Raw genomic sequence first — 144,179 nt, forward strand, 5'->3', positions numbered from 1 at the left:
ACACAAGTTCCGAGCCCCTCTGTGCCTCGTTTGCACGTCTAGACGATGGGGATAGTCACAGCAATGTTCTCCTAGGTTTCAGGTGGATGTGAATTAACCATACTCAGGAGAGTACCTGGGACAGTCAGCGCTCCATAGTATCCTTGACATCACTGCTTCTGGGGATTTTCAAAACATCAGCAAGAACTATGGTTTGTGTGTTTGGGTTTTTTAAAAAAAGTCATTTCAGACTGCTTTAAACTGGTTTAGTACATTTCGGTACTAAACCCACTGTAACACACAAGAACAAGAAAGACATAAAATAGCTTAGCTCCTAGGAGATATCTTAATAAAGGACATGGAAGGCTTTTATATCCCAAGCTCTGGGTTATTAAGGGAAAATGTAACAGCATAATAACTAATATTTGCAGAGGGCATTACCAGTTACAAAGAACTTTCACATACCTAATCCAGCTTAATCCTCTCAATGCCTGCAAGAGGAAGGATTTATTATCTGCCTTTGACAGGTGATGAGACAGAGCCTCGGAGAGTCTGAGTGATTTGCCCAAGACCACACAGCTTGAAAGTGATGGAACTGCCTCAGTCCATGGGTGGCTGCCGCAGGGCTCCCCAACTTGCTGCAGGTCCAGTTTCATTGTAGGGTGGGTGCCTACCCGCCTGCCTGCTTTCAAAGAAGAGATAGAGAGGCCCCTGGTCTGGCATTCCTCCACTAGAGAAGCAGAGTCATTTATTAATAGAAGACTTTGGGGCAGACAGAGGCATCAGACACCACACCACCATTTCCTAGCTGAGAAGCCTAGATAATTCCCTTATCCCCTCTGTGCCTGTGTCTTCATCAGAATATAGGGTCAGTAATCCCCACAGCACAAGCATGAGGTTTGTATAACATGGCACATGCAAAGGGACTGCTCTCATCCCAGAGTGCTTGGTCCACAGCGATGCTCAACTGCCTTCCCCTGCTTGGTTGCGAAACCAACCCTGCCTGACATCTGCTCGTTAGCACTCTGCCTAGCGGCTCTCCCTGGTTGAGCGTGGAGATTGCATTTTACAGAATGGAAGAGGAGAGGAAATGGGACTTGCTTTTACAGCAGGGAATTCTTGGAGGACTGTCAAAGGAAAGCAAGTGGCTGGTCTGACATTCACCTCTGTGCAGGAGGCTGCGTCGGAGCCTGGACACTCCCATTATTGGAGGCTGCGGCCCGCAGTTATCTCGTGTCTACACCTTGTAACCCCAGGTGCTCCTTCATCCATCACTGGCCATTGTCTGGTACCCATTCCTTCTTCCTCCACCACCTCCCGCCAAAGGGGCCTCCTTGTTAATAAGCCAGTTTGTTCAGATCCTGAAAACTATCTGATTCTGGTCCCTTTTATCCCAAACACCATCCATCCATCAACTGCCTGCTCCACATGCTTGGTTAGGAAAATGGGAATGGGCGGGGGGAGAGAGACAAATAATAGATAAAACTTCTTAGCTGCTATCTCTAAAGAAATAGAATGGATAAATAGATCCGTCAGACATGTATCATGCCATTGGACAGCAAAGTCCATTTGTGAAAAACAGGATGGGAGGATTTATCTCACATTTTAAGCTGTTAATATAGGAGGGAAACATATTTTCCTTTCTCTCTCCCAGAGGAGGGGGGAGTCCCTAAGCTACGAATGCATAATTTTTAATTCAGCTTGATGGTTTTCCCTTCACTAAGGTGGAAAAGGTGAGAGTCTCTCTTAAATGTATGGTGTGGGCTTCCCTCTGAAGTGCCAGGAAGGATGTAGGACCTGAGAGCACTATGAAAACGTCTTCCACGGGGTTGTCTCTCACCAGTTCGTACATGCTATGTGCAGAGGCTGTGTCAGAGCCTCTGCCTCTAGTACGGAGGGAGCAGAGGGAGAACAGCATCCCAGTTTTTACTGGGAAGCTCCTAGGTGTTCAAGAGCTATGCTAGATACTGGGGCTTCAAAAGTAAATCTCAGTCCCCATCTGCCCTGCAAGCTGTCACTGTGTAACTTGGCTACAGTGATGGGGTATGGAAAGTTCTGGAATCCAGAGCTATGTGAGGGAGTAGGATCTGATGAAGTGTAGGGGAGCAGAAGAGGTCAGGGTTGGCTTTCTGGGTAAACGGACAGCTAATTCTTAGCCAGCAGAGTGCTGGTTAAGGGTTGGGAGAAGGTGGGAGCCAGTAGACAGCAGTGCTTCTCAGGCAGTATGTACAAAAACCTGGAGGGGACACAAAGCCTATACAGGGGATTAAATTGGAAATATTAGGTTGGCCAAAAAGTTTGTTCAGCATCTTCCATAAGCTCTTATGGAGAAAACTAAACAAACTTTTTGGCCAATTCAGTAGTTCATTCAGACAACAAATATTTATTTATTCCTCTCCTAAGGAGAAACACTATTCTAGATACTGGGGATCCAGCCATGAAAAAGCTTTCGTATTAATGAGGGGAGGCACACCGGGAAAAATATTTATAATCTCAGGTAGTGATGAGTTCCGTAAGAGAAAAAATAAGAGGGTAACTTGTTTAGAGGGGAATTATTTGAGCAGAGAGGGGAGTGAATCAAGAGTGAGTCTTGGATGAACTCCTTTAGAGGATGAGCATTTCAGGTGCAGGAGAAGGCAGGTGCAAAGGTCCTGAGGTCTGAGAGAGCCAGACATGTATGAGGAACAGCAACAAGGCTCCCATGACTGGAACAGCAGGGCTGTGGAAAGAGTGAGTGGAAGGAAATGACATCAGAGAGTGGTGAGGGCTCAGCATTCAGGGCTTTGTTGTCCTGTTAGGGACAACAGATTTTTTAGTCTATTGGCTCACAAAGTCTGCAAAGGGAGAAAAGATGGCGTGACCCATGGTGTCAGACCAGAGAAAACCTTGTGAATCTAGCTTTAGATTTTTACGCTTCAATATGATGTCTATGGAGTGTTGAAGCTCCAGGACCTCTCAAGGAGGGCAGGGTCATGACTGGAAAGTGGCCTTCTGTGGAAATCTCCCTAGGACCACAAGCTGCAGCCCTCAGGAAGGCCCCATGACCAAACCAAAATGTCAAACTCAGCTCTTCCCAGCCTGAGGAGGACCAGTGACCACCCCAGGAGCTGAGCAGTAGCTATTTTCCACCCCCTCATGAAATTGGCCACTTCTCAGCTCTGCACACACTATTTCCTCCGAGATGTCCAACCCCTTCTTTACCTTTCTTTACCTTTCTTTGCTTTACCTTTCATGTGTTAGTCGATCAATCGTGTCTGACTCTTTGCGACCCCATGGACTGTAGCCCACCAAGCTTCTCTGTCCGTGGAATTCTCCAGGCAAGAATACTGGAGTGGGTTGCCATTCCCATCTCCAGGGCATCTTCCTGACTCAGGGATCAAACCTGGGTCTCCTTCATTGCAAGCAGATTCTTTACTGACTGAATCAACTCCCACACACTTCTTAGCTTCTGCTGGCCATCATCTCCTGTCCTATTCAGGCTGTCTTACTGCTCCCCAGGTTGGGCTTTCTGCTGATTTGGGACCTGAGGCCCCGTTCACAGTCCTCCTCCATCAGACCAGATGTTCTTCCAGTGCTGGGACTGTTTCAGATTCATTTCTGTTCCCCAGCACCCAGCCTAGGGCCTGGTACAGGGGTCCCTAGAGTGCTCGCCCATATCCCAAGCAAGGGGGTAGCCTCCCCGATTTTCTTCACAGAGGATAAGCCTCTTTCTGTCAAGCTGAATCACTTGCCCTTCCTCAAACAGTGCCCAGCGGCTTCCTCTACTGTCTCTCATTTCTGCACCATGGTTTTTGAAGCCTCCCCTTTCTCTCTGTCCATTTTCTTCACCCTAAAGGCATCTAGTTCAGAAGAGATTCATTGAGTGCTGAACTCTTTAGATCTTCCTCTATCTCAAAGCAGAAAAAAAGAAAAAAGCCTCTCCTTATTGCTTTTCATTCTGTCATTAATTTACTTTTCAAAAGACACCTTGTCAAGCTGAAGATTATATCTTTAAACCGTGTTTTTACATCCACTACCTATAAAACTGTAGATTATAGATCTTCTGAAAAGACCTGAGGGAGAATACATTTGACGGGTTTTATGCCTTTTGCGTGATGAGAGCCAGACACTCTTGGAGAGGGAGAGATGCTGATCTGGTGAAGGGTGGCTGCTGCTGCTGCTGCTGCTGAAACTGCTGCTGCTGGTGCTGTATTTTCATTTCTAAAGATGCTGGGGATTCAGCATCCTTGGAGGAGCAGGGCAGACACTGGCCTTGCTTCTGTGGTTCAGACGACAGGAAGATGGCATTGCTCAGCTGGTCGTTTTGGCTCACAGGTGAGCCAGGCAATTGTTTAATCCCAGTGTTCTCGTCTTGTGTCTAAAGGACTACACTTCCTAATGAGTTCCCTGGCCTCTGTTTCTCCCCTATCCCCTGCAACCCTCGCACCACATCCCTCCACTGGCAGGGAGCCCAGAGCAAAGATTGGGGAGCGCATGCTTGATGGACTGCGTTCACACCCTCGTCAGCCTGTCGGCTCTGTGACCCGCCAGGTGCAGCCTCATTGAGACGCAGTTTCATTAGCTGTCAAGTGGGACTCGTAAAACACACCTAAGAGGTATTCTTTAAGACCAGATAGAGTACACAGGTAAACCTCACTGCGGGGCCCTTTTGTCATGCGTTTCACAAGCGTGTAATGACTCCTCCACTCTCAGGAACGCTCAGCCTTGACTGCATTGGAATTGCCTGGGAAGCTTTCATTGATTTATTTATTTTTAATTGAAGTGATACTACTTAATTGAAGTATAGTTGATTTACAACATTGTGTTACTTTCAAGTGTATAGCAAAGAGATTCAGATATATATATATATATACACACATATGTATGTTATGTATATATACATATATATAGATAGATAGATATTTCTTGTTGTTGTTTAGCCGCAGAGTTGTGTCTGGCTCTCTCCTGACCCCATGGACTATAGCCCGCTAGGTTCTTCTGTCTGTTGGGATTGCCCAGGCTAGAATACTGGTTGCCATTTCCTTCTCTGGGGAATCTTCCTGTCCTAGGGATCACAGCCATGTCTCTTATGTCTCCTGCTTTGGCAAGTTCTTTACCACTAGCGCCACCTGGGAAGCCCCCAATAAATAACAAATGGAAATTACTTATGATAAATTTAAAAAGTAGGAAGTAAGTTAATGACAGGATGAGAAGCAATATGAGAGTCTTTTTTTTTCCTTTCAGATCAATCTAGAGTACAGATACAGCAAAAGAGACACTGATGTATAGAACAGTCTTATGGACTCTGTTGGAGAGGGAGAGGGTGGGAAGATTTGGGAGAATGGCATTGAAACATGTATAATATCATATATGAAATGAGTTGCCAGTCCAGGTTTGATGCATGATACTGGATGCTTGGGGCTGGTGCACTGGGATGACCCAGAGGGATGGTATGGGGAGGGAGGAAGGAGGAGGGTTCAGGATGGGGAACACATGTATACCTGTGGCGGATTCATTTCGATATTTGGCAAAACTAATACAATATTGTAAAGTTTAAAAATAAAATAAAAATTTTTTTAAAAAAGAAATAAACTTCTAAACTATAAGCTTTAGTTCATAATAGTAACAGTAAGAGTGACACTAATAATTTCACATATGACTGGCATTGTGCCAAGTGTTGTATATAACTTAATTTATTCCCTGCTCCCCATTCCAACACATACACACCCACACACACCCCTAATACACTTTCTCGGGTTCAAACTTTCTCACATGCTGTATTTCTATCTTAAAGTTCTTCTCCCTTTCTACCTAGTTCAAAAATCCCTCAAGGTCTAGGTCAAGCCCCATTCCGTATATTTAATATACACAAGGAAAGGCAAATCTCTCTTTCACTTGTCTCCTTTGGTACTTATTTTATGTGCCATATATTTTGGCATTAATTCAGCAGTTAACTTCCTGTGACCCTAACTTCTGATTTTTTTTATATATATGAATGGTTGAGGGGGCTCCCCAAGTGGTGCTAATGGTACTAGAACCTGCCTGCCAATGTAGGAGACATAAGAGACACGAGTTCAATCCCTGGGTTGGGAAGATCCCCTGGAGGAGGGCTTGGCAACCCACTCTAGTAGTCTTGCCTGGAGAATCCCACGGGCTGAGGAGCCTGCCAGTCTACAGTCCATAGGGTCACAAAGCAGTGGACGTGACTGAAGTGACTTAGCATGCATGATTGAGAATTCTGGAAGGATTGGGAGATATATACATATATTATATATATATATGTGTGTGTGTGTGTGTGTGTGTGTGTGTCAGTCAATACACAGTTTTTGTACCAACTGGGAGGGCAGGTTTTACCCTTAAGGTGCTCACAATCTTTGGGTCAACAGAAAACTCAATGCAACACCCTTGTTCACTCCTTGAGGGCTGATTGGAATACCGTGGGGACAATGAGGCAGGCTGATATGACTGGCTTTTCCACAGGTGGCCAAAGTCACAGCACAGGGAGAATCACTCAGTCACATCTAACTCTGCGACCCCATGGACTATGCAGTCCATGGAATTCTCCAGGCCAGAATACTGGAGTGGGGAACCATTCCCTTCTCTAGGGGATCTTCCCAACCCAGGGATTGAACCCAGGTCCCCTGCATTGCAGGCAGATTCTTTACCAGCTGAATCCAAAGGGAAGCCTGAGGTGTCTAGCAGATGCATGGATTTCACACTTTCCTCTGGGAGTGGAGGAGAGACCACATTTCTGAAGTGACTCTTCGTTCAGTCCCTCCCTTCACCCACAGATGCTCGTTAATCCCCTCAGATTCAAGGCACAGCCCTGACCTCTGGGGACGCAGTGCTGAATGAGACAAAGCTGATCCCTGCCTTCCAGATTACCATCCATAGGGAGAGAGGTCAAAAATAGTCGCAGGAAATGTGGGATCCAATATATAATTACTAATTGTGAAAAAGGCAATGAAAGAAAAGACTAGTGTGCTATGAGAAAATAAGTGGGAGAAAGGTGATATTTGTGGTAAGAACTCAAGCAAACACGAGAGATTAATTGAAGGAATATAAGAATATGTTGAGTCCCAGTGAAGGAAAATTGAAGGAACTTGAGTCAGTCTTTAATTTTTCTGTTTGTTTCAGTTATCTTGCTAACTAATAATGGTTCTCCAAATGAACAAATGTTATCAAAGAACTGAGATCATTTATTCTCATGGTATTTTGTTTTATTGGTAATTGATGGTTTCAAAAGTATCTGCCTGCCTTGTCCCTCCACCATCCTAAAAGTTCCTCTAAGACATGGATGGAGATAGTTCCTTTTCTTTTCTTTTCTTTTTAGATGATCCAAAGTTCCATGAGTGGCTAACCCTCTAATTATCTCTCAACACCCAGTTTTGACTGAGTTATGTGGGTGATAGAACTGTTGGTTGTTGATGGTGCAGTCTGGTCCAGGACAAAGAAAAAGTCCATGCTGATGGGTATCTTCTGTCAGCTGAGTGAGGTCTGTATCCATTGGTCAGCACAAGCAGTGACATCCCCTGTCCCCGCTCCAGGCTGTGCCCGGAGGCACTCAGCATGCCTGGGTCTGCACCCCGTGGCCTGGACACGAGGCACCTCCATTCTGGGGTGCGGGATTGTTACACTCTCTCCTCCTCTCCTGGGTGCCCGATCTGCAAGCAGACCAGGAGCTCCAGCAGCTCCAACGACCATCCGCCTTGGCTCCTGCATGGATGATTTCCCGGGAAACAAGGTTAGCATACCAGCAGCAGCTTGGATAGTGAAGAGTGAAGCCCATCCCACCGCCCTAGAGTGGTCTATAAGCTCCCCTTGGGGAAATGCCTGGGTGTAGCCAACCAAGACCTCTGTGCTTGCTGCCTCACACTTAATTTGAAACTCTGAGTGGAGTGAGAAGAGGCCACTGGGAGCCTCATGAAATTGGAACCTGTGGTTCCTTGGAAGATGGATAGCAGAGAGAGGCATGGAGGCGTGTGCCTCTGGAAGAATGACTCCAAGCCAGTGAAGTGTGTGCAGAGAGGGAGCTCATCCCAGCTAGAGCTTCACAGACAAAGGCCAGCCAGACATCCCTAGGGAAAGGATTACTGGGCTTTTAAATGAGGGTTCAAAAACCAACCCCCTAGGTCTCTGATGGAGCCTCAGTGGTTGATAGATTCTCTGCACAGAGTATCAGAACCCGTGTGCTGAACATGCACTGTCTCTGGAAACCCAGCTTACACAATCCCTCCAGCCTGGGACTGATGCCTTCTGCTGTTTGTATGCCTCTGGACCAGCCCATCTCCTCACTTAGCCTGAGTTTTCACCTCTGTAAAGGAAAAGGATGGATTCATCCAATGGGGTTTTTCCATCATAACTTTTTTCATTACTGTTGTTGTTGTTTTTTCCTTAAATGAAATCTTGGATGGGACCCGACATGGAAGTCAGATGAAAGTGAGGCTGTCCTATTTGAAGCTGGGGTGTCTATTAGGTTTCCCTGCTCCCCTGGGGCAGCCCCTAGGAGACCCTAGCCTTCATCAGATCCCAGTGTGAATATCATTGGGTTAGATTATCTTCAAGTCCCTTCCAGCTCTGTAATTATACTCCCTGGTGGGGCAGCCACAGCAGGGTTCTCTATTCCTCTCACCTCTGTGGCTTGGTCCCTACAGGCAAAGATTTGCTGGGAAAATCCCTCAGGCCCTCCATTAGTGGGTCTCCATGGCGGCTGATTCCCCAGCCTTAGATTTCCTTGCTAGATTGATCTCTGTCTGGCTGAAAGTTCAGTCTGATAGTTTCATGGCCACCCAAGGTCCATACCCTGCTTAGAACAAGGTTAATGGAACCCCCATGAGCTGAATGCAACTGACTGAATGTAATCTTACAGGGAAAACAGGGCTGTGAGGAGGACCCAGCACTCTGTGCCCTGCCACCCCTTAGATCAATGTTATCATGCCCCATTCTCCTGTGCCCACCATGGATCCTGTGACAGCGTGGTCACCACCAAGCCCAGCACTGGGTCACTGGCGAGGCATCTCTGGGTAGTCCACACCCCCTGTTCCCTGTGCACTATGCTGTGTGGACAGGAATCCAAACACGTCCCTGGCTCTAGGGGCCTTTGACATGCTCTGATTCTAATCATCCAGATAGAGCCGATATCTGTTCTTTTAAACCAGGTCACCTTATAACCAGCACTTGGACCATATCCTCCCTGTCCACTCCCCAGAGTGATAGTCAGTGCACTCATCTCAGACTCTCTGCCCTCATTCCCCACATGTCCTGATTCTTAGGACAGTAGTCCCCAGCCTTTTTGGCACAGGGACCAGTTTCACAGAAGATAGTCATCCCATAGACCGGGGGGCAGGGGAGATGGTTTCAGGATGATCTGAGCACATTGCATTTATTGTACACTTTTATTTCTAATCTAATGCCACCTACAGGTGCACAGCCAGAAGGTTGGGGACCCCTGTCTTAGAATGTAAATTAGTAGAATGTAACAGTTAAGAGTCTGGGTCCTAACATTAGATAACCTGGGTCCAAACTCTGGCTCTGACTCTCCCCAAATAGATGACCCAGCAAATTATTTCACCTTCCTTCTGCCCCCCTGTCCTCATCTGTGAACTGGGGTGATAAAGCATCACTGACTCAATGGATATGAATTTAGCAAACTCCAGGAGATAGTGAAGGACAGGGAAGCCTGGCGTGCTGCTGTCCCTGGAGTCACAGAGATTCAGACAGAATTTAGCGACTGAACAGCAACAACATCACATTCTTGGGGGGATAAAGGAGTTCATGCACATGAAGTGTTGCAATAGTGCCTGGTGCAGAACTTGTAATTCTTTCTGTTCACTGACCTTTGGTTCCTCTGGAAAGTTGCCTGGCCAAAGAGGCAAATGGGGGCTGAAACGCAGTCCAAACTCTGCTTGAAAAGTTAAGAAATCCCTGGGCCTTGGAGCTGGGCAGTATCAACCCTGCATGATTTTCTGTGTATCTCCCAACTTACACACCTAACAGGCAGTTTCTTTTTTTCCAGTTCCCATGAGGAAACTGTACCAGGCTTGGCCCATGTAATTGTTCTGCTTGGGTTTTGTTCTCTGCATCTTCCTTCATAAGGACTCTGGAATTGACTCACATCTTGGCTTACCCCTCTTGGAATTCTTCCTACAGGATATCAGGCAGCTTGTTGGGACCCCATTTATATTCCCTTTAGCCCACAAAGGAGGGACTTAGATGCAGCTCCAACTCGAGACAGATCTTCTACTATAGAGTTCTCTCTTCTTTTTTCTTACTTGAACTGAGCTTGCCACACAAATTGGCTAGTTTAATTCTCAACACAACCTGTGATGCAGGTACCAACACCATCCCCACTTTACAGGGGACGCCTACCCAACATGAAGATTAGCACCACTGGGATGTGAAGGCCTATTTGACGCCACGGCTGTGTTATCTTGCCTCCCATTTAGAACAACCCTCCCATCGATAAACTTGTTACCCATCCATCAGCTCACTCTAAAACCAGGCTCCTATCCCATCTACCCTGTGCCTCAATAGTTTGTTTTATAGATAACCTTAGATAGACCCTTCCAGAATTATTTTTCTTTACGTTTTCATCATTGCAGTTGTCAAATGAGACTGATTTATACACTGATTTGGTAGCCCATATTTTTGCCATCATTCTGTGTACAAGTATACATGGAAAAATTGGAAGCTTATGGATTCAAACATGCATAGAGATTCTTGAAGCTCAAATGGAAACATAGATGAGAAAGATGGGTCCCAGAAAGAAGAAATGATTATCAGCATATCAGTAAGTTAGTGAAACAGCTGAGATTCACACGCAGGTCTCTAGAGTTCATCTTTAAGGAACTTGGAACCTCATTTGAGAAACTTCTTTTCTGATGCAGTTGCTTTGTGTTGCAGCTTAATAGGTTTAACTTTGAAACCTTAAGCATTACGTTACTTGCCCCAAGCTTGTGTTTAGTCACGACAACTTATCCCTTGTAGTGGATTGAATAATGTCCCTCAAAAGATAGGTTGATGTTTAACCCCATTACTTGCAAATGTTACCGTATTTGGATATAGGGTCTTGGAAGATAAAATCAAGTTAATATGATGTCATGTTGGATTAGGGGAGGTCCTAGTCCAATGACTAGTGTTTCTATAAGAAAACAGAGATGTAGCATGGAGACCACCATGTGAAGACAGAGGCAGAGACTGGAATGGTGTAGCTACAAGCCAAGAATGCTTAGTGTTGCTGACAAGCGCCTGAGGCTAGGAGAAAGAACAGATTCCCCCGTGGAGCCTCCAGAAGAAAGCAGCCTGGCCAGTACATCCAGAATGGGATTTCTAATTTCTAGAAGTCTGAGACAATAAATTTCCATTGCTATAAGCCACCCAGTTTTTAATACTTTGTTGTGGCAGCTTTCGGAAGTGAATACATCCTTCCAGAAATGAGCCCTGTTGTCCATATGTGCCTCGGTCTAAAACTGTTCTCATCTGAGAGAGGGTCCTGATGGCAGGAAGACAGCATAAGAACAGGTAAATGCAGGGGTCAGTCATAGAGCTCAGAATGTGGGTTCCCTGAGCAGTGGGCAAGAGGACACAGAGCAGAGAGGCTGGGAACCCCAAGAACCCTCTGAGCTGGGGTAGGCTAGAAGCTGAGTGAGGATGCGCGGGCCTTACCCTCTGACTGCATTTGCTCACAGGCGAGGCCCTGGCGACCCACGGGGCACTGACACTTGCAGCTGGTACCCTCAAGGATGGGCTCCCCATTGTTGAAGCAGGGCCCACAGCGGCAGGCGTTGAATTCCATCAGGTACTTGTCCAGGGCCCGCCGCAGGTTCTGGCGCTTGGTCTCCAGGGACCCCAGGTTCGTGTGCTGCAGTATCTTGTGGATCGGCCTCATCTGTGGGCACAGAAAGAACAGAGGGCTGCACCCTGGGCTCTGTACAGCTTCCCGGAGCCCAAGAACTGGTCATCAAGCCTCGGGAAGGCCTGCTGCATGCCAGGTACAGAGCCAGATTATCCTGCTACATTAGATCCAAGCAGTCACTCTGTAAAGCGGGTATTAGGTTTCCCAGGCCACGGATGAAGAAGCAGAGTCTAAGAGTGTTTGAGTGACCATCTCAGGACCACACACAATGGACCACGCTGAACATGGAGCTACATAACTTTGAAACCTGTGGTCCCCACATCCCAGAGGAAGACAAGAACCCAAAAGCTATCTGTGCCAACTCATCCGCCCCCTCCAGCATTCTTAGGAGGCAGGAAGAGTATAAAGTACTTTCATGCCTATGTGTATGTTTTACTGTCAGCCTTCAATGCAGGGATTAATAAAGTTCTTGACAGGCAGTTGTGTTGCCACTGCTGAGCACAACCCCTAATGGTGTGAGTGTGGGGTTTGCCTGTGTGTATGCTGGGGTGGTTTTATATTTGCAGCAGCCCATTCTAGGCAGGAATGTAGTCCAGGGTTTCTCAGCCTCAGCACTATTGCATCTCCAGCTGAATAATTCTTTATTGGCAGGGACGGGCTGGCCTGTGCATTGTATGATCATTAGCAGCACTGCTGGCATTTACCCACCAGATGCCAATAGCATCTTCTAGCCATGAAAACCAAAACTGTTTTCTGATGTTGCTAGATATCCCCTAGTGGGGAAAGGGTGGTCAACCCCTGCTTGGAAAGTCATAGATAGAACAGAGAGCATTGAATCTGGGGCTAGAAAATCTGGCTTCAAATCCCAGCTCTGCTTCTAGCTGTGTGATCGCCGTCCCATTACACATGGAGCCTTCCTTCCTCATCTGTAATGTGAGAACAATAGTCCTGCACTCCTGGTTTATCAAGAGGATTAAAGTTGAAAGACAGGGAAGGGCTGTCACACAGTCACAGCTAAATGAATGCTGCTCGCTTCTCAGCTGTGTGGCCCAGAGCTGCCCCTCCTAAGCCTGAGCCCCATTGTCTATAAAATGGGAATAATAACCTACTTAATATTCACATGAGGATCTAAGGAAATAATGAATGTGAGATACCATTGCAAAGAGGAAGAACAGTATAAAATAAAGCACCATTTTTGTTAGTTAGATGTGATGATAGTAAAAAAAAAAAAACATTTTCTAAACTGCATGTATATATGGTCATCTTCAATATGCTTATAACACTATTTTTTAAACACATAAACATAAAATAAAAACTCTTTCCCAGGTCTCTCATTTTACAGGAGAGGAACCTGAGGAGCTGAGAGAGGAAGGATTTGCCAAGGTCACAGAGCCATTCTGAGATGGGACTGAACCCCACTGGAGCAAACTTACTTCTCAAGAATCAGAGGTCAGTAAGGGCACTTGCCGTGCTTTGAGTGGGTTCCTGGAAATGTGTACAGAAAGAGCCATGGCAAACAAACCTTGTCCTGTGACCAGGGGCCGTGGCTGAGATCACCAGGCTGTTCATGTTGGTATTGGCTGGGCCTCCAGCCAAGGGGAGAACACCATTACTGGAAGTGCAGGGAATTTGGCCCCACTGTTAGGAAATTGGTGCAGAATGGACTGCCCTGGATAAATATGACTCTTAGTTCCAGAGAAAGCCAGGACCATTGGGCAGCTTCCCTTGACCTTCCGGGGGAGCCCAGAACTCAGACCCTCATCTCTCCTTTCTATTCCCTGAATCCTCAAGAAGAGGGTGTGGAAGGGCTGGTGGGACTTAAAGAGGGAAGATTGGGGAAATGATTCTTAAAACGTTAGAGCTTGAAAGCTATTGGCAGTGGTCTCGTTCCCATTTTACAAATGAAAAAAAAAAAATCAGAGAAGGAAAGTAGTATGATATAACACACTATAAAATAACAGATAACATATAAGAATGTATACCATAACAGCATCATCACATGGCATGATTCCTGTGTTCACTCACTCTAAGCACCTGCCATAAACAGACACTGCTAAGCTCTGGGAATATGCAAGTGAAAAAGATTCTTTCCACTCTGAGCATCAGGTTCCAAATAACTCTCTAACTGGCCTCCCCTCCATGTCTGTAGTCTGATTGCCTATCTGTCTGTCTCTGAGCATTTTCGTTTTAAAGCACAGCTTTAGTTGCATCAATCCCCTGCTCTATGACCTGCCAACAGCCTCATGCATCAAATCCAATCTTCCAGGGGTCATCATGGGTTGTGAAGAGATCCTGAGCATTAGAATCAGTCAGTCTTGGCTCCAGTTGGGCTGTGCCATTTTCTAGTTCTGAGATGTGGCCAGCTTCCTTAACCTCCACAAACCTGCCTCCTCATCTGACTTCACTAAGTACTGACGTCTCTCTCCCTAACCTTGAGATGTAACATTTTACTATCCCCATGTTACACAGCAGAACCCTGAGCCTCAGAAGATGAAGTAACTCATCCAAGGTCACACACACACATCAAAAAGGTGGCTGATCCATGAGCCAAACCACATCTTTTTCACTCCAAACCCAAGCTCTCTCTCCCGAAAGACAGTATCGAGTCATCTCCAAATCATGCACATCAGTCTTCCCCTTGGAAGTTTTGCTCAAAGCAAACAAAGAGCTTACCTCTTGCCTGTGAAAGTTGATATATTACTCCTGATATCAATTTTACAGTTTTGCCCAAATCACTAATAGCTTGATGATAGCAATTTTCAGACCCTATGTGAATTACAGGTGTGTGAAAATGGTCCCTTACTCATTGGAGAAGAAATGAAATCATGGTTAATCCATCTGACTTCTTTCTTCATAGAAAAGAGGGTATTGTCATAGATTTTTAGGTTTAACTGTTTGTATATATTTTAAAGAGAAGGAATGTGTCCACACCTGGAATTTTTAATTATATATAGAAAATCAGCAAAGGTCAGGAAAAATGGGCAAGAAAACAATAAAATTTTACTTAAAAGCTCAAAATGCAACTCTCATTTTCTAATGGCCTACATCTTCTTCACCCTAAACTCAAGCTCTCTCTCCCAAAAGACAGTATTAGGTTTTCTTGCATATGAATTAAATAGTGTGATGATACTGGTGGAACAATTCACTTGATTTCCAGTTTGAATACAACTTTACTTCCTTTGTGGGGTTAGGGATTTAAGGCAAGCTTTTTCAGTCTTGGCGCTGTTAGCACCAGCAGCCGGTTTCCTTGCTGTGGGGGCTGCCCTGTGCGCTTGGGGGTGTTGAGCAGCCTCCCTGGCTTCTGGCCCCTAGATGCCAATAGCATCTTCTCAGTCGTTACAATCAAAAATGTCTTCAGATATTGCCCAATGTCTCCTGGGGGAGAAAAATTGACCCTAGTGGCTGAGAACCATGGCTTTAAGGAAGGTGCTAGAATAGAGGGAAGAGAGAAGTGGACATGAAGTCCAAAGGTCTTGGATCCAGGTACTTCCACTTATGGGCTCTGTGACCCTAAATGAGTCCTTTGATGACTTGGAACCTCAGTTTCCTAACCTTTTCAATGGGGAGAATCCTGTCTGTGCCAGAGGTCATCGTGGTGACATCATTTACAGCAGGGGCAGCAGACTATAGCTTGAAATCACACTAAGCCCACAGCTTGTTTTTGTATGGTCTTTGAGCTAAGAATGACTTTAACATTTTTACAAGATTGGAGAAAAAGAAGAACTTGTATGAAGGAGACTGTATATAGCCTAGAAACCTAAAGTATTTACTATCTGCTCTTTACAGAAAAAATTTTGCCAACCTCCAACTTAACAGATGTGATTTTTAAAGTCTTTTATGTATAAATGAGAATAGTGCTTTTTTTATAAGGTGGCCTACTGCTGAAGAAATTCTAGGACTACTAGTATAACACTAGACCCTAACCAGATAGTAAGCTTGTGACCCCAGTCTCCTGTGGCCTGCATATAAAGTCACACATCCCTGTAACCAGGCTTGGGTAAGGCCACCAGTTCAGCGTGCCGTTACATTTAATCTTGTTTTTTGATGGACTCATAATAAGAAATATAAAATGATCTGGTCTGCTTCACTTTCATTCCTTGTGGACCTAGAGTTTCTTCAACTGCGAAAAGACTTACCTCAAAATCAATAACAGCAGGATTATACTTTAATGACCTCCCCCAGGAACGGTACGTAACAAGGCTGTTGTCCTGTGTCAAGCCGCCTCCCCAGCCAGAGCTGCCCCCGCGCACCCGAGAAATGAAGTCTTCCACTCCCATGGCCTTCTCATTTTCAGCTACCATCGAGAGAATAATCACATTAGCACATTTCCTTAGATGCCAGAGGGCCACTTGGCAAGCTCCACTAAATGAGATTTGGAAGAGTTTAAGTGCTGTCCTTAGAGTTGTCTCCCAGTCTTCTACCTTGCTCAGTTAACTAGCAGGACAAGGCAGAAAAGAAGCACCAACACCTGGAAATCGACTCATCCTTTGGATTAGAGCAAAGCCCTGGGAAGACAGCTCAACCCAACATGGAGGAGGGAGAAGATGGAAAAATGGATAATATGGATTTATTCATGTATTCATTTACAGGCCAAATGTTTGCTTGGTGCTTACTATATGCCAAATAGCTTCAGCCAAATACTACAGGTGCTAGAACTGATTTCTCAGTAGGGGTTCAGAGAAAGACGTGGTCAGATCTACAGTAGGAGTGGGGAGGTGGTCAGGTAGAAAGTCAGTTACCTAGAAGAATGGATAAATCTTGGCAGGTAAATGGAGGGAGGAGGGAAAGGTGACCGAGTGAAGTATTTGACTTAAGACCCTGAGACATGAGTAGCCCAGTGCAATGGAAGTAACTTGAACCTCATCTACTCATCCGTCTATTATAAACATCTATTTCAGCATCCTTGCATCTTGTATGTCTTCCACCTGGAAAAAATGACTCAGTACATGTTGAATGAATGAATGAATACATGAGCATGTATAGTGACCTGTGCAGGAGATGTTATAAAGTATTCTTGCACAATTTTTCTCTAATATTCTTTGAACTTGGACTTGGTAACCACATTTTTATCTCTCAGCAAACTTGTGTCCTCCCTCTGAGCTGTACCTGATGGGACTTAACTTTCCAGATTCTGTCTGCACATGCCTTTCCTCCCAGCTCTTACTCAGATCTTTGTCTGGTGCTTGAAATCTAGGATGTTGTACAAATACGAAGTCAGGCATTTCTAAGGTGATCTCAGCCCATATTGGGATTCAAAATAGGGTCACTACAGGTCATTGGTTTGGGGTATACAACAGATACACAGTGCAACCATCAACTGAAATGGAATCAATTGGGAAGGAGAATATATATGCCTCGATTATGTGTCCAAGGGGGAATCTGGCTTCTTTGGGGGGAAGCCCACTATTAATACTTGCTTAGTTTGCCATCTCCAGATTTTTTACAGGGTGCTAATGATGAACTTCCTTTAATTTGTATCGCCTGTGAATACTCATACTCAATGCCCAAAGAGACTCCAAAGCATTTCTGGATTTCAGCGCTGGTAACACCTGCAACAGGAAGCAGAGAAACACAGAATGCTGAGACACAAAAGACAATGAATATGTACAACCAGCTCATAATAGTAGTTCATGGCTCACCAGCTCACAGTAGTACAAACTAGCTTCTATTTTAGAGTCTATGAGATCTGGGTTGAAATCCCTGTTCTTTACCTCAGTTTCAGTGTTTTCTTCTCTACGGTCCCAGTGCAAATATTCCTGAAATAAGAAGGACTATGGATCGCACGTGCTAGTTGGTCAAAAGCGCTTGCTCCTTTCCCTTTGCGCATTCTCCACGGGGCCTCCGTGAGCAGGTGATTCTGTCTGATCCATCTGCTTTACCCCTGTGCCTAGTGCAGTGCCTGGCCCAGGAGTGGCACCAATCTTGCACATGTTGCCCCTTCCTCTCTCCTTTTTCACTGTCATTTCGAAGTCCACACGAGCTCCAATTTAAACACCATTTCTTCCGTGAAGCACTTTTGAATCAGAACACATCCCTCTTTCTTCAAAGATACCCATGTCCTTTGTTCGGGCCTGAATGATCATTTGTGTCCCGATTCTTTTTGCCCAGGTGCTCTTTGCCCCTCAGAGAGGCTAGGTGTTGTCAGAAGATGGATAGATCTCCATGGGGAGGCTGCCTGACCTCTGACCCCAGGAGAACCGTGAGGCCCACATTAGCTGCCTCTGTCTATATCTGAGGAGCTGCTGAGGAATCTGCATTTTGCAAATGAAGAACATAATTCTCAAAGGGAATTTGCCCCAAATCCAACAGCCTGTAGGTGAACAGATTGGGGTTTCCAACCCTTGGTCAACTGGCAAGATAAGGCTAGAAAAGCAGACGGGAGCAAGATATTGACCATTGCTACAAAGTTCAACTTCCTCTGTAGCTAAAGTCTTCTGAAGGCTGTGAACCGGAGTTTGTATTTTCAGCACATCATTGCTTTTCACTGCAACTATAAATAATTATAACTAGTCAGTGTATTATCCTGGCAACCACAAAGGAAAGATCATTTAGGTTGTAATTCAGTTAAACTAAAGATTAGATTCAATATTTTCAAGGGAGTTTTGGGCAGCAAGTTTACTTGCTGGCATTCCCATGAAACTAAACTCTATGAGGTCAAGCACTGACATCTTATTTACCACTCTGTCAGTCTGCCATGGAGGAGGATCTCCATAAATACTCTTAGGATAAATGATTGATGAATGAAAATGAATGCCAAGAATTGTTTGGTAACAGCTTCTGATGGAAAGAATCTTAGAAGCCAGGAATCATGAATTCAAATCCCAGTCACTTAGATGAATGGACAAAGAAATTATACAGAATACTTATATACATATTATATAATTAATAATGATCAAATAGTTATATATAATTATAACATATATAATCATTAGAAGTATAACATATATAATCATTATGATTATATAAATTATGTTATATACTTACATATAATGTATGAACATAATTATATGTATTTGTATATATAATATAATTATAATATATATTATATGTAATTATTATATATTAAAAACTGTATACATATGTATATACTCTATATAGCCCATATATATGTGTATATATATGTATGACATATATATATATATATATATATACACACACACACCCTATAGATATATCCCATATAAAGAGATCCTACCTTAAAATGTAAAGAAATCTGGGACAATGTGGATGAAACTACAGGACATTATACTAAATGAAATAAGTCTTACACAAAAAGAAAAAAAACTTTACAATCGTACTTATACGTGAGCTCTACAAAAGTCACATATATTGAAGCAGAGAGTAGAGTGGTGGTTTCCCGGGACAAGGAGGTGGTTGGCAAAAGGGGAGATTCTGCACAAGGTTGCAGTTGTGTTGGAGAAATAAACCTAGAGAGCTAATATACAGCTTGGTGACTCTAGTTAATAATACTATATTGAAAACTGGAAATTTGCAAAGGGAGTAGATTGCGAGTACTCTTATCATCTTATCACACACACACACACACACCTGACTATGTGAGGAGAATATGTGTTAATTAGCTTGACTGTAAGAATCATTTCATATTTTATATATATATAATCATTATACTGTATACTTTAAATATATACACATTTTATTTATTTTTTTTAAAGTGAAACAAAACACATCCCAGTCCCTGACACCCTGTATGAACTTAGAAAAGGTCCCCAATCTCACGGGGTCTCAGTTTCCCATGTATGGAGAGAAGGAGTTAGACTTGCTCATCCCCAGGCCTCTCTTGACCGAGGCCCTCTGAGCCTCTTTGTGCAGTGGTTTCTGAATAACTCTGAGCTGAGAGTTTCTGGGAGAAGGGATCCTTTAAGCACTAGCACTCAGCACCAAGCAATCGGCTTCTTCTGCCATTTCCGTTCAAGTACTTTTAATTTTTAATGCACTACTAATTGAGGAAGATTTAGCATATTTAATTGTTTTGATTAAAAACTGCTTCAACAGTGATAAACAAAAGTGGATGAAAGGAACTCATGGGCAGAAGCCAGAGTGATTACTTAGGTGAGTGGTGGAGTGCTGCTGAGTGAAGTGACAGGATGGGCTGATTAGTGGGGGCTGGGGGATGCCTGTGCAGTGATTATGCTCACAAAGGGTCTGCCGACAGCTTGCCAGGCGCTGCTGGGAGAAGCGAATTCTACAGTAAGGCTTGATTGCAAAGAATTGCCTCCTGAGGACCCTGAAGGAAGGTACCAGCCAGCAAGGGGAGGTCCATGACTTTAGAACCACACAGCATGAGGACTAAAAGTATCCTTAGTCACCTACCTGACAGGTCTCATGTTTAGCTGTGACATGCTTGGTTCATAAAGATTAATCGTCTTGCCTAAGACCACATAGTTAAAAAGAACAGTGGAGCTGAGATTCAAACACGTCTGTCGTGCTTAGAAGAATTAGTGGTACTTTCACTAATTCCAGTTATTTCATCAGAATAAAGTCTGCTGAAAATTTTAGTAAGCATCTACTACTACCATCCCAGGCATACTGTATGTTGGACAAGGTAGACACTCTGAGGATAAAACTGATATAAATATGATGCCAATCTGAACAAGTAAGGTCCTGGCCTTGAGAAGCTAGCAGATGTGGGCCATATAGTCAGTGAAGATTCACTTGGATCTGAGAGTTGCTCATTTCGCTACACCAGGGCTAGAAGAGGAGTCTCTTGCCAGAAGTCATGGGGACTGCAAGTCAGAGCTGTCTAGAGAGCACCCATGGAAAACCAAGACCAGTAAGCTGGGAAAGGGGCTGGGGGAGGTCAAATGTGATGCCAAAATCCAGGACTTGAGGCTGATATCGAAGCTAAGACACAAAGCCAGAGTGACAGATGCAAAGAGCAGAGGAGGGGGTGAGGGGAAGAGCAAAAATGTGTCCAGCACGATTGAGTAACACTTGCCCAGATGGGCACATGGCATGGGTGGACAGACTGCAGGACCAGGCGGTGCTCTGCCAGGGCTCCACCCCATCTCAGCAGCCTGACTCTGCAGATGTCAGTTCTGGACCAGATCAAACTGGCATTTGCTTTGGGCTTTTGAACTCAGTGAATTGGAGTTGATGTTTGCTGAACCTGGGTACATAGCGAGATCTTCTGGAGTGCTTATTAAAAACAGGTTCCAGGTCTCCACTTCTCTTGATTCTGATTCTGTATTTCAGAGTAATCAGCAAATGATATTTTAAACGAGTATCTCGTATGAAACCTATGCAGTGCATCTGGGATCAGATATTAAGTACCCGCGTCCTACAGAGAACCTCCGGTAACCTGTCACAGCAAGCTGGCCTCCACCCTGTCCTAGTTAATCCCTTAAATAAGGACCTAGCAGCCAGGCTCATTGTATCTACCCAGGCAGAAGGAACTAGAAAATGCACCAGGATCCAAAAAGCCCTCAAAAGGCTGATGAACAGACAGACAGACCAAGCACGAGAAATGAGATTCAGACTGGAAAGTTACAAGATCCTGTCCTGGAGATAAAATACCAAGTACATGAGCACAGTAAGGGATAGAGTCAGCTTAGCAGGAGAACCAGAGAAAAGGCCTAAGCATGTTAGATCACTTCCAGCTCAGTAGGGCAGTGATGCCAAGTGAAAATTATAATCAATAGAGGAAAGGCAGGGATAACCTCACTCCTGCACAGGGTAGAGAAACCCAGAACCTGGAGCCAAGTTCTGGGAGCCACACTTTTCAAAGGAAATAAGAAAATGAGACATTCACTGGACACCACGCAGCCTTTGAAAAAAAGGAAATCCTGCTGTATGCAACACCATGGCTGAACCCTGAGGACGTTATGCTAAGAAGCCGGTCACAGAAAGAGCAGAACTGCATGATTCTACTTAGTGTGAAGTATGTATAGTGGTCAAACTCACAGAAGCAGAGCACAGAATTGTGTTTACCAGGGGCAGAGGGAGAGGATGCTGCTGCTAAGTCACTTCAGTCATGTCTGACTCTGTGCAGCCCCATAGATGGCAGCCCACCAGGCTCCGCCATCCCTGGGATTCTCCAGGCAAGAACACTGGAGTGGGTTGCCATTTCCTTCTCCAACGCATGAAAGTGAAAAGTGAAAGTGAAGTCGCTCAGTCGTGTCTGACTCTTTGCGACCCCATGGACTGCAGCCCACCAAGCTCCTCTGTCCATGAGATTTTCCAGGCAAGAGTACTGGAGTGGGTGGCCATTGCCTTCTCCAGAGGGAGAGGGTGATGAGGCATAAACTCTCAGTTACCCTAGATGAATAAGTTCTGGAGTTCCTGTTGTACCACTCTGTCCTTAGAGTGAAGAATTCTGTATTGTATGCTAAAACATTTGTTACAAGAGTAAATCACGTGTCAAGTGTTCTTACCACAATAAGATAAAAAAAGAAGCTGGGGAATGATTGGGTAAGAAGAAGTGTAAGGTTGAAGAAATCCAAAGCCTGGTCATTTTGGGAATGTTTAAGGTGATGTGAACTTCCAGATGTTCAAGCTGGTTTTAGAAAAGGCAGAGGAACCAAAGATAAAATTGCCAACATCCGTTCGATCATTAAAAAAGCAAGAGAGTTCCAGAAAAACATCTACTTCTGCTTTATTGACTATGCCAAAGCCTTTGACTGCATGGATTGCAATAAACTGTGGAAAATCCTGAAAGAGATGGGGCTACCAGACCACCTAACCTGCCTCTTGAGAAATCTGTATGCAGGTCAGGAAGCAACAGTTAGAACTGGACATGGAACAACAGACTGGTTCCAAATAGGGAAATGAATACATCAAGGCTGCATATTATCATCATGCTTATTTAACTTCTATGCAGAGTACATCATGAGAAACACTGGGCTGGATGAAGAACAAGCTGGAATCAAGATTACTGGGAGAAATATCAACAACTTCAGATATGCAGATGACACCACCCATAGGGCAGAAAGTGAAGAAGAACTAAAGAGCCTCTGGTGAAAGTGAAAGAGGAGAGTGGAAAAAGTTGACTTAAAGCTCAACATTCAGAAAACAAAGATCATGGTATCTGGTCCCATCAAATCATGGCAAATAGATGGAGAAACAGTGGAAACAGTGGCAGACTTTGTTTTTTGGGGCTCCAAAATCTCTGCAGATGGTGACTGCAGTCATGAAATAAAAAGGCGCTTACTCCTTGGAAGGAAAGTTATGACCAACCTAAACAGCATATTAAGAAGCAGAGACATTACTTTGTCAACAAATGTCCATCTAGTCAAGGCTATTGTCTTTCCAGTCATTATGTATGGATGTGAGAGTTGGACTATAAAGAAAGCCGAGCGCCTAAGAATGGATGCTTTTGAACTGTGGTGTTGGAGAAGATTCTTGAGAGTCCCTTGGTCTGCAAGAAGATCCAACCAGTCCATCCTAAAGGAAATCAGTCCTGGGTGTTCATTGGAAGGACTGATGTTGAAGCTGAAACTCCAATACTTTGGCTACCTGATGGGAAGAACTGACTCCTTGGGAAAGACCCTGATGCTGGGAAACATTGAGGGTGAGAGGAGAAGGGGACAACAGAGGATGAGATGGTTGGATAGCACCACTGACTCAATGGACATGAGTTTGGGTAAACTCTGGGAGTTGGTGATGGACAGGGAAGCCTGGTGTGCTGCAGTCCATGAGGTTGCAAATAGTTGGACACAACTGAGCGACTGAACTGAACTGAACTGACGGTGATGTGGGATGTTTATTGGAATGAGGAAGGAGAGATTTCTCTCTCAGAGAACTAGACTCAACTTCCCAGAGGGTTGTCTTAAAGAAAAGGAATTAATAGCTTGGTGGTGGGGCTACAAGGGCAAGAACTAGGACCAAAAGGGCAGATGCTACAGAGAGAGAGTTTGAGACTCAACGTAAGGTAAATCGCTGTAGCGCTCAGAGGCCAAGGAGATCATTGCTTTGTGAGGCAGTGAGCTCCCCACATCTGGAAGGTGCCAGGCAGAAGCTGGCTATATGCTTGTCAGTAGAAGGGTTTGAAGTATTGACAAGTGGTCTTTTAAGAGCTCCTGTAAAGTCAAGATTCTGAAACTTTAAGAACATACCAGAATACTTGAGGAACATTTGGGATAACTTCGTTATGTCCTTAGTAATTTCTTATTGTGTGCCAGGCGTCTGGAAATAAAGAAGGTTAAGGGGAGTGTTTGCTCTCTGTATGCTAACAGCCAGGTGTGGAGACATGGACGGGTAAGCTGACAGTTCTTGTACTGTGTGGTGAGGACTTTGAAAGAAGGCAACAAATGCATGGGTAGAAAAGGAAGGGTACCAGAGGCAAGTGTGAAAGGATGAGTGGGGATTAACCAGATTGTGAGGAGGACGTTGAGAGCAGAGGGTGGGCACGAGGAGGCCTGGGGACCCTGGCAGCAAGATTCTGCTCAGAGAGGCCAACATGGTCTAAACTCAAGAGTGGAAGAAAGGGAGATGCAGATCAGTCCAGGAAGTGCTGGGAGACCCCTGGGGTCCTCCACACTCTCATCTGGTCCCTAGAGGAGCTGTTGTGCCCGCCAGGGAGGCCAGGAGCCAGGAAACGCGTCTCCGGCCACCGTGTCTGCTCCTTGTTTTCCACCTAGTCTGGACTGTGTGCAGGTGTGAGAGCTCTCCTCACACCTCGCATCTCCGTGTGGAGATGCTGCACCCACACGGCTCCGAGGCAGAACCAGGCAGCCTGACTTCTGAGGTGCCAGAAGCAACAAGTCTCTGTCATTCCTCAGATGAAAAGCATCGGGTGGAAAACAGCAGGTGCGATGCATTATTTATCTCTATGCAACAAACAAATGCCACTCAGGTGGCTGTGATTTATGTGTTATGTTGCTTTGCTACATTGGTTGCTCCCAAAGACAGCCTCAGAAAGGAAAGGAAGAATCGTGTAGTCTATTTCATGCCGTAACATTGGAAAAGATGATTGTTTACTGTGTGGCTGGATGGGCCGGGAAGTGTTGGCTAACTTCCTTGCCCCTTCTGTGCTTCTGCATATCCATTAAAATGCATGCTTCTTCCCAACTACCTGAGAACAAGAGTGCCCGTAACTCTGTGCCCTGGCATGTGCTGTTCCCTGTAAAAGTCCCCTCACTTCCTTCACTGAGTTCCTCCCACTCAGCTCAAGGAAGCTTTCCCTTACCCTCAAAGGCCCTGTATCTGTGTCCCCACGGTATCCCTATGTGTCCGTCATGGTATCCCCATGCCTCCCTATAGCATAGTATTTAGCACCCTATGGCAATTGTCAATTTCTTGATCTGTTTTTCCAATTATTCTGCAAACTTACAATGTCATCTCTGGGGTTTTCAAGACTTGGCATGTGACAGGCCCCAGAAGTGCCCAGGGATGCACTAATTCCAACCTATCTAGACAATACCTCTAAAATCTTTGAGAGTCACTGGTCTTCTTTTGGTTGATGATACAGATTGCATCTTTGTAATATCTCCTGTTTGATTGAGTTGGTATTTTATAAAGCTCTTTCATCAGCATTATCTTATCAGAGCCTCTAAACAATCTTACGGGACCAGGAAGCTTTGTTCTTTTTACAGGCAAACTAGGGTTGGAAAAGGCAGTAACTGTGCGGGTTAAGTGTGTGAACTGAGGAGGCGGAGTTCTGCCCATCCCTGGGAGTGTGGCTTTGGGTGAATGACTGAGACTCTCTGTGCCTCATGTTGCCCATTTGAAAATGGAGATGAAAATGGATTCTATACATGAGTCTCTAAAAGCAGTGTCTGGTACAATTAAGTGTTCAACAAATTTTGTTAGTTTTTGCTGTGGTTGTTAGGTAACTTGCCTTAAGATCTATGACTAATAAGCCCAAGAATCAGGGTTTGATGCATTCAGGGCCCACTCCATCTCATCAAGGCAGTCTTACTCTGCAGGAAACATTCATCATGGGGCATGAGCAGCAGTGGCCTCACCAAGACTTTCATTCCATGACCCCCTCATTCCACAAAGCAGCTCAGAAAAGGAATCTGTGCTTCCAATGGTTAATCTGGGGGCTGTGATCTTTTATACTCCTCTGCCTGATGAGAGGCTACCCTCAGAAACTCTGGCCCACTAGATGAGTGTGGTCATGACGAGAGGCTGGAGGATAGCTGATGGCCAGGCACTGAAGTGGAGACTGATTGAGCCGGAATCTCTATGCACACTGACTATCTGGACCTCTCTATATCACAGTTATCTATAGCATGGAGATTAGAACACTCTCTGTCTCACAGGGTGGCCCTAAGGGTTAAATGAGTTAATCCGTGCCACGTACAGTTCTTCAGATAGTTCCTGGCTTGAAAGTAGCCAAAATGGTCAAGAATTACTATTATTACTGCTGCCAGAAATGCCACACCATACACAGGCTGTGCTGTTGGTTCCTGATTCTGAACTGGAAAAATCAGAGACTAAGGGAGGCTGAAGAGTTTATGAACACCTGTTTTCTTAATCAACTTCTCTGTGGTGTTATCTGTACTATAAACTGAGATGGAATGAATGAAGAAGATGGAACATCCACATTATGTGCTGGGCAAAAATTTTCCAGGCATTATTTAATATGCACAGATTATTCCATAGCAGGTACACTTTTTCCCATTTTATAGATGAGCAACTCAAGGCTTAGATGGTTTCAGCCACTTGCCCAAAATGATACAATAAATAAATAGTAGATCAGGGATTGAACCAAGATCTGTGTCCGGAGCCCATTTTCTCCTTGCCACATCACTTGGGGGAGAGCGAGCTAAGGGTGGCTCTGGGTGTAATTTTGACATCATCATCACCTTCCTTTTGGGCTGAGGCTGTTTTCAGTGATAGAGGTAGAGAGTCAAAATCAGGATAAATTCAGGAGGATGGTGCTAAGGGTCTCAATTCCATGTGTGTGTAAATGACTTAAGGGGGGGTGGGGACAGAGCCAAGACACCGAGAGTCTGTCAGTCAATCAATACCATCCATCACTGTGAAGCCTGGTTGTCATGGTAACTGAGGATAAAGCCCGGAGCTTGTTAGAATCTAGTACCTCTCTGTTCAGGATGATTGGTTGGTTAGCAAACACAGTGAAAGACCTTTTGGGCCAACCCAGACTACTTAGCCATAAGGACAAGACCCTTCACAGTCAGGTTCCTGCCCAGCTCACCATCCTCACTGTTCAATCCCACTCAGTCTCTGTAGGGATTCACCTCTGACTCTTCAGAGTATAAAAGAAGCTCTAGAGGGTGCCCAGCATCTATGGGTTTAGATTCTGAACCAGCCCTGCTAGAAAGACACTGAGTCTCTAATGTGAATCAGCCTCAGCCTCTGGGCAAAATTCCAGGGACACATCAATTCACAAAATGCACTATAGAGGCAGGTGGTTGTAATAGTGTGATATACATAGAGCTATGTCCTGGATGCATTGAAGTACCTAAGACAGGCTTCCAACCCACAGCCGGGGAGATGGAAAGACTGCCTGGAAAATCCTGTGTGAGCAGAGACCAAGGGTGATTAAGCATTAGCCAGGTAATGAAGACTGAGGGAGGGGAGGGGAACAGAGTCCCAGGTGGAAGGAACAGCACCAAGCAGTAAGTGTGATTAAGTCAAGGGACCAGCAAGTAGCTCAGTACAACATAGACCCACAGGGGGAGCTGTGAGCTGGAGAGCTGAGTGCATGCTCCCTTGTCCAGGGCAGGGACCCTCCTGTCTCAATGTTCACCTTTGCATGGCCTCAGCAGCTTGCTGTTCTGTAACTTGTCATCCTCTCTGTGGCTTCCTGGAAGCCAGCACTGACTACATTTCCTGGTTACTGATACATCATCACTCCTCCTGCAATAACCTAAACACTGGATTGTTCTCATGTATGCACTGGCCTCAGAGGCAAGCCCTCCACAGAGAGTCTGGCCTTGGGGTGAATCACTTGTCTCCTGTTGCTCAGTCTTACTCCTTGCTGCTTCAGCCACTCCCATGCAACTTTCTCCTCTTAGAAAGACCCAGCTATATGTTCCACCAGGCACACTCCTACTCCAACTAACTTCAGAAGATCAGGTTTGAGTGTCTCTGGAGTCTAGAAGATGGGAGCGGAAGAAAGGGTGGGTTACTCCCTCCTTTGTACTTCTACTGAATTTTTTTCTATTCAAGCACTTATCACAGTGTATTATTCTTAGCCCCCAACTGACTAAATATTTCTCCAGGATGGAGATCTGTGTGTTTTACCCCATATCTCTGGAAATCATGGCTTCTCTCTGAATATTTACTAGATGAGTACATAGATTGCTGAATGGATGGAGATTGGATTATGAGAAGAGTTTTCCTCAGAGATTGTTTCCTGCCTCTTAAGAAGGGAAAAATGCTCTGCTCAGAACCTTCCCGAAAGGGAATTCTAAGCAAAAAATAGCAATAATATATAAATGTGATGGACTATATGAAAAATTTGAGAAACTTAGATTACACATCCATCTTCCCCAATTATTCCTCCTATACAGCTTAACCATCTGTGCTGCCTTTGTCCCATTCTAGTAAAGGAACAGAAAATAATAGCTCAGAGGTTCTCAGTCCCTGCTCAGACCCTTTAGGAATCCACCCCTGACTCTCCAGAGTGCAAGGAAAGCTCTGGAGGATGTCCAGGATTGGTGGGATTGGATACTGAATTATCCCAGCCAGGAAGACATTGAAGCTCTACCATGGATCAGTCTCTAACTCTGAAAGACATCACTGATTGACCACAGTTCTTTCTGGCTGAGCCCTTATTTGTTGTCACAGTCCTCGACTCAACAGTCCCAGCAGCATTTGCTGTTAAAACTACCTGCCATTGGTAGCTTAGATACATTTTATGGCCTACAGGTCTTTAAGGTTCACTTCTTTGCGTGCCATGGGTGCCAGTGCACCATGCTTGTTCCTAGCTCTGTGAATGTACCTAAGCTTCAGAACAGACCATCAGTAGCTGGTCAGTTTAACCCTTTACAATTCTCTGTTATAATTCCCAGTCAAGGTTCAAACTGACCTAATACTGCCCTTAGGAGTGAATATCGAGTAGAATACAACTTTGTGGGCATGCATGCTAAGTCACTTCAGTTGTGTTCAACTCTTCTGTGACACCATGGACTGGAACCCACCAGGATCCTCTGCCCATGGGATTCTCTGGGCAAAAATACTGGAGTAGGTTTCCATGCCGTCCTCCAGGGGATCTCCCCAACTCAAGGATAGAACCCATGTTTCTCACATCTCCTGCATTGGCAGGCTGGTTCTTTACCACTAGTGCCACCTGGGAAGCCGATAATACTCCCTTCAGTTGAGTTGCTCAGTCGTGTCTGACTCTTTGTGACCCCATGAGTCGCAGCATGCCAGGCCTCGCTGTCCATCACCAATTCCCGGAGTTTACCCAACTCATGTCCATCGAGTTGGTGATGCCATCCAGCCATCTCATCCTCTGTCGTCCCCTTCTCCTCCTGTCCCCAATCCTTTCCAGCATCAGGGTCTTTTCCAATGAGTCAACTCTTCGCATGAGGTGGCCAAAGTACTGGAGTTTCAGCTTCAGCATCAGTCCTTCCAGTGAACACCCAGGACTGATCTCTTTTAGGATGGACTGGTTGCATCTTCTTGCAGTCCAATGGACTCTCAAGAGTCTTCTCCAACACCACAATTCAAAAGCATCAATTCTTCAGTGCTCAGCTTTCTTCACAGTCCAACTCTCATGTTCATACATGACCACTGGAAAAACCATAGCCTTGACTAGACGGACCTTTGTTGGCAAAGTAATGTCTCTGCTTTTTAATATGCTGTTTAGTTTGGTCATAACTTTCCTTCCAAGGAGTAAGCGTCTTTTAATTTCATGACTGCAGTCACCATCTGCAGTGATTTTGGAGCCCCCAAAAATAAAGTCTGCCACTGTTTCCACTGTTTCCCCATCTATTTGCCATGAAGTGATGGGACTAGATGCCATGATCTTCGTTTTCTGAATGTTGAGCTTTAAGCCAACTTTTTCACTCTCCACTTTCATTTTCATCAAGAGGCTTTTTAGTTCCTCTTCATTTTATGCCATAAGGGTGGTGTCATCTGCGTATCTGAGGTTATTGATATTTCTCCCAGCAATCTTGATTCCAGCTTGTTCTTCATCCAGCCCAGCGTTTTTCATGATGTCCTCTGCATATAAGTTAAATAAGCAGGGTGACAATATACAGCCTTGACGAACTCCTTTTCCTATTTGGAACCAGTCTGTTGTTCCATGTCCAGTTCTAACTGTTGCTTCTTGACCTGCATATAGGTTTCTCAAGAGGCGGGTCTGGTGGTCTGGTATTCCCATCTCTTTCAGAATTTTCCACAGTTTATTGTGATCCACACAGTCAAAGGCTTTGGCATAGTCAATAAAGTAGAAATAGAGGTTTTTCTGGAACTCTCTTGCTTTTTCCATGATCCAGCGGATGTTGGCAATTTGATCTCTGGTTCCTCTGCCTTTTCTAAAACCAGGTTGGACATCTGGAAGTTCACGGTTCATGTATTGCTAAAGCCTGGCTTGGAGAATTTTGAGCATTACTTTACTAACATGTGAGATGAGTTCAATTGTATGGTAGTTTGAGCATTCTTTGGCATTGCCTTCCTTTGGGATTGGAATGAAAACTGACCTTTTCCAGTCCTGTGGCCACTGCTGAGTTTTCCACATTTGCTGGCATATTGAGTGCAGCACTTTCACTGCATCATCTTTTAGGATTTGAAATAGCTCAACTGGAATTCCATCAACTCCACTAGCTTTGTTCATAGTGATGCTTTCTAAGGCCCTTGGGTATTTTTAAAGCCTCACTTAACCACTTTCAAAGTTATCACAAGTGGTTTAATAGTTTTTAAAAAAAAGAAGATAAGCAAAGTAAATATCCAGAGATATCACAGAAGCACTGAACCAAGAATTAGAAATCCTCATTTCATAGTTCACTTTGCTTCTAACCGGTGGTGTCAGCTTGGATGTGTCATTTATCTTTCAGTACCTTGTTTTCATCATTTGTAAAATGGCTACAGCCATAAAATACAGCTCAAAGCATTGCCAGGAAGCTTAAATGGGATGAAATGCATGTAAGCACTCAGTATGCTGCCTGCCATAGAGTTAGAATTCAGTGATTGCTTGTTTTTTTCATTTTTATTTGGATAAGCAGTTTCATTCCAGGAGACTTTACACACCTGTCTCAGCAGTTAATACTAACATCTGCCTCTAGATTTCCCCTTTGACTACCTTCCTGTGATGGTTAATTGCATGCATCAATTTGACTGGGCCAGGGTGTCCAGATATTTGGTCAAATGTTATTCTGGGTGTTTCTGTGAGCTATTTTTGGATGAGATCAACATTTAAATCAGTAGCTTGAGTAAAGCAGATTTCTCTCCCTGAAGTGGGTGGGCCTCATTCAATTTGAAATCCTGAACAGACAAAAAGACTGACCCTTCCCTGAGTGAGAGAGGATTCTTCCTGCCTAACATTCCTTGACATAAATCACAGCAAGATCCTCTATGACCCATCTCCTAAAGTAATGGAAATAAAAGCAAAAATAAACAAATGGGACCTAATTAAACTCAAAAGCTTTTTCACAGCGAAGAAAACTATAAACTAGGTGAAAAGACAACCCTCAGAATGGAAGAAAATAATGGTAGATGAAACAACTGACAAAGGATTAATCTCCAAAATACACAAGCAGCTCATGAAACTCAATACCAGAGAAAGAAACAACCCAGTCAAAAGTGGGCAGAAGACCTAAATAGGCATTTTTCCAAAGAAGACATAGAGATGGCTAATAAACACATGCAAAGATGCTTAACATCCCTCATTATTAAATAAATGCAGATCAAAACTGTAATGAGGTATTACCTCACAAGGATCAGAATGGGCATCATCAAAAAATCTACAAACAATAAATCCTGAAGTGGGTGTGGGGAAAAGGGAAACTTCTTGTACTGTTGTTGGAAATGTAAATGGATACAGCTACTATGGAAAACAGTATGGATTCCTTTAAAAAAAAAACTAGGAATAAAACTACCTTATGACCCAACAATCCCACTACTGGGCATATACCCTGAGGAAACCATAACTGAAACAGACACATGTACCCCAGTGTTCATCACAGCACTATTTACAATAGCTAGGAAATGGAAGCAACCTAGATGTCCATTGACAGATGAATGGATAAAGAAGTTGTGGTACATATATACAATGAAATATTATTCATCTATAAAAAGGAACACATTTGAGTCCATTCTAATGAGGTAGGTGAACCTAGAGCCTATTATACAGAGTAAAGTAAGTCAGAAAACAGACATTGTATATTAATGCATACATATGGGATCTAGAAAGAGGGTATTGGTGAACCTATTTGTAGGGCAATAAAGGAGACACAAACATAAGGAACAGACTTGTGGATACAGCCAGGGAAGGGGAAGATGGGACAAATTGAGAGAGCAGGATTGAATCATATGTATTACCATATTTAAAACAGATTGCCGGTGGGAATTTGCTCTGCGATGCAAGAAGCTCAAATCTCGTGCTCTGTGACAACCTAGAGGAGTGGGATGGGGTGGAGGCTGGGAGGGATGTTCAAGAGGGAAATATGTATACCTATGGCTGACTCATGTTGATGTATGGCAGAAACCAACACATTATTGTAAAGTAATTATCCTCCAATTAAAATTAAATAAACTTTTTAAAAAAGGGAGGATTCTTCCTGCCTAATTGCCTTGAACTGGAAAATTGGCTTTTTTCTTGCCTTTGGACTCAAACTAAGACATCAGCTCTTTCTGGGTCTCAAGCCTCCAACCTTCAAATTGGGACTACACCATCAGCTCCCCTGATTCTTAAGCCTTTGAACTCAAACTGGAACTAAATCATCAACTCGTCTAAGTCCATAGCTTGCCAAATATGGATCTTGGGACTTGTCAGGCTCAATCATTGTGTGAGCCAATATTTTATAAGAACTCTCTTTACTTATATAAGTAAAATATGTATTGGAGAACCTTAACTAATATACTTCCTAGTGCCTTTGTTATGGCTAGTGATGATTTTTCCTTTATTTAAAGTGATTAGATGCGTGGCTACAGTCAGCGGAGCACACTGGGTTAAGACAGTATGAAAGTGAAAGTGAAGTCGCTCAGTTGTTCTACTCTTTGCGACCTATGAACGGTAGCCTACCAGGCTCCGCGGTCCATGGGATTTTCCAGGCAAGAATACTGGAGTGGGCTGCCATTTCCTTCTCCCCCCAAAAGTAAGCAATACAGTTGACACCATGATCCAGCCCATTCACATCCAGCTAAAATAAATTGCAGTTCTTAACCATACTTTCTGTGATGCTCGCTGAGGCTTTCCTTCCTACTATATTCTGTTTCATTTTATTAAATGCTAGTCATGGCTCACTAAATTTCTCTTACAATCTGCTAGTGAGCTGTAGCCTGTAGTTTGAAAAACCCTATGTAAAACACCTCTGAGGCATTATAGAATGTTTCTTAGTATCACAGGTTCTCACGCTGAACTTGGACTCCACCCATAATAACAAGGCAAGCTTGACCTTGCACAAGATATTTAACATTGCTGAGCTTCAGTTCTTCATTTGTAAATTAGTGTTCTAGTATGCTCTTCCCAGGTCTTTCCTGAGGGTAAGATGAGATAGTGCATTTAAATGCCTAATTCAGTGTCTGCCGTGTGATGAAATGCTCAGTAACTTTTAGCCATTTTACCACTGCTACTAGAGTCTAAGCCCTTGAATATAGTATCAGAATGAATCACAGAGTGTGAAGAAATGGGGAGGGGGTGATGGGAGGTAAATACATGGACAAGATATAAACTCTACATCAGAAGACCTGAATTCAATACTAATTGAATCATGTTGAGCCAATTACTTGGGCTCTTTAGACCTAAGCTTTCTCTATAGAACTGGGGATAAAAATATTAATAAATTCCTTATAAGCAATTATGAAGATCACCTTCAATACCAGATGTGGATGACTGTATTTTACCAACCTTAGGAGTTAATATATTTATTAGAATCAAATATTTTAAATATATTTTGTTAGAACCAAATATTTCAGTTATTTCTAAGTACAGTGAAAACAAAAATAAATTGTTAATTCACTATAGGTGGTAACCAATCTGGTTGTCCCTATAATAAATCATCCCTGACTATAATCACATGATTATAACAGAGAAACCCTGTTACCTGCTATATGAGATAATAGGATCCATGTTGGTGTCTAGACAGTGCTAACCATATTTTGTGTGCTTAATATGTTTGTTGAATGAAAAGCTATTGAATAAATAAAGAGAAGGAAAGAGGACAAAGGAAAAGAATGTAAAACTATAATTGACATCAACTTTAGTGAGATTTTTGTCATGTCCCTATGGCTTTTTCTACCCAGTGTGGCTCAGATGGTAAAGCGTCTGTCTGCAATGCAGGAGACCCGGGTTCAGTCCCTGGGTTGGGAAGATCCCCTGGAGAAGGAAATGGCAGCCCACTCCAATATTCTTGCCTGGAAAATCCCATGGACCGCAGAGCCTGATAGGTTACCGTCCATGGGGTCGCAAAGAGTCGGACACGACTGAACGACTTCACTTGCACTTTCATTCCCTATGGCTTTTTCTACCCAGTGTGTTAGGTAGTAGTAGACCAGTTGGCCCAAGGACCCTAGTTGGAGAATGATGATCAGTGATGGGCTGAATGTACTGCATTTTCACTGAAAGGGTCATTTCCAGGGTCACTGTTATCTGGCATCCATCAAAGGGAGACATGATGGAACACAGGCACTGATTGGGCTTGTTAAGACTTTGAAAGATAGTGAAAAGAATTCAAAGTGACCTTGATCAATGGGAGGAGCAGTCCCTCCAAAATGGGATGAAGCTCTAGGGACAGAAATGAATGACCTTGATTTTTAAAAATGGCCAGGTAAGGGAAGGAGGCATGAATGCTAAGACTCCAAGTCTTACAGCAAAAGTGTTGGCCACTGCAGGCTGGGCATAATGATGTTTCTTCCATTTGAACAATGTTTCAAAGCTGACCAATTGCAGAGACCTATGAGATAGGTTGCCTTATTGTTCCCACATTACAGATGAAAGGATAGTTAAGATTGTAGAATTAACAACTGGAAAGCTGGGAGTAATGAATGTGGTAATATTAACACCAACATTGTTGTTGTTCAGTCGCTCAGTCATGCCTCACTCTTTGCAACCCCATGGACTGCAGCATGCCAGGCTTCCCTGACCTTCACTATCTCCCTGAGTTTGCCCAAACTCATGTCCATTGAGTCAATGATGCCATCCAACTATCTCATCCTCTGTCATCCCCTTCTCCTCCTGCCCTCCATCTTTCCCAGCATCAGGGTCTTTTCCTATGAGTTGGCACTTTGCAGCAAGTGGCCAAAGTATTGGAGCTTCAGTATCAGTCCTTCCAATGAAAATTCATGGTTGATTTCCTTTAGGTTCAACTGGTTTGATCTCCTTGCTGTCGTTAAGAGACTCTCAAGAGTCTTCTCCAGTACCACAGTTTGCAAGCATCGATTCTTCGGTGTTCAGCCCTTTTTTTTGTCTAGCTTTCACATCCATACATGACTACTGGAAAAACCACAGCTTTGACTAGATGGAGCTTTGTTGGCAAAGTGATGTCTCTGCTTTATAATATGCTATCTAGGTTTGTCATAGCCTTTCTACCAAGAAGCAAGAGTTTTTTAATTTCATGGCTGTAGTCACCATCTTCAGTGATTTTGTAGTGCAAGAAAATAAAGTCTGTCACTGTTTTCATTGTTTCCCATTCTATTTGCCATGAAGTGATGGGACTGGATGCCATGATCAAAGTTTTTTGAATGTTGAGTTTTAAGCCAGCTTTTTCACTCTCCTCTTTCACCTTCATCCAGAGGCTCTGTAATTCCTCTTCATTTTCTGCCATTAAGGTGGTGTCATCTGCACATCTAAGGTCATTGGTATTTCTCCCCACAATCTTGATTCCAGTTTGTGCTTCATCCAGCCCAGCGTTTCTCATGATGTACTCTGCATAAGTTAAATAAGCAAGGGGACAATATACAGCCTTGACATACTCTTTTCCCAATTTGGAACCAGTCTGTTGTTCCATTTCTGGTTCTAACTGTTGCTTCTTGACCTGCATACAGATTTCTCAGGAGGCAGGTAAGGTGATCTGGTATTCCCATCTCTTTAAGAATTTCCCACAGTTTGTTGTGATACACACAGCCAAAGGCTTTAGCATAGTCAGTGAAGCAGAATTAGATGTTTTTTTCTGGAATTCTCTTGCCTTTCCTATGATCCAACAGATATTGGCAATTTTATCTCTGGTTCTTCTGCCTTTTCTAAATCCAACTTGTACATATGGAAGTTCTCAGTTCATGTACTGTTGATACCTAGCTTGAAGGATTTTGAGCATTATCTTGCTAGTATGTGACATGAACACAATTGCGTGGTAGTCTGAACATTCTTTGGCATTGCCTTTCTTTGGGATTGGAATGAAAACTGATCTTTTCCAGTCTTGTGGGCAATGCTGAGTTTTCTAAATTTGCTGGCATATTGACTGCAGCACTTTCTAGCATCTTTCAGGATTTGAAATAACTGGCTGGAATTCCATTACCTCCACTAGCTTTGTTAGTAGTATTGCTTCGTAAGACCCACTTGATTTCACACTCCAGGATGTCTGGCTCTAGATGAGTGATCATACCATTGTGGTTATCCAGGTCATTAAGACCTTTTTTGTAGAGTTCTTCTGTGTATTCTTGCCACCTCTTCTTAATATCTTCTGCTTCTTTTAAGTTCATGACATTTCTGTCTTTTATTGTGTCCATCTTTGCATGAAATATTCCCTTGATATCTCCAATTTTTTTGAAGAGATCTCTGGTCTGTCCCATTCTATTGTTTTCCTCTATTTCTTTGCATTGTTCACTTAAGAAGGCTTTCTTATCTCTCCTTTCTATTCTTTGGAACTCTGCATTCAGGTAGATGTATCTTTCCCTTTCTCCTTTGCCTTTCACTTCTCTTCTTTACTCAGCTATTTGTAAGGCCTCCTCAGACAACCATTTTGCCTTATTGGATTTCTTTTTCTTGGGGATGGTTTTGGTCACTGCCTCCTATACAATGTTATGAATCTCCGTCCATGGTTCTGCAGGTACTTTTGTCTATCAGATCTAATCCCTTAAATCTATTTCTCACGTCCACTGTATAATCATAAGTGATTTGTTTTAGGTCATTCCTGAATTGCCTAGTGGTTTTCCCTACTTTTTTCAATTTTAGTCTGAATTTTGCAATAAGGAGCTCATGATCTGAGCCACAGTCAACTCCTGGTCTTGTTTTTGCTGACTGTAAAGAGCTTCTACATCTTCAGCTGCAAAGAATATAATCAGTCTGATCTTGGTATTGACCAACTGGTGATGTCCATGTGTAGAGTCTTCTCTTATGTTGCTGGAAGAGGATGTTTGCTATGATCAGTGCATTCTCTTGGCAAACTCTGTCAGCCTTTGCCCTGCTTCCTTTTGTACTCCAAGACCAAACTTGCCTGTTTTTCCAGATATCTCTTGACTTCCTACTTTTGCATTTCAGTCCCCTATGATGAAAAGGACTTCTTTTTTTTTTTTTTTTTGGTGTTAGTTCTATAATGTCTTTTAATCTTCATAGAACCATTTAACTTCATCTTCTTCAGCTTTAGTGGTTGGGGCCTAGACTTAAATCACTGTGATGTTGAATGGATTGCCTTGAAAACAAACCAAGTTCATTCTATCATTTTTTGAGATTGCACCCAAGCACTGCATTTCAAACTCTTGACCACGAGGGCTACTCCTTTTCTTCTAAGGGATTCTTGCCCATGGTAGTAGAATATAACGGTCATCTGAATTAAATTCACCCATTTCCATCACAGTGTTACTACACCAACATAGTGCAGCAATAAGTACCATTAAAAAACTCTTACTATATGTCAGGCCCTGGGCCACCTGATCACATCTCTCTCTCTCTTAGTCGCTAAGTTGTGTTCAACTCTTGCGACCCCATGGACTGTAGCCTGCCAGGCTCCTCTGTCCATGGGATTCTCCAGGCAAGAATACTGGAGTGGGTTGCCATCTCCTTCTCCAGGGGATCTTCCTGACTCAGGAATCGAAGCCAGGTCTCCTGCATTGCAGGCATATTCTTTACCGGCTGAGCTATGAGGGAAGCCCTGATCACATAGACTGTTTCATTTCATATTCATAACAGTCCTATGAAGTGTCTTCTGTCATTGTCTCATTTAGGGGAAGAGGAACCAGGCAGGAAGAGGGAGGCATTTGCCTGAGGGCATTTGCCCGAGGGTCACCTGGTCAGTCAGTGGTAGAGATGAGATGTGAACACAAGGAATCTAGATTAGAACCTTTTTCAGCAATTGATGCTTAATGAGTGCTCATTATCATTAGCATTACCTAAATATTTTCTGTGGATAACTTTTCTTATCCTCACAATTAATATGAGGTAAATGCCATTAATACCTCCAGCTTAAGGGATGAAGAAATTAAGACGTAAAATGATTAAATAATCTGCCAATAATCACACAGTAACGTGACAGAACTTATATTTTCAAACACTAAGCTATACTAACATCCTGCATTCAAGGGAAAACAAATCTCTTTAAACACTTACCATCCAAAATGTACTGATACTTGGAATTATTCTCAAACAAGGCTTTATTATCATTCCTATTTGGGTCTTGAAAAAAACTGAGGTTCAGAGAAATTAAGTTCCCTGATAGGGGTCACGCAATACTAAATGGTAGAAGCAAGAGCTCCACCCAGATGTGTCTGACTCCCAAGTTTAGATTCCTTACTACCATCTGCCAGCATATTTCTTCATCCCACAGACCTTGATCAAATGATTCTGCTACTTACTCACCCCACCTAAAACTGTAATCTATAATAATAACCACTGCTTACACAGTATTTTCTTTATCATGATGCTTTTTAGAAATATCTTCATTAATTCTTGTAATGGTTTTTAAAAGTAGTTTATTATACTTACATTAGTTATGGGAAAACTGAAACTCAGAGATACAAAGTATTAGCTTTTAAATGGCAGAACCAAAAGCAAAGCTATCTTTGTAAAAAGAACCCTTTTCACTACCACATTGCCTGATGGCTTTCATGGGGCCATAAAATACTATTGGCTTCCTTCTCAAGTGGAGGAGCATCAATAGAAGTCATTCTGTGTAAGATCTTTGCAGACCTCAATATTTCAAACTACAGAATCAAGAGACTTCTCCGGTGGCTCAACAGTGAAGAATCCACCTGTAATACAGGGGACTCAGAGACATAGGTTCAATCCCTGGGTCAGGAACATTCCCTGGAGGAGGAAATGGCAACTCACTCCAGTAATCTTGCCCGAAAAATCCCATAAACAGAGGAGCTTAGTGGACTATTGTCCATGGTGCCACAGAAGAGTTGGACACAACTGAGTATCTAAACAACAGCAATAGAATCATGAACCTTTAGAGCTCTGAGGGCTATTAGTTTACTTTCTATTCCATGCATAGTTTCCCTCACATCATCCCAGATGAGGTATCTTATCTGACTTACTTAGATTCCTTAACTTACAAGAAAATCTGTTTCATGGGGCATTTGAGAGACAAAGGTCACAGAAGCTAAGCTAAATGTGTCTAGGAAGCCCAAATGCCTCAAGAGGTAAAGAATCCTCCTGCAATGCAGGAGATATAGGAGACAAGGGTTTGATTCCTGGGCTGGGAAGATACCTTGGAGAAGGAAATGGCAACCCACTCCAGTATTCTTGCCTGAAAAATTCCATGGACAGAGGAGCATGGCAGCTACAGTCCATAGGGTCACAAAGAGTCAGACACAGCTGAGCATGCATGTGCAGGACCTACCTACATTGGCCATAAAGGGAAAGTCTAGTTCATTGTCAGTAGGAAAGACACATAGATAATTTCAATTAGTATGGTGTATGAATTTATGTGTACATACATATATATTCTGGATTATTTTCCTGGCTCGAGAATCCCTGCCATATTTCCAAATGCCTAGAGGTACCTCTCTGAGGAAGCTGGCCCTCCCAGGCACACTCATCATGTTCTTCTTTCCCTAATGTGTGTGTGTGTGTGTGTGTGTGTGTGTGTGTGTGGTTGAAATATAATATAGAAGGAGTATTTACACTTCACAATTCACACCCAGGTCATCTGCAAATTACCCAAACTCTATTTCAAAATATGTCTTGAATCAATCATATTCTTTCATCTCCATTATGATTCCTTACCTGGATATCAACAGGAGTCTTCTAACTGTGCTCCCTGAGTCTGCTCTCACCCCCTCTAATCTGTGCTCTTCAGACAGTGGAATGACCTCCTGACACAGAGATTAGACCATGGCACAGCTGGGTAACAATTTAGTGATTTCCTTTTCACTACAGACAAAGTCTATACGTCTTACTACAACCAGCAAGACCATCTGCAGCTACTTCCAACCTCAGCTCCCTCCATCCCCCACCTTATCTGCAGGCTTCGGCCACACATTCTTATTTCAGTTCTCAAACACTCCAGGCTGTCCATTCTGCCCAGGGCACCTTCCCTCTTGTCTTGGGAGTCTCCTGAGTATCTTTTTGGACCTTATCCTATTTACTCAAGAGACTTTCCCAGATAATCCTAAACTGATTTTCTTCTCCCTCTCCTTCCACAGTTAGTCTCTATTTCTACAACCTGTTCATTTTCTACATAGCTCATATCACAATTTGCAATTGGCTCAGCTGGTAAAGAATCCACCTGCAATGAGGAAGACCTGGTTTTGATCCCCGGGTTGGGAAGATCCCCTGGAGAAGGGAAAGGCTACCCACTGGAGTATTCTGGCCTGGAGAATTCCATGGACTATAGTCCATGGGGTCTCAAAAAGTTGGACACAACTGAGTGACTTTCATTTCACTTCACTTCATGTATCTATTCATTAGCTCACTCAACAGAAGCTATTAAGGCCAAACACCGTTCTAGGAAATGAATATATAATAGCAAACAAAATATATGAGGTCCCTGCTCTCATGGAACATGCATACTAGGAAGAAGAGGTTGACAATAAACAAATAAGCATATGAACATGGTAATTACTGAATATGTGATAGCCTGAGAATTAAAATAGGGTGCTATACCAAAGAGGGACTTGCTACATGGTCATAAAAGGCCTTTCGGAAAGGGGGGCATTTAAGTTGAGATTTGAATGGTTAGAATATAGCTATGCAAACATCAGAGGGAAGGATAGCCCAGACAGAGAGAACTGCTAGTACCAAGGCTGTAGGCTAAAATGAGCTTGCTATGTTAGAGTGTTCGCAGAACAACAGTGACAACAACAAAAATGGAAAGAAATGAAAGAAAGAGTAAAGGAAAGAGGAGAAAAGTAAAGAAAGACAACACAAAAGCCATCATATTCTAGCAGTGGCCAGATAAGAGATCACAGTCGTTCGGACCAGTTAGACAGTAATAGAGATGTGGTCAGATGCCATGTATGCTTTAGAAACAAAAAATGACAGATCTCACTGATGAGGGGCAGAAAGTAAAGGAGGAACCAAGAAGGACATCTGGATTTTAAGGTGTTTATTTAGTTTCTTCCACTAGATTGTAAGCTTTGCAAGAACAGGAACCATATCTATTTTGTTTACCTGGCACATAATACAAACATAATTGATGAATGCATATCTGTATGAACAAAACCATGAAAGAATGGACAGAGGGATGTCAGGGCAGGTTTCACAGAGGTGGGGATACCCGAACAAGTTTCCGAAGAATAAGTTGAAATCTGTCAGGTTGGCAAGACGGGGAAGCATTTTGGAGGCTGACAGACAGCACCCACAAAAGGAGACAGGAAACATACATGAACAGAACAGTGTCACTGAAGTACTTGACCCCCAAGGTAAATCATCAGCTCGGTAATAGGGCCAGACTCCAGAGAGGCCAGATGGTGAGTGCGCTATTCTCTTTGTCATATTTTTATATAAAGACAAGTAAGAGGAGCTCCAAAAAGGGATGAAGGAGAAAAAAAAAATCTAGATCCAGAAATTCCAGCCCAAAGCCAATACTGATCCCTGTAGAATGTAGAAAGCTGTCAGCAGCAGCCCTTGAGGAAAGTCTAGGGTCCCATTGAAGTCTAACATCACCTCTGCAACATCCAAGAAGTCCCTTGATTTTTGATGCACGGTTTCATGCTGTCTTTAGGGGAGACGTATTTTATCTAAAGGACACATTAGAAGAAAACAGCCTTGCGCATCCTCTGGGATGAACCCATAGAGGATCTGAGGCAAACCCAAGGACAGATGAGTCCCCAAAGCAAACCAGCCCATGTGTTCATTTAAATCATTCCGTTCCAAGCTCAGCTGTTTGAGGGAGGGGATGTATACCACACGGTGTGTTTCTTAGAAACAAGCACTTACTAGAACATAAATATTATTAAAGTCATATAGATCAAAGACACCCAGAGAGAAAAAAGACATTGGAAAAGAGGAGAACGAGAGAAGGAGTGAGAGAGAGGATGAGAAAGAGACAAAGACAAAATTAGACAGACATCAAACATGGAGTGAGAGTATGTGTGACTGTTTGTCAAAGGGAAAGAAGGTAGATGATTTTGTTCTTTGTAGGTTAATATGTAAATGACATTCTGATTTATTAGCGGGCTCCAGCAGATGAGGTGATGATTAGCACATTTCCATATTTATGGAAAAGCAACACTAACTTTCCGGATTTATAGAAATCAGCTCTTCACAACAGCAAATTGTGCTATTATCGACATATGGCTTTCTATAAACAGAGCTGAGGTAATTATCCCTGGGACAATTCGTTGGTGGGCTCCTTTTGAATATTAACCACATTGGAAGCCCATTTCTGCCTCACAGATTTTAAAGCGGAGGGGGCTTGAGATACCCCCAGGCAATTAATTAGTAATCTAGTACCAGAGACCAAATGAAAGGCTGTACCAGGAACACATGGTGAAAAGACACAGGTCCAGGGGTCTGACGCCAGCTTCCTGCAGCCCTGGGCCAAATATAGGGAAGTAATTAACTTCCCTAAGGAGCCTCAGCATTTCTGGGGCTAAAACTAGAATAACACCCACCTCCAAATGTTGTCAAGAATATTAAATAAGAATATATACAACAGCCCTGGAACTTAGTAAGTACTCAATAAATGTTAGCTCTTTGTCCTTCCTCATGGTTTTGAGTGACTCTTAAAAAGATCCACTTGAATTAAGTTTTTCAAATTCTTTTTTTATACTGATCTATCCTGAGCTATTTCATTTGTCATGACTCTGTACATACATATGTCTTTAACCAAAAGAAGTTTCTTGAAGCAATAACTTATCCTCACTGCCTACAAACCATTATGATATTTTCTCTTCTGTGTTGTTCAAAATGTTTGTGATCCATACATTGATTTCAGGATCTACTATTGGGTTTCAACCTGCAGTTTGTTAAGTATTATGCTGCAGGAAGGTAGGGACTGTATTTAGATTTGCTTGCCTCTGTATCCCTAGTACAAACACGTAGAAGATACTGAATAGATATTTGAATTATAAAAGGATGGATACAGAGATAGATGGACAAACTTATGAATGGCCCTAGTTAGGAATCTAAATTAACACCCTCTTCAAACTCAATGTCTTGTTTTGCTCACTCACTGTGTACTAAACCCTGTGTTGGGCACTAAAGAGGTGGAAAAGTGTCAGACAGGATGCTTGCTTTCAAGGATCTTGCTGTCTAGATGAAAAGAGAAATAATTAACGTTTGGAAAATTGCTTTAAAGACTAAACTGTGGAATTTATATGAATGTGTTGAAGGAAGGAAGTGACCAGCCTGAACTGGTGCAGTCAGAGAAACTTCTTGAAACTTGGAGGTTGAACTTGGGCTTGAAAAATGGATACACCTCTCACCCTTCTACTCATTCAGTGGTTCTCAAACTATACTAAGTATCAGAATAACCTGGAGGGTGATTGTCGAAACACACACTGCTGGACCCACACCCAGAGTTTCCCATTTAGCAGGTTTGGGATGAGAACCTGAGAATTTGCATTGTAACACATTCCCAGGTGATGCTGATACTGTTGGTGGGAGTCCACACATTTTAGAACCACTATTCTAGCAGTTTGGAGTGAGACCATGGAGATTGTTGCTGCCTTGCTAAGGATTTTAGATTTTAGTATTAGCCTTGTAGGATCTCAGACAAGGAGATGACATCCTAAGATCTGTGAGGCAGAATGATCCTTCTGGTAGCAGTATTGAGAATGGATTGGAAGCGGTGAGTCTTCCTTTGAAGACCATTTAGGAGTTGTTGCAGTAATAAGTGAAAGATGTAAACCCAGCCTCCCATTGAAGGAGGGGATGTAGAAGAAAGGATGGAGGAGAGCTGCTCAGCAGAGAGAACTGAAGGGTCTTAGAGATCTACAGGGATGGAGGGGAAGGAGGGTCTGGGATGACTCTAGGTTTCTGCCATCACTGACTGCTTGGATGGCCGTTCTACCCACCAAGAATCTACATTTTAAATGTTTTAACATTTAAACAGCAAAACCCCAGAGACCCTTTATTATTAAAGAGATAACTATGGTGCTATATTGCCTGGAAAATCCCATGGATGGATGAGCCTGGAGGGCTGCAGTACATGGGGCCGCTGAGGGTCGGACAGGACTGAGCGACTTCACTTTCACTTTTCTCTTTCATGCATTGGAGAAGGAAATGGCAACCCACTCCAGTGTTCTTGCCTGGAGAATCTCAGGGATGGGGGAGCCTGGTGGCCTGCCATCTGTGGGGTCACACAGAGTCGGACGCGACTGAAGTGACTTAGCAGCAAGGTGCCATAGAAAATGCATGATTTTGGACAGCCAGACAAGTCTGCATTCAAACTCTATTTGTGGTGCTTCCTAGCAAGCCACTTCACCCTGTTGAACCTCAAGTTCCTGTAAATAATAATACTAATGCTACCGTAGAGAGTTGTCATGGAGACTAAATGAGATCACGTGTGGCCGAGAGTCAGTGACCAGAAAACTGCTCACCATGTCTGTTGTACGCACTGAACACTATGTGCATCGCGCGCCCATTCTACTTACCAGCTGTTTCCATTTTTTCTTTGTTAAGCACCAGGATATACTCATAGACACCACCCATCGATCCAGACGTTATGTAATGGGTGCCGTAGTCATTGATGAACTTGGCGTACATGCCATAGTGGTATCGCTCTGGAAGCTCCATTAGTGACTGCAGCATACCTTCATCCAGCATGATGTTTTCCCTCCTCATCTTAAAATGAGCAGTCTGCACCTTTGTGAAAATTCTCATAAAGCTGTATTTCTGCCAACAACAACGACCACCATTAAATGAGGGAAAAGAACGAAGAGAGTATATATTTTACCACATGAGATCACATAAAAGGTCAGCATTTAGTACCTGTGGATATATATATTATATATATACACCTACATATAACTGTGGGAATTATATGTAAATGTATAGATATACTTGCATATATATGTATATAAATATATATAAGGGAGGATTACTACGTTTTGCAAGCATATATTGGACACCAGTGTGTGCCTGGCTTGTTCTGTACCTTCATCTCTTTCCTACTATGCGGCCTGGGTCAAGTTCTCATCAGCCCTCACTGGGTTCATTATCACAGTGTGCATCACCATGTTCCTTCCCTCCATCCTGCCCTCAGCCCACTCTTACCTCCACATCTTTCTCTAATTAAAGCATTGCATTATGCAACTTCTAACATAAGTATTAGGCATCCATTAAAAATTATGCTTAGGAATATTTCGATGACATTGTGAAATGCCAATATCATTTAATTTATTGAACAAATACCTATCAGTGCCTGTCATCACATGCTTTCTGCTAGGTGCAGGGAACATGATCTTGAATGAGCTAGTCCCTGCCCTCATAGAGCTTATATTTTAGTGGTAATCTTATACCATTCAGTAATCAAGAAATGCAGGATCCTGATATAATAATGAAAAAAAAGAAGAAGAAGAAAAAAAGACAGGACCAGGGTGAGGTTGGATTGGTTTAAGAGGAAGTGGGTTATGCATGAGCTTTCCTTGCAGAGAATGTAAACCTTGTTCCAAAGTGATAGTGAAAGTTGAAGGAAACGACCTGGTTTTTGAAAAGTCCACATTAACCTGAGAGTTGTATCTCAGAACAACACTTCCCTTCAGATCAATAGCTTATTTGTGGCAAAGCTCCAAAATGTAATTTATGTTTGTTAACAAAGTTAACTTTTATAACTGTATTTTCATCATGTAAAATCATGTTTTGAGTCCTCTGTAAATCCCAAGTTCTGGTATCAATGTTTTGAGGCTTTGGGGTAAATTTCTGATCAATTCAATGAATATTGCTCTGGCTCCCAATTGCCTCTCCATTCTTATCACTCCCTGTTTTCCCTTCCCACCTGGGCTTCAGACAGTGGAAGTCCTTTCAGTCCACATCTGTGTGAGGCAGTTTCTCACCTCCAGGCCTTTGCACATGCTCTTTCCCAGGCTGAGAACAGCCTTCTGTTAGCTTCTGCCTCACTTCATCTAGACAACTGGTACTAGTCTTTAGATATCAGTTAAGGCAGACTCCCTGACTTCCTCAAGGAAGCACTGCCTGATAATAGACAGGATAATAGGCAATTAGTAGTAAATGGTTGATGAAGAAGTGTTGATGAAAAAAGATTCATTGAGCAGGCCAGCCATCCAATCTATGGAAAAGCCTGGAAAAGCCAGGCTTGCTGTGGAATTCTTCCAAGTCTAGTTTATAGGGCTTGGCTGTTTCTCTTTAAGACATTACCATTCTAAGTATTTCCCTGTATGCTCCAGGTAACCATGAAAAAGGATGGGGAAATGATAAGAGTACTAGTCTTATCATGCAATGTTATTCCCTTTGTGATGATTCTGTATGTGAAAGTGTAATAAGAAAACAAACATGATTACCACTGATCAGACATTTCCAATTATACAAGCAAATGAAGGTTCAATTACTACTGTACTTTTTAATGCAGTTAAGGTAGTACATGTTTGGCATAGATTATGGGATACTGTGCAACGTGGGCATTATGTTTTAATACCTTCTCATTATACTTGCTTAACTTTTTTAAGAAGGCAGCATCTTGTGACATGGATACACCTGCAGTCACCGTGACTGGGACGCCTGTAAAGCCCACACCAGTGGTCAATCCAATTGACACAGACTTGTCATTTTTTACTTTAGTAAGAAGATCATATGCATCATTATATATCTCTGAAGAGATTTTAGTATCTGCCTGGGCCTGAAAGGAAACACATAGTTAGCTTTGTACACATAAAGTTATATTCCAATTCATAGGTAATATTTAAATCTTTTCTCTGTAAAATAACCAATGTTTCAGATTATCATAAATACTCCTTTAAAAAGGCTATTCCAAATTGATACTAAAATGCAGAAACTTCAGCAGTGCTTAGTAATTAGTGGTACTACTAAAATATTTATTTAAACATACACACATGATTCTGATAAAATGTTATAATGTTCTATGCATTTATTTATTTCCAGAGGGTTTATTCTTCCTATGTAGAAGATAGGAAGATAGATACCCTTCCTTCCTGCTTGACTCTGTAGTGGGGAAATATTGAAAGCCATATCTAGGCATGGACAAGAGGCAAAGGCAGGCAGGTGGTAACAGTTCTACGTAGAGGTATGCTTAGGGACCATCCAAAAGTGTTTGGTTATTTCATTCCAGGATTGCATTTCTCAGCCAGCTTGACCTGAGGTCTGGTCATGTGCTTTGCTTGAGCCAAGGAAGTGAGGGTTAGGAGCCCATGGGTGGTTCGCTCTGTAATCACAAGAGCACGTGTTAAGATGGAAGCTCCATTAATTGGGTCCTGAGTGTCCGAGATGATGAGAGTTTCCTTTCCACCTTAGGATGAATGAATAGCAGAAGAGGGGCATTACTGTTTTAAAGCACTGAGATTGAAGAATCTTTTGTTGCCATAGCATAGCTTAGTCTATCTTGCCTGACACATAGGCCCTAGATCATCCTCCGGTTAGGAAAACGGCATTACCTATGTCTTTCAGCTTGGCTTACTTAGACCAGATGGCAGAGGTGGAAGTGGGCTAGGGGGAGCCAGTTTCTTTTTTTTTTAATTTAACTATAGTTGATTTACAGCATTGTGTTAGTTTCAGGTATGTAGCTTCAGATTCATTTCCATTATAGTTTATTACAGGACATTGAAGATAGTTCTCTGTGCTATACAGTAAATCCTCATTGTTTATTTTATATGTAGTAGTTTGCATCTGTTACTCCCATACTCCTGATTTATCTCTCCCCTTCCCCTTTCCCCTTTAGTTGCCCTAAGTTTGTTTTATATGTATGTGAGTCTATTATTATTTTGTGCTTAAATTGATTTGTATTAATCTCTTAGATTCCACATATAAGTGGTCGTATAATGTTTATCTTTGCCTGGCTTATTTAGTGTGATAATGTCTAGGTCCAACCATGTTGTTGCAAATGGTATTGTCATTCTTTTTTTTTATGACTGAGCAATATTCTATTGTATTTATGTACCACATCTTCTTCATCCATTCCTTTGTTGATGGACATTTGTTTCCACATCTTAGCTATTGTGGACAGTGGGAACCAACTTCTTAAAACAGAATCCATAAGCCTAGCCTTATCCTCTGTCAATATTTTTCTTTTGAGAAACTTTGGGGGGGTGAGGGATGTGACTAGATAGTTGTTCAGGGTCCTGGCTTCCTATCATCTCTCTCTATAGATAGAATGTAGATAGAATATATATGATACAGAGAGAATTTGCATCATCTGCAGTCCATGGGGTCACGAGGAGTCGGACATGACTGAGCGACTTCACTTTCACTTTTCACTTTCATGCATTGGAGAAGGAAATGGCAACCCACTCCAGTGTTCTTGCCTGGAGAATCCCAGGGATGGGGGAGCCTGGTGGGCTGCCATCTATGGGGTCGCACAGAGTCGGACACGACTGAAGCAACTTAGCAGCAGCAGCAGCAGCAGCCTCCCTTCTAAATGCTGTATAGCCAGGCTTAGTTCACATAGATCTGGATTTAAATCTTGTCTATGCTACCTATTGGGCCTGACATTTATCCCTCTCTACGTCTCTGGGATTTTTAATATCTAAAATGGGCCAATGGTAATATCCGTTCCATTGTCTTGTAATGAGGATTCAGTGGGAGAATTTGTGTGAAAGTAGGAGGGGACACTTGGTAAGCCTCCAGTGAGGTGTGCTGTGTAGATGGCTCACCCACAGGGTAAGGGGTAGAGAAATGAATGGTTAGGAGCAGACCCTGGAGCTGACTGTGAGCTCCATGGTGATCAGGAGACTGCAGAATTTTTTTTTTTTAATTTTTTTATTTTACAATATTGTATTGGTTTTGCCATACATCAACATGCATCTACCACAGTTGTACACGTGTTCCCCATCCTGAACCCCTTTCCCACCTCCCTCCCCATACCATCCCTCTGGGTCATCCCAGTGCACCAGCCCCAAGCTTCCTGTATCCTGCATCGAACCTGGACTGGCGATTCATTTCTTATATGATATTATACATGTTTTAATGCCATTCTCCCAAATCATCCCCCGCCCCTCCCACAGAGTCCAAAAGACTGTTCTATACATCTGTGTCTCTTTTGCTGTCTCGCATACAGGGTTGTCGTTACCATCTTTCTAAATTCCATATATATGCATTAGTATACTGTATTGGTGTTTTTCTTTCTGGCTTACTTTACTCTGTATAACAGGCTCCAGAATTTTAAAGATATGAAGAATCTTAGGGAACCTTAGCAGTTTTCAAGCACTTTTCGATAGCAGAACCTTTTCTTCCAACAAAATTATGTACAGAAAGCCAAGAGATGAAGGTCATCAGTGAGGACCTGCCCTTGGGGAAGCAGGGGCCAGGTCTCAGGACCCCCGGCCACTTCCTGTCTTGCCCTCACTTTACATCTTAGGAACCTGAGCCTGGGGAGGAACAGTATGCTGCTCAAGGTCTGATATACATCTGTTCTAATAGTGTCAAAACCTGGAAATAGGACTTCTGACTAGCAGCCCAGAAAATAGGGCCCCAGTCTATCTCATTGCTTTAGGACCAGAACCGAGATCTAGCAGAGGTGGTCCCATTTACAGTACAGTCCCATTTACAGAGGCTCCCTGGCCCTGACCTTGACTCTTCAGCCCTGAGCAGGTGCATTGGGAGCTTCAGCCACCAGCAAGCCCTATACGAAGTAAAATCTTCCAAAGCAAGTCATCCTATCTTCACCAATAGACTTCCCCTCCATGCCTCTCTGCCACAGTGGCCTGTGAGCACCCCGTTCAGACTTACTTCAAAGTGATATTTCAGGAAATTGTAGGGTTTCCGGAAGTACTTATCATCATCTCCATAGTAGAGACGCTCACAGGCAGGGTCATACTGAAGCTCCCTCCATTCCCCATTGTATACAGTCTCACACTGGCCCCCGTAGTACCTGGCATCATACACATACTGAGTTTCTTCCTGGGTCAGGATATTATACCTAAATTGAAAAGGAAAGCAGCTTCTAAGAGAGAGCACTGGAAAAGCAAAGAATAACACAAAATATCCTCTGCATGTTGATGTAACTGGTAGGCTGAGCAGTGTTTCTGCAACTGAGTTATGTGAGGCACTAGATTTCCTTGAAGTACCTTATGGGCCATTCTGGGTAAAGGTGGGAAACCGAGTGGGCTGGGCATGAGCCCCACCTTCCCTTAAACCAGACCAGCCAGACAACATTGTTCAGCATCTAGGACAGTGCTCCCACATAGGAGGCCCTCCTAAATATTTGTTGAGTAAACTGAAGAAGAATATGCATGATTATCAAAATTCTGAGCCCAGGAACTAGACAGTCCAGACCTGTTTCCTGTCTCTGTCACATCTAGCTGTGTGGAGCTTCCTTTCTCCATCCAAGCTGCCCATCTAGCTTGGGCAGATCATTTAATCTCTCTGTGTTTCAGTTTAGTCATTTGTAAAAAAAAAAAAAACAGCTAATACTACTGCCCTTGCAGTTAAGCATGAGTTAAAACAAGTAAAGGAATCATAATAGTACTCATATGAAATATTAAAAAAATGTTGCTGTTGCTGGTTTTTGTTAATATTATTTCAGAAGAAGTTCTGCTGCTAAAAACTAACTTTGAAATATTGGTATAGTTCATAGTGGTAAGCTGATGATCTAATCTTCAGAAAGGGTGTAGTCTTCTAGGCAGCATGGAGAAACACAGTGTGAAGTCAGGGAGTTGAGTCGCTAAGTCATGTCTGACTCTTTGCGAGCCTATGGACTGTATTGCCCACCAGGCTCCTCTGTCCATGGGATTCTCCAGGCAAGAATGCTGGAGTAGGTTGCCATTTCCTTCTCCAGAAGTCAGGGAGACACCTGGTTAATTTCTGGCTCTGTCATTTACTAGCTGTGTGACTTTGTAGAAAGTTTCTACAAACTTCCTGAAGATCATTTTCCTCATTTGAAGAACAGAATAGTAAAAGTGTCATTTAGTGAAGTCTAAATGAAGGCATTAGGGTAAAACACAAGTACACTTGATAGTGATTCTTCTTTTCCCCTGGCCCAATACCTTTCCAGAAATATTTTCTGATACTTCCCTCTCAGGCTGTTTCACATCTATCTGCGTAAGTCCTCTGTTTTAGGTCATGGATGGTTTAACCATATTTAGGTAAAAATAATGTGAAACAGGTGAAAGACAACTTTAATTTCTTAAAAAGAGAAAGTTAACTGAACAAAAGCATGAAACTTGACTAAAAGTTCAAAGACCTTACAATCTAAGCCTCTTATGTTGTAGACAATAAAATGATTGCTTTTCTTTTCATCTCAAACTTCTGTTTAGCCTTTAAGACCCAACTCGAACATTGCCTCCTCTGTATCACCTTTGATTATCCTGGACAGATAATTGTCCCTCCTCTGTGTTCCCATGGCATTTGGTGATTGCCTCTGGCATAGCATACGTCATGTTTGTTTATTTCCTTTGTGAAAAAGCACAAAGGCAAATTAGCAGGGGAAGAATTATGAATAAAACCTGCTTCAAAAGAATAAATGGATAATTATAGAGCACTTGGCGTATAGTAGAAATTCAATGTAAGTGAACTTCCTTCTCTTCCTTTCTCCATCTCTTTCTTCCTATTAGTGGAAGTGATGTAATAATAGCTGTGATGAATTGAATACACATTTTACCAGACATTTAGCATACATTAGCTTTCAACCTCATAACAATTTTGCAAATGTGAAGATTGAAGCTCAGAAAAATTAAGTAACTTGCCTATAGTCAGAACTGAGATTTTTTCCTAGATTTTTTTGGACACTACAATCTGGGTTCTTACTCTTTAACCTGCAATTTTTGTCTTTCCACCTATGGGACATGTTGCTGCCTATAGCTGATAAATACAGGCTCTCTAATGGACCAAAGAAAAACTCAAAAGAACCATAAGCTCTAAGATTGTACTGCAATCTCTAACCATAAGTAAAACCTATGTATATTTGGAAAATCTGATTCAGAAGCCCTAGTGGAAATAAAGAGAGAGAAATTCCACTTTTTGGAAACTTCTTCTGCAGAAATATTCACACGTGTACAAAATTATATATATGAAAATGTTCATTGTAGCACTGTTTATGAAAGGGAAAAGGGGGAAATAATCTAATTATCTTTCAGTTCCATAGGAGGTAATTTAATTATTATACAGTTACACTGTAGAAGAATTGGAAAATTGTTTTGTTTTTTTTTTTAATTTTTTTACAAAAGTCCATATAGTAAATAATTTAGGCCTTGCAGGTTGTGTAGATTTCTGCTGCAACTACTCAACTCTTCACTGTAGGGCAAAAGCTGTGTTTCAATAAAACTTTATTTAAAAACAGACTGCAGGCTGAATTTTGCACCTAGGCCATGGTTTGCTGATCCTTGTTATGGAACATTACATTGTTGCTAAGAAAAAGACAATAGAGGATATATGGTAGGAAAGCTTCAAAATATTAAGTGAAAACAAGTTGTGGGCAGTATGTATAGTCTAATCATATTTATGTAAAATATACTTATGGCTATAATGCACAATACATTTAATTGAATTATTTCCATACAGCGTGTTGGCAGTGCATCTTTACATGATTGGGAAGTCCCAACTTAACAAGGATCAGCTCCAGGGAAGGAAGAGAGAGAGGGTAAGTGGGTGGGACGAGGTTAAGGACAGTGAAGGAAAAAGTTCAGTTTCTACCTCAAAGATTTATTACTTTTGTAACAATAAAAATAAAAATTAAAAACTGGGAAATGCCTAAATAAGAAAAAAGTAAAATATCAGGAAAGGCCTCTGAGATCTTACAGAGGAATGGAAAAACCACCATAACGTCAGCTGTTGGGAGTGGAGGTGGCCCCTTTCTGCTGTTTTCAGCGTTCAGTGTGAGCAAAGTACTCAACCCAGCAAGTATTAATATATTTGAAATTCTCCTGATTGAATCACATGAGATCAGGGTCATGGTCTGAGACCTTTTTGTCAATAAGGAGGTAATCATTTTCGAAGTCAACACTTCAGTATTTCATGCTCATACTCTTTGCATCCCATAGTCACTTTCAAAATCAAGATGTTGGTGGTAGAGCCTGAAATATGCCCTCCCAATATTCAGGTATTGAAGTCCTGACTCCCCAAACCTCAGAATTTTACAGTATTTTGGTGGTAGGATCCTTAAAATGGCAATTGAGGTAGAATGAGCTTATTAGGGAAGGCCCTAGTCCAATATGACTGGTGTCCTTACAAGAAGAGGAAGTTAGGGCCCAGCCATGGGCAGAGGGAAGACACTGTGAGGACCCAGGAGAAGATGGCCATTCAGCAGCCAAGGAGGGAGGCCTCAGGAAAAGCAATCCTACCTTCATCCCAGGTTTCTAGCCTCCTGAGAAGAAATTTTCTATTGCTTAAGCCACCTGGCTAGTGGCACTTTGTTACGGCAGTCCCAGAAAATTAATATTATTGGTCTAATAGAAACAAATACTTGATCATCTTTTCATGTGTGTGTGGCCACATGCCCTTACAGGATTCTGCCCTGTCTGGTAGGTGGGCTGTGATCTGAAGGTAATTAAAGCACAGTGAACGAGCGCTGCGTGTCACAGAACCCACACGTGACTGGGAGAGCGCTGCCGCGTGGCCCAGCTGCTGTGTGGTGATTACTATCTCTCTCTGTTTCCTCATCTGTAAAGATCCAGCTGCTCCTATTGATTTGTTTCACTGCAATCAATACTCAGTGACAGACTGTTCTAGGAAAAGCTCTGATAGAAAGGCTGAGGAGATGATAAACATGAATCAGAGAAGCCTATGCCCTCAAAGAGTTTATGTTCAGGTTAGGGGACAAGGCCCAAAGCAAAGACTAGCAATACCAGGGGTCACTACAAGCTCAGCCCTGTGCTGGGTGCTGGAGAAGCAGAGATGATGAGGGATCCTTCAGCCTGGGAAACAGATGTCTCTGCCCTGTTGGCTAAGTGCTGGCAGAGAAGGACACACAGGGATGCTAGGAGCGGTGGGAGGGGACTAAGTCAGCCTAAACAGCATTGAGAGGAGGAGAGGGGGTGTCAAAAAGACCAGCTAGAGGAGATGATGCCTGGGTGTCTTAACTGGGCTATCATAGCAAAATACACCCAATACAATACCCAAGTCTGGGTGACTCAAAGAATTTTGACAAATTTATGTTCTCTCAGTTCTGGAAGCTGGAAGTCTAGGAGAAAGGTACCACCAGGGTTGGTTTCTGATAAGGCCTCTCTTCCTGGGTTGCAGATAGCCACCTTCTCACCATGTCCACACATGGTGCCTTCTCTGTGCATGTGGTGAGAGAGAGCTCTCCTATGTCTCTTCTTCCTCATAGAAGTATACCAGTCCTGTTGGATTAGGGCCCACCCTTATGACCTCATTTGACCTTAATTACCTCCGTAAAGGCCCTATCTCTAAATATAATCACATAGGTGTTAGGGTTTCCACATATGAGTTTTAGGGGGATGCAATTCAGTGCATAACACTAGGTAAAAAGGTAACCAGATAGGAATATAGGCAAGGATAGTCCAGAAAGAAGGAACTAACTTTATGAAACCTCAGAAGAAAAGTGAGTGTTGTGTGTGTGAGTTTGAGCCTAAACATAAGGTATACGATGAAGTAAAGTTAGAATCAAGGCTGATTGGATCTCAACAGATTAAAAAAAAAAAAAAATGTGTCCTGAGAGGTGTAAGTCAGCAGCCGCAAAGTGGAGATTCAAGCTCCACTGTGTCTCACCTTGAGGTCCATTTTCTTGCAGTGTGTCACTATGGTGGCCTTGGTTGTATCAGCAACTGCAGTGCAAAGCAGAGTATGAATAAGGCTACTGAAAAGTGCACTTAGTCAGAGAAGAGTTATTTGGGGGAATATTGGAAGCCTTTGTAGAAGATGTAGTGATAAATGGGCCTTGGAAATGGAATTGGCGCAAGAGGAATGAGCAGTAGAGTGGGAAAGGGTGAAATAAGGATATGCAGATAGAGACATAGAGGGGAAAACAGGAGCTATGTCATGTAAACAGGACTGAGCAAGTCACCTGTTATGGACTGAATTTTGTGCCCCCCCCCCCAATTCATATGCTAAAACTCTAAGGCCCCATGTGGTGGTATATAGAGGGAGACCTTTGGGAGGTGCTTTGGTCATCAGGGTAGACATCAGGGTACAGAGGAAACCCACAGGGCACCCTGATCCCTTCCACCATGGGAGGACACAGCAAGAAGACTGCTAACTGAAAGAACACCCTCACCTGACCAGGCTGGCACCCTGGTCTCAGACTTCCAGCTGCAGACTTCCAGCCGCGGAAGTCTGAGAAATAAATGTCTGTTATCTTGTTAGAGCAGCCTGAATGAACTAAGACACTAGAGGGACAGTGGCCTCTCAGGATGCACTCTAGAGGAATTCCTCCCAAAGATCCTCTTGTTTCCCTGAAATCAATACTCATGATTGATGAGAGATCATGCCCGGGACTCACAGAGCCAGCAGGCAGTGACTCACCCCGAGGCCGCCTTCTCTGATCCTGGAATTGGGTCATACTGGCTGCAGTCATTTTCCAAGATCCTGACGTCTTCACAGTCATCCTCGTCAGAGCCGTCCAGGCAGTCCTTGTCTCCATTACACACCAGGTGGCGTTTCAGGCAGCGACCTGAGCAAGCAGAGGCAGTGGATGCTTCTAGAGCCTCTAGGACTCCTCCCCTCCCTCATGACCTGGATCAGTTCAGTTCAGTCACTCACTCATGTCCGACTCTTTGCGACCTGCAGCACGCCAGGCCTCCCTGTCCATCACCAGCTCCCTAAGCGTCCTCAAACTCAAGTCCATTGGGTCAGTGATGCCATCCAACCATCTCATCCTCTGTCATCCCCTTCTCCTCCCGCCTGCAATCTTTCCCAGCATCAGGGTCTTTTCAAAGTCAGCTCTTCGCATCAGGTGGCCAAAGTATTGGAGTTTCAGCTTCAACATCCATCCTTCCAATGAATATTCAGGACTGATTTCCTTTAGGATTGACTGGTTGGATCTCCTTGCAGTCCAAGGGACTCTCAAGAGTCTTCAACCCCACAGTTCAAAAGCATCAATTCCTTGGCACTCAGCTTTCTTTATAGTCCAACGCTCACATCCATACATGACCACTGGCTCTGTTCCATCTCTGAAACAGCCCTTCAGTCCTCAGTGCTGTCAAATCCCCCTTTAATCCTCACTGCCTCCACCCTCCTCCCAGCCTCGCTGTCTCCCACCTGCAGGCCCTCAGCTCAGACCCTGCCCCAGGCTCCTCCTCTCTACTCAGTCTCCACATCATAGTCCCAGGGATCTAAAATGCTCTGCACCCTCCAGAGTCTCCCCATTCCTCTGTCTCCAAATGCCACCATCTGGTCCCCAGTTAAAAACCTGGCCCATCCCCTGCCTCTCTTCCCAAAGCACTTATTTTGGGCTGATTGCAAGTCCCTAAACCTTTGTGCTTTTGCACATTTTGTCTCTTAGCAAACTTGTTCATTTTCTAAGTCTCAGTTCAAGTACCATGTTGAATCCTGACCTGACTCTCCAAAGCAGATTTAGGCAACCCTGCCAGAGAATCTGTACATTGGGCCCTATACATACACTCATTACACAGGCTATCACAGGATATTGTCATTGATGGCTTATTGGTCTGTCTCCCAAAGAGTCTAGGAGTACTGAGGATCAAGCACATGAATTTTTTTTCTCTCTGCATCACCAGCAGGTAGCACATTACCTGGTCATCATATGCACTCAATTAATATTTATTCAATGAATGGATGGATGTGTGAATTGTACCTTTTTAAAATCAACATATGTTCCCAAAAACTTGCATCAAGATTACTTGGATTGCTGGCCTGGCTTCAAATTCAGGTTCCTAGGTCCCATCCAAAACTTCCAGAATGATAACTTCCAGGGCTCTGGAATTCTGCATTCTAACAAGGTCCTGGAGAACTGTTTTGTACATTAAGTTTGACAGGCACAGCTGTTATCCTGCTGAGATGCTACTCACCTGTCTCCTTACACTGGAAATCCTGTCCACACTGTGCTTGACTCAGACAAGCTGTGGGACTGTGACAGCTGGCTTGGTCCCAGACATTCCCACTGCAGATGGTTCCCCCAAACTTGTCTGGCTGCAAGAGGCTCCGGTATCTGTACTAAATCAGATTTGGAAACAGACACATTCATTGTCTTATCAATCAACCGAGATTGGTGCAGGCAGGTCTCAGCTCAACATAAGGAATGAGTGTCTTAATGATTGAGAACTCCCTGCAAAGCTGTATTTTGAGGGGATGAGTAATCATAAATGGTGATGTTCAACCAGAGGTTGTCATCAGCTGGAATATTGAATTAGGGCCTCCAAACATCAAATGAGAAGTTTGGACTAGGTATTTCTAGGGTATTCCTCCTTGTCAGGAAGGACCTCCATCTTCCCCTTCTGAAAGTACCAGTTAGTACCTATTCATCTTTCAAGACTCATGGTTTACCTTCTTGGGAAAAAAACCTCTATAACTCAGTAATATATTCTCAGTTCCCCTGAATCCTCTCTCCTAGCACTTGTCATACAAGGTTGTTATTGTCTACTTCTTGCTTTACCTATCTCCTTATTTTAGGAACAATTTTCATATGAGGTTAGGGCTGCCAAAGGGAGGACCATGTCTTATTTGGCTTCATATACTTGGCATTTGATCTATGATGCATTGCATGGGAGGCACTTTTAGAAGATGTTTATTGCTTCTCCTTTGTAAAATTTTTTCTGGTCATGGCATCTCCTCTTTCCTTGTGACATAACTCATATGATTCAGGTAGGGGTGATGTCACCCCCTTAGTCACAGGGTTGTGTGGATATGAATGAGGCGGGGAAACCAGGGCCCCATATCTGCCAAGTCACAATGATTGGTTCATGACTCAGCCTTATGGCAATCATAGTCCTCTCTGGGAATTTTCTTTCAGAACTTTTGGAAAAGACAGTTCCTTTTTAGCCGAAGTTGTCGGGTATCAAGTGCTCATGTTGCCTACGAGGTAGAAAGAGCCCATGTGAAAGGTCGAGGGACAAAGAGAGCTCTGAAGACACCATCTGAGCCTCTGTGTCCAGCTTTGACTGCAGATGAATAAATACTTACTGAAGGAAGGACAGAAAGAATAAAATGCATACCAATCTTGGGCTCGATGTTTTCATGTTACTGTTTTCTATAGGGTGTACAGTATGAGGTACTAGTGTATAAGGAGGAAGCTGAACAGTGAGATATTCTAAGAAACTGAAGTTCCATCCCTGTCTTTGAGAAGCTCAGAGTCTAGTTGACGAGATAAAAAAATATAACAACACAGAACATGGGGGTATATGAGTGTCAGTCAGCACCATATTTTCTGCTGCCTCTTATACTGGTTCAGCCCACAGGCCCTGCCTTCAAGACTGTAAGTAAATAGGAAGGCAATGACTTGAAAAGCAAGAGGATCGAGTTCCTGACTCACTGTCTACAGTATCAGTGCCTGGTACTTTCTGCCTCAGTTTCCAAGTCTGTAAAATGAGGTGGTTGACCTAGTTGACTTCACTAATCATAACTACTAATGATTCCTCCACCTGTGTCCTATAGTTGGAAGAGCAGAGGCATGAAATTAGCCCAAAATTAGACCCACTTGGGTTCAAACCCCAGATTCACTTACCAACTGCCCATGAGCAAGTCACTTATCTTTTCTGAGCATCTGTTGTCTAATATGTAAAGTGGTTGTGATGATACCTTAGCTCAAAAGGGTTTTGTGAGAGCTAAGCGAGAGGTCTGAGAGCATGTAGCCTTGTGCCTGGCATATCATTGGTGCTTAATAAGCAGAAATGGGTTCTACATCATTACCATTATCAATGCAGCCTTTTCCAGATGCTTTCAGGGATGAGTACAAAGCAATGTGACTTCCCCTCTCTTTCATCTTGCTCACGTCTGCCTACATGACTGCTCCTTAGCAAAGAGGCAGATGTAGCAAAAAGAAGTGAGGCTCCAACCAGTCCATCTGCCTTTCATGCCTGTCACTTAATAACAGCGATGGCAGATCTGTAAACTTGATGGGAAGAGATTATAATTAATGGTCAATGTGGGAATATGAAGATATTTTCAGTGTCTACCCACATTCTTGTTCCACAACGCAGTAAATACAAGAGAGCTTGTCATACCAATATAGAGCCAGTTCTCTTCTCTTTCTTGCCCTTCAAAAACATTCATCAGTTATGAGACCTGCAGTTACCAATGTGTTGATGATGATGATGGTGGCTACCAGTTATTGAGTGCTTACTATTGGCTAAACACTTTACATTCTTTTAAAAAAATTATTACTTATTTATTTAGCTGTGCCTGGTCTCAGTTGCAGCATATGGGCTCTTTAGTTGGGGCATGCAAGCTCTCAGTTTGTGGCATGTGGGATCCAGTTTCCTCTGTGCATGCTTGAGGGCTAAGTCACTTCAGTCATGACTGACTCTTTGCAGCCCTGTGGACTGTAGCCCACCAGGCTCCTCTGTCCATAGGATTCTCCAGGCAAGAATACTGGAGTGGGTTGTCATGCCTCCTCAAGGGGATCTTCTCCACCCAGGGATTGAGCCTATGTCTCTTATGTCTCCTGCATTGGCAGGCAGGTTCTAGCACGACCTGGGAAGCCCCCTTGTTCCCTGACCAGGAATCAAACCTGGGTCCTGTGCACTGGGAGTGTGGAATCTGAGCCACTGGACCACCACGGAAGTCCCTCTACGTTGTTTATCTCACTTAATTCTCACAAGTCTAGGAGCTTACATGCTATTAATGATCCCATCTTAAACTGGGTTAGAATTCCAGTTCTGCAACTCACAGTGTATGGGTCACTGGATAAACTCCTTAATTCCTCTGACCCTCGGTGTTCTCATCTATAACATGAGAGAGATCTGAGAGTGTTCTGAAGATTAGTGATCACACAGGCAAAGACATCGGCTCTCTGTTCCATTCTGGTGTGTGCCCAGTAATAAGAGCTGTCAACTTGGTCATCATCCTTGTAGCTGTTGGACTACTCTGGAACAATTATGACTGAGAAGGTATTGGATTAGGTAACCATAATATCACTCACTACTCTCCATATAGCTCCAGGAGAGCCATACAGTTCAGATTCATGGGCATTTTGGAATCAAACCGGCCAGATTTTAAATTGAGGCTCTGCTGCATTCTTAATGGGCAACCTAAGCAAAGGGGAGAACGGTATCTATCTGTCTATCACCCACTACTGGCTGCCAAAGTCAAATAAGAAGATGATTTACTTAAAGCATTAGCACAGTCCTTGGTCTACAGAAATTATTCAATAAATGGCCACTATTATTGTCATCAACATCGTTCCTGTGGTTTCTATACTTGGAATGATGGTGCAGGAATCACGTTCATTCCCACCCACTCCCTAGTTTCTAGGTTGTTATCAAATAATGACGACATTGTATTGCAGACAGGTTGATAAGGATACTCCCCCAGGGACTGCTCAGTGCCATTGCCCATGGTTGGTATCATTAGGACATAATTTTCTTTTCTACCTAGTAGACAATGTTTCTTTTCAGAAACACACATCTTTGGGAGATTTTGAGAGGAAGAAACATATTAATAAAAAGAAACTCAGATGGCCTTTCAATTAAATAGTAAACAGAATCATTTTAAGAATTACCTTAAAGACACGACTTTTTGAATCCCTAAGAAAGTAATCAATGCTGATGTAAACTGTAAGTCATTCACCTGTGCTATCTGCTATCTAAACTGTAACACAAGAGACAAATGTAGCTTTAGGATGTTATTTCAATGTATAATAGGTTGAATAATGGCCACGCAAAGAAATCAAGTCCTAATCCTTGAAAGTAGTAAATGTTACTTTATTTGGGGAAAGGATCTTTGCAGACATCATTAATTTGGAGAAATTACTCTGGATTATCCAGGCGGACTCTGAATGCCATCACAGTGTCCTTGTAAGAGGAAGGCAGAGGGGGATTTCACTTTTACATATAAGGGAAACACACAGAGGGGAGGGAGTGATGCAGACAGAGGAGCAGAGATTGGAGTGAGCAGCCCCCAGAAACTGGAAGAAGCAAAGAACAGCGTTTCCTCTGGAGCTTCCAGAGAGCGCCTGACTCGACTGACACCTCGACTGCAGACTTCTGGCCTCCAGAGCTGTGCGAGAATACGTTTCTGCTGTTCTAAGCCACCCAGTTTGTGGCATTTATCACAGCAGATTCAGAAAATTAATCCAGAATGTCAAAGCAGAATGAGAATTGGGGGCCAGATATTTTTAAACCGGAATGCCTAAAACTCTTTGGCATATCCCAGAGGTGGGAGAGGCAAGATCATAAATTTTAGCCTTCAGAGTCAAATAAACTAGGTCCAAATGGTGTTTCCACCACTGTCATCAGATCTTCCCAGAGCACTCTCCTGTCTCACTGAGGAGGGGGCTGGAGGCAGGAGAACCATCCGCAGACTCTGTAACAGGTCAAATGAGAAAAGTGCAGGGCTTGATTCAAGGCAGAGGGAGTAGGGGTAGAGAGGAGGGCACAGGAAGGAAGTAAAACCGCTCACATTTATTGAACACTTGCTATGTGCCCTGGTGACTCAGCCAGTAAAGAATCCTGCAATGTGGGAGACCAGGGTTCGATCCCTGGGTTGGGAAGATCCCCTGGAGAAGAGAACAGCTACCCACTCCAGTATTCTGGCTTGGAGAATTCCATGGACTGTATAGTCCTTGGGGTCACAAAGAGTCAGACACAACTGAGCGATTTTCACTTTCACTGTGTGCCAGATGCCATGAAAAGCATGTTTGTATGCATTATTCCTTTGATGCTCTCAAAATCCCTATGATGTACATATTGTTCCTACTTTCACTTATAGATTAGAATCAGAGGCACAGAGAAGGTAAAAAATATGTCCAAAGTAACACAGCAATTAAGGTGCAAACCAGAATCTAAGCTGTTCAATCAAAGCTGAAACACAGGCTTGACAGCAAGAGGCTAGTAGACAAGGCTCAGCAGTGGTGTACCACGTGAGGGGCTGCACCCGCCCTGTATCCAGTGAAGGTGTGTGTTATCTCCAGAGATTTTAAAATACTAAGAAAGCAGAATAGAGTTAGTCTTTTTACTATCATGATAGGCCAGTCATTCTGAACAAAGACAGAGCTGTAATACTTCTCCCTGCCAGAGTAGAGTGCGCCCAACATCCCCCTTATGCTACTGAGTTTAGCAATCATTTTGGACCAATTAAAACCACTTATGTGGGCAAGATAGATATGCATCTGTTCATTGGGCATGTCAGCCTTTTTCAGTGCACGGAAGTGAAATCCTCAGAAACACCCTGTGTGGCATGCTTTGGTTTATCTCAGTTTTCCATAGGTCATGGACAGCTTGGCATTTTGTTCCCAAGTCATTGGTCCCTCTAGATGACTCTCATGAGAGGGCAGTAGGTTGGCCAGGACCCAGAGGGGCCAGTGGGGATCAGTGTGCCCATGTCTGGAAGGCTACTTTTTTCCATCTAAGCCATAACATACATGTCTGTGTAGCCTCATCCAAATGCCTTACAAACAAAATCAGAAGAAGCAGAAATATGTTCCACCGTCATGTGGGTATGGCTTCTGAATACCTATTTCTAGACCCATTTTCTCCCCAGACTTCTAGATGTATAGTGCCAACTGCGTATCCCCACTTGAATGCATACTACACAATTCAAATGCTAAATGCTCCAAAATTGGTTATTAACGTCTCACCTTTTTGTCCTGGCATGGAAAGCAGTCTGTCCACTCTGCCCAGTTGTCCAGCTGGCAGGAGACAGCTGTAGGGGTGAAACTCTGAACAGCTCGACTGACTCTCCTAAAGAGACAGAAGACCTCGATTCAGTTTTTAATTTTTGATCATGATCATTTTAATTTCTGTAATTATAAATGTGAAAAGGTGTTTTAATATGATGGCATCTTAATACTATGTAAACAGATGCTGAATTTTTCCCCAGCTTTATTGAGGCATAATTGATAAAAAAAAAAATTGTGTGGTATATTTATGATGACTGGTGTGATAGTTTGATACACATATACATTGTGACACGATTATCACAGTCAAGGGAAACATATGCCTCACCTCCCATAATTACCTTTTTTCCTTTTTTGGTGTGCTAAGACATTTCAGACTTACGCTCTTAGCAAATTCCAAGTGTACACTATGCTATTACTAACTCGAGTCACCATGCTGCACGCTAGAAACCCCGAACTTTTCATCCTGGGTATTGAGAGAGTCGATAAGAAGGCTGATAAGAAGTCCGGGGTCCCTGAGGAGGAGAAAGTGGTCTGGGGCTCTCGAAGTGGAGATAGGGGTCTGGAATTCTTAAGGAGAAGGAAGGGACAAAAATCTTTTCTTTTTTCCTCTTTACATTCCTTAGTCTTAGTCACATAGTTTTTTTCTGATGATTACACAACAAACAACTCAGTTTAAACTCTGTACTAAGGATTATATAACAACAGTGTATTCTGCTTGAGGACAGTTTCTCCTTCCTGAAAACCTCCTGGCTAATCCTGTTATCTTAAAATGTAAATTATGGGAGTGGGTCTAGTAAGATCTTTACAACCTTGAGACTTTCTTTTGATTTATTGTAATAACTAATTTAAAATGTATATAACTCCCTTGCTTAGACTAGCGAGGGGGGCACTCTCTGCCCCCCTTCTGATGTCTATGTCAGAAGCTTTTGCTGTCCCTTTTTCACTTTAATAAAACTCTGCTACACAAACGCTCTTGAGTGATCAAGCCTGGTCCCTTATCCCAAAGCTAAATCTTCTTTGGAGATCATCAATCCGCCATCACTTACCATAAGCTATCACTATGACAGAAAGTTTATATCCTGTGACCAACCTCTGCCCATGTTTTTCTCACCCCAAGCCCCTCTATTCTATCTCGGGTTCTATGAGTTAGACTTTTCTTTAGATTCCCACATATGCCTGAGATCATGCAGCATTGCCTTCTTTCTGCCTGGCTTATTTCACTTAGCATAATGTACTTCATGTTCATTTATGTTGTCACAAATGGCAGAATTTTCCCCTTTTTTATGGCTGAACAGATGCTTAATTTTTTTAAATTTGTACAGGTTGCCCATTGATTTGGGCATCTGGGTACTTGTAGCCACAGAACATGAAACAATATCACAATATATATTCCCTTAACCTTCAAATTATCTGAAAGTAGGAATGGGGATACAGCAAAGAAATGAGAGGAACATTCATAAAGGCACAGTTTTTACTTGGAACCCTGGGCTGCAGGGGTATTTCCAATACTTGATTAATTCTATCATTCTTCTTAAAAATTGCATGTGCTGGTTTTAAAACAAAAGATATATGGCCTATTGCTCTTTTTATCCCAATATTTTATTGTGGCAAAATATACATAACATAAAACTTATACTTTACCATAATCATTTCTAAGTGTATAGTTCAGTAGGATTGAGTACATTCATATTGTTGTACAACCATCACCAGCTTCCATCCCCAGAACTCTTTTCATTTCCATGCATCAATTTTGAGATGTAAAATTTAAGCAAATAAAAAAAATAACTGTGCATGTTTGCCCTTCAGTCAATCACAGTTTTAAGAAATAAAGAATAAAAATATATTGTGCCTCTACCATATGCAAGGATGATGCTGTAGTGCTTCAAAACTCAGTCTGATTATGCCATGAGCTGGTCCTCATAATGAATGATGCCCCCCTAGGCTGCAACCCCAGACAGGAAGCCCTAGGATCCTCAGGAAAGTGGTGTTCACATTTATCATTGGTTCTCAAACTTTGGTCCTAGGAACCCTTTATACACTGACATACTATGAGGACCCTGAAGAGCTTTTATTTAAGGGGACTAGACCTATTGATAATCACAGAATTAAAAATCAAAACTGAGAAATTTTGAAGTGTTTTTTTCCCATTTAAAATCACTGTGAAATTGCTACATGTTACCATGTATATTTATTTAAAAATCCATTTCCAAGAAAAATAATCATTGAAAAGTGTTATGCTTTATGTTTTTGCAAATCTCTTTGATGCCTGGTTTATAGGAAGCAGCTAGACTCTCACCTCTGCTTCTTCAATGAATATGTTGCTTTATGTTGCTTTAATTGAAATCTATGAAGAAACTCCAACATCATACAATTATGTAGTTGAAAAAGTTGAGGAGAGTTTTAATAGTCTTCTCAGATAATTGTGGGTGTTCTTTGATGTTACACCAACACTTTAAAAGCAGTAATTTCTTAAATGTTAGTTGTAGTTGTAATCTGAAAGCCTATTGGTGAATTTTTTAATTCTCTGTTACATTAAAACTCATTGGTCTGTGTATGCTTTAAATGGATCCAGTACCCATGCATGGGCTTCCCTGGTGGCTCAGTGGTAAAGAATTCACCTGCCAGTGCAGGAAATATGTGCTCAGTCCCTGGGTGGGGAAGATCCCCTGGAGAAGGAAATGGCAACCCACTCCAGTATTCTTGCCTGGGAAATCCCATGGACAGGGGAGCCTGGGGGGCTACAGTCCATGGAGTCTCAAAAGAGTCGGACATGACTTAGCAAGTAAACAACAACAACATCCATACATAATTTTTATAACAGCAAACACTGGAAATTGAGAAAATAATGGCTCCCAGAGTGCATGTATCCTAAAAATATTCACATATTTCAATATAAGATATTTTAAAGTCAAATTTATTAATATTAACAGTGATCTCAAGCTCATAGTAGTGAGTATGTTTTCCAAAATTTTAATTTTCATTTGAAAGCCCAAATTTTGTCATTGGTAACAAATAATGCTATCTGTTTTCCTGGAAGTAATAGGACCTCTGCTCATTTTTGAGACGATGTCTCCCAATTATCTTAGCCTGAAAAACGGTAGTTTGTCTAACAGTCATTTTGTCAAGTAAGAACAGTGTTCCAGGAAAAAGATATCAACCTTGACTTAACTCAAACCGTTGCTTTTTCTCAAGACAGTCATCATACTCAGGTTCAGTAGAAGTTCTATATGCATTATTTTCATTTGGCCACAAATAATATTTAAATAACAAGTTTTCAAAGATTGTGTTTTAATAAAATTAACAATTTTAACTGTTTTAAGGAATTTTCTAAGTGAAACAACTCCTTTGCTATAAGTTTGACATCACTGCCTTGATACGTGTCAAGGCCACAGTTGCTTTATTCAACATTAATTTTATACCATCAGGGCAAACATAAACACAGTGAAAAGAGAAAATAATATCTTAGGATTATTGTGAAATTGTTTTGAATTCCCAGATACTGCCCTCATAAGATCTTGGGGACTGCCTACAGTCTGCAGACCACACTTTGAGAAACTCTCATTTATAAAATGATGTTAGTATAGAACACCAGCTCTATCATCCCTTCAGAGAAACTTTAGTGTTCAGCTTATCATCTTCCTCTATACTCCAGTTCCTCTCATCACCCTGGGAGACCTCAGCATCGCTATAAATGAACCACTCAATGCTCTCTGCTCTCAGTTGTTCCATTTCTTCCTCTTGAGTGACTCTTTTCTCTGTTCCATTATCTTCCATGATTTCATCCTGGATGTTTGCTCTCTGAAACAGCTTCCCTTCCAAATGACTAATTCATGGGTCACCTATGAAGTTATTTGGGGCTCCACAGCCTCTTTTCCTTCTATCTCTATATACTCAAGGATTCCCGTGAACTTTTCTTGGACCTTGTTGGGGCCTCCATTGACTCCTAAGCTTTCTCTCTAGCAATAAGACCTCCCCTGTTTTCATTTTCCTTCACAATCAGTTTTTATTTCATGACCCATCATTTTAAAATTGTGATTATGGCCCAAATTCCTGGACCCCACTGTTCTGTTGATCACACCTATCAGTGAAACCCAGTCTTGAAATCCAAGTATCTTTCTCCTGGTTAATTAATTCCTAGGTGTCTTCAGCCTCATCATAAACATCAGTTCCTTAGGAAAACATTCTTCAGCACTCTGATGAGATATCTCTCTTCACATGATTTGGTCAATCTCTGCACATTTTTGTCTCAAAACTTAGCACACTTATAATATTTGTATAGTTTCTGCCATCTCCACCAGATCATAAGCTGTATGAATGTGGGTACTTGTACTGTTCACGTGTTTGCTACTGAACTCCCAGCACTTATCATGGTGCCAGACCCAGGGAAGGTGCTCAGTAAATATTTAGGAAAGTAAAGAAAAGAAGAAAGGGAGAAAGAGAGAAGGAGAGGGAAGGAGAGGAGAAGGAAGGGATGGAGGGAAGGAGGGAGAATTAGAGGGCATGGAAAGAATGAAACCAGTTTATGGAAAATAGAAGGACATTGTTTAGAAATTCATTTGAACTTAATTTCCAGTTAGAATCTAATTAAATAATCCTGGTGTCTAGACATTCAGATGGCTCAAGGTTTGGTCCATATGTTATTTTTCTAATAGATTATCCTAATATTAAAAGTTTGAAGCATAGAAACACAGAGAAAAGCAAGGGTTCTAATCACCAAAAGATGGGAGAGAAGTTACAAGGGCAGAGGTTTGGGAGCAGAAAATGACAACAGCGTTAGTTCTGCGTCTCACTGTAGAACTGTCAAGATAATGTCATTGTAAGCCCACAGAGACTGCATTATGATGTCAAAATGGAAGGAAACAGTATTAATGGATGGAAGCAAAAGTTTAGACAGAGCAGTGCTGTGTTGCTGTAGTTTTAAAAGCTTTGTGACATGATGTCTAGACAGAGGCACACACAGTCATGCTATCACTGAAGCAAGGCTACAGAAGGGACACAAGGATCATTCATTAAGTCGTTACAGGGCTCCAACCTTTCAGCCAATATCAATATGACTGGCGTTTTCTCTTATCATGCCAATGAATTTTTTAATGTAGTTTATTTTTTATAGATTTTGAAAGTCATGCATTCTCCTTAAGAGAACATAGAAAAGATTATTAAAAAAAAAAATTGTCCCAACTTTCCACCACCATTAATTCTGTTTCCTTCCCTTCTTTATTTCCATAAAAGAGTTGAGGTCATACTATTACATTTTTATATGTTTATCTTTCCATTTAATATTATCAGAGAAATATAAATTTTTATGATGACTGCACATTGTTCCATTCCACTAACATTAAACAATTAGAGTATTGAGCACCCAGTTTTTCTGTATTCTAAGTTATTTACTGAAGATACGTCCTGTAGAATAAGATGGCTAAATTGAAGGATACAAATGGTTTTAAAGTTTATGACACATATGGCCAAATGGCTTTCCAAAAGAACTGTATCAATTTTTCAATTACTTAAGGAACATTTTTTTTTCTGTTTATTTATTTATTTTACTTTACAATATTGTATTGGTTTTGTCATACATTGACTTGAATCTGCCACGGGTGTACATGTGTTCCCCCTCCTGAACCCCCCTCCCTCCTCCCTCCCCATCCCATCCCTCTGGGTCATCCCAGTGCACCAGCCCCTAGCACCCTGTATCATGCATCGAACCTGGACTGGCAATTCATTTCACATATGATAATTTACATGTTTCAATGCCATTCTCCCATATCAACCCACTCTCGCCCTCTCCGGCAGAGTCCAAAAGACTGTTCTATACATCTGTGTCTCTTTTGCTGTCTTACATACAGGGTTATCATTACCATCTTTCTAAATTCCATATATATGCATTAGTATACTGTATTGGTGTTTTTCTTTCTGGCTTACTTCACTAATAAATCTGTGGCCTAGTAAATCTTGGCAAATAGTTTGAAAGCATCTCCAAGCTACTGAAAATTTACTCAAACAGTAAGATTCTGGAGTCTTTGATTCTAGTCTTTAGTTGGCATCTACCTTGCTGTGCCACTCTGAGCAGAACACAGAGAGGCTTTTAAGTTTTTCATCTGTAGAATCAACACAATGAAACATAGTGGTCTGTGCAGGGTTCCTTCCACTCTGCACAGTGTGCTCTGTGGAGTACTGCTTCCTGAATTATGCACTAGAGGTGAAAAAGGAAAAGAAGCAAAGTTACCTGGTCAAATAGATTTGGATAAATTGCATACAACATACTGCTCTTGGAGATTTAAATGTCCAGTAATACTTTAAAGGCACTGAGAAGTTCTGCATTTTAATTTACTTAATCCAGCAGTTACCCAATTTTTGACCATAGGTCATTTTTTTTTTTTTCATGTAATAAGACCATACAGCACAGTTGAAGAAACACTGATGTAACAGAAAGGGGTTTAGAGTATACCAAAGATGTATATAATCCAGATTCTGCTATTTAAAGCTGAAAATCAGAGATGGTAAAAACTTGTGAGACTGTTTTGAATATGGGAATAAGATTACATATGCAAAGCCCTAAGCATCAGCCTGACATACATGCTAGTTTCTTCTCTATAACCTTCTCAATCCCAGACATGCTCATCAAACCTCTTCATCTTCATCAAAAACAGATTGAATGCCCACTCTGTGGAGTGCCAGAGACTAGTGATATGCTTCCCACCTGCCTTTTTAGAGGGTGACATATTGGGCAAAAGGCCTAAAACCTGGAATTGAATGTGGCCATCTTAGCAATGTAGATCACAGAATAATTAATTAGCTACCCATCCCAGGTGAGAGGATCAGAAAGCCCAACCCCAATTACTTCCAGTGGGTCATCCTAATAAATTGGCTATGCTTATATTCAAGGCTGATTGTCACTAATTATACAACCTTGAGCCACTCCCATTCAGTTCCATGGAAATTTACCTCATGAAACAAGTATTGGAAATTTTACTTTCAAAGTGCTGAGTCTCCAGTGACCTCCATGTTGCTAAATTCAGTGGAAAGCTTTCTGGCTTGGTCTTAATTGCCCTCTGTTAACCAGAATTTCCTTGAAATATTTCTTCTCTTGGACTTCTTCAGCACCAGACTTTCTTGCTCCCTTCTTATCTCTGTGGCCAGTTCTCTTTGATGTCCCTGAAAACTAGAATCCTTCAGGGTACAGTCTTGCCTTTTAGCTTTTCTCATTTTTGAGAAAGTAGGATCCATTTCCTGGGCTTCTCATACCATCTGTGGTAATGCCTCTAGATTGAGATCTTCAAGCTTGGAAATCTTGTCTTATTTATCCAATTGTCCCATTTTATATCTCCACAAGTGTCTCTCAGGCATGGTGAACTTAATGGCTCCATGTTTAAACCCTTAATTTTCTTCTTTTAACCTGTTCCTCTCTCAGTTTTATCCATGTCAGTAATTGGAACCACCCTAACACACGCTTGCTCAAGCCAGGTACCTAGCAGTGGTCTTTAATTCCTTTCATCCCCTCACACCCATATCCAGTCCTTTGGAAATGTCTGTCAGTTTTGCTTTCAAGATGTATCTCCAATATCTTTCCCTCTGCCTATCTAGACTGCCTCGTCCTAATTTTAGACACCATTATCTCTCACCCAGATCATTGCTTGGCCTCCCATGGTCTGAGATGGTCCACTCAGTCTCCTCCAATCTTTGCTCTGCACAGACACATTTTAAAATGAGAAATCAGATAATACCCTCCCTGTAGAAGACATTCCATGTTATTTTTTGTTTTTCACTACACATAGACTAAAATCCAGATTCCTCATGAAGGTGCCATCCTGTGATTTGGCCCCTGACCACCTTTCTGACATCTTCTCAGGACACAACCCCCTGATCTCATGCTGTCCCAGTCCTGCAGGTCCTTGAACCTGACAAGCCATTTCCCCTGGGGTTCCTAGTGTGTACTGACTTCTCCACTCTCCCTGCTCTTCACATGGTTTCTCCCTCCTCACTATCCTTCATCTCTCAGCTTAAATTTTAACCACCTCCACAGAGAACCCCCCACTTGCCTATTTTTAGATTGCTCTAGAGAAGGTAACAGGCAGGAAAGCCAGGGGTCTGCAAATGGAGGAAATAGGCTGCAAGTGTTAGACATTTTTTTATCTCTCTCTCTTAAGTGGCAGAAGGAAACAAGCTACAAGTTTTTTTCCCCCTTCTCTATACAAATTTGAAAAGGTGTCTTTTAAAATTCTATGTTGCCATAACACATACCTGATTCCACCTGAACTTAACTTTTCTCAAACATTGAGCTATCCAGTGCATTTTTCTTATGGAAATGTTTTTCTTAAGCTATGTTAATGAACTATGTATTTACCTTAGACTCTGTCTTTAAGTTGGTTCCACCTAAGACTCAGAACCCACTTGACAAACCAGTATGTTTTACTCATACAGTTGTTCTCTTAATCTATGTTAATGAAACCATACATTTGCTTGGAAATCTGCCTTTCTTCAAGATTCATGTCAATCATTTTATGGCCTGGGATGACTCACCTTGTGCCAATATTATCTCAAAATGCATGTTGCAGGTGAGGGATCTGGTGCCACTCTGAGTTTTGAGACATCTCCTTTCTCTAATTAACAGCTTGCTGATAGGTATATAACATACTGCTAAAGGCTAGCAGGGCGGCACTCTTTCTGCCCCCTTCTGATGTCTATGTCAGAAGGTTTCTCTATCTCTTTTATACTTTAATAAAACTTTATTACACAAAAGCTCTGAGCAATCAAGCTTTGTCACTGGCCCTGGATTGAATTCCTCTCCTCTGGAGGTCAAGAATCCCAGCGTCTTTCATGGCTCAGCAACAACCTTTCGCTCTGATATCCTCTATTAAAGGACCCTTTTTGTTTCCTTCATAGTATTTACCACAATTTTTACTGAAATGTTCAGTTTACATGTTTATTGACTGATTCCATCACTACACTGTAAATTCCATGAGAGGAAGGACATTATCTGTTTTGTTTGCTATGTACCATACCTCTTTTTTTTGTTTATTTGTCTAGTCACTAAGTTGTGTTGGACTTTTGCGACCCCAAGGATTATAGCCAATGAGGCTCCTCTGTCCATGGGATTTTTCAGGCAAGAATACTGGAGAGGGTTGCCATCTTCTTCTCCAGGGGATCTTCCCAATCCAGGGATAAAACCCAGTTCTCCCTCATTGTGGGCAGATTCTTTACCACTGAGCCACCTGGGAAGCCCATAAGCATATCTGGAATATATGTTAAATGAATGAATGGAAAGAAATGAACGAATGAATGAGCAGTATCTACTGTGTTCCAGGTACACATAGAATTCCACACAGAACTTCTAGTTCTGACCCTTTTCCAGGTTCTCCTACAATATGCATAATACTCTTTCTTCCACATGGAATAATCACACCCCATCCATCTGCCCAGACTGTCCCAGTTCTGTTAGGTCTCGTTTCCTCCAGATGGTTTTCTGCATCCCACCGTGCATATTAAGTCTCATCAGTCATGTCTGACTCTTTGCAACCTTGTGGACTGTAGCCCGCCAGGCTCCTCTGTCCATGGGGATTCTCCAGGCAAGAATACCGAAGTGAGTTTTTGTGCCCTCTTCCAAGGGATCTTCCCAACCCAGGGATTGAACCTGGGTCTCCTGTCGCTCCTGCAGTTCAGCTGGATTCTTTACTGCTGAGCCACCAGAAAATCCCACCTACCCTCTGCTAACATAATCCCACATATGTAGAACCTCCCACACTTTATGTCCACCCCTAAACTGCAAATTCTGCAAGGTAGGGGATCATGACTCTATTGATCACTGTGGTCCCCTAGTGCTGAGCACAGTACCTGGCATACAGTGGGAATTCAATAAAAACTTTCATATGAATATATCATCTCATTCAATCTTATATAATTTAAATTTTATCAGACTCCTGTGGAATATTATATCTATTTTATAGATAAGTAAAACAGATTCAGAGGAAGATGAGATAATGTGCTTTAAAGTTATAATATATTGATAGTAAGTGGTGAAGCAAGAATTCACACCAAGACTTTTTTTGACTCCTTTGAATGAAAATGAATGAATGAATAAATGAACAAATGAATTTTAAAAAAGTATCTACTGTGTTCCAGGTACACATAGAATTCCATACCGAACTATACATATTTAGAAAACATTCCAATATATACTAGAATAAATTCCATATTGGAAAACATGTCAACATATATTCCAATATGTATTGGAAGATTTTTAGAAGACATTTCAATTTATACTGTGAAGGATTGCTGACAAAAGGGAAATAAAGTAATAAAAGTAGTTTACTAAAAGCTTACCATGTGCCAGCTTCTATGATCAGCGCTTTATGTGAACTCTTTTAACTCTTGACAAGCACTCATGAAATATGTATTATCTCTGTAGATGAGAAAGTTAGCCTTGAAGGGTTTAAGCAACTTACCCAAGTTCCATAGCCACTAAGAGGTGCAGCCAGGATTTAAAACCAGGTTGATCGCACATCAAAGCCCACACCCAATGCTGCTTGAAGTACAGCTAGAGATTAGTTACCCCGAAAGAAAAAAAGTGTCCATAGTAATGAGACTCATTTTGAGTCACATCGACTACTGCAGTTGTTTATATTAGCTGAAATTTCATGTAGCCTGAATACATATTGATTTCCAGTCATCTGGACAACTACAGAAAATATTCACATGGCCCTGGCCCAGGATACTTTGGTGAATACTCTGATGCCCATGAAATAAAATAAAAAAGAGGAGAGTGATTTAAATTTCATTAGGCTCCACTGCCTATTTCATCTGTTTAGAGAAACAAACAGACCCATGTAATTATTCTGTATGTTTGAGATCTTCACTTGTATTTCTTTAACCCCCCGCCCCAAGGGACTTATGTTCAGTCTTCATTGGTGGAAGAAATGTTGGATTGGAAGTGGTATAAAAGCCTTTGGGTATCTTAATTCCAAATTAAATATTTTTTTTTACTTTTTAAAAAATTTGTTGGAGTATATTTGGTTTATAATATTGTGTTAGTTTCTGGTATATAGCAAATTAAGTCAGTTATACACATACATACATCCACTCTTTTTAGATTCTTTTCTCAATAGGTCATTACAGAGTATTGAGTATTCCCTGTGCCATACTACAGATCCATATTAGTTATCTAGTGTATATATAGTACTGTGTATATGTCAATCCCAATCTTTCAATTTATCCTCTCCCACTTATCCCCTCTGATAACTGTTAAGTTTGTTTTCTTACATCTGTGACTCTATTTCTGTTTTGTAAATAAGTTCATTTGTGCTATTTGTTTTAAATTTGGGTATTGTTGCTTTACCATATTGTATCAGTTTCTGTTATACAACAAAGTGAATCAGCTATATGTATATATATTCCCTCCTTCTTGGATCCATCACCCACCCACACCGCATCTCACCCATCTAGGTAAGTGGTATAATATGATGTTTATATTTCTCTGTCTGATTTATTTTACTCAGTATAACAATCTCTAGGTTCGTCCGTGTTGCTGCAAATGCCATTATTTCATCCTTTTTATGTCTGAGTAATGTTCCATTGTCAGAGACAGCAATGGCACCCCACTCCAGTACTCTTGCCTGGAAAATCCCACGGGCAGAAGAGCCTGGTAGGCTGCAGTCCATGGGGTCGCTAAAAGTCAGACGCGACTGAGCGACTTCACTTTCACTTCTCACTTTCATGCATTGGAGAAGGAAATGGTAACCCACTGCAGTGTTCTTGCCTGGCCATTGTATATATGTACCACATCTTCTTTAGCCATTCCTCTGTCGATGGACATTTAGATTGCTTCCATGTCCTAGGTGTTGTAAACAGTGCTTATCAAAGTGGGTGCTCAGTTTTGAAAAGATTTTTTTTCTGATGGGTGAGGGTAGCAATAATGGTGTAATAATATCGATCTAGGAATTAGAAGGCCTGACTGTGCCACTAGGAAGCTGTGTGACTTACATATGAAATTGCTTTGTTTCCTCTCTGGCCCTCAACTGCTGGGGATAATAGTTACAAAAATCTCAGAGGAAAATAATAAGGATTCAATTTGTCAATAATCATAAAATGCCCAGAGAAAACAGTCTGGTTGTTATTTAATATTCCACTTCTCTTCCTGGGACTCAGTTTCGTTTTCTGTAACATGAGTGGATTCAATCTGATGTCAAAGTCCTTCCTAATTCTAAAGACCCATGAAATAAAAGTGATGGAAGTTGCAAAGAATGATTTTAAGAGAGTTATTTTAAGTATATTAAAGGAAATCATAAACATTATGAGAAGTAAAAGATGTCAAAAAAGTACCAAATGAAACTTTTAAAGCTGAAAAATTATAATAACCAAAATGAAAGATTCATTGGATGGGCCTAAAAAAAAAAAGATTAAATATTGCAGAAGAAAAGATCAGTAAACTTGAAGATGTGATAGTATTTCCAAAATGAAACAAAGAAAAAATACTGCCAAAAACAATTTTTAAAAAAAGAAGAGAGCCTCAGGGCCCTGTAAGATGATATGAAGTAATAGACTATATCTACAGTCAGAAGGAGAGGAGAGGGTATGGGGCAGAAAACATATTTGAATTAATAAAGGCAAATTTCCCCCCAAATTTGATGTGAACTGTAAATCCACAGAATCACACCAAGGCACATCATAATCAAACTGCTGGAAATCAATGATAAAATATTTGAGTCCGTTTTTAAAAAAAGTTTGACACACAAAGAATAACAAAGTAGACTTTTCCTCAAAGACTATACAAGCCAAAGATAATGGAATGATATCTTCAAAGTAATGTGGAAGGGAAAGACGGAACTTTTCATGTAGAATTTCATATTCGTCAAAGATATCCTTCAAAAAAGGCAAGACAAAGAGCTCTTCTGACTAATAAAAATGGATCATTCTCTCACCAAAATTCATTCTGACCATAAGAAAGGTCAAAAGAAGTTATTCAGGAAAAATAATAATGGCATTAGAAGTGATATGATATTATTTGAAGGTAGGCTGTGATAAGTTAATGATAAATGTTGCAAAGCTTAGAGTAACAGCCAAAATAAATAAATAAAATAGAATTACTAATAAGTGATTTAGAATTAGAAAAAAAAAATAAATCCAAAAGAAGACAAAAAAGGAGAAAAACAGAAACAAAGAACAGATGGGACAAGTAGAAAACAAATAGAAAATTGGTAAACCCAAACCCATGAGTATCAGTAATTACATCTTATATAAGTGGTATAAATACTATGATTAAAAGACAGAGATTGTTAGACTCGATAATAAAGTAAGACCCACCTATGTGTTATCTGCATGAGTCATACTGCAAAATATAAAGAGTCAGACAAGTTAAAATATTGGGGGGAAAAAATCACCATGCACAACCCAGGGATATGAAGGCCTTTTGTAATGATAAAGGGGCAAATCATGTATAAACCTGTATATAGATAGATAATAAGAGAGCTTCAAAATACATGAAGCAAACACTGATAGAACTAAAAGGAGAAACAGACAAATGCAAAATATAGTTGAGGATTGCAGCATCTTTCCCTCAGTAATTGTTAGACAAGAAGGTGAAACTTGAGCAGCTTTAACAACCAACTTAATGACTTAAAACTGTACCAACAACAGATGAGAACACACTTTGAAGTACCCGTGAAATATTCACTAGGAGCATATTCTTTGTCGTAAAACAAATCTCAGTAAACTAAAAGGATGGAAAAAATCTTTTAACTTTTTAAAGCAACACACATGCTGAAATGTATCTTTTGTATAAAACACATAAAAGAGAGTCATGATTTTTGAGCTGAATATTATAATGTCTTTTCATCAGCATTATCTTAAAATATTTTTTCTCAAGCAATTCCATTTTTCTAAGAATTTATAGTAATGGTGTAATAACACACAGGCAGTATAGTTTATAATAATGGTAAATATGAGCTTATAAAAGTAAATGTATGCCATTAAAAATGTAAATATATACCATCTATTTTCAATGTTAGTGTTTATATAAGATTTTATTTGAGAAAAATAGTTATTTATTTTGCCATTGTTAAATTTTCTTAAAGTTTGAAATCACAGACTAATCCAAAAGATGCATACTAATTGGCACATTACAAATTTATTCTCATTTTTATCAACCATTGGAGAGAAGAAAATACCCCCAAAAATGACAATAACAGTCACAGAGCACCCCTGGTAACAGCTGTCATTGAATGCTTATTAAGTACTAAGGGTCATTTTAAGTACTTTTATGCACTTAATTGTTCCTGTTACTTGCCTCCCACTTTACAGCCCAGAAAACTTAAATAACTTGCCTAAGATCACACAGATACTACATGCTGGTGCCAGAATTTGAACCCAGTCAAGTTATTTCACCATGTAATTTTGCGTTTGCAAAGCCAGGGTCAGACACTCTGGCATTAGACACAAGACCTTGTGATTTCCTACTTCAGCACTTTGCAACATATTTAATTGGTTCTCTTTTGCCTTGACTTCAAATTTGCCTCTTCACTGGTCTGTCTTATTTGATAAGTTCATCAAACATCAAGACTCTTTGTTCATTTTCAAAAAGGATTACAATGATAAGCTTTTATAATTAAGGGTATCTCAGCAGAGATTTCCTTTACCACAGTCCTCCGGCCTTTTATCTTCTAATTATTAGAGATGAATTTTCTGATTTTTCAAAATGGTATTTGCTTGAAATACAAGTTGCAAATTAACTGCTTGTAAAGATGCCTTTCCCCCTTCTGAACTGTTGTTAGTTAAAGGAAATCTCTCGCTTAGCATTTAAAAGCAATAATGATTCAAAATTGAATCATCCAACAAGAATTTTAATAAAATAGCTCTACTTGAAATTTTCAATGTTTAGGAGACAGGGGCTCCTTTAAAACTATCCCACAGGCAAAATAAGAGGCTATTTAAGCACTACAAAATACTTGATGTTAAGATTAAAAAAAAAAAAACACATTGAGCCAGTTTGGGATATTCAAGAAAAAGGAAAGCATAAAATGCAGTGTTCATAGATAAATATCTCATCCATTCATTACTCCATAGCAAAAGGTTGACTTTCTGGAATGAAATGACTCAGTATCTTTATAGTCTCTTGTGTTTCCCAAGATAATTTTATATACTTTATCTAATTTTATCCTCCCCCAAACACTATGAGATGTGTATTCTTATAATTCACAAATGGACAAGCAGAGGTTAAATTGTCCAATATCATTCAAGAGAATTATCATTTATTAAGTTGAATATATTTTATATCCAGGATCTTATTTCATGTTCATTAAGCTAGTGGTAGAACCGACCTGACAATGCAGGAGACATAAGAGATTCAGGTTCGATCCCTGGGTTGGGAAGACCCCCCTGGAGAAGGAAATGGCAACCCACACCAGTATTCTTGCCTGGAGAATTCCATGGACAGTAGAGTTTGGTGGGCTACAGTCCATGGGGTCGCAAAGACTCGGACACGACTGAAGCAACTTAGCACAGAACAACTGTGCTAAGCAACTCTTACAGAAGAGGTATTATCATTTTCATTTGACCAGTCGAGAAACAAGTGAAAAGAGATTAGGCGATTTAGTCCAGATGACCCAGCTCCTAAGTCTTGGATTTGCACACAGGCCTATCTGACACCAAGTGAATGCTCTTTTTATTGACCTGGAGTCCTTCACTGAATTAGTAATAACGTTCCATCCTATAACAGCCTGTTGCAAAAATGACAGCAGCTCATTTCCCGGCTAAGTAACCCTTTAAACTGCAAATTTTGCAGAAGCTTTTGGCCAACTCACCAGTTCACCTTCTCCTGTATGGTTACCCCAGGCTGATAAGTCATCAAAAATAAGAGGAAAAAAGCAGCAGCAAACATCTCATCCAGGAGCTACCAACCTGTATTACCTAGAGAGTAATAAAACTACTCAGGGAGTTGGAATAAAAGACATCTACAGTCTGGGATCTATCTAATGTTTGAAACTAAAAAAAAACAAAACTCACTTGATTCTCATTCAAATATGGTTAATTACTTACTAGGGTATTGATTAGCCAACTTCCCTAAAATCCTACACACCAAAGGCTACTGCCCCTCAGATCTTTGGAAAAACAATATACATATGGTTGAGGAAAGGAGGATATTTATAATTACCAATATCAGCTGAGCAGAGGGATCTTATTTTCAGAATGAGGCAAAAACCAAACCAAGATATAGCTCCAGAATTCATGATCTTTTCAAGTAGCTCCTGGAATTTCTGAGGTCAGATCAATTTGTTTTGTAAGACTGAAATAAGGCTAATACTGGCATTTCAACTCAGCCATAAACAGCCAGCAAAATACAGGAAATGCTACTAGTTACATGGGGAAGTTCTCCAATGTATTGCCAAATATCTGGGGCCTGAGAAATGTGGATAATTGAATGGGCTTTCCACCTCTCATCCAGACATTGGTTATCATTACCATCTTGTTTTTATTTTTTACCTTTTTTTTTTAATATTGGAGTATAGCCAGTTAACAATGTTGTGATAGTTTCAGGTAGACAGCAAAGGGATTCAGCCATATATATACATGTATCCATTCTTCCCCAAACTCCCCTCCCATACAGGCTGCCACATAACATTGAGCAGAGTTCCCCTTGCTATACAGTAGGTCCTTGTTGGTTATCCATTTTACATATATATTCATCCCAAACTCTCTAATTCTCCATTCTCCCTATTGCTCCCCCTTGGCAACCATAAATTTATTCTCTAAGTCTGTGAGTCTGTTTCTGTTTTGTAAATAAGTTCATTTGAATCATTTCTTTTTTAGAGTCTACATATAAGAGTCATACAATATTTCTAGCATATTTGTGTCTTCAGGGAACCAGATGCCTTAAATGGACATCTCCAGAAGCATCCTCTAGAATTGTAACAACAACCACACACTGGACTGATGATACCATGTCTACATACCTTCTCTTACTCGTCCAGACATAGTCATAAATCAATTACATAGAGATGGTTAGATACAAAGATAATAATTGAACGTGTGTCAGGCATTTCATTTGTCTTATTTTACTTAATCCTCACACTAAGTTTATGAGATGGAAATGATTCATTTCATTTTGCAGTTGAAGAAATGAAGATCCAGAGAAGTTAAGCTGTTCAGGAATAGACAACTGTCTTGATATCCTCAGCAATCATTAGATTCTATCATTAGCAGGATTGGCCAGTACTCTCATTATTCATCTCAAAATTATTTTTAAAAAATGTACTGAATAGCTTGCATGCCTAAGAAATCTGTACCTGGTTTAATTGTGGAGATTTAAACAAGGTCCTCAGTTGTTATTATTTCTAGTTCTTCAGAGATTAAGGTGCAGTTTGACAGAGGTGAATACCAATTATTCCAGGCCCTAGAAACCACGCCCCCTCCCCCACCTGCCCAGTCTCTGATTTCTGTGTCTCTCTTCCTCCCTGTCTTTGTTTTGACTCCTGGGTCCTCTTGGCTGTAATTTTACAATCCTTCTGACCTATTTGGAAAACTCTGTTTTTTTACTTTTTCCTCAAGTAATCTAGCCATGACTAATACCTCATAATGCTTTTACTGACATGTGGATGTGATGGGAGGTGTTATATCTGGACACCCTAGGGGCAGCTCTGGGAGGCACACCTGGAACCCACTTCTTTCCACCACCTCCCTCAGTGCCTCTGTCTTCCCTCCAGGTCCATCCAAAGTCCAGAGTCTGAACCAGGTCATCAGCCCCCTGGGGCGTGTGGCTCAGATTTTCCTTTCACACTTCTGCAGCAATTCTCATGGGGAGCAGACCTCTCCCTACAACAGGGGTCTCAGTGGCAATGACTTTGCCTCTTGGGGAATATTTGGAAATTTCCAGGGACTTTCATGGTTGTCACAACTTTGGAGGTTATGTGGCTGGCATCCCGTGGGTGCTAAGCATCCTACAGTGCAGAGGGCAGGCCCCCCAACAAAGAATTCTCTAGCCCCAGCTGTCATAGTGCCAAGGTTGGGAAACACCACCAAAAGAATGGTCTGCCCTTCCCTGACCCCTGGAATCCTGGTGGATTAAGTTTCTTCTACTTTTTGTATGCAAGTAATATTGTCTTTTTTGTTAGATCAGTTCCTTCTTGGCATTCCCCTGTGCAAGTCCCCTCAACCAGGACTTCAGTGGCACTCAGGATTCCTCCTTAACTTCAGGTAACCTCTCTACATTCCACACCTCCAACTTGCTTCCTTAAATCCTATAATATTTTCCCTCCAAGCTTCTCTCCTTCACTTTCCCTTTGATCCATTTCAGGGCCTCGGCTCTCTCCTAAACTTGTCTAATAGACTCCTAGGGTGCCTCTGTTTCACCTCACTCCAACCCTCCCTATGCATTACAGCTGGATTCACCTTCAGGAAAGCTGGATCTGAAAACATCCCTCTCCTGCTCAAAGACCTTCTGTGGATCCTCCATTTTCCCCTGAGGTTAGAAGTCCAAATTCCTCCATAAAAGCCCAATCCATCTTTGCAACCTTATCAGCCACAGCCCTCTAATTATCCTGCACATTACGGTCTAGGTTCCCCTCACCTTTCTCACATTCTCACTGCCGTGATCTTGCTCATGCTGCATCTGGATGACTTTTATCCATTATCTGCTACTCTTCAGCCAAGTGTTTTCTCAAATAGCAGGTCCATCATAGAGCCTTGGCTGATGGCCCTATCTGGAAGGTGTCTCCTTGTTATCTTTGAACCTTGCAAATATATCACCAGCACTTTTCATTTTTGCCATATGTTATGTTCTTCCAACAGAGTGCTGTATATCTTGAGAATGAAGGTTTCTTGAGGGTAAATTCTGTCTGATTCTCCTTTTTTGTCACCCTTATCATTGACCACTGAATCTTTCCTGAGAAATATTGAGTGATTGAGTGATTGACCAAAGGACTAAAAATACTTTATAATTTCATGGTAGTTTCAGGTATATTTTCTCATTTAGTCCTCAATATAATGTTGCAGATAAATGTCATTATTTTGAAGAGAATCCTGAGAGTCAATGATACAGTGATTAAGGTAGAAAACAGCACTAAGAGATACAGAGTACCACTTTTTGTGTTTTCTATAAATCTCCTTTAATGTATTTAATCTTTACGTGATCTTGCAAGACCAGTAATAACAGTGTTGTTTTGCAAATGAGGATATTGATTTCAGAGTAGTTAAGTACTTTGCCTGCAGTTGCACAACTGGTGAGTCTCAGAGTCATGGGTTTATTTGTCCAGCTTTAAAAACTCAGATAGTTTTTGGTCTGGTCACACAAAGACTAAAGCAATGTATCAGGGCTAACACCTGGGTCTTCTAGTTCCAAGTCCAGTTCTCTGTTTATTATGCCTTAGCTCAGAGAATGAATACCATTTTCAAAGGCAAAAAAGCAAAATAAAGTGAATGGAGAGAGGCTCACAGGATAGTATCAAGAGAGAAGCTAAATCAGATGGAACCATTCCTTGCCTCTGTGACTACGTGTATGACTGTGTGTGTGTGTGTGTGTGTGTGTGTGTGTATGTGTTGGAATGGGAGCAGGGCACTCATCTGTTTTCAGCCAAAATCTTCTAAGGTGAATGGGAAATGCCAAAAATGTGTTAACTTTGCATATGTGGATTTCACCGTAATTGTAGCATTCTGTTATCAGAGATAGATATTTATAAAGTATCATGCAGAGTAGACAGCAAGATGGCAGTTCATTTTGAAAACACATAACTTGTCTCAGGGAAATGCTTTCCACTATCTAAATCAGTTTGTGAGTTATGGCCTCAGAATGGAGCATGTCCTGTGTCAGCCCAGACTCTCACTGCAGGGTGACAGCCAGGCCTGTGCTCTTTGAAAAGCTGCAGAAGCCCTACGCCCATTCCCCTGTGCTGGGCCTGCAGGGTGCTCAATGCAGACACATCAGAGTTCTGCAAAATGGATGCAAATAGAGGCAATTTGCTAGAATGGAAAGAGTGCAGCTGTAGGTCAGAAGACATTAACCTGTAATAGTTTCCTAACCTCAGTTTCTTTGTCTGTAAGATGGGCAAAATAATAACTTCAGGATAGGATTGAAGAATTGTAGAGGAAATTAGAAAATATATCCTCAACTGGGAATTCTGAACATTAGTAACTTGTTTATTAAAACAATCCTTCCCCTTCTTTTTGCTCCTTCTTCCCAATACCAGTTTATCTCCTTCATAGTGTGGAAGCTTTCATTTAAGAACCAAGGAAGGGGGGAAGTGAAAGAAAGGTGAGGCCTGGCAAAGAGAATGATGAAGGAGGATGAAATAAATGTGGGAGGTTCATGTCTCCAGGTATCTTGGGTTGTTGCAGGAAAATGGAGCATGAGAGAGTGGTCAGGTCTCAGGTCTTGGGTGAGTCCCTGGGACAGGCTGCCAATGAGGGTTTTTAACTTCTCGCAGGAAATAATTCAAGAACGGGTCATGGGAAGCTGAAAGCAGGTTTACTGAGATACTCGTTCCATAGGCAGAATGAGGTCTGTCTCAGAAGGTGAGAGCAACCCAAGGGCTTAGAGTCATCTTGGAAAGTGAAGTGGCCTGAAATATTGGGAAGTTAATGTTTATGGTCTGGGTAATTTTATAGCTTAATGAATGGGAGGATTTTTCAAACTATTTTCAGGAAGGGACAGGGATTTCCAAAAGTTGGGCCACCATCCACTTTTTGACCTTTTAAGGCAAAGGAGAAGCCCCAAGAAGAGGATAGGAGGAGCACAATCGTGTTTAAAATCAAATATCATACCTGCCAGAGATGCTCAGAGGGCACAAACAAAACCTCGTGCACACCAGGACCAAGGGAGAGGAGCAGTGACCTCACAAGAGACTGGGCCAGACCTGCCTGTGAGTGTTTGAGTGTCTCCAGTGGGGGCACAGGTCAGCAGTGGCCCGCCTTGGGGACAGGGGCTCTGGCTGCAGCAGACCTTGGAGGCACAGTGTGTGGCATAAGTCCTCTTAGAGCAGGTCACCATTAGTCCCACCATAGAACTGCTGAGCAGACGACCCACAAACTAGAGAACAGTTATACCAAAGAAGTTCTCATACTGTTGCAAAAGTGCTAGGGCCCACAACAGACTTCCCAACCTGGGGATCTGGCAAAGGCACTGAAAACCCCTAGGGAATCTGACTTTGAAGGCCAGAGGGATTTGATTACAGAAGTTCCACTGCACTGAGGAAAGAGACTCTTGGAGGGCACAAACAAAACCTTTTGCACACCAGGACCCCAGAGAAAGGAGCAGTGACCCCACAAGACTGAGCCAGACTTGCCTGTGTGCCGGGGTCCAGCCCCAGCTGATCCAGGGTATTCGAAGGAGAGACGGCATAGGCGAGGGTCAGGAAACAACTGCTTAATTACACGTTAATTAAGGATACAAAGAGTAATAGAATGAGGATAGCTCAGTAGGAAAATTCAGTGGAGAAAAGAGGCTGAGTAGCTTGGTTTACGCGGGAGACCAATAAAACTTCAAGACAAGAAGTTTGCACCACTTACGTAGGCCGCAGGTGTCCTTCCGTTCTCCCGAAGGAGAGGAGACACTGAGGCCTCCCCGGTCGGATCTTAGAAGCCCAGGCATAATTAGCAAGCATGGTGGGTTCTGCGCTCCAGATGGAGACTCAGCTAGAATTTGGGAGAGAGAGTGACATGGGGAGACCAAGTTTCAGTGAACAAGGCCCGCACTTTATTTTCCAAAGAAGTTTTTATACCTTAAGTTATGCATAGAGGGTAATGGGGGAAGGGGTGGAGTCATGCAAGGACAGCAGTTCCTGGTTCTAATCTAAGCCAGGCTTTCAAACTTATCATATGCAAAAGTTCAGGTGATTGACATCATCTTCTGGCCCGGAGGCCTGTTAACATTTTAAGAAACTTATTTTTCTCTAAAGGTGATTATTCCAAAGTCAGGCACCAGCCTCCAAAAATGCATTGGACAAAGCTGCATTTTACATTTCTATACACCCATTATATCAATCAATACACTGCCAAGGACACAGTAGGTAAGGAGTATGGAGACTTAGCAGCAAACATTGGCCCAACAAGTGAAAAACCCTTCACCAATACAATTTCTAATCAATCTTTTAACTACTCAAAGGAATCTGTGTTTAGGCAGTTTAGAACATCTCCTGCCTCTCACAGTTGGGAGGCTCTGAACAATCACATGTGGCCGGAAAAACCTATTCAGGCAGGCTAGAGGATTTCCAAAGGAGTTTGTAGGTTGAAACACTGTCACACCCAGGAATTATTAACTGGAGCTGTAAGCTAACTCTTTTTTTCAGAGAGAGGTAGTGGGGGACAGCCCCCATAAAGTCAGAGGTGTAGGTGAAAGCAAAAAGCAGAAAGTAGGCAGACTCTGGTTTGGGAGGTAGATGCTCGAGAATTTCCAGGGGGGACTCCTGAGGCTCGATCCCGCCTTTGCGTATGCCGAGCCTCCTTCCTCATGACCTTTGTCATGGGCGGAGTTCCTCACGCTGGCTCCCGGCAGTGATAGAATTCCAGTTGAGCTATTCCAGATCCTGAAAGATGATGCTGTGGAAAGTGCTGCACTCAATATGCAATATGCACTCAATATGTAATATGCACTCAATATGCAATATGCCGGCTCCCGGCACCTGTGAGTGTCCGAGTCTCCCTCAGAGGCATGGTCAACAGTGGCCTGCTGCAGAGTCAGGGCAATGACTGCAGCAGTCCTGGCAGCCTCCGCGTGCTGGCATAAGTCCTTTTTGGCCTCAAACCAAACTTCAGGGAGGGAGCACAGCCCCACTCATCAGCAGAAAATTGGATTAAAGATTTACTAAACATGGCCTTGCCCACCAGAACAAGACCCAGTTTTCCCCACAGCCTGTCCTTCCCATTAGGAAGCTTCCACAAGGCTCTTGTCCTTATCCATCAGAAGGCAGACAGAATGAAAACCATAATCACAGAAAACTAACCAAACTGATCACATGGACCACAGCCTTGTCTAATTCAGTGAAACTATGAACCATGTCATGTAGGGCCTCCTAAGATGGACGGGTCATGGTGGAGAGTTCTGACAAAACATGGTTCACTAGAGTAGGGAATGGCAAATCACTTCAGCCTTCTTGCCTTGAAAATCCCATGAACAGTATGAAAAGGCAGAAATATACGACATGGAAAGATGAACTCCCCAGGTTGCTAGTTGCCCAGTATGCTACTGGAGAAGAGTGGAGAAATAGCTCCAGAAGGAACGAAGAGGCTGAGCCAAAGTGGAAACAACACCCAGTTGTGGATGCAACTGGTGATGGAAGTAACGTCTGATACTGTGAAGAACAATATTGTATAGGAACCTGGAATGTTAGGGCCATGAATCAAGGTAAATTGGAAGTGGTCAAACAGGAGATGGCAAGAGTGAATATCTACATTTTAGGAATCAGTGAACTAAAATGGACCAGAATGGGTGAATTTAATTCAGATGACCATTATATCTACTACTGTGGGCAAGAATCCCTTAGAAGAAATGGAGTAGCCCACATAGTCAACAGAAGGGTACGAAATGCAGTAATTGGGTCCAATCTCAAAAACAACAGTATGATCTTGGTTTGTTTCCAAGATAAACCATTCAATATCACAATAATCCAAGTCTAAGTCCCAGCCCTAATGCTGAAGAAGCTGAAGTTGAACAGTTCTATGAAGACCTACAAGACCTTACAGAACTAACACCAAAAAAAGATGTCCTCTTCATCATAGGGGATGGGAATGCAAAAGTAGGAAGTCAAGAGATACCTGGAATAACAGGCAACTTTGGCCTTGGAGTACAAAATGAAGCAGGACAAAGTCTAACAGAGTTTTGCCAAGAGAGCAAACTAGTCATAGCAAACATCCTCTTCCAACAACACAAGAGACAACTTTACATATGGACATCACCAGATGGTCAGTATGGAAATCAGACTGATTATATTCTTTGCAGTTGAAGGTGGAGAAGCTCTATACAGTTAACAAAAAAAAGACCAGGAGCTGACTGTGACTGATCATGAGCTCCGTATTGCAAAATTCAGACTTACATTGAAGAAAGTAGTGAAAACTACTAGACCATTCAGGTATAACCTAAATAAAATACCTTATGATTCTATAGTGGAAGTGACAAATAGATTCAAGAGATTAGATCTGATAGACAGAATGCCTGAAAAACTATGGACAGAGGTTTGTAACATTGTACAAGAGTTGGTGATCAAAACCATCCCCAAGAAAAAAGAAATGCAAAACAACAAAATGGTTGTCTGAAGAGGCCTTAAAAATAGCTGAGAAAAGAAGATAAGTAAAATGCAAAGGAGAAAAGGAAAGATATACCCATCTTAATGCAGAGTTCCAAAGAATAGCAAGGAGAGATAAGAAAGCCTTCCTAAGTGAATAGTGCAAAGAAATAGAGGAAAACAATAGAATGGGAATGACTAGAGATCTCTTCAAGAATTAGAGGTACCAAGGGAACATTTTATGCAAAGATGGGCACAATAAAGGACAGAAACACTATGGACCTAACAGAAGCAGAAGATATTAAGAAGAGGTGGCAAGAATACACAGAAGAACTACACAGAAAAAGATCTTAATGACCCAGATGACCATGATGGTGTGATTGCTCACCTGGAGCCAGATATCTTGGAGTGTGAAGTCAAGTGGGCCTTAGGAAGCATCACTACAAACAAAGCTATTGGAGGTGATGGAATTCCAGCTGAAAGTGAAAGTAAAAGTCACTCAGTCTTGTCTGACTCTTTGCAAACCCATGGCCTATACAGTCCATGGAATTCTCTAGGCCAATGGCACCCCCCTCCAGTACTCTTGCCTGGAAAATCCCATTGACAGAGGAGCCTGGTAGGCTCCAGTCCATGGGGTTGCTAAGAGTCGGGCACGACTGAGTGACTTCACTTTCACTTTTCACTTTCATGCATCGGAGAAGGAAATGGCAACCCACTCCAGTGTTCTTGCCTGGAGAATCCCAGGGATGGAGGAGCCTGATGGGCTGCCGTCTATGAGGTCGCACAGAGTCGGACACAACTGAAGCGACTTAGCAGCAGCAGAGTACTGAAGTGTGTAGCCTTTCCTTTCTCCAGGGGATCCTCACAACCCAGGGATCAAACCCAGGTCTCCCACATGGCAGGCAGATTCTTAACCAGCTGAGCCACGAGGAAAGCCCAAGAATACTGGAGTGGGTAGCCTATTCCTTCTCCAGAGGATCTTCCCAACCCAGAAATCGAACCAGGGTCTCCGGCATTGCAGGCAGATTCTTTACCAGCTGAGCTATCAGGGAAGCCCTCCAGCTGAGCTATTTCAAATCCCGAAAGATGATGCTGTGAAAGTGCTGCACTCAGTATTCCAGCAAATTTGGAAAACTCAGCAGTGGCCACAGGACTGGAAAAGGTCAGCTTTTATTCCAATCCCAAAGAAGGGCAATGCCAAAGAATGTTCAAACTACTGCACAATTGCACTCATTTCATATGCTAGCAAAATAATCTCAAAATCCTCCAAGGTAATCTGCAACAGTATGTGAACTGAGAACTTTCAGATGTTCAAGCTGGATTTAGAAAAGGCAGAGGAACCAGAGATCAAATTGCCAACATCTGTTGGAATATAGAAAAATCAAGAAAATTCCCGAAAGACTCCTACTTCTGCTTCATTGACTATGCTAAAGCATTTGACTGTGTGGATCACAACAAACTGGAAAATTCTTCAAGAGATGGGAATACCAGGCCACCTTATCTGCGTCCTGAGAAGCCTGTATGCAGGTCAAGAAGCAACAGTTAGAACCTGACATGGAACAATGAACTGTTCCAAATTGGACAAGGAGTACATCAAGGCTGTATATTGTCACACTACTTATTTAACTTATATGCAGAGTACATCACGAGACATGCTGGGCTGGATGAAACACAAGCTGGAATCAAGATTGCTGGGAGAAATATCAATGACCTCAGATATGCAGATGACAACACTCTTATGGCAGAAAGCAAAGAGGAACTAAAGAGCCTCTTGATGAAAGTGAAAGAGGAGAGTGAAAAAGCTGGCTTAAAACTCAACTTTAAAAAAAATGAAGATCATGGCATCTGGTCCCATCACTTCATGGCAAATAGATGGGGAAACAATGGAAGCAGTGAAAGACTTTATTTTCTTGGGCTCCAAAATCACTGCAGATGGTGACTGCAGCCATGAAATTAAAAGATGCTTGCTCCTTGGAAGAAAAGCAGTGACAAACCTAGGCATCATAATAAAAAAGCAGAGACATTACTTTGCCGACAAAGGTCCGTCTAGCCAAAGCTGTGGTTTTTCCAGTTGTCATGTATGGATATGAGAGTTGGACCATAAAGAAAGCTGAGTACTGAAGAATTGATGCTTTTGAGCTGTGGTGTTGGAGAAGACTCTTGAGAGTCCCTTGGATGCAAGGAGATAAAACCAGTCAATCCTAATGGAAATCAATCCTGAATATTCATTGGGAGGACTGATGCTGAAGCTTCAGTACTTTGGCCACCTGATGCAAAGGACTGACTCATTGGAAAAGACCCTGATGCTGGGAGGGATTGGGGGCAGGAGGAGAAGGGGACGACAGAGGACGAGATGTTTGGATGGCATCACTGACACAGTGGACATGAGTTTGAGCAAACTCCGGGAGATGGTGAAGGACAGGGAAGCCTGGTGCACTGCAGTCATGGGGTGACAAAGAGTCAGACATGACCGAGTGACTGAACAACAACAAATGGACAGTCTCCAAACTGTCATGGCACTGTTGGCTGTGTCATCTAGAATATACTAATCGACAACAAGCATATAATGAGGCTCCAGGTCCACTGGAAGTCAAATCTTCCACCATCTTTGACGTAGTTGATTCTAACTAGTTTTTGTCCACTGTCTCTGTCATTCTCTACCAGTCATGTGCTGCCCCTTTCCCTCCTGTCTCAGGCTGATTTTGAGCCTTCTGGAGGGAGATTGCTACCAGCAGAAGCTGATAGAATGATTTCAGCTGTGGGGCCTGGGTGACCAAGTGGCAGAGGGCCTGTTACCCTATCACTGTCCGGTTTCCAGGACCATTCCAGAAGGGTTGAAAACTTGGGGAACAATTCAAAGTAGCAACTTCAGGTGGGATAAGGCCAATCCCACGATAATTAGAAGCTAATGAAGCTTCTCCAAGCAGCTTACTGGTTGGCAGTCCACACAGATGCCAAAACAATTTTTTATTAGTTTGTCTGACATCTCTCTCCTGGGTGTCTATGGGGGTGTGGGTGTGGGGGTGTGTGTTCATGTGTGTGTTAGGGCTGGGTGATGACCTTCTACTCCATGCAGAAACCACCAAAATATTCCAAGACCTGGCACAAACTCTGCAAGTACTTTGCAGTCCACGTCCACTGCATTGCCTTTCCCCCATTCCTTTCTCAATCCTTTGCAAGACTGTGTGTCTCTGATATCTGTTTTTCCTTCTGATTACTTCATCAGCCTGGGGTTTCAGCCAACAGATTTCAGTAGAGGGTGTTCGGCTGGAAATGAAGTGGGGCTGGTTTGAGTAATTGGTCTCAGAGGCTTTACAGTGGGTGGGCTAATGCACGCCTACTGCTCCCATGCTCTCACTTCCTGATGAAGCTTTGCCTTTGCATTTAAGGGTTAGGATGGGAGGGAGTCAGTGCCTGGCTCATTGGCATAGGAATTAAAGACCTTTTCCTCAAAGAAGGCACAGAGTATTTAAGCAGCTGTGACCAAATCAGGGTGGTCCTTTGGGAAGTTCCTCTTGGACTTTGGCTGCAATAAAAACCAGAGTACATTTTGCACCTGAGCTAGTTCTCTAGGCAGCATCAGTTAATTGTCTCCTGTGTGATACCTTCACTCACAGCACGCTGTGCAGATCCTTCTCCCCTCCTCCCACCATACCCTGGCCTCATCCCCTTCTCTGAAAGACAGTGGATTTATGATTCTGCGACTCTAGGAAGACAAGGCCATGCTGACCCACAGTCTCCATGAACCAGATTTGTGAGAGTTCAGGAATAGAGCTAGCCTTTCTACAGCCAGACTGATTTCCTGTGCCCCATGAGTAGACAGTAGACAATAAGGGGCCACAGAGTGTGCACAAGTATGAAGAACAATAATAAAGCCCAGCAGAAGTCAGTCTGGCTTTTGGATGCTTAACCATATATAGGCAATTCTAAACCATGTCTGAGGTGAAATTTCCTTCCCCACAGCCTTCCATCCTCTGTTCCCTGCCAGCATCACCCTGAGAGGGCTGGTTCCTTTCCATACCCCCCAGGATACTGGGGTCTTCTTGAGGGCAGAGGCCAAGTTTCAATCACCTTTGTGTCCCCAGCTCTGGCACAGAGTAGGTGCTCCATAGTATGCAGCCCAGTAGGAAGACTGCGGTTTTCAAGTCCAACATACCTAGATTGAAGTCCCAGCACCATCATGAACCAACTGTGCAGATTTGGACAAGATATTTTGCCCCTATGCCTTAACTGCCCCTCCTGTGTAATGGGTTTGATAACATCATGCTATGAGTGACGGCATCACAGAAAAGGAGACAACTTATCAATATATGTGTAAGTTCATCTGTGGTACACATATATGCACATAGCACCTCATAAATCCCTGGAGAAGGGATGGCAACCCAGTCCAGCATTCTTGCCTGGAAAATCCCATGAACAGAGGAGCCTGATGGGCTACAGTCCATGGGGTTGCAAGAGTCAGACACAACTTAGCGAGTAAACCATCACCACCACCACCTCATAAATATTTGTTGGATTGACCTAAATTAACATGTATTTCCAGGCAAAATCAAGATGGATCCTGTTTTTCTTTGCAATCCTCTTGCTTCTTGCCTTCTCTGTCATGACCCTCTGTTCTAGAAACACCCCCCTGTGACACTGAGGCGGGGCCTGCCCTCACCTGAGCAGCAGGTGTTCACATGTCATCTGAGGACTCAGCAATGCAGTGAGGGTCACCAAGAAACTGATAGAGTGGACCTATGTGGGTGTCATTTTTCTCTATGTTAGGCATCTCTATTATCAAGCCATAGGCATTTACTGCTTAAATGAGGCTTCTTAAAGACAGTAGAACCTTTAAAACTCCAGCCGACAGTGACCCAGGGGATTGATCAGTAAGACCATAAGCTCTGGGAGGACTGCCCAGCCATGTTTTGTTCCTTGTTGTATCACCAAGTAGTTGCAGATTATAACCAATCAGCTCATTACCTTCATTCTGTCAGAGGTTGGCACTCAGTACTATGGCGGGCACTAAATACTCAGGGATGGGTGAAGGGAACACAGTCCCTGCCATCACAGTGCCCTGCCCAGATTCACTGTGCCATGGGGACCTGCAGGGGGCCAAGCTGGGAGCATCCTGAACAGCTGCTTATATGTGGTTTGGGCTTTGAAGAAGGCAGTGGGGGGGGGGGGTGGGTGGGAAGGAGAAGTTACTTTAGACAGAGGGGCGATGAACGGCATTCCAGGTATAAGAAACTACATGAGTGAAATCATGAAGATTCAAAGGGACATGACCAGTTTGAGGACCAACAGCTACCTGGTGGAACAGGGCTCCTTTCTTTTGCCAAGACCAAGATGTAGATTTTACCCCTAAGTGCATGGAGGGGCTACTGCATAAATTGATGCAGCAGAGCCCCATGATCACAGTCCTTTGCACTCTGGGAACACGTGCTGCAGCTGAGGCAGAGGAACCAGCTTAGAGACAGACCCCTGGAGGTGGAACCCCAGGCACCTGACACACAAGAGGAAATGCCTGGGGGTGGCCAGAGAGGATACTTGGAACTCAGAAGCCTGGGAGTCAGGCCTCAGCGTGCATATGCTGACCTCCGCAGGGTGACATTGCATAACCTTGGGAGAGTCACCTCAGTGTCCACACCTGAGGACTGGCTCTTCTCTACAGCCTCCTCTGGTCTGAATCTTAGGCTTCTGCGATTCTGATCTGAGACCTTCCCCTTCGACTACAGGACTAGGAAACAAAGCTCTATCTATTTCCAAACCCGCCAAGTCTCTCTTAATACTTTTATTCAGGACCTATCTTCCCAGGAGACACTCGGGGCTGTCAGTCTGTAATTAGACTCTCTCCCTACTCATACAGCCAGGCGTGCAGCACGGCTGCTGAAGCCGGATTAACCCACTGTAAACAAATTTGGTCAGTCCCCTTCTCGCCAGCCTCCGTTCCAGTTGAGCAGATTTCAGCAGCTCCTGGGTGAATGTTAATGCCTCCTACGTATGCGGTTGCAAGAAAATTATCACGTGTGCCTCTCCTTCTTGAGATGCTGTGGGTTTCGCTTCTCAGACATCTCTGTGACACAGCGTGGGGCAGAGGTGTGGGAGGGGGCAGGGAGGCCGTGCAAAGACATTCGAAAGAGCCTCAGGCAGGAGCTGGGGCACCTGGCTTTCAAGGCAAGCTCAGCCACTAATTTTCTTTGTAACCTTGCAAAAGTCACTTCAGTTCCCTGAGCCTCAGGTATCTCAACTGTAAAATGAGTCTGAGAACACCTGCCTCGCAGGCCTGCTGGAAAGTGTAATTGAGGTAATGGACGTGAGAGCCTTTGGTAAAGCTTTGTGGGCGAGGGGCCAGCATTGAGGATCACAGGCTCAGCTTTCCTGTGCAAAGGATGAGGGAGTCAATGCAGGCCTAGAGCCTGTGGGAGTGTGAGGTCCAACAACCTCATCAACGTCCGAGTCCTAGAAAACAGGAGGAGAGCAAACCCGATGCCCCATGAACTGCCCTCTGACCGAAATTGCCCAGAAAGTGGATGCCGGTTTTCAATCTACAAGAAGAAGAGTAGTAACATTTATTGAATAACATTTATTGAATTTATTTAATTGTGTTCTTCTTGGGATCTTTATGGCAGCTTCAGATGAGAATTCTTATGCCCAGTCCAAAGATGGAGAAACAGACCAGAGAGGGAGATAGGAATTGAGGCCACATTAGTCAGCCTGACATTAAAGTCTATCTCCACTCACTGTCTTTGGAATTACAAGCAGATGAAAGTCAGATTTAGATGTGAGACAGATATATAGTGTGTGGTAAGTCATTTCAGTCATGTCCAATTCTTTGTGACCCTGTGGACTGTAGCTGGCCAGGCTCTTCTGTCCATGGGATTCTCCAGGCAAGAATACTGGAATGGGTTACCATACCTTCTGACAGGGATCTTCCTGACCCAGGCACACCTCTGTGTCTCCTGCATTGGCAGTCAGGTTCTTTACCACTAGCGCCACCTGGGAAATCCATAGTAGGTTATGAAGAAGACAAAGGTTATGTTTGCTGGAGAACTACTAATCTTTTCCCAGGGAATCTAGGAGGATGAATCTATGTCATAAACTATAAGCATCAGGCAGGCAGTGATTGTTCATCACGACGCCCCCCCCCCACCCCAAACCTAGAACACTGCCTGGGACAGAGCAGGCACTCAGTAAACATTTGTTGAATGAATGAATGAACCCCATGAGGCTCATAGTCACCCCTTTAGCTTTTCTGGCTGATCACAAATAGAAAGTGCTTCATAGAAATTGTTTAAGGAATTTATACACCTTTCTTCCTCCAATTGTTTCCATCTCTATTACTGTATAACAAACTATCCCACAGGCCAGTGGCTGGAAACAACATTGATTTATTATTTCATGGGATCCTGTGGAAGGTCACTGATGGGACTGCGTTCAGCTGAGAGCTCGCCTAGAGCTGGAATACCCGTAGTGGCCTCTCTGCCTTCTGGATTTTTCTCCACAAGTCCTCTCATCATGCAGTAGTCTAGCCAAGGTTTCTTTCTGCAGAGCAACTGACTTCCAAGAGAGAATGCTCTGCTTATAGCATGCCTGCTAATGTCCAATTGGCAAAGCAAGTTGAATTACTAAACCCAGGATCACTGTGGGAGGAGGCCACACAGGAATATCAGGATGTTTGGTTTATAGAGACCTGTTGGTCCCATCAATCTTCACAAGAAGCACATAATAATGAATTTATGTGTGTAAAGTGATTAGAAATGGGCCTGACACTTAGTTTACACTATTTCAGCATTAGTAATTAGTAATCAGTTTCGTGTTGATAGCTAATTACTATAAGTAACTTAGTCACTGCAGTTGTCTTTATTTTATTGACTATGAAATAAGACTCCCCTGATGGCTCAGTGGCAAAGAATCTGCCTGCCAATGCAGGAGATGCAAGAGACGCAGGTTTGATCCCTGTGTGGGGAAGATACCCTGGAGTAGAAAATGGCAATCTGCTCCAATATTCTTGCCTGGAAAATCCCAGGGACAGAGGAGCCTGGTAGGGTCACAAAAGAGTCTGACACAGTCCTTGGGGTCACTAAAGTCTGACATGACTTAGCAACTATACAACAACAATGTAACAAGAACCCCCATGCTAGGGACACTCTAGGGTATCCCTCTTAGTCTGAGCATAGTAGTCACTGTGTTACTGAAATGATATAACTGTGTTTGAAGACCTGCATCAGCAAGAAAATATGAAACTGAATACTTATTTCATCTTTTCCCCTACTCATGTCTTTTTACATACCTTCCCTAACTTGGGTATGCTTTTCGCTTATTCCTAAAAGTGATGTCAGACCCTAAATGAGGATTACTTCTTTCTGTAAGAACCCATTCACTAAACAGTGTTCTTGCCTGGAGAATCCCAGGGATGGCGAAGCCTGGTGGGCTGCCATCTATGGGGTTGCACAGAGTCAGACACGACTGAAGCGACTTAGCAGCAGCAGCAGCAGCAATATGGTATCTTTTCCCTTTTCCAGAGATGCATTTGGAGATGGACGGGGAGCCCAGTTCTGGCAGATGAGCTGTACAGAGAAATCTGTTGAGGAAGGCATTCCACCCTAATGAAAAGAAAAATGTATGCTTCTCTTCCTGCTTTTGGACATAGTCGTATGCAGGCATGAGCTTCCCTGGTAAAGAATCTGTCTGCAGGGTTTGATCCCTGGGTTAGGAAGATCTCCTGGAGAAGGGAATGGCAACTCACTCCAGTATTCTTGCCTGGAGAACCCCATGGATGGAGGAGCCAGGCGGGCTACAATCCATGGGCTCACAAAAGTGTTGGACATGACTTAACTAACTAAACAACAACGTATCCCGGCATGATAATCAGAGATGCCTTTTAAGCCTCTGCTATCACCATGAGAACAATCGGCTCTGGGTAGCCCTCTAGATGGCAGCCCACTCCAGTGTTCTTGCCTGGAGAATCCCAGGGACAGAGGAGCCTGGTGGGCTGCCGTCTATGGGGTCGCACAGAGTCAGACACAACTGAAGCGACTTAGCAGCAGCAGCAGCAGCCCTCTAGTCCCAGAGGATAAAGACACATGAAACAGAAAAACGCTAGAAGCGTGCAGACCTTCAGCTTGAAGTAAGAGTTGCTCAGTTAGATGTGGACTCAGTCTAGCTGCCACACCTCAAGCAGAGCTGCTTCACTGGCCGTAGCCAGATCTGCGAGGAAGAAATGTGGTTTAAGCCACTGAGTTTGGGGATAGCTTGTCATGCAGCACGATGTGGCAGCAGCTAACCCATGTTACTCCCCAGTCTACTGCCAGCCGAGCTTCTGAACTTGATGTCTCAGCCCAGAACCACCCTGAAATGAAGGGGAGTAAAGAAAGTTCTTGAGAGAGGTGCCCTTGGAGTTTAGGAATTTAAGAAAATGCAAGGACTCCTCCAGGTTTATGAACACCAGAGACTTGCTGACATACGCACGTGAGCAAGGTTAAGTAGGGACCAAGGAATAGAACAAGGAAGTTGTTCTTAAGTTGTTCTTAACTTCCTTGGGACAAGGAAGTTAAAATACTGGGTTGAGTCTATCCTAATTCCAGAGAGCAACCAAAAAACTAGATTTACAAATAAAATATGAGAAAGCCGATTTCAAGGGAGCTTAGCTGAAGGGCATGACTGGAAAAGAAGTGAAACTGTATCTGGTTTATACCCCTCATTGTAATTATTTAATAAATCTGCTCCACCTGGTACTTCACTCTGCCTCAAAAATACAGTGTCACTTTCAACATGGAAATTTCACTGTGCCCTCTGTCACCTGGACCATCAGTGAAATTCTCAACACTGCTCTCAGTATGTCTCCCTTTCTGTTTGTATTTTATTTTCTCACTTTGTGCCAATATATTCCTTCTATACCTGGCTTTTGCAGGAGAAATCTTTCAAAAGATATTTCAATGTATACATAATTTAAACCTTGTCTCCACGTTTATAGAAACTTTCAAGGAATATTAGGAATTTAGTCAAGTGTGATCAACACTGTTATTGCTAAAAATTAAAATTATTAACGGCAGCAGCAATGGCAACTACCATTTCCTGGGCACTTTCTACTTGCCTAGCTCTGTGGAGGTGTTTTGCATGTAATTTATTTAATACTCCTGCCAGTTGATTAGATGGATATTATTAGCCCATGTTCTTCTAATAATAATAAAGCAACATCTGTCAGCACTGCCTCCACACCAGGCATTGAAGTGAGCCCATTACATGCATTGCCCCCTCCCCACCCACCTTCTCACACAACCCTGTCAGCTGGAGTGATTATTTCCCCATTTGTCAGATAAGAAAGCTAGACATCCTGAGGATAAAGGGACTTGCCCACGGCACACAGGCAAGAAGAGGCAGTGCCAGGATTTGAACCTTGATCTTCAGGCTTCCAAATCCATATTCAGCTGTTCCAGGATTATTTATCAGAAGCAGAGACCATCTACCCATCTTGCTACTCTGACCTTGTGGCCCCAGTCTAGACTGGGGCTCATTTGCTCCAGAAGTCTCCCTTAGCACCGCCCCCCCCCCCCCCCCCAAATAAAGACCTGGATTACAAGATTCAAGTGTGGTCCCATGTGGATGAAATCTGGCGACTTCAGAGCAAAGGCAAGCACAAAAGAAAAAAGTCGAATGACTTTTAGCTAATATCCAAGTAGCAGCTCCCTTCTGTCTCCTCTGCCTCAGAGATCAAACTGTCACCAGCCCCAGGACAGAGGGGACCACACCTTGCTGATGTTGGGGCTTTGACTAGGGAGCAGCCAGTGGGGGGTTAACAAAGGAAACACACACACATTTTCCTTTCACAAAATGTTACAGCTCTCAACTTCCCTTTTATATACTTTGAGTCCTGCATTCTCTCTGTGAAATAAATATCATCATGCTCAGTTTATTTGCATAGGAGGAGCCTGGTAGGCTGCAGTCCATGGGGTCGCTAAGAGTCGGACATGACTGAGCAACTTCACTTTCACTTTTCACTTTCATGCATTGGAGAAGGAAATGGCAACCCACTCCAGTGTTCTTGCCTGGAGAATCCCAGGGATGGGGGAGCCTGGTGGGCTGCTGTCTATGGGGTCGCACAGAGTCGGACACGACTGAAGTGACTTAGCAGCAGCAGCAGCAGTTTCAAATTCAACTCTCCTTTACTGAAGACCTAATATATGTTAGGAACTTTGCTGGGCTGTTTCTGAACCTCATTTTTTAAAAATTTTTGTAAATTTGTTCATTTTAATTACAGGCTAATTACAATATTGTAGTGGTTTTGGACCTCATTTAAATCTCAAAAATTCTCTATTAAGTAGAGATTATTCTTCCCATTTTGGAGAAGAAGAAATGACATCTCCAATAAATGGATAACATATTCAATACTGACCATCAGATCAGTGCCAGAGTCTGGATTTGAACCCAGGTTACCTGTGATCACACCTGTGCTCGGCACTAGGCTGCTACAGAAAGGTACCCCCTAGATTCTGACACAGCAGCCCGGCCTCTGCTGAGCTCTGATGGTCTGATGCTCTGTCTGTGTTGTATGAGGAAGTAGATGTCTTGTCTCTTTAGCTGACAGGACCTCTGATCAAGAAGGAGCTGTGTAGCTCAGGTTGGTATTCAAGGAGCCTCACTGACACCTCGACCTGATTAAATGACAAGAGCCTGAACCCAACACCATAATGAGAGGAGACTGTTCAGGGATATTAGGAGGTGCTGGGTATAGTTTGTACTTGGAATACATATAAATAATTTGTGGCCTGAGGACAGACTTTGGCGGGGCTGCTTTTAGAACATCCCGAGACTCAGATATGCTTTCCCTATCAAGAGAGGATTCTGTGTCACTCCCCCTTGAATCTGGACTCTAAGATGGCTTGGCTCACAGAATATGATGGAAGTGGCACTGTGAGAGTGCCAGGTCCAAGACGTAATAAATTGACAGCTTTAACTTCGTGTCTCTCGGGACACCTACTCTCCAAACCTCACCATTGCACTGTAAGGAGACCCATGCCATGCTGTGGAGAGACTCAGGCAAGACGCACCCCCAAGTAGCTTTGCCAGCCACATGGGTAAGCCGTCCTGGAGGAGGGTCTCCCGCTGAGCCACCCCAGTCAGTGATGTGTGGAGCAGGGATGAGGTATCTCTACAGAGCCCTGACCGCATTGCACATTCACAAGCGAAATAGAGGATTGTTGTAGTCTGGGAGTGGTTAGTTACAAAGCAGGCTTCCCAGGTGGCACAGTGATAAAGAATCTGCCTGCCAGTGCAGGAGACATGAGAGACGTGGATTCTATCCTTGGGTTGGGAAGATCCCCTGAAGAAGAAAATGGCAACCCACTACAGTATTCTTGCCTGGGGAATTCCATGGACAGATGAGCCTGGAGGGCCACAGTCCATGGGGTCACTGTGTCAGACACAAGTGAGTGACCAAGCACACACCTCAAAGACAGAGCAAGAGGTAATTAGATGACAGGTAAATGAACCTGATGTCTGAGGAGCCTGGACTCTATGACAAAGTCACTACAGTGATGATCATTTTGAATTCCTAGAGAAACCCACTGAAACAGACAGAGAAACTGAGGCTCAGAAAGGAGAGATGGCTTTCTTGAGGTCCCAGACTTCATAAGTGGATCAGCAGGGATTTGGATTCGGTCTGGATAAGGCTTCCAATTCCCCTCAGTTCACTCAACCCCAGCGCAGTGAAACAGAGACAGCTGCTCTCTAGCTCTCTGGCTACTGGTCAGTAAAGAATCCACCTGCAATGCAGGAGACGCGAATTCCATCCCTGGGTCGGGAAGATTCCCAGAGTAGGAAATGGCAACCCACTCCAGTATTCTTGCCTGGGAAATCCCATGGACAGAGGGGCCAGGTGGGCTACAGGCCTTGGGGTCACAAAGAGTCAGACATGACTGAGCGCACATGCATGACCTGCCTTTTTCTAGCAAGATCCTGTGTAGACTGTAAATGCATAACAAATATACTAGACACCTCTTTGTATTTTCTGTTTATTTTCCTGGAAAAGAATTTTATTTTAAATATAGCAGTGCACATATGTCAATCTCAAATTCCCAATCTATCAGACAACTGTTTTTATATTGCATGATGCTTATTTAGGTGTAAATTCCAGGTAGAACTCCAGGGGGCAGGGGGGCAGATGAGCAGCTTCTGGCTATGTGACCTTGGGCTTAACATTTACCGTCTCTGAGACTCAGTTTCTCCTCATCCATAAGATAAGGACAAGCACATCAACCTCACAGAGTTGTTATCAGATCTAACAAGGGCGTGTTAGGTAAATGACTACACACAGCATTCGTGTCTTAGTCACTCAGTTGTGTCTGACTCTGTGTCATCCCATGGACTGTAACCCGCCAGGCTCCTCTGGCCACTGGATTTCACAGGCAAGAATACTGGAGTGGGTTGCCACGCCCTCCTCCAGGGGATCTTCTCCACCCAGGGATCGAACCCGTGTCAGGCAGACTCAGTACCCAGCTGCAAAGAAACATTTAATACATTGAGTATCCCTGACCTTGAGAATTCCAGGTCAGAAGAGTTTTCTTCCCTCATCCCTCCTGACCCAGAGACAGACTCCCTAGGGTCACAGCGAGACAGATGCATCCCACCCCTGAGCGTCATTTATTTTCACCTCAAAGACTGAGCCCTTTATGCCTGCATTGCTGCAGCCCCTCCGGACAAGAAGGAAGCACAAGTCACAGCCAGTGAGCTTTGCTCACAAATTCCTCCTTCACGACTGACTGAGCCCCGATACCGGAAAGAAACATTCTGTTGAAACATGTAAATCCCCACTCATCTCCAAATTGGGTGCTGGAGTGCCTCAGGGAAGTGATTTTACAAGCTCACTGACTCCAGCCAAGGTAGATGCCAATTGCTCTTGCGGTAATTCAGCCTGACCTCCGCTCCCCACCACCCCCCGCCCCAGAAGCAAGATTGAGGGGCTCCCTCCCTTCTCACTAGAGGAATGGCCCCCTGAGCTGCTGGGGAACAGCCCCATCTCCCATCTCCCGGGAGGCAGAAGCAGAGAGGCCGTAAGCTGCCTGTTTCTAGCTGCCCTCCCCAGACAGCACAGGGGGAGTTCAGTGACTCCCGGCTTGCATTGTCACTTGAACGAAGGATCTCTGATACTGGTAGGGAGGGCTATCTTGAGACAAGGTGTCTGGACTACAAGGTCAAGCTTGCCTGTGCTTTCTCTCATACCCTCCTGGATTCCAGAGGCAGGGGGATGCTATGGTGGACCCAGCCACCATTGCAGCTCCATGCAAGAAAATGCTTTCTAGCCTGCTGTGCCTCTGAGGAGAACTGTTATCTTTTCTTGTACTGCTGCCTTTAAAAAAAATTTATTTCCAGAGCTCAGTTTCACCAATATTCAACTCACAGCCAAGTGGGCTGCATGAAGTGCCCAGCCAGCCCTATGTAACTCAAGATGCTGTATCCACCTTATCATCAATAGCAAGACTACCCACGTTAGTTGGAAAGATTATTTCCCTCCTAAGTCTTTGGGAGCCCAAGTCCAATCTAATATTTGGGAGCAAATATTAGAAAATCGGTCAGCAGTTCCACTAATACTCATAATCATAAAAATTACTATCCACTTCTGAGAGCTCAGTCTCCAAGGACTTAATAACCACTCTATCACAGGCTTCTTGCTTCTGCTCCAAAAGGTAGATCTTATTGCCTGCATTTTATACATGCAGAAACGGGTTCAATAATCAAGTAATTTGTTCAAGCTCACACAGCTCATATGGGGCAGTGCTGGGATTTCCATTCTGCCATCGTTGACACTGCTAAACCCCGTGGGGTGAGTTCTCCTCTGACGGCTGTCCACAGGAAAGAAGACCTCCTCATCCAGGCTGGCTAAGTGACAGCGCTTGACTGCCCCAGGCTCAGCCAGAGCCCTCTGGGATCTTCATCCACAGCTCACCTTCTCCAGGTTCTGAGTCAGTTTGGAACTGGCTCTGTCCTCATGAGCAGATGGTGTCTGGGAATTCTCTTGCAGTCTCTAGGTCACTGTCTGGTATTTTGGGAACCAGTGACCTCACCAAACCGCAGTGCCTGCTTTTTTGGTCCAGGTTATGTTCCCTCTGCTGTATGCATCCTGCTCTTGAGGCTGGAGTAGATCAGCAAAAGAATTCCTTACAGAGGATGGAGCTATAGCAGAGACTCCCAGGGGCCTGAGGCTACCAGAATCAACAGATGTTTTCAAATCATTCAGAGTCTCTTTATGACAAGCGCGGATGATTGACGGCATTGCCCTTGTCCACAGCTTTACCCACACACACCCAGCCCCTGAGCTGCCCTGTTCAGCACGTGACACCCTGGGAGCCTGTGACCGCACTAAGAGCAGACACCTGACCAAAGGCCGGCTCTGATGTGGCCAAACGTGGAAAACTCCACCCAGAGAGAAGTGAGCTGACCTATCAGATTTTCACTCTGGGGAAGCCGAATTAAAAGATGTAAGGAAAATCCAATTATGAGTTGCAGAAACTAAGACAGGTGGAAGCCAAAAAAAGGCTGTCAGGTAGAACAGAGACCCTGGAAAACCAATATGCCGTGCAAACAAAAGTCATGACGATGTGGAATTCTGGGTAAGCGGAAGCTGTGAGGAAGATCGTAGACAAGTGCTGGCAGAAAGAGAAGCAGAGAGAATCCAGTCTTTGGACACAACTTAGCTGTGCTAGCCACAGAACATAGTATGGACGCCAACCATTCCTTCCAGAAGGTTCTGCAGGGGCCCTGGATCCCAGCCATGACTGGGGGTCCCGGCCACACTCTGGTTCCTGCTCTTAGATTCCCAGGATATCCGCCTCTCTCTCACGGCCAAGCCCATCCTTACAGTGACACCCTGCCCGCTTCCTTCCCTTTTTGACGTTGTCTGCACAATCCTCTTTTTATTACAGCTAAGAGAATGCTGCTAAAACCCCTATCTCTACACACTTTTGTGTGTGCAGGGTAATTGGCTTATTTGTATTTTATAGACTCGGAACTTAATAGATGTGAGAATCTGTGGGCATTTGGTAAACCAAGGGGCTGCATGTGTGCCCTGCTTGATTGAGGGGAGAGATTATTATGCATGCAGTTGTCCTAGTTTTATCTTTAATTCCAATGCATGCCCTGGAACGTGCTTAGTCGCTCAGTCGTGTCCGACTCTTTGTGACCCCATGGACTGTAGCCTGCCAGTCCCATCTGTGTCCATGGGATTCTCCAGGCAAGAATACTAGAGTGGGTAGCCATTCCCTTCTCCAGGGTTATCTTCCCCATCCAGAGATCGAACCTGGGCCTCCTGCATTGCAGGTGGATCCTTTACCATCTGAACCACCAGGGAAGCACATGCCCTGGTACCCGTGGCTTTTAATTCCACTTTTAACTGTGGTGATTTCATGTGGTATATATCCTGATAAGCTCCTTTATAAAATAAGATAATGTATAAATAAATCTGCACAAAGGGATGATATATGCATCAGGGCCCTCGTGGAAATCAGGATTCAGCTCAGGTCATTCAAAAATGAGATCTGAACAATAGGGCCTCTCAGGGACAGGTGGACAGAGTTGAGGGAGCTGACAAGGGGGAGTGAGGCACCTAGAGATTTGCAAACGCAGGAAGCCCTTATCTCCAGATGACTGGAGGAAAGGTGAGCGTAGAGGGTATGGGGTCAGGAGGAGGGTGGTAGAGTGCAGTGATGCTCCAAGTTGGGCATCACTGATGTTGGGCAGAAATGCCCAATCTCCTTCTTATCCCACCTTTGGTGTTCCCACTGGCGCTTTACAACCTGATGGTTTAGTCTGTGTGGGTCAGCCTCCGGGGGCCGAGAAAAACACTGAGGGCAGTGGAAGTGGGGAGGGGGGCCTGAGTCTGGGCAGCTGTGATGAACATAAGTTCACAAACAGGAATCAGACCAGGAGGAGTGGGAGGGAACAGAGCTGAGTGTCAGGACCAGTTCTGAGGATGGGGAGCTGACTCTGGGCTCTCCAGAGTGTGCTGGTGGCCCCTGTGCCATGGGGACCTTCCTCCTTAGGGTCATCAGTTCTCTCTCAGGGCTGGGGTGCTAACCTGACTCCACCCACCCCCAGAGTCCTGGTGACCGCAGGATGCCTGCGATGCTCCCTGCTCCCAGGCCTGCACTTGGCACGCCCCAGTTCCCTGATGCTAGCTGAGGCTCTCTGTTTCACCAGGTCCTGTTGTGCTTCTCACACAGTGGAGGAAAGGGTGTCTAAGTAACCGTGGCGGCTGGTGCGGAACATGGGCTTTACCTGTTCTCATTCCCACTCTCTCCTCCTTTGGTCCCTGTGCTTGAGAAAGCCTTCTCAGCTCAGTTACGTGCCTGGGTGCCCTGGAGACTGCACTCCCCAACAAATAGGCTGTGTGGTCCAGAGCTGAGGCATTCAGGGAGAGAACTCCCATTGTGCCTTCTAAGTAAGTTCTCCTGAATCCAGGTCCACAGACTTAGAATTTGTGGAAGTATAGAACCAGGCTCTGTTCAGACTTATTTGTTGCCATCCTTAGGAAAACAAGAGGGCTTATCAGAGTAGAAAGCTGATATTCACTGTCCACTCATGATGTGATAGGTACTTATATATCCCATTTCATTTCATCTTTATGGTTATTCTGTGAGATGGGCTTTGCAGAAACTGCAAATCAGAAAGGTTAAGTAATTTGCCCATAGTCTCACTTTTGCTGGCCCACAGATGTAAGATTCAGGCTCTGTCTCTCTGGAGACAGGGACCATGGTTGTCTCATCAACACAGGCTGCTGCTTAGCCAGAGTGCCGCTCAGGGGATTGACTGGAGATGGCAGAAAGGCCTGTCTTCACACAACAACCTGGTTTATGAAAGCGGGATCTTCTGAGCTCCATTACTTGGTATGAAAATAATAAAACCATACTTTCTAAAATAATTCTATAATGTTCATTATTTAGTTGGTTGGACGAGATTATTCTTTCCTACCTCCCCTGTGCTAGGGAAGAGTAAGTCAAATTCACTGTAAGCATACATGTGCGCGCACACACACACAACCACACACACATACACACTTACACACACACTTCCAGCTACCTCCCCCAAGCCCATCAAACGCCACTGCCTTCAGGGCAAATATCTCATGTCCACCAGGGCCAGAATTCACATCCTCTGATTTGAGTTTTGAAGACAGAGATTTACACAGGATTACAATCTTTTTTTTTTTTTTTTTTTGATTGTGGTTGCTTCCGATTTCTATTGTCTGAATCATAGCCGTGGAAATAATTGAATCTTTTTGTAGCATAGAATATATTACTCTTGAAATAGTAGGAAATGTTGATAATTGCCTTTTATTGGACTCACAAATAATTTATAAGTTGGTCCGATTTGGAAAAAAAAAAAATACCATAGTCTTTTATTTCTTTGGCTTCTTCCTTGAGGCTAGAAGCAGCCTCCAAAAATAGCTGCCTGTGCAGAGATGGGTCTAGCGCTCCCCCTTGTGGTCACCGTGTGGGATTGCGGACCCAGTAAATGGACCCAAAACTGCAGACACTGGCATTTGAATAATTCTTTCTCCCCTAAGTACACAAAGAAATCTGATTTATTCTTCACAGTCATGTCTGCATTACAGAGCACTTCTCCTCATAAAGTCCATCTGCTTTGGGGATAAGTAAATGATCAATCCCTCATATACATTATCATGCAGTGAGCACTTCTCTGAGGTAGTAACAGCTTCTGTGGTTTTACCAAATGTCAGGGAAGCTGAGAGTTTCTTCTTTCCTTAAGAAGATACTGAAAAGAAATACAAATTGACCTTTATGTAACTGCTTACTGAGGGAATTAACAAAAACGCGAAAGTGTATGAGGGGGGAGGGGGTGTTAGAGGAAAAAGAAGAAACTGGAGAAATTGAAGGCCGTGGGAATGCATTGCTTAGCTTAGAATCCTGGCTGTGCTAAATGGCAACCCACTCCAGTATTCTTGCCTGGGAAATCCCATGGTCAGAGAAGCCTAATGGGCTACAGTCCATGGGGTCACAAAAGAGTCGGACACGACCGAGCAAAAGCTCAATATCCCGCCTCTGCTTACAAACTGTGGTAGGCAGGGTCCTGAGATGGCCCTCCACCGGGTAACAGACAGACGGGCTCCCTCTTCCCTTCAGCGCGGAGGAAGACACCTTACGACTGGGAGCCACCCACTGAGTTCTGGCCAATGGGATGCAGGCAGAATGACAAGCCCATTTAGACCTTATTCCTGGAGCTCCCTAGTGATTTTTGGCCCTGTCTCTGTATTCACACCATCGGAACAGAACATTCCGGGATGTCAGGGTTAGGGAAGTAAGCTAGAACCATGAGTCATCACTTAAGGACACTCACTTAGGAAAAGCACTTGATTGTGAGCAAGAAATAAATGTACATATGCTAAGCAACCACAATTTGAGAGTTGTTGCAACAGCCAGTGTTAATTATCCTTCTAAAGCAAGTCACCTCTTACAGCCACAGTTTTGTCAACTAAAAATAAAGATAATGCGTGAATATTCAATGAAACAATGTATGTGAAAACATTTGGCACAGACTTGGGGCTCAATAAATGCTGGTTAAAAAGCAGTTGTTTCTCACATAAGCAATATTTTCATTCTACAAAAGAATTTTTATTGTTATTACACAGATTTTTATCACAGGAAAAAGACGACCCAACTCCAACTGGCAAGCCAAATGGGGATTTTATTGGCTCCCAGAGCTAGAAATTTTGTGTAGATTAAGCCTTAGTGCTGATTTAATCTATCCAACAACTCCAAGAACCTGTGTTCTTTCTTCTGCCTGGTAAGCCTAATTTTTTGTTATTGAATTACAATTGATTTACAATGTTGTATGAGTTTCAGGTGTTCTAAACCCGGCTCTCCTGATGGTCAAAGATGGCTGTCAGAGTCCCCACTTCTGTATGCTCCTAGTGTGCTTTGAGAGCAAGAAGAAGTCTCATTCCAGTATTCTGAGAATCATCTGACTCCTCTGTTTGCACCGGTTTAGATCACATTATCACCACTGAACCAATTGTTGAGATTAAGGGCATGTACTGTTGACCTGTCAATCAAGACCCATACCTGGAACTAGAGGTGGGATCACCTCTACTTTTCCCTACATCACTTGGGCTTATGGGGAAAGAATGAGTGCATACATATTTTGAAGGTATATTTTCAAGCACAAAAAAAGAGGAAGCAGGGGGAAATGAATGCTAGCTACAAAAAGCATGTGCTAAAATTGGTATGTTTATTTTCCTTGAAGCAAAAAAAAAAAAAAAAAGACAAGTTGTAGGAGTAAATGTTATTTTGTGATCACTCTAAGTGATCACCCAACCTTTCAGAAATCTGTAAGTTAACTGGATGTTATGGTATTCAACTTCCAAACCTTTGACAATGAGTTCCCTAAAATATCCTCAGATATTGACTTCTTGAAATATACTTGGATATTGACTTCCTGTCTCTCTTGACAGTGCAGTGTTAAAAAAAAAAAATCTCAAGAATAATTTATTTCTTTGCACTTTCCTTTGATTTTGTGCAAGTGTTTTAAAAAGCCTAAGATGCTATACCAGTGAGAGGGGCTGTCCTTTTCATCTGCTCCTCATGCCTAAACTAAATCATATGATGCTCAACCATAAAATAATGAGACTGACTTTTAAACAGACTCCTTAGATGTAAGAATGAGTACTGCACTTCTGAGCAGTCACCTAGAGAAGTGATCTTCACATTCCAGTGATGTAACCATAGCTCAAATTGCATTAATTACACCTCAGTTTTGGCCACAAAAGCACAGTGACATGTCTAACCATACTCTTCCTCTGAGGGATTCCCAATCCCCTGCGAGTTTTCAAAAAGGTGAATCTCATGAGAGTCCCTTAGGCAGCAAGGAGATCAAACCACTCAATCCTAAAGAAAATCCACCCTGAATATTCACTGGAAGGACTGATGCTGAAGTTGAAGCTCCAATACTTTGGCCACCTGATGCAAAGGGCTGACTCATTGGAAAAGACCCTGATGCTGGGGAAGATTGAGGGCAAGAGGAGAAGGGGACGACAGAGGATCAGATGGTTGGACGGCATCACCGACTCAATGGACATGAGTTTGAGCAAGCTTCAGGAGATGGTGAAGGACAGGGAAGCCTGCTGTGCTGCAGTCAATGGGGTCACAAAGGGTGGGACACGGTTGTGACTGGACAACCACCATCCTCCAAAGCAGAGGTGTGCCTTTTCAATAGTATCTTGAGCTCAGAAGACAATCACCAGGCCAGAGAATTCCAACCTTATTTTGAATAAATGTAAAATATGAGCACCCAGGAGGACACTGGAGTTCCCCACTGGCTTAGCAGGAGGAGAGAGGATCTTGGGGTATTAGACTCTTCCTCTACAATGGCGATCATCTGACTACCACCCTCTTTCAGTCACCCTGCAGCTGAATTCCCCAGGCCTCCAGGCTACTCTGAGCTCAGCAGACCCTTCAGGCCTCAAGCCGCCCCTGTGTTCTGCTGCGGCCCCCTCTGGCCTGCTTTTCTGCCTGCCCTCTTAGATTCTCTCTGCTTCCTGGGAACACTGGCCCCTCTCCTGAAGCTGAGGTCCTGGCCTGCCATGCCTCTCCTGAATGTCCCTTCCCTGCTTTCTCTTCATTCTCTCAAAGCTCACTCAAGACCTGGCTCATCTGTCATCTCCTCCAAGTTTTCTAACCCCTTCCATACACACAAAAAAAGGTACTTTGTTACCCTTTCTCTCTTTTTTTGATCTTGAGAAAAACATTTGGCCAGTAGGAGGCATGACTGGAGATAGGATGGGAGGAAGGGAGACACCAGGCTAATTGCCTCTTTTCTATAGAAGCCCTAGGAGGTTAATGTGCCAATGGCCATTTCTCTCTCACCTCCTCTGCCCGATCCAGCCCTGAGCCCTGATAACACCACCGCCTCTTTGTTATGTCCCAACTTTTGAGAATCTCTGGGTTTCCTTGTGGTCCTCATTTTGGTTCTAGTTCTATCCCTGGTGTAACCAGTTCTTTGTGTTAAATCCCTTCTGTTTCAAACATTCAGGGTGATTTCATTTTTCCTAACTGGGTCCTGACTGAGAATGGTTGGTGAAGTGAATGGCATTAGTGAATGGATGAACAGATGGCCGTGTTTACCTGTCATATATAATGTTTATGTTTTACTTTCTGAGACAGTTTCATGACCCTTCCTGTCACTCTCTTTCCTTCTGCCACCCCTAATATTTGTTTTTGAGCCCTATCCACTTTTCCTAGCTGGACTCCCCCACCCTAACCCCTTGTTCAAGTTTACTCACACTCAGTCCTGCATGGCCTCTGCGTCGCTGACAGATGGTGAAGACATCGGGTGTGGAGTGAATCATCAGGATGAAAACAGCTGCAGAATCCAGCAAGCCCAGCCTGTTGGCCAGGACCCACAGGACGATGGTGGAGGATTCATAATCTCTCCGCTCTTCAGGTCTGTCTGTGACTTCAGCCAGAGCCAGGCCAATTTACAGTGATTCCCAGAGCCCAGTGCAATTTGCAGATAAAACGGAAGATGCACATTTGTGGCCAAAGTGGAAGATACAAGTATTAGCCTGGCTGCTAAAATGCTCCCCTGTGCGTGAGACCAGCACACAGCTGGATGGTCTCCTCAGCACTGCCCAGACCATCATTTTATTGCCATGGTCTGGAGGCCAAGTGAATACTACAAACCAGGCATTTGGAAGGGATCTGGGAGTGGGGCAGGTTAATGCTTCTGCTCCAGGAAGAGGGGGGGTGCCACCCAACTTCTTGCCCCTTCCTGCCCCACACAGCGTCTCTCAAATCACTTTGACCCCACGTGACTTGGCTGTAAATGAGGCTGACCAGCTGTTGGGAAGAAGCTTAGCACTCAAGGGAGAAAAGGAAAATAATACAATTTCATGACATCTCCCCTGAAAGGTAACACATTTATGGAGGAAACATGTATTGTGGGCCCAGCATTCAGTTGGATACAGAGGATAAAAGTCAATAAGATACAATCCCTTCCCTTGAAGGTGCTCCCGTCTACTCAGTGAAGACAGACCTGGGGAGAAAGGGCCAAAGGCAGTTTATGGCTGAGCTGGAGCCCTGACAGTCTATGTAGGTCCACGCTCAGCACAGAGGAATACGTGCCGTGGGTGAGGAGACAGGCCTAATCCCAGCTCACACACTTCCCAGCCTGGTGACCTTGATCTGTGACTAACTTCACTGAGTCTCAGCTTCCTCATCATTTTTACAATAAAGTTAGTGTAGTTGGGAGAATGGGTTTACATGTGGGAAGTTCTTTCCACCTTGTCTGATTCAAGGTCAGCCTCAGGACACTGGTGTCCTCCTGGGTGGTCACCCTGGGTGGTGGTTCCTCTACCCATTTTATAGGCCCTGGACTTAGCAAGGAGCCAGGGCCAGAAAGGGAGCCCTCAGTGAATGCCACGTGGTGACTGCAGCTGACTCCCTCCTGCTTGGTGGACACCTCAGAAGCCCTTTTTGAAGATTCTCAGACATCCCAGAGGGGTGGGGAGTTTGTAGTGGACTCAGAGAGGTTACCCATGTTTCTACAGGACCAGCTCTGTAGTCACAGCTGGGTTGTGAAGTAAATGATGAGGGAACTGTGGGAACAGAGGGTGGAGTATATCACCCTGCCTGAAGTCATCAGGAATGGCCAGATGCAGCAACTCTGGAAGGCTAAAGTGGAGGGGTGCCCGGGTGAATGGCAGGGATGCCAAGGATGGCATTCCAGGTAAAGGAAATGGAATAGGCAAACATCCAGAAGCAAGAAAGGGCACTGTGGGCCCGGGAATAAACTCTGATGGCAGCATGTGGAGTCGAGTGACAGGGGCTGCAGAAGCTCCACGAGGCCAATTCTGAAGCCTGTGTGTCCTGGGAGAGCATCTGTGGCATCGGAGCCAGAGGAGGTTTTTGCTGGTGGAGTAGATACATGGTCAGAGGGGCTTCCCTGGTGGCTCAGATGGGAAAGAGTCTGTCTGCAATGCAGGAGACCTGGGTTCGATCCCTAAGTTGGGAAGATCCCCTGGAGAAGGGAATGGCTATCCACTCCAGTATTCTTGCCTGGAGAATTCCATGGACAGAGGAACCTGGCCGGCTACAGTCCATGGGGTCACAAAGAGTCAGACACGACTGAGTGACTAACACTTTTACTTTCACCAAATGGTCAGGTTTGTGATGGGGAAGACCACTCAGGTGCCACTAAGAAAGCTTATCTGAGGGGAGGTGGGATGTTAGAGGCAGTGTCATTAGATTAAGAGTCTTGCTTGTTGCTCACTACTTACAAAATCAATAGAGTAAGTCCCCTACATATAAATGAGTTCTGTTCTAAGAGTGCATTCATAAGTCCAGTTTGTTATAAATCCAACAAAGTTAACCTAGGTACCCAGATAACACAATTGGCTATATAAAACTGTACTGTAGTAGGTTTATAATACTTTTCATACAAATAACACATAAAAAACAAAGCAAGCACAAAAAATAAAGCATTTTTAATGTTATGGTACAGTGAACCTACCGGCCAACTAACTTACATGATTGGATATGCAAGCACATCTTTGAAAGTTCACAGCATCTTTTAAAGTTCACAACTTGAAGTTTCATTTGTAGGGGACTTGCTGTTCTCACAAAAGTTTGTAGCAAATGAAAAGTGCCTTAATCACAATGCTAGCAATGTGGGGAGATGGCAGATTCAGTGTCCTCCCAAAAATATCTCCAGAGATTCTGCTTGATTGTGAAACTTTTATAAGGAAAGAGAAAGTAATCTCGGTTAAGCATTGAGATAGGGGGTCAGACTTATCACTATTCCCAACTGCATGCAGGCTCATTGACTCCTTGTGATCTTTCTTTAGATGTTGTCTTGTTCACACAGTTTGGGAGATTACTGAAGGGGAAGCTAGGGAAGTGATCTGGTCATTTGTTAATTACTTATTCTTCACTCCTTTCAGTCTATGGAAAGAACTGATAAGTTGTTAGGCAAAGTATTATGTGATTAAAAGATTTGAAAGGTGTGCTTGGGCTGCAGGTGAATAGAGCCTGGGAGTGCCTGGTTTAAAAGTTACTTAAAATAAAATTTTGCTAAAGTGACAGGAAAAAGGGCTTCTATGGAGAGAGATTTCATGGAAAGGGCATCCTACAGCAGGGGGACCGCCAGCCTAAGCCTTCCTCCTCCCATAGTAGGGATCAGTCAGTTCAGTTCAGTTGCTCAGTCATGTCTGACTCTTTGTGACCCCATGGACACCCCCATGCCATCACCAACTCCTGGAGCATGCTCAAACTCATGTCCATTGAGTTGGTGATGCCATCCAACGATCTCATCCTCTGTCATCCCCTTCTCCTCCCACCTTCAATCTTTCCCAGCATCAGGGTCTTTTCAAATGAGTCAGTTCTTCCCATCAGGTGGCCAAAGTATTGGAGTTTCAGCTTTAGCATCAGTCCTTCCAGTGAATATTCAGGACTCATTTTCTTTAGGATTTTGATTGGTTTGATCTCCATACAGTCCAAGGGACTGTCAAGTCTTCTGCAGCACCATGGTTCAAAAGCATCAATTCTTCAGTGCTCAGCTTTCTTTATGGTCCAACTTTCACATCCATACATGACTACTTGGAAAAGCCATAGCTCTGACTGGATGGACCTTTGTCAGCAAAGTAATGTCCCTGCTTTTTAATATGCTGTCTAGGTTGGTCATAGCTTTTCTTCCAAGGATCAAATGCTTTTTAAAATTTCATGGCTGCAGTGACCATCTGCAGTGATTTTGGAGCCCAAGAAAATAAAGTCTGTTACGGCTTCCATTGTTTCCCCATCTATTTGCCATGAAGTGATGAGACTGGATGCCATGATCTTAGTTTTTTGAATGTTGATTTTTAAGCCAGGTTTTTCACTTTCCTCTTTCACCTTCATCAAGAGGCTCTTTAGTTTTTTGGTTTCTGCCATAAGGGTGGTGTCATCTGCATATCTGAGGTTATTGAAATTTCTCCTGGGAATCTTGATTTCAGCTTGTGCTTCATCCAGACCAGCATTTTGCGTGATGTACTCTGCAAAAACCTTTGACTGTGTGGATCACAATAAACTGTGGAAAATTCTGAAAGACATGGGAATACCAGACTACCTGACCTGCCTCTTGAGAAACCTATATACAGGTCAGGAAGCAACAGTTAGAACTGGACATGGAACAACAGACTAGTTCCAAATAGGACAAGGAGTACGTCAAGGCTGTATATTGTCACCCTGCTTATTTAATTTATATGAAGAGTACATCATGAGAAACGCTGGGCTGGAAGAAGTACAAGCTGGAATCAAGATTGCTAGGAGAAATATCAATAATCTCAGATATGAAAATGACACCACCTGTATGGCAGAAAGTGAAGAAGAATTAAAGAGCCTCTTGATGAAAGAGAAGAGTGAAAAAATTGGCTTAAAGTTCAACATTCAGAAAACTAAGATCATGGCATCTGGTCCCATCACTTCATGGCAAATAGATGGGGAAACAGTGGGAAGAGTGGCAGACTTAATTTTTTTGGATTCCAAAATCACTGCAGATGGTGATTGCAGCCATGAAATTAAAAGACGCTTACTCCTTGGAAGGAAAGTTATGACCAACCTAGACAGCATATTAAAAAGCAGAGACAGTACTTTGTCAACAAAGGTCCATCTAGTCAAGGCTGTGGCTTTTCCAGTGGTCATGTATGGATGTGAGAGTTGGACTATAAAGAAAGCTGAGCACTGAAGAATTGATGCTTTTGAACTGTGGTGTTGGAGAAGACTCTTGAGAGTCCCTTGGACTGCAAGGAGATCCAACCAGTCCATCCTAAAGGTGATCAGTCCTGGGTGTTCATTGGAAGGACTGATGTTGAAGCTGAAACTCCAATACTTTGGCCACCTGATGGGAAGAACTGACTCCTTGGGAAAGACCCTGATGCTGGGAAGGATTGAGGGCAGGAGGAGAAGGGGATGACAGAGGATGAGATGTTTGGATGGCATCACCGACTTGATGGACATGAGTTTGGGTGAACTCCAGGAGTTAGTGATGGACTGGGAGGCCTGGTGTGCTGCAGTCCATGGGGTGGAAAAGAGCCTGACACGACTGAGTGAACTAAACCGAATTCTGCATATAAGTTAAATAATCAGGGTGACATACTTGACGTACTCCTTCCCCTATTTGGAACCAGTCCATTGTTCCATGTCTGGTTCTAACTGTTGCTTCTTGACCTGCATACTCATTTCTCAGGAGGCTCATAAGGTGGTCTGGTATTCCCATCTCTTTAAGGGTTTTTCATAGTTTGTTGTGACCCATATATATAGTCAAAGGTTCTTTGTGACCGCATGGACTGTAGCCCACCAGGCTCCTCTGTCCATGGAATTCTCCAGGCAAGAATGCTGGAGTGGGTTGCCATTCCTTTCTCCAGAGATCTTCCCAACGCAGGGATTGAACCCAGGTTTCCTGCATTACAGGCAGATTCTTTACCATCTGAGCCACTGAGAAGTGATAATAGGAGATGGAGAGAAGAAAACTAGTTGGAGATGTTTTTAAGTAGTCTTGTCATTTTCTTAGGTGAAACTAGACTGTAAGCCTCCTGAGGGAAAGGACTGGCTGCTTTTGTGTCAGAAAACTTCAATTGCCTCACACCAAAATGAGCACTAAGTAAATACCGGTGAATGTTGTTGAATGAGGCACAATCAACTGCACTTGAAAAGTGAGGATTGATGGGAGTCAGGAATGGCAAGGTTTCATGAGCTGTTTGTACATTTTGGAGATTAATTCCTGATTGGTTTCTTCATTTGCAAATATTTTCTCCCATGTAGCTCAATATTAAAAAGAGGCCAAATAACCTAATCAAAAAATGGGCAGAAGACATTAAATCTAATGTCTAATCATAGACATTAAACCAAAGAAGACATACAGATGGCCCAAAAGCACATGAAAAGATTCTCACCATCACTAGTTATTAGAGAAATGCAAATCACAACTACAATGAAGTATCACCCACACTTGTCAGAATAACCTTAATCAAAAAGTCTACAAACAATAGTGTTGGAGAGGGTGTAGACAGAATATAAATTGGTACAATCATTATGTAGAACAGTATGAAGATTCCTGGAAAAGACTAAGGCTTCCCAGGTGGCTCAGTGGTAAAGAATCCACCTGGCAATGCAGGAGACGCAGGAGATGTGGGCTCCATCCCTGGGTCAAGAGGATCCCCTGGAAGAGGAAATGGCAGCCCATGCCAGTATTATTGCCTGGAAAATCCCATGGACAGAGGAGCCTGGCAGGCCACAGTCCATTTGGTCACAGAGAATCAGACATGACTGAGCATGAGTCCCTGAAAAACTAAAATAGAGCTACCATATGACCCAGGAATCCTACTCCTGGGCATATATCCTGAGAAAGCTCTAATTTGAAAAGATTCATGTACCTCAATGTTCAGCACTATTTACAATAGCCAAGGCATGGAAGAAACCAAAATGTCCATTGACAGATGAATGAATAAAGAAGACGTTACATATATATATAATGGAATATTACTTAGCCATAAAAAGAACGAAATAATGCCATTTTCAGCAACAAGCATGGACCTAGAGTTTATCATACTAAGTGAAGTAAACCAAACAGGCAAATATTATATGATAGTACTTACATGGGGAATCTAAAAATTAATACAAAATTACTTACAGAACAGAAACAGACTCACAGACTTGGAAAACAAACTATGGTTACCAAAGGGAAAGAGGGAGAAGGATAAATTAGGAAGTTGGAATTAACATGTACACACTACTGTATATAAAATAATCAACAAGGACCTACCATATAGTACAGGGAACTCTACTGAATATTCTGTAATAACCCAAATGGGAAAATAATTTGAAAAAGAGGTATATGTATAATTGAATCATTTTGCTGTACACTTGAAGCTAACAAAGCATTGTAAATCAGCTATGGCGAAAGTGAAGTCACTCAGTCATGTCCAACTTCTTTGCGACCCCATGGATGGTAACCTACCAGGCTCCGCAGTCCATGGGATTTTCCAGGCAAGAATACTGGAGTGGGCTGCCATTTCCTTCTCCAGGGGATCTTCCCAACCCAGGGATCAAACCCAGGTCTCCTGCATTGCAGACAGACGCTTTACCATCTGAGCTACTAGGGAAGCCCAAATCAGCTATACTCCAATATAAAATAAAAGGTAAGGTTTCTGCTTTGGAAAGTAGATGAACTTGACACCATTTGAGTGGGTTTAGGGAATCAAGTCATTGGCTTAGTTATGACTGTGTTGAGTATGAGGTGTCTGTGGAATGCCCAGGTGAGCAGTCCAGCAGATAGTTGGATAAGTGGATCAGTGTTGAGTCCTCAATATATAGAACAGTGCCTCGCTCAACACACTGAGGAGGTGCTCAATAAATATTTGTGGGGTGAATGAATGAATGAATGGGTCTGGAATTCAGTTATGACTTAGACTCTTTGACTACCTTCTGTGAAGTTGTTATTGCACTCCCTGTTGTTTTCCTTCACAGCACTTATGGTGTGAAGCATCAGATGACGATTCACTGGTTTGTTAAATGCCCGACCCCCTCACTAGACTGCAGGCTCCATTGCAGTGAGGACAGTGTGTGTTGTCTTCTCCACTGAACGTCTTGGCCTAACCTAGCTCAGAGTCAAGATGAGGTCAGTATTTTTTGAATGAATGCAGGGCTGGGGATTTGGATGTGGACACAGGATGTAGGCAGAAGCCAAGGGAAAGGATGGGTCTTGGTGAGCTGGAGCTTCCAGGTTCAAAGTTACTTATCTGTAACATTTTTCTCCAACCTTCTCAATTCCCTCCTCTTCTCTACATGCCACTCCCTCCCAATCTAATCCTGATCAAATCCTTTCAGGTTCTTCTCTGAGCTTCTGTTCCCTCATCTGTATAATGGGGATTTATTATGTGCCCTGGCTGTGAGCACTGAATGAGGTAATTCAACTCAACAAATGTTTATATAGGTGATTAAATGCCACGGTGAGAAATGCCTTTGAATAAGCACACTGACCTTCCTGCTCTGTTCCACCTGGCTTGGAGCAGCTTCCTCTGCTCTGGAAAAGAGTGGGAAACAAGTTCTCTTTGACATATGTCACCCCCTCCCCAGGAAGCCCTTCATTTCAACCACAAGACTCTCATCTTGCAACCTGAACAGGGGCCAAATGGCCTGTCCCATCCAACACCCTCATTCAGACTTGACTGAGGTCTTTCACATGGGGCTGGGCAGGCGGGGGGCCCTGGCTGCAACCCACTTCCCTACAAGCTGCTGCACCAGCTTTTGGCAGCATGGAGCCTGAGGTCCTGGCCACTCTGACAATGTAGTTAGTGAGTGAGAAAATAGCATTATAGCAGAAAAGAATGTGCCATCATGGGGCTGCTTTCAGGATGATGAAGGGTCAGGAACAGCAAGTCCTGAAAGTGGAGACCAAGTTTTTTAAGACTTTTCTCCCTCCTAAAGGGCATACATAGGAGGTTTGATGATTGAAGCCAGGGCTTTGCACAATACACTCTCTCCCCCTAGACATCCCCTCCTTGACTACCCTAGAACTAAGATCAAGACTTATTTTGACTCTGAAGCCTCTTTCCAACCTCTGGGCAGAGATAGATACCTCCTTCTCTATGGAGAGGGAAGAGGGGAGGGACCCAGCCTTTACTGAGTGCCTGTTAGGGGTCAATTACTGGATGTTATTGTTTATATTACTGTGTACCATTTTGTACCAGAACCATCTGTGGGATTGAGTTTATTAGACCCATTTTACAGATCAAAAAGTTGAGGGTCAAAAACATGAGTCACTTGGTTGAAGGAAAGCTTGTAATTGGCTGAGCCAGGATTGGTCAAAAATCAAATACCCAGTATATTTGCTTTCTCCATATTTCTAATGGGATATAATAGTGTTTTTTAAATATTTATTTTTCTTTTATCTTTTGGCTATTCTTGGTCTTGGTTGCTGTGTGGGCTTCTCTCTAGTTGTGGCAAGTGGGGGCTACTCTCTAGCTGCAGTGCGTGGGCTTCCCATTGCAGTGGTTTCTCTTGTGGAGCATGGGCTCGAGGGCAAGCAGGCCTCAGTAATTGCAGCTCAGTGGTTGTGGTACACAGACTTAGCTGCCCCGCAGCATGTGGGATCTTCCTGGGTTAGGGATTGAACCCGTGTCTCCTGCACTGGCAGGTAGATTCTTTACCACTGAGCCACCAGGGAAGCCCCAGTTGTATGGTTTTAGTTATCTGTTCACAAGTGAGTGCCTCTAGGGCCAGAATCCCCTCTCATCCACCTCCCCTCCTGCCCCTGCTATACACTGAGCAGGTCTAGAGGCCTTTGACCACCAGGCCCAGGTCCGCTCTGACCCTTAGCATCTCCTAACCAAGTAGGAGGATTGTAGGGGCAACCACACCAGCAGGGGAAGGAGGGCTGGTGCTAATCCTGCTGCTCTGGTCTCGTGTCCACTGTGTCCTGGGATAAATTTTCCATCACCACTGTGCTGCTGTGCCTCAGCTGTCACCCAGCCTTTGCTGTGTGTACCTTGTTCCACTGATTAAACAGTTGCCGCTATTCTTGATTTTTACTCATTTTTTTCCCCTCTGTAAGGCCTTAAACCCTAGTTTGCTTGCCCACTGCTCTAATAAATTGTCTAGATGCTGCAACTTCTTTCCCTAGGTGCTGAAGTCTATCTCAGGATGCTGTCAATAATCCTTTAGCTAACTGGTACAGTGCCTCTCCTAGAATCACAGTGATGCCACCTCTGTGAGCTTTAGCTTGGCTACTACCTATATCATTGTGAGTAATAGCACTTGACTTGACTCCAATAGAACAGATGGATTTGAAGCTAATTCTGCCTCTTATAGGCTGTGGAAAACAGAGGAAAAACTCTGTCTCTTTGTGCCTCAGTTTCTTCATCCATATAAAGGGGATAATGACATCTAACTCTTAATATTATTGAAAAGTCTGAATTATATATATATATATTTAATGTACAAAGGAAATTTGATATATGTAGTGACCATTGTGCCTGATATAAAACAAGCACTCAATACATAAAGGGTGCCTGTTGTTATTTCTAACAGCCCAGATCATGACATTTAAGCATAGAAATCTGGTCTTCAATTCAATCCTCAAGAAGCTGGCTAAATCCCCCTAAGGATTTGTTTCCCTATTTCCTAACCCAACTCTTCCTATGTTCTCTTCTTTTCCTGCCAGCTCACTGCCAGTTTTACTACAGCTCACTAATAATTGCATTAGTCACAATAAGATAGGTTATGCTGCACTAACAAATACCCCCTGATTTTAATAGCTTTATATAGCAAAGGTTTATTTATATCAAACTCTGATGACTACTGGACAGGTCTCCTTAGAAGCTCTCTTCAAAGAACAGACTTTGGGATCCAGGCTCCTTCTGTCTTGTGATTCCACTCTTCTGAGGTTACTGCAGAAGGATAAAAGAGAAAGTGGACCACTGAGCAGGCAGCCGTACAAGTAACATCCACTACTCTCCCCACATCCCATCGATGAGAACTTAGTCATACACCCAAATCTAACTGCAAGGGAGATTGGAAAATATAGCCTTCTCACATACCCAAGAAAGGGAGAAAGAATTGGGATTTGGTGAATACAAGCATTTTCTCTGCTCATCTTACTCCCTTAGTAAAATAACCTCCATATTATTTAGCTACCAGAAGAGGTAGCTATATCTCAGAACCTTGAGTCTTCTATCCCTCCTCCTCCAGGCTCATCAGCACTATGCTGCTGCTGCTAAGTTGCTTCAGTCGTGTCCGACTCTGTGCATCCCCATGGACTGCAGCCTACCAGGCTCCTCCGTCCGTGGGATTTTCCAGGCAAGAGTACTGGAGTGGGGTGCCACTGCCTTCTCCGCTCATCAGCACTGTGAGTCTCTTGTTAATCAGTAGTGTACCCATGCTGACCTCAGTGGACACTGCTCTTTATTTAACATTTCATTCCAAATGTAGACCAAAGGTGCTTCCTTTTTCTATTCCAAAGCTGAGGCTAAATATCAAATTATATTAGATTTTACCAAAGACTGATATATGAGGAATAAATACAGAGAAATCTACAGTTGCTAATTTGCTTTTTTACAAACAGATTTTATGTATCTTCAACTGAGTCTTCCATAGGACCACCTGCCTGCCACACTCCTGTCCTGCAGCCACAGCTCAGGGGCCATCTGACCCGTCCTATCCAGGAATGCCATACATGTGTCTCAAGTCCACAAAGTAAAGCATGGCATTTGTGGGGGAGTGATTAGAGGCAGGGGGATGGCTACACGGGTGGAGGAGAGAAGCTATTCCTCTGTAACTCCTTGCAAGGAAAGCAGATCTAACTCTTACCCTTTGATAGAGCTTTCAAATACATGTAAAATCAGCTAACCCAAATTATGATTCACGAGTCATATGCCAACTGACCTGTGCCACTCCTATCCTCAGTACTCTGAGCCTCCAAGTTGCAACCATGTGGTAATCCTGTGCCACATGTGGTATTCCATGTGGTATTCCTATGTTTTCCAAGGAAACATGACCAAAGAGAGACAGAGAGTTTCCTGATAGAGCTGCCCATCTGAAGAACTCCTTTTCTGGATGATGGGATATGGGCGTGACTGATATTGGGAACAATTCCCTACTTCCAGGCAAGCCCAGCTCCTTCCCGCTGAGGAGTGGTATTCCTTTGATCTCTCAAGATAAGCAGATGAGAAAAACATATTAATAATTCATCTGAATGATGCATACATAATGTAACTGGCGTTAATAGAGGGAGATGGCTTCCTTACAAGAGCCTAGAGGGTTGTTATGTCTCCAGCTCTGAGCAGAACTCAACATAAACTAGATGCTCAGATTCTTGATAAAAGGCTGTTAAGGGGAAAGCAACTTGCCTTGGTCATGTTTATTTAGCATCCTTCAGAAAAGCTCTTACTAAATTATGATATACTATTAAGATGATGACTTAGATAAGCACAAAATTCAGATGTGAGCTTCCTTCCAGAAAAAAAGACAAATCATCTGGCTTGTACAGTTTTCACAAACTGGTAGAAAGGAAGCAGACCCTTTCTTGAACCCACACATCGCCTAACATAATTTGAGGTATTTTATCCTTAAATGATTTCCATTTAGATAATTGCATACCTTGTAGTAATCATTTCATGTTTCCACACTGTTCATCAATCCTTTCTGCCTTCCCATCCACCCTGTCCTCTGTATGGCTTTTATCTTTCTGTTTAATCATTCTATTTTATTTGGCTCTGTATTGCCCAGTCCTTCAAGTCCTTCTGGATGCATCATGGAGGGGAGGAAGAAGCCATGGGTGAAGGTAGAGTAAAGTCAAAACAGAGAGTCAGACTTGGACTTTGCATGGCCGGGGAATTTTCCTTGACCTTTCTGAGTCTCATGTGCTTCACCTGTCCACCAGAGATAACCTCTCTTATCTCACATTGTCCTGAGGAACAGAAGAAAATATACACAAACCATGTAGCTTGTTACACAATGGAGTCTCAATAAATTGAGGTTCCCTTCATCTTTCCTTCTCTCCCTTTTGAAAGTAGTCAGGATATAAATTATACATAAATAAATCACACACTGCACTGGAAATCCTCAGAAATGATTAATGTAACTAATAATAATTTTAATATTAATAATGGGTTGCTTCAGCAGCATATCCTGATTCTGACAATCAATATGCTCCAGCTTTGTCTTCACATCAGGAATAGTGCTCAGAGCTTTACCCTAGGAAGAGGTGAATGCACAGCATTTCCCATTTGTGGATATTACTTAAATCTCCCTTTTTTTAATATCACAGTATTCTGCTACAAACCCTTACTTATGGTGCAAAGTGTAAGCAATATGTTTGCCAAGAAATGAAAAACTGAGACATGAATGGAAACACTAAAAAGCTACAAGCAGCGTGCAGGACTGAAAGTAAGGTTTGGAATCATGAAGAACGTGCTGGAAATACTGATTTCTACTGCTCAGTATGCCCAAGAATGGACAAGACCTTATTGGTGAGTATGGTCCATTATCCCCACTACAAGGAGGAGCAAACTGAAGCTAGGGGCTTGAAAGACAGCAATACCCTATAAGATATGGAGCCTAACTTTAGCCCAAGGATCTGCTAAGCTTTCTCAGCGAATGATAAGAGGGTTCAAATAACCCTCCAAGCTCTCAGATTCTGTGTTTATGAGTCTCTGTTTCTCAAGGATGCAAGTGGAAGCAACCAGAGGGGTGGTGAGTGTGGGCTCTGGAGCCACACTGCCTGGATTGCAGTGTCTGCTTTCCCATTTATTAACTGCCTTAGCCTGGATCAGTGACTTTCATTGGTCTGTGAATCATTTATCATTAAAACACCTTGACCTAAAAATCTGATTAAAATTCAGATTCCCAGACCTTAGACCAGAAGAGGGTGCTCCTGTCTTCCTGTCTGCCCCGGGGGCCTTGAAGCCTATAGTTTTAACACAGCTGGCAGCTGTGATGATCAGCTCTGTATGGGAGCCACCTGTTAGAAGAAAGGGCACTTAACTGAGTTTTCTCACCTGCTTCCCACCCCCCCCCCACCCCCGCCCCCCTTTCCCTGGACAGGCTTTTCATTTCTTGGGAACTTGGCCTAACAAAGCAAGAAAAGTCACACTGACTGTACTTGAGACAGAGAACAAGCTGCTGGCTGCCCCCCACCCCCCACTCCAGGACAGCTGTGAGCTCTGAACAACCAGAGATTGGGTTTCCAGCACCAGCTCTGTCAGAAAACAAACAAAAGCACGAACACACACACACGAAGCCAGAAAACAAAATCCTTTTATAAGTAGCCAGACCTGTGTTGAAATCCTGAGCCTTCTGCTTACCACCTATGTGACCATGGGGCAGGTTTTTGGATCCTGTTTCCTTCTCTCGCTTTAAATGGGATTATAAGCCTCTCCAGGGTGAATGGAAGATTTGGGTAGAATAATGTATCCACATGCTCAGATAGGGCCTGACCAAAACAGGTGCCCCGCTCTAACAGCTCTCTTTCTGGCTCCCTGAAATCCCCCGTGAGCTTGGACGGCTCTGTCCCCTTTGGGCTTTGGTTTCCCCGTTGTTAACAAGAGGGAAAGCACCCATCCGCAGGGCTGGAGAGGGGCGGAAACTGTGACCGAGAAAAATTACATTGTATGGCCTGAGCCTTCTGCCCTAACCGGAGCCCCGCCAGCCGCCTTGTTCACCAGCTACTCCCACGAGGGCACAGAGTGAACTCCCTGCAGGGCGACGGGCGGACCAGCCTGGGAGAGAACAGCGGGCAGAGCCGCTGGCTGAGAAGCGCCAGAGTCTGCGGATCTTTGGACTGAAAGATCCCTAGCCCACTGCAGGTGCGGGTCCTGCGAACTCAGCGGATGGAGGCCGGCGCGCGCCCCGCCGCGGGCGAGAGCGCTCCAACCCCAGCAGAGGGAGGAGCCGCCGCCCCGGTGGGACAGGTGGGGAGCCTGAGCGCAGGTGTTTCCGCGGCGGCGGCCAGGGGAAGCGCTTGCTCCCTGGCAGGCGCTGGCAGAGCCAAACGGACCCTTGGCCTTAGGATCCAGCTCTGGGAAGCCGGTTTTGTCTCCCAGACTCTACCTCGGAAGAAAGTCATGGAAGCGGTAAGTCGTGGCGGATTTGGTCGTGGGCTTTCTTGTGCGTCCAGTTCCTCCCGGGAGAAAGCATGGGGAGAGGCTGCCTGTGCACCCCGCCTCCTGGAGAGGAGTAAACTTTCATGCGGTCCAGCTCACACTGGCCTGGCCTGGCCTGGCGGGGGTGTGGTGGGGAGACGGAAAAGGGGTGTGTGTACCTGTCCTGTGCCACCTTGGAGGCTGAAGGGCAAGGGTCTCAGGAGGGGTGGTGTGAGGGACTCGACCTCCAGCGCTGTGAGCCAGGCTTCTAACCTCCCCCTCCCCCGACTCAGCCCCCAGCCTGGGTGTCAGTGAGTGTTGGTCTCTGTCTGTTTGTCCTTTTGCCAGGCTGCAGGGGTCTTCTGGCACCCCACTCCAGTACTCTTGCCTGGAAAATTCCATGGACGGAGGAGCGTGGTAGGCTGCAGTCCATGGGGTCGCTAAGAGTCGGACACGACTCAGCGACTTCACTTTCACTTTTCACTTTCATGCATTAGAGAAGGAAATGGCAACCCACTCCAGTGTTCTTGCCTGGAGGATCCCAGGGACGGGGGAGTCTATGGAGTCGCACAGAGTCGGACACGACTGAAGCGACTTAGCGGTAGCAGCAGCAGCAGGGGCTCTTCTGTGGCTTGTGGTTTTCCTGCGGGCTCTGCTTCTTATAAGCTGTATGGCCTGGGGCCAGTAAGTTCATTTTCGTTAGCCTCTGGTTCTTCTCTGGTAAAATAGGATTACTACTAGAATAACTAGTGACATGATTGGAGGTGTTTGTTAAGAAAACAAAAATTGGGGAAGTGCCCTGCACCGAGCAGGTGAACTTCCCTTCTGATTGGATGGATGGCCACGTCCTGTTTGCCTAGTTGGAGAGTTTTTTCACCTGACTGACCATATTTTCCTCTTTCCTAATTCTCCACCGCCTCCCTGCTTCTCTAAAATAAGTCAGTTTCTCTACAAGGGGGCAGGGCAATGATGTGTTGCACCTTCATTGTCTTCTTTATTATGCATCTGGAGTCAAGTCATTTTCTTCTGTGAGTCAGGCACTTCCTTCCCAGAAGTTGGTTGTACGTGGGGACGGAGGACCCATTTTATCGGTCACCGATCAGAAGAAGCTCCCCTTGGTCCCAAAGCAGTGGACACCTGTCTCTCTGTGGCTGACCCTCCATTCCAGCTAGCTGAGTTTTGGAAGAGAGAGCAAAGGCACACTGATATGGTTTCTGTCTCCCCTCCTCTGAATTCTCTCCCTTTCCTACAGTTTAGCAATTTCTGAGAAACTCCTAATTGATGGGAAAATGTCAGGGTGAATAGATCCAGTGTGGTTGTGAATAAAAAGAAACAAACTTATATTTTGCCCTCTCTGATATGTGAGGGGTATGCACTAGCTTGCATTGTTTCAGTGTATCTAGGTAACAACACAGTGAGGTCGAGGTCAGTGCTTTCTGCCCCAGTTCTTACAGGGAGGAAACAGAATGTTATCACACAGCTGGTAAGCAGCAGAGCCAAAGCATGGGATGTGATTTGTCAATAACAAATATTGAATGCCAACTATAAGCCAGGCACTGCCGGCAAGGATGACAACTGGAAAACGGGGGAATGTTAGGTAACTGGAGAGAAAAATGTACCAAAGGGCATGTTAGCTCATGGCATTTTTATGGGATAAGATAATGCAGTTATGGGATAAGCTGATGTGGTTATGCAATGTTTTCTGCTCAGAGAAAGGGGGGGGAGATCAAAAGAGAAATATGGGTTATTTCTCATTTTAAAAGGAGGATTTGTTTTTTTGTAAAGCTAACAAAACACCCAGTCCATATGCAGAACTAAGCACCTGCATTGTGTTGTTAAGCCTCTTTCAGGGGCTGCAAATGCAGCCGTGACCCAGCCAGAAATGCCTGTCTTCATACAGCTTGTGTTCTACTGGTAAAGACACACACACGTTAGGTCAAATGGTGGTGAACTCAGTGTAGAAGCACAGAGTAAGGCAGAGTTTGAGGACTCTGAGGCAGTGAGCAGGAGAGGCTGGTATTTTAAGTGGGATAGTTTCAAGAACAGCATCAGTACAAGGTGCTATTTGAGCAGACGCTCGAAGCAGGTGAGGACTTTGGTGCTGTGGATCTTGTAGGGAAGAGCGCTCTGCAGAGGGATACAAAACAAGTGCAAAAAGGCCCTGGGGCAGAAGCTTGTATGATGTGTTCAAGGGCTCAGTAAGATGCCCAGCATGGAGATCAAAGGAGAGAGTGCGAAGAAGTGGAGGTCAGGTCACGTAGGATGCTGGAGGCCATTGTGGGAATTCCAGGTGCTCCTCCGAGTGAGATGGAGAGCACCTGAGTGTAATGAGTGGCAGAAGAGAATGATCCAACTTGCTTTTTAAAAGGATCAGCTGGCTGTTTAGAAACTTGATGGTAGAAGAAGCAGGATTAGAAGCTGGCTGACCAGTTAGGAGGCTCTTGCCCGAATTCAAGCAAGAGAATATGGAGGCTTAGGCCACAGTCTTAGCAATAAAGGTGACTAGAAATGGCTAGGTTCTGGATATGTATTAAAGGTGGATTTAACAAGATTAACTGATGGATGAAACAAAAAATGTGAAAGAAAGTGATGCCAGGGTGTGAAGCCTAAGCACCTTGAAGAATGTAGCTGACATTGAATGAGATGATTTAAGGTGGAACAGGTTTGCAAGGAGACCAGGGGGTCAGTTTTAGACATAGTAAATTATAGGTTGAGGGGCTGAGTAGACAGATACTGAGTTTAGAGTTTGAGGGGGAGGCCCAGGTAGGAATATGATTAACATAAAAAATTTTCATTGCTTGGCATAATGCTGGGTGCATAGCAGCATTTAGTATATGTTTCTGTGGTGGTTTTCAAACTTGGCTACACATTCTCTGACATTCCTCCCATCAAGATGTGGAGTCTGTGTTCCCTTGCCTTGAATCTGGGCAGAATCACGACTGGTTTGGCCAATAGACGGTGACACTAGACTGTGACAATAGACTGTGTTTGGCCAATAGACAAGTAACATTATGTGACTTTAGAGGCTGTGTCGTAAAGGAATATGTAGCTTCTACCTGGTTTGTGAGAACCCTTACTCTTGCAGCCCTTAACCCCCATGTAAGAGGTCTGTGGAGACATCTGTCAACCAGCTGCTCTGGTTGACAGTTCTGCTAAACCTAGCCTTCCAGCATTCCTGCATGACAAAGAACCAGGGTTCTGCAGACCAGCCCATTTACTGGTGAGATACCACTGGGGCAATTTTATCACCACCCTGTGGAACAAAAGGGTCACCCTACTGAACCTAGCCCAAATTCCTATCCCAGCTAAATTGTGAGATAAGGAAAAATGGTTATTGTTTTAGGCCACTCAGTTGTGAGGTGGTCTGTTTTGCAACAGTAGATACCAGAACTATTAATTCTTTCATTCTTTTAGTTATAAAAGTATCATTCTCCCCCATGGATATAAGGCTCTAGGGAGTTCTGTAAAAATATACTTTGTTACATAGTTCAGAGGTTGATGAAGTTCTACCTTGGTGCCTTCCCTCAGCTGAGTAGTTCCCCAGTCTTGGCAAGAGAGAATCCAAGCATTTTTAAGCTGAGATTGTTTGTCAGTAGGGGAGCTTAGAAAGTGGTACTTGAATTCTTGATGAATGAGCATTGGCTGCTACTGCTGCTAAGTCGCTTCAGTCGTGTCTGATTCTGTATGACCCCATAGACGGCAGCCCACCAGGCTCCTCCATCCCTGGGCTTCTTCAGGCAAGAATTCTGGAGTGGGTTGCCATTTCCTTCTCCAATGTGTGAAAGTGAAAAGGGAAAGTGAAGTCACTCAGTCATGTCTGACTCTTAGCAACCCCATGAACCTCAGCCTACCAGGCTTCTCTGTCCATGGGATTTTCCAGGCAAGAGTACTGGAGTGGGGTGCCATTGCCTTCTCCTGAGCATTGGCATTGGAGTCCAAATACCTGTTTTTATGTTTGCTTCTGCCTCTTACTAGCCAAGTGATTTGAGCCAACCATTGAATAATAAAATGTAGGAGTTGGGAGATTTCTCAAAGACCAGCCAGTCTAATGACTCCCATTTTAGAGATGGGAAACTTGGAGCCCAGGAGGGAAAGGTCACACACTTTGTAACTACTTCTTGGCTGTGCCTCATACATAGTGGATGCTCTTAAATGACCTTGTTATTTTTTGAGAGTAAACTCTAGCATCAGATCATTAGGCTCTCCTCTTGCATTGTTCAGCAGAAAATCACCAAACATCTTCTCTGAGTCAGGCCCTAGCTTAGAATTTCTGAGGGGGGCATCTATCATACATGTCCTCTAGTTGCTCAGTTTGGCAGGGGAGAGTGTCAAGAAAACAGATAATTGCAGTATTAATGAACAGTAGGATAGTGAAGAAAGGCTCAGGTTTTACCAGGAGCACCAAGAATGGGGACCCAACTCTTAAGTGGGACCATCCAGGGTCTATTGGAGGAGCTGGTATCTGAGATGCATGTCAGAGGAAGGACGGAAAGGGGAGGGAGGAGCAGGCAGGGATGAGGGACAAGGGGAGACCCAAATCCCAAGAAGTAAATCGGAGCCAGATACTGAAAGCATCAGTATCTGGATAGCATCACCAACTCAATGGACGTGAGTTTGAGCAAGCGCTGGGAGATAGTGAAGAACAGGGAAGTTGGCGTGCTGCAGTCCATGGGAGTTGGACATGACTTAGTGACTGAATAACAACTGAAGCCCTTGAACACGGATGTACTTCATGCTGGAGACCAAGGGAGCCACTGAGGGCCAGCACCTCCGGGATGGGACTAAACACACCCCTGTAATCTTGTCATGCTCTGACATCATAGGCCTGTCCTAAGGTCATAGGTGGCTTATTTTTGACAGCTCTGTCTAGAACCCAGGTTCTGAATGCTAAGTAAGACCACTTAGCAAGCCCTCAAAAACGATTTCAGGGGTTTTTCCTGAATATTCTGATTCTTAATAAATAGGTCATGAGGCAGGGTAACGTCTGGAAAAGGATGGGCCCACTGAGAAAGATATTGCTGTGAAGATGGTCTGTTGTTAATGAGCTTGTCCTTGGACAAGTGGAGTGCACAGAGATTCAGATCAGATGGTTGGGTGAAGCTTCCTGGGAATTCCAAGAGGTGGCCTTAAGACTGGTCACCTCCCTTCTATCTTTGCAGAGAAGCTGTGCTGCAGAGGCCTCTTGAACAGTGTTGCTTAGTCCTTGATCATGAAACATGAAGTGACCTGCATAGCTGCAGGGCTGATGTTCAGTCTTAACCAGCAGTTTATACCCTGGAGTTACCCACAGTTACCTTGACATTGAGTCAAGCTTTCTCTTCCCCAAACTAGGCACCCACATTTCTCCACTGGAGAAGTGGTTCTAACAGGCGAGTTTGATCATGTCACACCCCTGCCAGATCCCCTCAAATTGTCCCCCATTGCCTGTGCAGCAGAGCCCAGGGGCTTCACCTGGCTGACAAGGTCAAGGTACTCCCACTTCAGCCTCCTGGTCCTGTATCCCTTATGCTCCAGCCTGTTCTGCACCATGCACATTCCTCTTGCTAGAATCTTACTTGTCACTTCATTAATACTCAGCTCAGCTATCACCTTCCTGAGAAGCCTTCTCTTGCTCCTGGGTGGTCATGATTGGTTTTTCTCCAGCTTGCAAGTTCCCAGCCCTTTGACCAGCCCCAGGTCTGGACTGTCAGATCCCAAAGGTAGCACAGCCTGAGGCTTAAAGGCATGGGCTCTGGGGCAGCCCAACTGGTTTCAGTTTCTTGCTCCACAGTTTACTAGCTGTTTGTCTTTGAGCAAGTTACCTATCTCTCTGTGCCCAGTTACCCCATCTGTAAAGGGGAGAATGGCATCTACCTCTTGGCAGTCAGCTGACTTTTATATAAAGAGCTTAAATCAGCTCAGTGAGGTCACAGGGCAGGTAATTCTACAAGCTAAAATAGTGGTATGGTACAGTAAAAGAATCCGCCTGCAATGCAGGAGACCTGGGTTTGACCCTGGGTTGGGAAAGATCCCCTGGAGAAGGGAAAGGCTACCCACTCCAGTATTCTGGCCTGGAGAATTACATGGACTGTATATTCCATCGGGTCTCAAAGAGTTGGACATAACAGCAACTTTCACTTCACTTCCCAGTAATAATACATGGACCATTATGAACTGAACTCTGTCCCCTCCCCCAGTCCTGTATGTTGACGTCTTAACCCCCACTGCCTCAGAAGTTGACCTTATTTGGAGATAGAGTCTTTACAGAAGTCACCAAGATAAAGTGAGGTCATTGGGGCAGGTCTAATCCAATATGACTGATGTCCTTATGAAAAGGAGGGATGGACATGGAGATACACACAAAGGGAGGACAGTGTGAAGATAAAGTGAGAACATCTTGTGAACATAGAGATGGCCATCCACAGGCCAAGGAGAAGGCAACAGACCCTTCCCTCATAGCCCTCAGAAGGCACCAAACCGATGACCTTTGATCTTTGACTTCCAGCCTCCAGAACCATGGGGCAACACATTTCTGTTGTTTTGAGTCACACAGTCAGGGGTACCTTTTCAGAGCAGGCCTAGCAAGCTCTTACATGGACCTGACTGGGAAGTTGAGAGAGTTCACTTGAATACTCAATACAGTGCCCTTCCCCCATCAACCTGGGAAGGATTTTGGGCCATGTTGTTGTTCTGATGATCAAAAAAGACAGCTGTGCTTAGGTCTTCAAAGAAGAAATCTGAGAAGTATTTATCAACACCTGACTTGGGAAATGGAGTGAAATGATCTCAGGATCGTGGTCAGTATTCCTTTCTGATCACTGAGCCCTGGGTTTGGTTTTTCTCATCTGTAAAAGTCTAAAATACCCAAGTCTTGAGGTGATTTTTCAAAATGAATACTCACATTTTGTTAGGACATACTAAATACAGGCAAGTTAACAAATTATGTGCTTCAGAAAGATTAAGCATTTTTTGTTTGTTTTTAATTATTTTTTTTTAATTGCTAGATCTTCACTACGTGCTCAGGCTTTCTCTAGTTGCAGCGAGCAGGGGTTACTCTTTGTCGTGGTAAACAGGCTTCTCCTTGTAGCTTCTCTTGCTGTGGGGCACGGGCTCTCGAGTGCACGGACTTCAGTAATTTGTGGAACAGGGGCTCAGTAATTGTGGTATACAACCTTAGTTGCTTTGAGGCATGTGGAATCTTCTCAGACCAGGAATTGAACCCATGTCCCCTGCATTGGCAGGCAGACTGTAATCCACTGCACCACCAGGGAAGTCCAGAATAAGCAGTTTTGGGTTATAATATTGGAAAAAGTTAGTTTTTATTTCTTATTGTTCACTCTTACTGTTTTCATCTTCTCCATTTTACAGATAAGGCAGACTCAAGATTCAAACTCAGATATATTTGACTCAAAATCATCTTGACCTTTGGTTCAAGTATGGTCATATTGAATGGTTTTTTGGACAGAGATATTTCAAAATTTTTAAAACAGAACACCTGACCAATTCATGTTGATGTTTAGCAGAAATTAACAAAATTCTGTAAATCAATTTAAAAAAGTACACCTGATTTCAAGTCTAGGTCTATCATCCCAATCACTCTACGTCTCTGAGACCCAGTGTTCTTATTTCTGTGTCTAATAATACCTATCTGATATTTTGTCCATGAGGATTAATAGGATAATGTCTGTAAAGTACTGTTGTAAATAATAGAATGCCATAAAATATTCAGAATTGTTGATATTATCACAATTCCCCATTCCAAAATTTGAGCAGAGGAGACAATAGAATTCAAAGCACTCTCTACTTTGTGTGAGCCAGTCAAGAGCTCACCTTAAAGATCAGTGTGTGATCTTCGGTAGGAATAAGGAAATCATACTTGGGAACAATGTGTAACAATTCAAAGTTGATATACAAGAACAAACCAGCATTTTTCCCTTAAGCACTTAAAGAATCAGGACAGAGGTCCATCTTCCACATCCTTAAAAATATCACCCCAAAGTCTCCTGTGTTTTATTTTGCACCCAATGCTGTTTCTGAGTACATGCCTAGGGACGTTCCCCCAAGCTGTGGTACCCAGGAAAGGGCACTGAATTGGGAGTCTGAAGATCATGATCTGAATTTAGTCTCTGCCACTTCTTCTTGTGTGCATTGAGGCTGCGGTCTACCCAGGGGGATGGGGAGGAGCCCTCAGTTTTTATTTTTTAAAAATTATAAAAATATATTTTTATTCAGTTCAGTCACTCAGTCATGTCCAACTTTTTGTGACCCTGTGGCCTGCAGGACACCAGGCCTCCCTGTCCATCACCAACTCCCGGAGTTTACTCAAACTCATGTCCACTGAGTTGGTGATGCCATCCAACCATCTCATCCTCTGTCATCCCCTTCTCCTCCCACTTTCAATCATTCCCAGCATCAGGGTCTTTTCCAATGAGTCAGCTCTTTCCATCAGGTAGCCAAAGTACTGGAGTTTCAGTTTCAGCCTCAGTCCTTCCAATGAATATTCAGGACTGATTTCCTTCAGGATGGACTGGTTGGATCTCCTTGCAGTCCAAAGGACTCTCAAGAGTCTTCTCTAACACCACAGTTCAAAAGCATCAAGTCTTTGGTGGTCAGCTTTCTTTATAATCCAACTTTCACATCCATACATGATACTGGAAGAACCATAACTTTGACTAGACGGACCTTTGTTGGCAAAGTAATGTCTCCGCTTTTTTATATTCTGTCTAGGTTGGTCATAACTTTTCTTCCAAGGAGCAAGCGTCTTTTAATTTCATGGCTGCAGTCACCATCCTCACTTATTAAATAGGATTAAATGAATGAGATGACATATTAAAAAAAAAACAACATCAAATGTATCCATGTGAAAAGTGAAAGTGTTAGCTTCTCAGTCATGTCCGACTCTTTGTGACCCCATGGACTGTAGCCCACCAGGTTCCTCTGTCCACAGAATTCTCCAGGCAAAAATACTGGAGTGGGTTGCCATTTCCTACTCCAGGGGATCTTCCCAACCCAGGGATCAAATCTGGGTCTCCCACATTGCAAGCAGATTCTTTACCATCTGAGTCACCAGGGAAGCCCAATATCCGTGTACTCTTAGTCTAACCTGCTCTTCACTTTTAAGCTGGGTGGTGGAGACCCTAGGAAGAACTTAAGATATTTCTGCTTCATTCTGGTGTACGTGTCATGGACAAGGACCCTAATGTCTGGATCTATAGTTGTCAGAAACAAAGGAATTACCAGTTCTGTGCTAACCAGCTCTGAGCTCTTAATTCCCACTTAGTGCCCACCCCCATCCCTTGCTTAGTGACTGTTTTGTTGACCTGTATTCCAGGAAGGAAGAAGATAATACTGGTGGAGCACTCACTCTGTGCCGCTCCTTGTGTCTAGATGCATTGTTTTGGTCAAACCTCACAAATCATCTGTGAGAAATATTATCCCCATCTTACAGATGAGAAAACAGAAGTTCTCTGGGGTTTCACTCTTGTCATGATTAGCAATCGTGGCTAACGCTGACACTTAGATACATCAGCCATGACTCTTAGAGCTCGTTATGTACTACCTCTCAGCCCCTCTAGGATAGGCACTGTCATTAGGCAGGTAGGCACTCCCTGGAGGTCTCCAGTATTATGAGAGACCCAGAGAGGGTGGACAATTTGCTGAAAGTCACACAGCCAGTTGTGGTGGCACTGGGATTCAAACCCAGAAGCTGAAGCTTTGAAGAACACATTCTGTAAGAGTTCATCTCTCCCAGAAACTCTATAGAATAGTGGTGTCAGGGTGTGAAAAGGACAGAGCTGGCTGAAAACGGGAAGGCATCCCAATACCAACACTAGGAAACCCTAGGACACAACTAGCCACATTCTCTGCTTAGAAAAACAAAAGCATTTTTGGCAGTATACAACCCCTAGGGGATATGGCACAGTCGAAACATTTTTACCATTCCTCGCACCTCTCTTTCAGGCAAAACCTCTTCATAGCATGCATTCACAATGAAAACCAGTAAGAAATCTCCTAGCAGAAAAATAGATCCTGGCTACATCCTTCATCTGAAAAGTTGTTTCTGAATATGTTGTTCTGAGTGCTTTCCAGTTAACTCCTTAAAATATCAACTGGTGAAGGCGTTCATCTTTGCTTCCTGGGGTATAAATCTCCCATATCTTTACTAGTGCCAAAGACAAATTTATATCGACTTTTGGCTTCACAAGTTTGATTTAGGAGAGAATATTCAACTTTTAGACTGTTGGGAACATTTCCTGTGTGAAACTGGGGACTGTAAAGGATAAGGAATTCCATTATTGCCTTTCCATGCCACCAGTACCAATGAAGAGAGGGCTGCATCCTCCCAGAGGAGGTGGCGTAGATTAGGTTAGGAACCTGGGCAGAGTTCCAGAGGCTCAAAGTTAAGCTTTGCTCCTTGGGACATTAACTCCATGGACCTGTTTTTCTTCAATCTGAAAAGTTGGAATACTAACTGAATATATCACATCCTCCACTCAGTTTGGGCTTCCCTGGTGGCTCAGACGGTAAAGCGTCTGCTGGCAATGTGGGAGATTTGGGTTCGATCCCTTGGTCGGGAAGATCCCCTGGAGAAGGAAATGGCAACCCACTCCAGTACTCTTGCCTAGAAAATCCCATGGAGGGAGGAGCCTGGTAGGCTACAGTCCATGGGGTTGCAGAGTCAGACACGACTGAGTGACGTCACTTTCTTTTTCTTTCTATATCTTATGAAAATGATTCACAGATGTACATGTCTTTCTCTGCTTCAGTTCTCCCACTCAAAATGTTAGGAAACATGTTGTTTTGAGAAACAGCTTGGCCTTGGGAAGAAATCTATGTGACTTTGGACAAGTCTTCAGTATCTTCATCTGTAAAACGATGGGTGGAATCAGAGTCTTCAGTTACCACTTTGAGACATGCGAAGAATTTCTGGTTCATGGGGGAGGTTAAGAGGATTAGTGATGTTTTTCTTCTTCTTTATTGGTAAACCCACTGTTTTGCCCCAAGTAGAATCTGAAGCAACTTAATGTTGTTTATGCATCTTTATGCTTTGCATATGCTTTATGCATTTCTTTATGCTTCTCTGGCTAATGAACTCCAAATATATGATTGTAGTCAATAATGAGCATCTAACAGCTTCAAGTGAAACATTTGGTTCAGATTCTGGCTCTCTGACTTCCAAGTCATGTGTTGAGAGGATGACATCACTAGTGGTGGGTCCCTCAGTGAGTATTACCAGCTCCTGTCGAACGTGTAGTGTGTGTGTATATGTGTATGTATGAGTGAGAGAACGACCGACCCACCCTGACCTTTAAGTTAAGCCACTGAGATTGAGGAGTTGCTTGGTTACAATAAAACCTAGTCTATCCTAAGTACTGTATACCCCAAAAGTCTTATTTCAGAGCATATATGTGGGTTTCCAGTTGATAACATTTTGGGAGATAAGCATGTTCATGACTGAGTGACTAACACAGCCACGCTGTATCTAGCTCTTCCTTTGAATGTGTTGTGCTAAGTCGCTTTAGTCGTGTCCAGCTCTTTGCAGCGCTATGGACTGAGCATGCCATGCTCCTCTGTCTGTGGGGTTTTTCAGGTTAGAATACTGGAGTGGGTTACCATGCCCTTCTCCAGGGGATCTTCCATCCCCAGAATTGAACCCAGCTCTCCTATATTGTCGGAGAAGGCAATGGCAACCCACTCCAGTACTCTTGCCTGGAAAATCCTGTGGATGGAGGAGCCTGGTAGGCTGCAGTCCATGGGGTCGCTAAGAGTCCATGGGGTCGCTAAGAGTTGGACACGACTGAGCGACTTCACTTTCACTTTTCACTTTCATGCATTGGAGGAGGAAATAGCAACCCACTCCAGTGTTCTTGCCTGGAGAATCCCAGGAACGGTGGGGCCTGGTGGGCTGCCGTCTATGGTGTTACACAGAGTCGGACACGACTGAAGCGACTTAGCAGCAGCAGCAGCAGCAGCTCCTACATTGTAGGTGGATTCTTTACTGTCTGAGGCACCAGGGAAGCCCGCCCTTTGAATAATATAGTCTAATCTGCACAGAAGTCTGGCAAAGATGAGTACCATTACTGTTTCTGTCTTCAGCTGGTGAGAGTGGGCTTCAATGAGTTTAAGTGACTAGCCCCCAAAACCACAAAACTGTTAAGCTGATCCCAGTGTTGAATCCACCTGACCCCAGAGATCTTTAATTTAACAGACAAAGTACTGAGGGACCAAAAAGAAAGTTGCTTAGTTGTATATGACTCTTTGTGAGCCCAAGGACTATATAGTCCATGGAATTCTCCAGGCCAAAATACTGCAGTGGGTAGCCTTTCCCTTTTCCAGGGGGTCTTCCCACCCAGGGATTGAACCCAGGTCTCCCACATTGCAGGCAGATTCTTTACCAGCTGAGCCACCAGGGAAGCCCAAGAATACTGTAGTGGGTAGCCTATCCCTTCTCCAGTGGATCTTCCCGACTCAGGAATCAAACTGGGGTCTGCTGCACTGCAGGCAGATCCTTTACCAACTGAGCTATGAGGGAAGCCCGAGGGACCAAAACCTCAAATACAATTTAGACCTTCTTCAAATTGCTCTGAGTTTAGTAGAGAAGATCTATAAAAATAGCATGTTTTTAATACAGTGTGACAGTTATAATATGAACAATGACATTATGTTCAAATAACTAAGGGAAAAGAGAGAATCTTGTAACTCGACTTGGATGAGGCAGAAAAGCCTCTCCCAAGGGACGTAACTTCTGATTTGGGTTTTAAAAGTTAAAAAGCGTTCACCGGGCTATGGGGGAGGGAAAGGCATTCCAGGCACGTGTGTGTGCTCAGTCATGTCTGACTGTGCAACCCCATGGACTATAGGCCACCAGACTCCTCTATCCATAGAATTTTCCAGTCAAGAATATTAGAGTGGGTTGCCATTTCCTATTCCAGGGGATCTTCCGACCCATTGATTGAACCTACATCTCCTGCATTGGCAGGTGGGTTCTTGACCACTGGGAAGCCCTATTCCAGGCATGGGGAGTAGCGTATATGAAGGAGGCAGTAAAGTGGTGTATTTGGGAACAAAGAGACATGAGGCAAAGGAAAAGATGGGGGCTTGTGTGCCTCTGTTGAAGACTGCATCCTCTGCACAGCACTAGATAAATTCTGGGTGAAGAGTAGGGTGGGGGGTGGGGGGCAGGAAGAATAGAGCAGATGCTGAATTAACTAAGTCCTTCTCCCCTTCCTCAAGTTGCTTATGACCCAGTGGGTATGTGGCTATGCTTGTTGCAAGGTTTCAGATAGAGCTTCGGAGAATCATTATGAGTCCTGCTTTAAGCCATTCCCTTTTACCCCATCCCCCCCCACCATGAGGTTTATTCATCTGTTCATTAATTTAGTATCTAGTTTTGAGTATCCACCACGTGGCAGGTGCTGTGTTGAATGCTGGAATCCCAAGCTAATTGCTTATTCTCTTTGGTAAGCCCATTCCAAGGGTTGACTGCTCTTTCTATGTGGAAAATCCTTTTGTGTCAGATCTATGGCATTTATATATATTTAATGTCTTAATTCTGTGTTGCATTCCATTTATTTTTTACTTTATTCAAAGTGTCCTTATAATTCATTTTATATGATATTTATAAGAACTTCATGGGGTAGATAGGATCAATAGAATTATTTATATTTCCAGTATCACCCAAAAAGAATGTGATTTTATATCTTTAATTGGTCAATAAGTATATTGAATAACTAACTTATTCAATGTTATTGAATAATAATTGAATTATTATATAATTATTATATTGAATAATATGCTTATTCAATATATATAATATGTATATACTTATACAATAAGTATATTGAATAACTAACTTCCTCAAGCCCTGATAAGTACTTGTGAGAAACAGTTTCTATATGGTTGAATAAGATTATGATTAACAAAGTTCATGTATGCATATTCCTTTAGTCAATGTAAATTAATTAATTGCTTACTGTGTGATCAGCATCAAATGTTAGAATCAGGGATTTCTAATCCTTACAACAGACTTTCAAAATCAAGAGTCCCATTCTGTAGATGAACAAATTGAAACTCTGAGAAACTAAGGGACTTCTCAAAAATCACAGAGTGACATATTCAATCCTGGGCTGATTCAGATATTATTTTTCTATTCAGTTTGACTTCAATAAGTCAAAAGCCCACACATTCTTCATAAGGATCCAGGGTGTTACACCTTAAAAATCAGCTAGACCACTTCTCTTCTATTTACCATATTTCTTCTCTTGAAGGTAAGCAATTGTCAATGATTATTTTTTGTTTGCCAGCATCATTTGTTATTAAAACCTTATTATGTTCTCTTGTCAATAATCCAAAGACAAATCTCAGTTAATATTCCATTAAGTGCTACATTCCCATCATTCTGCCTTGCAGTTATTCTGCCTGTTTCTCAAGATAGTATCCCTGAGCTAAGTGACAGTCTGACCCAGAAATCATGAGATCAGTACAAGGCCATCTCCATCTAGTTGCCTGGTCATTTTTTTCCTTGCCAAGTGGTACTAGTGGTAAAGACCCTGCCTGCCAATGCAAGAGACTTAAGAAATGCAGATTCCATCCCTGGGTTGGGAAGATCCCCTGGAGGAGGGCATGGCAACACACTCCAGTATTCTCCAGTGCCTAGAAAATCCCACGGTTGGACAGAGGAGCCTGGAAGGCTACAGTCCGTGGGGTTGCAGAGAGATGGACAGGACTGAGCACACACTTACTTACTAGAGAAACCTTCAGAACAGAGTACAAATGTGGATTGAGCATAAGTAAAGCCAAACTGAATGTTTGAAGGGTGAGTTCTGTGTTGTCCATTGTTCTGAACTAGTTTCGCTGGCTGGGCTGGAGCACAGGTGAAGAATTGTGAGGGATAAGGAGATTGGAGAATCCCATGGACAGAGCAGCCTGGAGGGCTATGGTCCATAGGGTTGCAAAGAGTTGGATACAACTGAAGTGACTTAGCATACACACACATGGAGATTTCACAGAATGAGGAGAACTAGAACCGAGGGGTAAAATCCATGGATACTTCAGGTCAGTGAATGCAGAAGAAGAGGAAGGTCAAAATGGAAGCATTGGAAATTAGAATACCACCTATCAGAAATGCAAGTTTTCATCTGAAACCAGCAGGCTGATTAATTCTGTACATATTTCTTAAACGTGTGCTTTTTGCCACAGACATTCATTTCATCATAAAAATCACCACAATAATCATAGTCATCAACATCAGTGTCCTCTTCCTCCTCCTCCTCCTCATCATTCTCTTTATTCACATCACAACATCATTACTGGAGGCCTCCTTTGTGTCGGGACCTGGGCCAGTCTTGATGCCCATGGCAGTTCTATGATGTGAATAGTTGTATCTTCAACTTACTCATCCAGAAATAGGGAACAGAGAACTGAGATAGCTTTGCCAAAGTGACAGAGCCATAATTCATAGAGATGAGGCTTTAAGTTAAGACTCTCCACCCCAAGGCCCATGTGCTTATCCCTATTGCTGCACTTAAGGTAGCTCTTAGTCTAGGGAGGAAAGGGGAAATGGAGAAGACAGTAATTGTAATAAACACTGCAGTTGAGAGAAGTACAGGGTTTCTTGGGGCAGAAAGGAGTGAGCACTCTCACTGCATACTTGTTAGAAGGCTTCCTCATGAAGTTGCAAGTGATCTGAGTCAAGCAATACATATGTTCCAGACAAGGAAAGCGGAGAAGGGAATTCCAGGCAGAGGATGAAATGTGTGCAAAAGCATGGATGCCTTCATTCTTTCAACAAATATTTACTGCCTCCTCTGCTTCAGGTACTGTTAGAAAACCCAAGGGTGAATTAAAAAAGAGAGAAATGTATCCAGTGCAATGGATGCACTGGAGAAGACAAGTCTGGAAGCTTCAAGGACAGTAAGAATTTACAGGGGAAAATGAGAAGAAAACAAGCTGTGGATAATATCCTGTATTATGATGCCTTCAACACTACCTAGTACATAAGAGGCCCTTGACTAGTGAATGACCGAATGATCTCTGCTGACCTTTACCACAATCCAGCTGCTTATAACAAGTCCCATGAGGACAGAGAACATTTGTTCACCACGATCACCACTTGTATCCACAGTGGAGCCCCAAGTTGCACATCTCCAGGGGACTCTGTCCACAGGGTAGCCTTTGTGAATGGTCTGTATGATCATAATGTGACAAATGCCTCTGGGAGCGTGCAGCTTGGCAGCCTGGGTTCACTTCTGCTCCAGGGGATTCATAATTATTGATTGAATTAGCTAACAAATGAACAAGGCAGGCTCAACAGAGATTAGTGTTCTTCAGCCTCTTACTCATGTAGAAGGCATTAGTTAACTCTCATGCTGTAAATCAGCATGTCTTATTTCACAGGTGGGGAAGAGATACAGAAAGCCTGTCTCTAAAGACACATTTAGGGAGTGTAAGAGCTGAAAGAGGAACCCAGGCTTCCCTTAGTCAGTGTTTTTCTACTCCAGCGTGCAGTTTCTCTGTAAATCTGTCAGTTCATGGTTTCCTCCAAGGATGCCTCTTTCCTGGGAAACAGCTGGGTTACAGAGAGCATCCTTGGCCCCCTGCCAAGGTAAAGGAAATTGGGAGCTGTGTCAGGGATCAGTGTGTAACTAATTGCTACTGTAAACCTCTCACAAGAGGCTCTGACTTCACTAGCTCTTTGAGTAAAGACGATCCTGAGGTTTAGTGAGCAGATTAGAAGAATACATATTTAGAAAGCATAAAGACTGCTGAGCATCAGTTTGGATGAAGAAATTCTGGCCCAGATGAAAGGCCTTGCATATACTTTTCAGTTGCATTTATCTTAACTGTTTTCAGACAACAATTGAGGCTGCAGTAGTATGCTAGAAAGAACCAGGGATTGAGGTCTAAAGGTCTAAATCAGTCTTTCATTAATCTTTGATCACTTGGCCCCTCCAGTTTAGGTTCTTCATCTGTAAAATGAAGTTAACCATTTCTCCACTGCAGTATTGTGGGAAACTAAACAAAACAATGTATGAAGAGGGTCTGACCCAATGTGGTGGAGTGAAAAGAACTTGAGTTTTGGAATCAGACTTGATTTTTAAATCCAAATTTACCTCTTAATAATGATGCAAACTTCAACAACATCAGTAATAGTAAAAGCAATCATGATAATAGCTAGCATTTATAGAAAACATGCTAGGCACCAGGCACTGTGATAACCTCTAACAAGGATGGTCTAAATTAATAGGCAGCAATAAAGTAAACTTATTATTGTCTCCATTTTATTGATGAGAACTCAGGTGATAAAGTTGGACATAGCCTCACTGAGAGTAAAAAGGCACAATCCAAAACAGATTACCTGATGCTAAAGTCCACAATGTGGCTTTTTATTGAAATATACCTGATTTACAATACATATTACATTAGCTTCAGGTATACGGCGTAGTGATTCTTTTGCAAATTTATTCCATTATAGGTTATTATAAGATGTTGGGTATAATTATCTGTGTTATACAGTAAATCCTTGTTGCTTATATATTTTATGTGCAGTAGTTTGTATCTATTAATCCCATACTCCTAATTTATCTGTCAGCCCTCCCTCTCCCCTTTGGTAACCATATTTTCTATGTCTGTGAGTTTATGTTTTGTGTTTGAATTCATTTGTAATATTTTTTAGACTCTACATATAAGTGAGTTCAGTTCAGTCGATCAGTCATGTCCGACTCTTTGCGTCCCCCTGGACTGCAGTACATCAGGCTTCTCTGTCCATCACCAACTTCCAGAGCTTGCTCAAACTCATGTCTATAATGTCAGTGATGCCATCCAACCATCTCATCCACTGTCGTCCCCTTCTCCTCCTGTCTTCAATCCTTCCCAGCATCAGGGTCTTTTCCAATGAGTCAGTTCTTCGCATCAGGTGGCCAAAGTATTGGAGTTTCAGCCTCAACATCAGTCCTTCCAATGAACACCCAGGATAGATCTCCTTTAGGATTGACTAGTTTGTTCTCTTTGCTGTCCAAAGGACTCTCAAAGAGTCTTCTCCAACGCTATAGTTCAAAAGCATCTATTCTTTGGCACTCTGCCTTCTTTATGGTCCAACTCTCACATCCATACGTGACTACTGGAAAAACCCTAGCTTTGACTATATGGACCTTTTTCAGCAAGGTAATGTCTCTGCTTTTTAATATGCTGTCTAGGTTGGTCATAGCTTTTCTTCCAAGGAACACACGTCTTTTAATTTCATGACTGCTGTCACCATCTGCAGTGATTTTGGAGCCCCCCAAAATAAAGTCTGTCACTGTTTCCATTGTTACCCATCTATTTGCCATGAAGTGATGGGACCAGATGCCATGATCTTAGTTTTTTGAATGTTGAGGTTTAAGCCAACTTTTTCACTCTCCTCTTTCACTTTGATCAAGAGGCTCTCTAGTTCTGCATATCTGAGGTTATTAATATTTCTCCCCACAATCTTGATTCCAGCTTGTGCTTCATCCAGCCTAGCATTTTGCATGATGTACTCTGCATATAAATTAAATAATTAAGGTGACAATATACAATCCTGACATTCTCCTTTCCCAATTTTGAACCAGTCTGTTGTTCCATGTCTGGTCCTAACTGCTACTTCTTGACCTGAATAGAGGTTTCACAGGAGGCAGGTAAGGTGGTCTGGTATTCCCATCTCTGTAAGAATTTTCCAGTTTCTTGTGATCCATGCAGTCAAAAGCTTTAGCATAGTCAAAAAAGCAAAAGTAGATGTTTTTCAGGAATTCTCTTGCTTTTCCCATGACCCAACAGATGTTGGCAATTTCGTCTCTGGTTCCTCTGCCTTTTCTAAATCCAGCTTGAACATCTGGAAGTTCTCAGTCACATACTATTGAAGCTTGTCTTGGAGAATTTTGAGCATTACTTCGCTAGCATGTGAGATGAGTACAATTGTGTGGTGGTTTGAACATTCTTTGGCATTGCCCTTCTTTGGGACTGAATCGAAAACTGACTTATAAGTGATACCATATACTATTTGTCGTTCTCTGTCTGCCTTACTTTACTTAGAATGATCATCTCTAGGTCCATCCTTCTCCAGGAGATCTTCCCAATCCAGGGATTGAACCCAGGTTTCCTGCACTATAGGCAGACACTTTACTGTCTGAGCCACCAGGGAAGTCCTAGGTCCATCCATGTTGCTGCAAATGACAATATCTCACTCTTTTTATGGCTGAGTAATATTCCATTGTATATACATATCTTCTTAAGCCAATCGTATGTTGATGGACACTTAGATTGTTTCCATGTCTTGACTACTCTAAATAGGGCTGCTATAAAAATTGGGGTGCATGTACATTTTCAAATTTGAGTTTCCATCTGTTCTGGATAAATGCCCAGGAGTGGGATTGCGGGATCATATAGAAACTCTTGTTTCTCAAGGAACCTCCATTCTATTCCCCATAGTGGCTGCATGAATTTACATTCCCACCAATAGTGTGAGAGGGTTCCCTTTTCTTCACACCTTCTCCAGTGTTTGTTATTTGTAGACTTTTTGATGATGGCCATTTTACCTGCTATGAGGTGATACTTCACTGTGGTTTTGATTTGCATCTCTCTAATACTTAGTGATCACAGCATGGTTTTTAATCTCTAAACTGTTCTCTCTCTCCAAACCTCAGCTTTCTTTTCCATAAAATGGGGATAGTAACACCTTCCCAGCCTGGTTAGTAGAAGATGATATCTGGAAACACCTGTTGCAGGGGTCCAAGTAGCTTAACATGTGGTATGGTGATGGGGCCATGGCAGAGGGGATGGTGATACCTCTGAGGATTATTGGTGCTGCAGATCTTCCAGGTGACTTCTATGGCTGTTATTGGAGAGAGAAGATACTGGATAGACAGAAAACCAGATAGAAGCTGCTATTTCTTCTTTAAAAAACAAAACAAAATCACTGAACACCTGTAAAATTGCTCCCTGCTCCCCCTCCGATGCATAAAGAGTGCTGTCTTTGATTTCTTTTACTATTTCTTTGTGCAGCTGGGACTCTAATATGAAAAGCAAACCTAGGAACTAAAAATGGCTGCATTGGCTAAGGAGTTTATATCACATGCTGTAGGGTGAAATCTTATAAAGTGACTCAAAGAAGTTATTCAGCCTTCTCTTTTCAGTGTTCAGTAAATTGCTCCTTAAGTAAAACCATCACAACCCAAAGGACACTGAATGACTGTTCTGCCTGGGGCAAGAGGGCAGCACGGAGAGCAGGCGGTGCTCTCAAATAAGGACCCTCTGTGGTCGATTTTTCCAACTTGCCGGCAGTCAGTTTCTAGGGAACTTTCCCTGTTCTTGCCCCAAGTTTCAATGACAAACAAGCATGGAGAGTGTAA

General features: G+C 43.2%; 2 protein-coding genes and 2 long non-coding RNA genes across 7 annotated transcripts in view; 2 read left to right on the top strand and 2 right to left on the bottom strand.

The window, feature by feature from the left end:
- Positions 1 to 7,156: 7,156 nt before the first annotated feature.
- C8A (complement C8 alpha chain) lies at positions 7,157 to 79,010 on the bottom strand. The gene is made up of 11 exons (XM_006048264.4): positions 78,831 to 79,010; positions 63,001 to 63,103; positions 57,278 to 57,422; positions 55,773 to 55,920; positions 50,085 to 50,274; positions 46,822 to 47,022; positions 44,822 to 45,062; positions 17,230 to 17,361; positions 15,949 to 16,106; positions 11,623 to 11,845; positions 7,157 to 7,674 (listed from the first exon to the last, which is right to left on the bottom strand). Exons 1-11 carry the CDS (start codon positions 78,905 to 78,907, stop codon positions 7,523 to 7,525), a joined length of 1,770 nt encoding a protein of 589 aa, XP_006048326.3. The 5' UTR covers positions 78,908 to 79,010; the 3' UTR covers positions 7,157 to 7,522.
- Positions 79,011 to 80,643: 1,633 nt separating this feature from the next.
- LOC112585663 lies at positions 80,644 to 81,730 on the top strand. The gene is made up of 3 exons (XR_003110170.3): positions 80,644 to 81,027; positions 81,138 to 81,219; positions 81,405 to 81,730. It is a non-coding gene; the product is annotated as an uncharacterized LOC112585663 (long non-coding RNA).
- Positions 81,731 to 119,475: 37,745 nt separating this feature from the next.
- Positions 119,476 to 123,943, bottom strand: LOC112585664. The gene is made up of 2 exons (XR_003110173.3): positions 123,806 to 123,943; positions 119,476 to 119,646 (listed from the first exon to the last, which is right to left on the bottom strand). It is a non-coding gene; the product is annotated as an uncharacterized LOC112585664 (long non-coding RNA).
- The window catches only part of FYB2 (FYN binding protein 2), a gene marked incomplete at its 3' end in the record, with an annotated part of 116,060 nt that continues 94,982 nt past the window's right edge, over positions 123,102 to 144,179 (top strand). For 2 of the 4 annotated variants that reach the window (XM_045166147.1, XM_045166148.1), the window contains 1 exon segment: positions 123,102 to 123,828. In XM_045166147.1, coding sequence (XP_045022082.1) covers positions 123,586 to 123,828 — 243 coding nt within the window. 4 annotated transcript variants of the gene reach the window in all.

Source organism: Bubalus bubalis, chromosome 6, assembly GCF_019923935.1.
Source record: "Bubalus bubalis isolate 160015118507 breed Murrah chromosome 6, NDDB_SH_1, whole genome shotgun sequence".
Taxonomy (NCBI): Eukaryota; Metazoa; Chordata; class Mammalia; order Artiodactyla; family Bovidae; genus Bubalus; species Bubalus bubalis.

Bases quoted from the DNA above. Each gene is read 5' to 3' on its own strand.
- C8A (XM_006048264.4), bottom strand. From the start codon at position 78,907: ATGTTTGCTGCTGCTTTTTTCCTCTTATTTTTGATGACTTATCAGCCT. The intron at 55,921-57,277 runs GTGAGTAGCATC...CTGCTTGCTCAG, and splicing joins TTTCCAGTGTAAGGAGACAG to GTCGCTGCCTGAAACGCCAC. The intron at 47,023-50,084 runs GTAAGTCTGAAC...GTTTCCTTTCAG, and splicing joins TCCTGAAATATCACTTTGAA to GCCCAGGCAGATACTAAAAT.